Genomic DNA, 129,122 nt, shown 5'->3' with positions numbered 1-129,122 from the left:
AAAAAGTATGAAACAGAAATGGCAACGAAAGTCCTTTATAATTATAAACTTTTGCAAAGAAAAATTCAGAATGACAAAGAAAACGCGAAGAATTCCAGCAATTTTAAGCTTCAAAGGGTCAACGATCATTGGCGTGGAAAGCACCTAACCAATATTTAAAGACTTCTGGGTGGGCGAGAAAAATTTTCTGAATATAATGGTATCACCGTGACCGGAGCTAAGGAAAAAAAAGTGCCGATGCATTAAAAGCCTCGGAGGCCGATTCCCCATTGGTCGTTGAGAAAAGTTATAGCTGCAGGGTTTCGGAGAGTTTCTCCGAGGCAATTCATAGCGGCCCTTCGAGAAAGTCCTAAATTAGTAAACTTCTTTCTCGACTTTCGCCGAGTCTTGGTGTTTTTTGTTGTTCCCTCTACGTTTTTTACTTTCTTTTTCAAACCTCTTGCTTCGTTTTAATTTTTTAATCCTTTTAGCAACTTTTCATCGTCTTGTGCGTATTCGCAACTAATTTAGCCCACGTTGCCCTCGAACCGTCGTCACCGACTGGGCTCTCCAGAATCAACTTCATATTTCACCCTAGGAGCTTGGTACCTTATTTTTTTTTTTTTTTATTTTTTTTTTTTTTTATCAAGATACTTGTCTTGTTCACCTATGGGTGAGGCGAAATCTACTCTGCAATTTGCACCGTGAAATGGATAACACGCGGACGCCCACGGCGATAGCAACTGGTGTCCAGTCTAATCTCTCCGACCCTCACGAGTAAGAATTACTATCGACTATGGAGGCGTATGGACGTGTGACGTTAACGTGCATCTACGTCGCTGTATCTACCACATGTGGATCGAGTATATACGCGGCAATTCCAGCGATAAACTTGACTGGAATCTCGCAACCGAAAAGCACGCGTAAGGATGAATAATTTTTATTTCGGGATATGAAAATTGATGGGCTTCGACGATACCGCAAAAGTTCGTCAGTTCGTTGAATTTGATTGGAAAAGTTTATAAATGAATATCCGTTTTATTAATTAGATGGTGAAATTTTAAGCTGGCAAACCTTTGGCAAAAATTTTGGTGCAATATTCGTCCAGTTTTTTTTTTTTTTTTGAAAGGTTGGATTGGGTAGTTATCGCTAAATTTATAATTGACTCTGATTTGTATATTACTCTGACATAATTTACAATGTGAATGAATTTTTATCGAATTGGTAAACTGACTTTTACGACTCCGGCAGAAGCATTTTCACTCAAACAAGAAAAATGATATGTCAGACATATCTATAGATAAATGCTTAGGAATAAAAAAACATTACCTGCACTGAAGTTAACAATCTCAATGAAATGAATTTTCTTTTTTTTATTGACACAACTTCGATTGACGAACCGGAGAATAAAAAAAAAAAGTTATTATTTTCAGAATAAAGAATTTTGCAATAGTCAAGTGGTCGGTGAGAGCTACGAATAGATATGCTGATTCGCGAAATGCATATTAGAGCCAGAAAACGTGGCAGATCTGCATTGCAGTCTCGGGAAAGAAAAGCCTGCGGGTGAATTCGCTGAAAACACAAATGAAGCAAACAAAGCTGGTTTTCTCCCTCTATATCTCTCTCTTCTTTTTTCTATGCAAAAAGAGAGAGGAAGAGAGAGACAGAGATCAAGATATCCCCGGGAGTTTGCACCTCGAGTTTTTGCGTCCTGAAATCCCGCTTCTTCGCGCACACATTATATAGATACATATAAGATCTTCCGACGGTGGGATCGAACCTTCGACTTCCCACTTCGTATATACGCTGCCCTGAGGGACGCCAGCTTTTTACGCACCCTTCTTCACGCGCTCAGCTCTGACGTGCCAGGAATTGAAACGAGACCCTGTGATGACTTAAAAATATTCAAACAACCGCGGAGGTAAATTTGAAGCAAGGGATTCACTCTTATTTCTTTCTATTTCCCACCAATGCAGTATCAAATGATTTAAACGAACAAAGGGTTTCAAAGTATTAATTTGCAGTGGAGAGTATCGATACATCGAAATCTGCGGAAAACATGTATTAGATTTTTAATTTTTACTGTATGAAAACAATTTTCTAAACTTCAGCTTCTGATCAGTATGATTTATTAATAAATGAAATAATAGCAAGACTTCGAACCAGTTTGACGAAAATATTCAGTTGACATAAAAACGCGCTGGATCTTTTCCAATTAGTAAATCATCGTTTGAAGCATTCACGATTAACGGTACAAATTTATCACCATATCTCGAAAATACAAATGCCTCTGCGAATTCTGGGAAAGAATTGGGGGATGTGATATACGATCGTCTGGTGTTATAGCCGGTGAAGAGTGGAAAACGTCAAGAGCCTACAAAGTAAAGTTGATGGGCGCGAAGAGAGATGCGGAAGCTGGGTGATATCGAGGAGGAGCCATTACCCAGGAGAAATCACTCAAAGGTTTGATTGATTTTATCGTAAGGCAGAATTTATAGGATGGAATTGGAAGACGAGCTGCAGGAATCGAAGCGAAAGCGGGCGGGTAGGAAGGAAGGAAGGAAGGAAGGTAGGAAGTCAGAGAAAATTGACTTAAAGATAACAAACACACGCGATGCTAAAGTGAAGCCGGTATCCCATAAGACAGACCAAAGTGTCAAACTCGTCCACGAATTCGCTGGGCTCTCGGTATTATAGCGGGGAAAAAACGGCCTCAATTTTCACCCCGAAATCCCAAACTACCCTGCCAACTGTCAGAGAGATAAGAGAGAAGAGAAGCTGGAAAAGAAGAGAAAATAACCATCGACCGCTTGCGTGTGTGTGTGTGTGTGTGTGTGTATGTAATAGATACAATTCTCAGATTCTGTGTGCGTGAGGAAAAGTTTTGGAAAAAAAAAAAAACTGTAAGGAGAGAAAAAAATCCCTAAACGAATAAGAACCACAGACTCGCTCGCGAAGTTTCTTCGTCAGGTGGAACAGAAACGAAATAAAGACACGAGACGAGCTCACAAAATAAAAAAAAAAAAAGAAGAACAGAAAAAAAAATTCAACGAAGATCTTGAATTTAATTACACGGTTTATTATACTTGCGCCGCGGGTCAAATCTGTAACGAGAAATTACCGAGAAGAAGAGATCCGGCGTGGAAGTAACTCGAGGTCCCTGATACTAATACCTTCGTAAGCAACATATCTCATCGCAAAGGGCCACGTGTCACCGCGTGCGTTCATCCGCGCGTGTTAATGTTTGTTTTCCTATTTTTATTTGAACATTTTTACACCGTCATTTATTTATTTATTCATTCATTTTGTTCGCTGTATTATATACTATACGGTTTTTCAAACCGCCGAACGCGACCAGAAGGATCTGAGTATCTGCTCCGTATCCGCAGGCTCTGCAGGAATATAAAAGCACGAAACGACGAACCACGAGGTTCATGAAATTTTAATGGAAATGGAAATCAGCAATGTGAAATAACAACTCACCGAATTCGGATGGGGAAAATGGCCTTGTAAATTATTCAGGCGCTCGTTTATCTACCATCTTATATTTGTATATCGGTATTAGGATACATGCATGCGATTCCGATCGTCGTGCTCATTGCACGGATACAATCCGCCGCTTGTGCTTTCGACTAAGCGATTTTCCATACACCGGTTTAATTCCTGTAAGTTTACTACATAATGCGCCTGCATTTTGGCAACCGTGAGTACATTTCCACCGATCGGCATTTGTCTCGTCTTTTACGATTGGCCGACTCTTCACTCTTCGACGAATCGTAGAACATCAGAGAAATGACGATCGGTAAAATGCGTCCCGAATTGCATAAATACAGGCGAATTTAACACACGATGTTATATTTCAAAGAAATGAACGGAAATACAGCGTCCAAAATTCATGGCGGGTGTGATTCGTGATACTGAATAAAATGAGCGGTTAACGAGCGAGTCAATTAGTCTAAAACGTGCTTACGTTTAGATTCTCTCCAAGTCTCTCGAGCTTCCGGGCAGATGTCGTGTTTTCTTAGAATCCGTTTATCAGGCACACCGTGTATTCGTTTTCCTCCTTTTTATTTTAAAGCTAGGTTCAAAACTGTCCAAGCATCGCTACTGTACGTATATATACGTCTTAAGAAGGGCTGGTGAATTTGTTTCAGAAGTCCATTAGCCGTTTTTTGTATGTTTACACGGTTCCCGCGTTCAAACAAACAGGCAAAAAGAGAAGCCGGGTTTGAAGGAGACAGGGAATTAGGTAGCCCCGGATTTACTAAATGAACTTGGAACTGTTACTATCGGTTCCTCGCACCTTGCTATCCCCCGATGATTATTTCCTTAGTTCAACCCTCGTTCCAGTTATTCACAAAACTCGTATCGATCTCACCCGGTTTTGTATTTAACGCGAAAATTATCTCAGTTCCTCTTCGATGACAAAGATTCAATTCCACCGGATGCCATATTTTTCGATATGAAATCGATTGAAATTAGTTGACCCCTCAGCTGAGAAGAACAAAATATTTCAAGCTTCTGGTTCAGCCGGATAGTTCTGTTTTGCGAATCATATATCGAAGTCGCGGACTTCCGTTAGTGTCGATTCATCTTGAAGAATCTAAGAACCACATTTCTCGTTCTTGGGAATCGGGTATATTATTGAACAGTTTCCCAGCTAGCAATCAGCTCTCCTTGAGTTCTCTGATCTGTCGGCACTTATTTTTCCCTCGAAACTTCCCTCGAAGATGTAACAACATCAGACCGGATAACAGAAGTTCAAATTGCTGTTCAGCTGTGCGAAAAAGAACAAACGTCAGCCGCTGGTTCGATTACAGCTAGCTGCAGAGAGCTTTCGGGCATCCGGAAGAAAAATTGCCGCGCTTATGTGCTCGCCGGAAACGACGATGATTCAAACGGGTGAAAGCTCGAGGCCCAGATCCGTTCTCCGATCGTTTCCTACGGTCAAGCGGCGCTTTCCGGCCACTGAGATACGCGGCTACTAAAACGGCGCGGAGAATTCTCTCTACTAATCTACGACGAAGTCCCGAGGAACGCTTCCTACGACGGCGCGGGGCGTACTGACGTCGGAGGCCTCCGGACGACCGAATATCCGTTCGCCCCCACGAAGAGCGGCCGAGACGTGCTCGTGGATCAGTCGCGTTCCTCGCATCCTGGGGGATCCGGGCCATGTGCGCGGTGGAAACGGAGAAACCCGCGCTTGCGTTATGCTCGCATCCCCCAGCCTTGGGAATGTGCGAGGGAATCGGACCACTGCACCCGGCTTTCGATGGGAATTAGCAAAGCCGGGAGCGAAAGACGTCTACGAGAATTTCTTTTTTCACCAGGGATGATGCGAGGTGACGATTTTTTAACGGGGAATATTTTTTGTCTCAATCCAAGCTTGGGTATAATTTTACGAACTGAAATGAAAATCGGAGTCGGATTTAAGCCTTTCGACAAGGGAAAGTTTTTTAGCGGTTAAATATTGAGGAGGTGGTGGTGGTGGTGGTCTGATAGAATTAGAAAATATATTCCTCGAGCTGCCTGTAAACGCGATTCCTTGATTATTGACAATACCTAATCCAGTTTAATTTGGATTAAGATTAGGATTAGGATTAATGGATAATTTCAATTGAAACTAAACGAAGTTTTTCCGACTTCGTGAAATTATTTTATGTTACAACCGTACCGAAGAAATGCCATTATAGAATCCACTGTATCAAATAATTTTATAAAATTTATGAAAATCTAATCAATAATTAGAAAATATTTGCCACAATATGCTTTCGACAAGTAATCACAAATTTCTTCTCGTAGAATAAATTTTTTTTTGTAATTAAATAGAATTCAAGAATTCAGAATCAACGAATATTTTTCTTCAACCTATGATAGGATAATAGGATCAGTAATACCTTTTCCCTCACTTAAACGGTAGAAGAATTGTTTACGAACCTCAAAATGATAATTTTTGAAACGTTGACGATCAGAGTTCAAAGCACTTGTGAACTGAGGCAAATACACCATTGAATTTGTCACGAGAAATTGCCGCGCTTAATCACCAGGAAATTGGAACACTGTGCAATCGGACCAATGACACACCTACTCAACGTTTCGAAATCACGAGAACTATACGATCTTGACAAACTTGGAGGTTAAATTATGAAATCCGGGGCGTCGCGACGTCGTTAGCCGTTGTATACGAGGGGAGACGGTATCAGCGAAAAGGAAATCGCCAGGCCACCCATAGACTCTATGGAAATGCTTACCCCAGCGAATTTGAAACGGCGAAAGGAAGTTTTGACTGAGTAAAATAACAAAGGAAACGGGCTTTGCGACGCAAGGAAACGAGTTGCGAACGTAATTTAATTTACTCTGTTGAAAAAATCGGCTTTCTTATTTCCGTCGTTTCAAGCATTCTACTTTTGATGGGTTCAATTTTATTTCGGACTGAAAACAGGGAGTATAAAACGCAAATCCAGGACACAATTTCAACCACCAACTTTTTTAGAGCAAGAACTTACACACTTATATTTTCCAATAATTTCCACAAATCCGTATTCCAGGCCCTCTGAATAACTGATTCCAAATCCCAGTCCAAGTATTGAAACCTGAATCAACACCTCGAGTGTAGCAGCTGGCCTACAGAGTGCAAACAATGGTCTCGAATTCTAAGAGAAAATGCATACTTAATTCTGAGAGTCAAGGATCGCCTATGCTGTCGGTATTTATTCATTCAATCGAACCTAATGAGTATAAAGCATTTATTTACAGAGAGTTTCTTACGTTGCACAATGACGAATGCTGCACGTACATTTCCTACCTCAGCAACGCGTTAGTTTGTATACCGAACGGCACTCTAAACCCGCTTCCTTCAATTGTGACTATTACGCTCGTCACGCAATCCGGACATCTGACGCATGTCGATTTCATCGCCGACGAGTAAGGACGGACTCATTCTTCTATCAGAGTCGCCTAATACGTCAAACTATTTTTTATTCTATTTTGTTATCACACATAACGGCCGAAAAATATCGGTTATTGAACTCTGGATCAATTCGACACAATGGTAAAATATTGAGCACTGTCAAGTCCCCTTAAGAGGATGCCATAATGATCAGTGTTTTACCGACTGAGTGAAATGTCACTTATTTCAACTCAGTCGGTAATGGTCAAAACTCAAACGGTGATAATCAAATATGTGACTCTTTACTCGGTCGGTAAAGACTTCGGAAACTCTTCTACCTTCATTCAGACTCTTAAAAATGAGGGAAAAGTTGTATTACTATAATATTTAAAATAAGGAACGTTTAACGTGATCGGTAAAGACTGATTATCACATACTCTTAACAGCCCCGAGAGTAGGAAGTTATAAAAATTCCAGTGTATCACCCCAGTTGTATCGTCCAGATATGGAACCCCTAAATCAGGAACGAGTTTCCTCCACGTGCATCTCAAAATATATAACGAGTTCAAAAACCTCGAACCTCGAGTACAAACGAGGGTCTGTTTCGGCCGGATTGGTATTAATTATCGCAGATGTTAATTGCCGTCTCAAGTCTCGATTTCCAAGATACGAAGTGACCGCGGTATAAACAGGGTTAGACGACGCGACACGACGTCGCTTTGAATGCGATGCTCAGACTCTTGGAGCTATGGTAATTCACGTGTCGTCACCGCCAGAGGATAGACGCGCTTTGGGTGCGACACTGAACTATGCGATGAGGCGTCGATCAGCAATCGTGGCATTTTGAACACTCGAGTGCCGCCAGTCGAGAATTAATTGCTGATAACTCTAAATCGTGACAACGATGGCGGTGTAGGTAGCTGAAGGTTGGTAACGATACGTGAACGATACCAGAGGTTTATCGCTGTATAGAGTTACGGCTCTTCTAGGAAGACATTTTTATTGCTCTTACCACTGGCATCCCACGTTTCAATCAAATACTGCAACTTTTTTTTCTATTCTTTTTGTTTCTGTTCCGATACCTTAGACTTGGTGGATATACCTGAGGTATCACGTGATTGTGGTTAAAAATTTAACAGCCCCATAAAACGTTTCTTGATATGATGTGTGAACGGAGAATATGATCGCTTCTCGAGCTCGGTATTCACACTTTGGAAAGACCATGAATTTTGGATCATGCATTTCCTCGATTTAACAGGAAACCAGTTGATGACTGACCTGAAAAAACTTTTCACGCCAAACTTCTATGCGTCGTCCAGTTGAATTGTTCAATTCCCTTTAGAAAACAAAAAGAAGAAATAAATTTAAAAAAATCAAAAGCTGCGGTGATGCAGCTCTGGGAAACGTAATTTGAACTATTTTCAAAGAGTCCAAATAGGCAAGGGAAATCTAACGAATTCTGGTCGGGTTCCCAATGAGATTACCGAATACTTTCTTGCTACTTCGAAGGTTCATCGATTTCAAGGTATTTCTAAAGCTCCAGAGCTTTCGTGGAATCGCTGGACACCCTGTTCTTTAAATCCATGTGATCCCCTCCACTTTCAAAGCCTCTCCATCGATCTTGCTCAACCTTTGAACTTTGTATCAAGTCTGATAAATTGCTGCCAATTGTACTTGGAATTAGATTACAGATACGTTAAGGAATATTCGGAAGCGCTTTGTGTCGTCTATATATGTGTCATCATGCTGACGAGATTATGGGCGTGCTTTAAGCAACTATATTAAATTATAGGGTCAAAAAAATTGTTCCGATCAATTTAATATCGAAAGTAGTTGAAGCTTGAAAAGTTTTACACAGGCCAGAACTGGTCCATTCATTACACGATTTTTTATTTGATATTCCCCTAAATTTGCTACGAATCTAATAATTCCGTGTAACTTCAACTGACGGTAAAATATCATTTGTAATTAATAACACAAATATAAATTAATAATGTTAAAAGTGATCAATTTTTCACAAGTTTAGGCAACTATCACTCGATCAACCAAAAGTCTCAAGAGCTTGCATGATAATTTCACTTCACATTTTCCATCTCTGGCACTTGATAAATTCCTCTAAAATTTCGACAATACACAATTTTTTTTGTAAAAGAAAAAGAAATAATGATGGTGAAAAATCTCGTCCCTGCTTTTTTTCTGGAGAGAGGTGAACGGTTTTTGGAGCCCATCAAGTAGCGAGGGTGCGATTCGGGTAACGGGGAACAAATGAGGATGCGACCCAACTTCCCTCGCATGAACCCGAGCGATATTCGGTCGAACGACGCAATTAGGAGAGCAAGTGGCGTCGCCAGTCTGTGCAGACAATGGGGACTTGGCTGAACGCGTGGTTATGGTTGTGACGGTGGTTATGGTGGTGATCGTGGTGATGGTGGTGATGGTGGTTCAGACAGAGCCGTGATCCCGGTGCACCTGTCGCGATGCGTGCGTGTAAGGCTGCAGACCCAAGCGAGACGACGCATCGCGGCTGACACGTACTTCCGGTCTCCTTTTGCCTACGTGCACCGAGAACGAGTGGCGCGGGAGAATCTCGTCAGCCCCCTTCGGTGGAGGGAATTATGATCGCCTCTCCACTTCTCGCCTCAACGGGTGTTCGGCTTCGCAGTGCCGTTGCAGGATGAAGAGTGTCACGGATCCCATCCCCCCTCCTGAACCCCCTCCGCATCGATGGGCGTCAAAAGTGCAAGTGGATTTTTATACGCGCTCGATGATGACTTCGGTCCTCGCTCGTATCGCGTTACCTTATGGATCCGGTTTCTTGTAATTTTACTTTGTGAAGAAAATCGCTGACATCTTTTCCGATTAATTATGGTTAGACGCGGTTCTTCCAAGAACCATGCAGCTAGAATGAGAATCGTGAGATTACTTAGACATTTTTTCGAAATCTTTGATCTGTTTTATAGATTTTTAAACGAAACTTTGAATTATATCGATCTGCAGTTTACTGTAGATAGCAGTAATGGCTGATACAATGTACATGCGATTTAGTCAGGTTTGGGTGTGAATAAAAGTTTTTTTGTGTACTGAAGTATTCAAAATTTTTGCAAAAGCTTTAGCACGTTTTTTTTAACATTGTATTTAGTATTTAAATATCTCAAGGTTTTCATTTTCTCCAGTATTTTTTCTATGAAAGTTTCAGAATAAATTCTGAAGGAATCTTGACATTCGACAGATTGAGCGAAGCGGTTTAATTTCATGCAAGACTGAATTGCAGACACAATCATATTACATGGGAAGTTCTTCTCGCGTAAAACATCCAGCAATTCGTTTATCCAGGTAGGAAAGAGAAGCTACAGCAAAAGTACATACATTATACACAAGCCGTAAAGCACTTTATAACTTTATAGATTTTCGATAACCACGAATAGGTTTCTGCAGCTATATATACGTATATATTTTCGATAAACATCACGTGCCGAACGCTTCCATGTCGCAAACCTCGTTGGAAAACGGTCAACATCGACGCTCTCAAACACTGTGAAAATTCGGTAAAAATATCAGCTCAAGACTGACTCGAACAGCGTATAATCCGGTTTTTTCTCCGTTAAAAAATCATCGCACGAGCTTTCCACCCTTCGTAATATTATCCATGCGGCGGTTTTGCAGGAAGAGGTGAAAAGCTTTAGACCGGCTGAGTACATTACACGAGTATATGCCCACATTAGAGGCTAAATTGAAGCCGGGATGTGTACACAAAGAGATCGTTTGAACTTTGTAATACGCTCCCAACGTCAGGTCGTAATTAAAATTTATTCGCCACCTACGCACAGACATAGGTAGGTACCTGTTTTACAAATAACAAGTCAAACAGCTCGAATCTATAAGGTAAATATGCACCCATATCCACATCCACCCTGCCTCATCCCCAAAAGCGATAAGTCCCAGATTCCAGTTACGATATGGAATTTTGTAGGGGACGAATAGCGGCGCCCTTCGTACCGTAAAACGATGTCGTTATACCGAGGGTTCGCTATAAGCTCGGTCCGCAAGCTGAACCTCTGATACACGCTTCACACGCCTCCGTTCACGACGTGTGCGAGGAATAGCGGATGCTGGCAAATACATTAGCCCGATTGTGTTATCGCATTATACTAAACGCCTCGTCAAAATTGGATCCATAATGAGATACGCGAAACACTGCAGCATCGCCGCGGCTCTCTCAGATATACGGATTTTGGCCAAGAGCCGGGTGAACCATTCGTTAACCAATTTGCTACGGGTGACGCAACACTGCGCAGTAATTCTGACACCCCGAAAATCCTCTCTCAGCTTGGTTTGCCTCGCGCGAAAAACGGATCGGAATTTATTCAAGACCCTTAAGTGAAACACTGTGAGATTCTTATAGAGAGCTTCCCTGAAGCTTCAAATATTATCCATGGCCGTGGAATTTTAGCTATACTATCAGAGTTTTATGAAACGAATGTTTTTCTGTAGGTCTATGTTTGGATTGATTGTATTCGGTAGAGTTTTTAATGACTGATTTATGATCTAAAGAGCTTGAGGAAAGTGAGTCTGTTGTGAACTCGGTACGTTTCTGGTTATTGCATATTCAAATGACGTCAGAATTGACGAGAATTTAAAAAAGTTCTAAGCAGCACTCTAGTTTTCCTTACAAAGATTTGAAATAATTTTATAGCCATTTTAAAAGCATTGGCATCAAATTTTAAATTTGAGAAAACTCTGGAGATCAAGAAAAATTTGATCTCACATGTTATAAGCTTTAACACATTTATTATACTTTTCTTTATTTCAGTTTTTTTTTTTTTTTTTGTTCAAATAAGGACAATTATTTGATGGTTTATTATCTGAGTGGAAATGAGATAATCACGTTTGACGCAAGGAGTTTTTAGAAGGGCACTAATTTTTGGAACCATACCGAATGCACTCAATTCAAACCGGATTGAAGTTAATAACGTTAATGTAACGAAATATCGAAAGTAAAATCATCGTTTTAAAAGTTAGGAACGACTTTAAAGGAATTTAATTTCCAAAATCTGAATAAACTTTGCATGTAAAAAATGGATTAGTCGATTTGAGACGATCCTACATTTTCGAGATACTGATTTCTCCTACAAATAAATCGCTATATTAACATTACGAACTCTACTCTCTTCAATTCAAAAAGACGATACTTGTTTTCTCGAAACTATATTGAAGCTCAACATTGAATTTTAATCGAAAAAGGTTCAAGATTCACTCACACGTCCCCATGAAACGGTCATACACATGACTAACAATAAGAAAACACCGGAACCCTATGCCTATGGTGAAAAAAGGATCCAGAAGTACTGGCAGAGAACAACGAAAGGCTGCGTTAGGATCTGTGCAACCCTTTCGCAGATTCAGGGGGTCCTTTCACTCCCCCGCTACCCCTTAGCGTCACCCCTTTGCTATACGCACTCTACGGTAGTCTCCGGATACGGTTCGCCCTCCTTGATTAATAATCCAACTAAAAACCACGGCGGGACATTGTCTTAACGTTTCTATGGGCTTCTCGATTGGAGGAAGAGAGCCATGCGGGAGGATGACTCACGACCCTATCAAAGGTTTACCTTCGCCCCCGGCAACGCAGCGTGTATGCTGTTACACCGCCGAACGAACGACTACATCCACTCGCAATTTTCACAGCTTCGCTGCCTGGCTTTTGAGAAAAATCTTCGTGATTCGCTGATCTTGGAGCGTGAAAAGAATCGCGTCTTTTCTTTTTTCCTACCTCGTTTTTGTTTTCTTAACAAGATTGGGGCGAGAAGGATTGCGAGTTTTCTTAAGTTACGCTTCGCTGAAAGTTGAAATATTGGTTTACTTAAACTTGTTTGAAAAATTTTTATCGTTTTTACAAAACATCCAGGAAATATGCTCGTATTCTTCCTCCAACCACATATGAATTACATCCTGTTGGTAAAAACTCACAAGCCAAGGTGTCGAGCACAGGATTTTCGAAGTACAATTTTCCGGATAGTCGAACATCGTTGATGATTCTAAATTATCCCAAATATATTCCACGTTTTTCGCGTGGGTATAATTTAGTAGAAGGAATACCAACTGAATACCAACAAAAATGAAAACAGCTCACTTATCCGGCTTCCAAGTTAAAATCAATTTTTAAGAAATCTGCCTTAGATAATAAGTCATAATTCAAATCATTGACATCAGTTTATATCCAAGAAAAAATCACGGAAAAAGAGGCCAAGTTACAGATTGATTTTGACTACATCCTAGTTCTGTATGAATGTTAAAACCTGTCAGTACTAAAATAATTAATATTTGACCCGTGAGTTGATATAACGAACGAATTCACCCTCGGAAGAGGTCCGCAGGCCTCGCAATTTCGACGCGAATAATTGAATACTTTTTATCCTCTATAATTGAAGAATTTCGTTCCTGTGCCCCGACATGTGCATCATTGCGAATTTCGACCGAGGGAGGGAAGAATGGAGATGGAACGTGTGCAGTATTCTCTTTAGCGAATCTATATGAGAGTGCAGCAACTGGTACAGGAACTCTACAGCTTGGTGTCCAGGACTGCATGGTACGTTTGTTAATGGATGTACCGAGGTTGCCAACGGCACATAATTGTTCTCGTTTTTCAGGACTTTGTTTGCAATTTTCCTGCCACTATGATTCGTCTGCCCTTGTTTTCCCGCGTCGGTCCGTGTGTGGGTGACTATATTTCTGCAAAAAACATGCACACATACAGCGCAGGTAGCGGTTGGTACGAAGAGCGGCGCCACCCGGTGAACCCATCCAACAACGGACCAGACTGTAAAATTTTCTCATTTTTGTTGAGAAATAATTTCATCCCTTGGACGGAGAGAATCGGAGAACGTTTAAATTCTGTTGTCGCTGTGCTTGTAGCGTCGTTCAACTTATCGAATGGAAGATCCGGTGTTTTGGTTAAATGCAATGCAGCTTGAAACCAAGCTGCAGAGAACTGACATGGAAGGAGGGAAATCAGCTTCCCAATTCACTTCGAAGAGACAGAGGATATGGGTTAGCTTATTATCTGCGAAGCTACGGAGCCTCCGGCTCTGAAACGAGTCTAGACGGATAAGCGTGCCAAAAGTGCCTCTAAAAGAAAATTGACCTATGACTCACCTAATGCTTTCTCCACTGATAAAAAATAATAACTTTCGTCAAGTTCCTGCGGCATGACGATCTTTTTATCCTTTCCAAATATTTCCTGAAAGTTATATTTTTCAAGTATTGGATCACTCGATATTTTTTCTATTCTCTAATTTGTTTGAGGCAAAAATTTTTCATAATATTGTTCTAACATGAGTCTGTTTTACTTGAGAGAGCAACGAACGAAAATTAGATTTTAACGTTTTCTATATAGTGAGCAAGAGAAGATAACGTTTGTAAAACATATTGAATATTTATCGCTTTCTGAACTTCTAAGTAATTCCTTTTTTCATCACCACCAGTTTATGTTTTCCACCATTCGGGGAACCAAAAATTTACCAAAAAACCAAAATATCATTCTCGCCTATGACTCATTCTCCAAACGTGCCGCGTACAATTTGCCTGCAATCAAACATGTCGAACAGAGAGCAAACAACAATCGATCGTGTCGATTGTGTTCCAGTAACTTGGTAGTGGCGAAATCAGTATGGTCAAAGCTCTACTCACACGCGTTCAAATTTGCAGTAATCAGTGCTCCGTAATTTTCTTCTCGTATATTCAAACTTCAAATGGACCCCAGCAGTTCTGTAGTTCGATAATCGGCTATCGGACAGACTCAATCCTTATCGGAGTGTGCATCGGCTACATCTGTGTAATTGAATTCCACAAGACACCATTTAAGTTAATTGAGCAAGTAGATGTTGTTGGATCTAGAAGCATAAGATCCTCCAATTATCCTGAGAGAATTGACCTGACGGTTTTCAAAATCTTTTTATCATTATCATAAATAACTCTTCACTCTTCAAGTTGGCTTTACAACTTCTAGGCGTTTCAAAATATCATCCAATGATGTAGTCATCATCACTGACGAAGTGCCGGCTAGTTAAAAAGTCACTAATTACTGCACGGCCGTTTGAAGTGTCTGCAAAACATCCAAGCCCCGCGTGTCGTAAAGATTTCAAATGTGTTTGTACTAGCGATGATTGCGTAGACGTGAGCACCGTGTAGTTTCAAGACTAAACTAGCCGGACACCTGTTGGAAAAGTGGAGCGACATGCGACTTGAGAGCATCTTGGCCAGCGTAACTTTAAGGCAATTTATTTTACTTGACAAAACGAAAGACAATTGAATATGGACGGCGGTGTTTCGTCAAACGATTTATAGAGAGTCCTCGGTAAAAGAGTGATTGATCTAATTCACATAGATTTTTTAAGGCTTGGATATGGTGATTCGCGATGACTGATTTTCTGCAAAATTCCAAAAGTTTATATTTGTGTGATATGAAGCCAGAGTTGCGGATTACAACTTGAAAACTGGTATTCTCTGGAGCAGTGGAAAGGAGTTGTAAGTGCAAACATCGGTAAAAGTTGTAGGCAGACGCTTTAAAGTCGAGGAACGCCACGGAGTGAAGAAAATAAACGTTCCTTGGAATCGTTATTTTACGTTCTCTTCCTCACTTCAAGATCACTTGGGATAAATGTTGAGCCCTTTTGTTATCGCATTCACAAACGACTCGTCGTTTCAAATCTCGACCGAGACTGAAGCTGGCATTCAAGGCAAGCTTCGAATCATCAGCGAATCTGCGGTCTCTTTTTATCACTTTTGATTCGATGCTGATTACGGTTACACGTACGACTCTATTTTTCATGACAGATTAGCTAACCTTTAAGTCATTGGCTTTTGGTACACCGTATTTGGATCAATTGGTTTGTTTAACTTGTTTCACATCAAGTGACGCACCTCAAGATGGAATAATCAAGTTCTATCTTCACCATACCACTAGTAGTCCACACACTTCTAAGGACTTATATCTCCCCCACAACACAAGGTTTGTATCCTCATATCGTCCAGCCCCATCGTTCACAAACCGTATTAAAGACATCGATCAATCGAGAAGTGACCCAGTAGGTAAAAGTCTGGAATCCAGAAGCCTGCAGTAAGTCTGTCCAAGGATATCGCGTCGTTTCGATTTAGTTCCGTCGCGAAAATACTTCACTTGTTCGGTTCAGAAAAGGGGAGCGATGAGGGTTTTTATATCAACGATTGCCGACTCAGGCTACCAGGGGACACCAGCGGTGTTATCTCTGGCTGAACTGGTCCGGACATGAGCACAATGGACACCCGGATCAGGACTCGAACGAACCTCGAGCCTCTCGGCCGGCATTGTCGGTTCTACTCCTTCGTGCGGAGCAAAATGACTTTCACGAAAGGTCGAAGCACTCCGCCTTTGCCTCTATTTTCACCTTTGACCCCGCCGCTCTCGACGCCGGTCTGGAAACTAGCGAATACACAGACTGACTGACGGAGTTTATTCCAACCACTGAATGTTCTGTCTTGATGTACGACTGCAGACTGTTGATATTGACGGATCTGGGATTTAGATCCGTGTTGGAACCCGACGCCCCATCTTCGAGATTGCCTTCAGACCACACAGTGTCGATATCTCGCCAGGATCGAGATCTCCTTTATACCTCGATCGCGTTTCTTTAGGATGAAGACGGTTAACCCAATGAACGGTAATCCTCCTCAATCATTGCTCAAGGTCTCATTAATTGGCTTCTAATTGGATACCTTAACAACGAAAATTGTAACCCAGTGTTGACAGGACTTTCACTGGCTCATTATAGTCGTTCGTCTTCTCGTTGGACTGCCGGATGGTTCAAGTGACAATTGTGTGCAATATTCATCTCACAGACTGTGTCTGTTTATTGTCGATCTGTCAATTTGTTCTTAGTAGAGTTCTACAGGCACTTCAATCATTGTGCTTTCTGTCTATTCAACCTTGCTACATTTCTCCAGGAACCGGTTGTCGTTTGAACCATTAGACCATCGTTCCATCGCTGCGAAACAACATTCGTTCATCAATTATCGGCGAAGGACGCTGTCCAGGAATATAAATAAAGTATCCATCAATCTCTTCATTCGTATTTCGTTCGGTTGGCACAGGCACGTAAATATAAGATGTATCGAGAAGGAGGATACATCTGCTCTATATACCGATGTTCGGATTCGTTTTAGTTTCCGGATCTAATAAGCAATTCCACGAGGTCTTTCTACGGCAAACGAAATGTGATTTCCGTAGAGATCCGCGCCGCAGTCTGAATCTCGGAAATGGAAATCAAGCCTACAAAGTATCCGAAAAGGAAAAGAGAGCTGCCCGAGATGACTCGAGCTTTTACCTCTTGACTGGTGTAATCTATCGTTATCGTTCCTTCGGCCGATTCGGATATTTCATCCGCACCTTTTCCGCCGTTTGATGCCCATTCTACCCGCGGGTTTTCAAGTTGGCAAATCGTCGCGCGACGACGAGCACCGAACCGTGTGACCTACTTATAACAATGAGAAAAAGTATATTATCCTGAATTGTGGTGGCTGATGCGCCAGACAAAGATACTTAACGAGCACCCAAAGGAGTGTCTATATATATAAGAAAGAAAATGGAAAAGTATTATTCGGACGTGGTTGTCGCGGGCTTTCAGCTCAGTCCGAGGATCGATGGTGCCAGTAGTAGGTGTGCATTCCGAAAGGGAACCGAGACGGGGAAGAAACAAAAGGACTCGCGGATACACTCGAAGCTCTGCATTTCCACTCGGAGACGCTTTACTTCCACACCGTGATACTCAAAGCGACACTTCTCAAGGCTCTTTGCCTGGAGGATATCCTTCGTATCGTGACGAGGTAGGACCGACGAGTTTAACGAATTTATGCAAAGATATTCCTCACGCATGCCAGAATGTCGAGCGACAACGAAGACTCGGGAAAGCCGGAAGCGTGAAAATGCTTTGCCGACAACATCAACGAAGCCACGTTCCTACAATACCTAGACAATGTGCTTTTACTTTACTACGTATATAGTAACACACATAATTTTTTTAACTCATTTTCGAGTTATCGCATCAAATACGTGGCCGTGATTTTCACTTTTTAAAATTCTAATTATTTGGCAAGTCGATACGTTTATTCAATCGAACTCCGTTGCGATTCCTCTACAAATATTTACTCGTTACTCGTGCGGATGAGCTTTGACCAACCTCTAAAGCTCTATATATTGACACTGACGTTGTTTGACCGACGTGCCTTAACGTGACCGATTTGGTTGTCCTTACCGAGATGCTCGAAGAAGAGGTGGTTGAGCTAGGTTCGCGGGTAAATTCGCGTTATTGATTACTGATAGGGGGAAATTCGAGGCTGCACGAAGCGACCTCGGCAGGCGGGAAGATAATACTTCCGAAAATCATAACTAACGAAGATAACCGTCATAAATACAAAGCGAACATTCCAAGGCCGTTCCCGCTACGACGAGCCTCGAGGATCTGGGGGAGCTCGGCATTTTATCTCCACCGTGAGTTGTTGTCTGTCGGGCGTTGGGGGGATGCGGGGGTTCCTACCCTAAGATGAGTTGGCAGGTGGGGGAGTACCGGGAATTTTTCCGAGTGATAAAAGCGAGCCGGCGGTCATTCCCTCGCCAGCAGCTCTCTTTCCTTGCTGACGAGAGGAGAATCATCCTTGGAATACTAAGACGCCAAAAACGTCCCCGGGGCTCCGGAGGGCCGACTATGGATGCCCATCACCGGTCGGCCGGGTGTAGGTACACCCGGATTATATATCCCCTTGGGAATAAAAATCTTAATCCCTCGTTCACTCGGGCGAAAACAATTTTCCTCCCTCTCAAAGGGGTTGCTGCAGTCGCTCGACGAGATACCTACTCGTAACTACACGCGTCTTACGGTCTGTTGGTAAGTCGTCGCGGTTTACGATCACGGTCCAAATTCCTTCCAGTTAAAGGATTTCACGTGTTATAATAAATTGTTGACTATAGGTAATGAATTTTGCGCCAATATGCTTTGTGAAACGTTTGTCTCATACTTACAACTCTTGGTATGTTTTGTTACGAACCTTTCGCTGCATAGTTACGTACAGGTATGGACACAATGAAATATATGGTTGATAGCGGGATTTGAATAGTCGCCAAAGGTATTTTTAAAACAGTGTTGCCAGTCTGGATTGTTCTTTACAGCATTCTTTTGTTTGGGTCTAATTTTATCGTAAATTACGAGATTGGTATCGCTTTCGTGAATCTCGGAGTGAATTATAAAAATGAACCAACAGGTTAGAATAAGATAAACTGCGGGGTTTACCACAATATACACAAGAAAGAAACAAAGAACAAACAAGTTGAGATTCAGATATAATTATGTTTAACTATTTGACAAAATTTAATTGAAAGTAATAAATAAATAGTAAATAAAAGTAGACCAATTTGAAACAATGGACAAGAAGACTAGAAAAGACAACGTGCCACTAGACAGCTGCACGGTTAGATGAAGATTGATTTTGAAAAAGGAAGCCATCCTTCTTTATTTCAATTTTGACGCCGTCAGTTAAATGGACGACGTAGTTCAGTTACTAATTTAAAATTTTTAGCTTACCATTTCGAGGAAACGGAGACATGACGAGTGATGCATGCATGGATGAAAAACTTTACGCTTTGCTGTGATATGATTTATTTATTTGGTACCTTCGTGAAAGTAACGTCACTACCGTTAAGTTGACAGAGATTGGAAGCCTCAACTTATGCTTGTCCAATATTACCAAAAATGGAATTACAAGCAACAGAAAAATAACGACGACGGTTTCTCCTTTAGATATCGCATGGCATTACGGCTGCGTGGGGTGAAAGCGCACAAGAAATTCGGTTGAATTTCAATAGAACAAAAGTAACCAGGAAGAAAAAGCGAAAGAAAAGTTGCCTTGGGTGATGCGAGCACTCCGGTCGTCCAGCACCTTCGTCTCGGATCCTCTGCCTTGCTTCGGGGGAAATCGTGACTTGACGTGGCAAATTCAACCTCCTACAAGAACGGAAAAAGCCGAGAGGAAGAAGGAAGGAAGGGTTGCTTTTAATTTGTTGTGCACAATTCTGGTGTAACACCTGCAGGACACCGGAGTACAGCAATGGATTTTCATGCAATTTTTACATGAGGGTTGAACCTCTTCCAAGTACAGGACAGAACAAAAGTCTCGATTAATTTCTGAGAATGGTTTGTTGAAGGGGTTGATTACGATCTATTCAAGAGTTACTAATCGTAATTCAAAGATGACAGACTAATTTCACAATCTGCAAATTGAACCGAGAATTTCAAACAGTGACACATTTGTCATATATGCATCCCGACCATGAAGAAATAGCGATAACGTGGCGACGATGGTAAAGCAATTTGCACTAATGAATCTAGCAACAAAATTTTCACGATTTCACAAATTATCGGCCATTCTTTTCAGCCACTTAACTAGCTGATGAAATTGGATTCGAGATCCGAGATAAAAGCTTCAGGAAATTCCAGCCTGTCGTTGAAATGAGAATAAGTAAAACGAGCTTTAAAGTTTATCCATCCAGCTAAAGCGATAATTTGTAGTTATCGAGCTACTGGGTCACTGAAAAAAGTCATCGAGAAGATTCGACGAATGTTTACTTTTTCGAAAGATCAAATTTCATTACCATTTCACTGAACTGTAATCGGACAAGAAGAAAAGGCCGCTCGCCAACTCGCTGATAGTTTTTAGTTCGCCTTTACGAAAGTACCCGGTAAACGCGGGTCGTCCATCACAGCGAGTCTCGCGAGGCCAGCGAGACAAGACAAATGACTTTACTCGTACAGCTGGGCTGCGAATACGTCCAAGAACGAGTGGTTCCTCGACCAACCTTCAGGTATTAAACCTTCTTGGCTGCTGTGAAAAGCTGAACCACAAAGAGCAGCTTCCCTCAATTTCCGCGCGTCAAGACGCTCTTATTGTTCCAGCTAATCTGTCTCGCCAAGGGCTAATCATAATCAGTTTTCGCAACGATAATATTTTGCCAATTTTTGCCACGCTCGAGGAGGGAATTCGAGGCTGAGTTTTTTGGAATTGTTTGATTCGTAGGTGCAGAGATCCTGCGGCTTCGAGGTTGAGGTATAAATTTTTGTCCAAATCGCGATCGGTCGACGTGAGATTTACGGATCGATGAAAAATGGGAAACGCTCGAGGGATGCTGAGATTACAAAGACCGAAGATAATCCTTCCGGCGCTGCCTCCGTATAGATTGCGTAATATCGCTCCTTTGATAGAACCTTCCCACGTGGGGTGAGGCTCGACAGGATGCAATATAAAGATTGCTTCTGAGTGCGTCGATAAAGACAACGGCGACATCGAGAGTCTGGGAGGAAGCTGCAGGAGCGGATGAAACAGAAAAAAAAGCTTACGAAAAAGGAGAAAACAACACGCGAAAACTCGAGGGATCCCGGAGGCTGGAAGCGTTTCCGCTGCCAACGAGAAGCTTTCGTTGGCTCTTTGAAAAATCAGCCAAGAAATTCGCCTCCTTGCGAAATATTTCCCGCTCGAATGCTTCTGCGGCTACGGCCTGCGTCTCGCAGACTTTTAGAAATACTTGCGGAGGTTCGTTGGACGGGGAAAATTTATACGAAAGGTCAAAAAGTTCGTCGACCATTTTTTTTTCACTCTTGCAAATTATAACCTCAACAATAAATCATGCGTAATGTGACCGCGCAGGCTAATTTTTTATTTTTATTCTTTCAATTGTTATAATTCTTCAGCAGATATTAAATACACTTTTACGTTAAATAATTTACTTCCGTTGTTAGTAAATCTAATTAAATTGAATTTTCTCATGTATGTTTGACACGAAGACGAATTAAGGCGGTAAAAAAGTGAAAAAAAAAAAAAAAAAAATCGTGGCGTGTAAGATAGTCGGTGAAAAAATTGTATTAATGGCGAGGAAGAGAAGGTTTAATTGGAATACGGATTAATTATTTATCCAAGGTCGTGCTCGACGAGGTAAGCTGGACTATATTGCGGTCCTATATCAGAATTAAGGCGTCTGCAGCAACCCGGTTTACGACGAAGAGCCAGCTGAGACTGGAGCTTAGAGGCAGCAGCAGGTACGAAGCTCTTCTACAGGGCATGATTCCGTCTTGCACACTAGTCGAAAGATAACTCGGTAAAAATAGCTCTGCGAGGGTAATAAATAAATTAGAGAGAGGCTAATTGACAAATCGGTAATTCCGCTGCGGTCTGCGTCCGTTTTGCGGGGGACGGTAACGGATGGGGCAATAACACTACGGTTGCACGGAACCAGATCTGACTTCGCAAAGAAACGCATTACTGCACTGCTCGCTGAGGAAAGAGATATGTTTCAATATGAAAACGTTCAAGAGTTTATTTATGACAAGTGAATTTCCGTCGGTCGTGAATAAATCACGTTTATAAAGAATAAAATATCATTTCTTTTCATTAGTTACTTCCGCGATAATTAAAAATTGATAGATAAAGATTATTTTACTTTTTTCGTTAGTTCATGATATTTATCCACCAATAAACTTTTTGAGAATTGAGAATTCGGCTTTTTTGTTTCTAGTCAAATGACGAGGAGAGCTCTTTGAATGGAATAATCTGTCGTTGCATTTCTGCACGCAGGAACGACGTTGCTAAATTAATGACCATTCCATGTTCCTATAAACTCGGTGGAATATAGAGCCGAATGATGCGACACGAATTTGACCGAAATGGGGATTAAAACCCGTCTAGTTGTGGACGGGACGAAATTGATTTGACACTCGAATAAATTTTTACGCTTGGCAACGACTAGGGACGTTTGTAAAATGCTCAACCTCGGTTGGATTGACGGGATGGCAATTAAAAGCTCGCGTTTCCGGGTGACCTAAACTCTACTCTACATGTAGGCTGTACATGCAGTAAAGTATAAAATCGTGTAAAGTGTATTGAGCTGTAATACCTAGTATACCATTGCTAGAGTATTCATGTTTAAAATTTTTCAATTTACGCTGTAGTTCTAGTCTAAAAAAAAAAAAAGATTGAAAGCGGGTACGAATACAATTTTCAAATCGACTTAACAACGATTTCCCTTTCGATTTTCTCAATTCTATCTTGACAAAACTGTGATTCTATCAATTTCACTGCGATGTTATAACATTTGTGAAATAAAGTGGGCCCCTTAAGAAAATAATTCATACAATCAGAATAAAGTGTTTTGAGTAATTATGATTTCCAAATAATTCATATTTAATAAAAAGTTGATGTGATTAATTTCATTCCTTGTTTTTAATAAATTTATACAAATCTTCAAAGATTTCTTAACGCTGTTCTAGATAAGGACTTGCAGCAATTATTCCACGATTTCACCTCAGAGAAAAATGACGACAAAATTAGACAACCTCTGCGCTAGGCTACTAATTGTTTTCGGGAAAAACAAAGGCTCGCTTTATCGGATGGGCGACTGTTGGTCGCTCGAGATTAGCCAAGGCGTCCGCTGGATCCTCCGACGTCCCAAAGCCGCCCCTAACGCGCACTTAATGTTGCGGCACTGACAAATCGGCGGCCGAGAGAAGCCCTAAATAAAAATAACCCCTGTGGCCAGACGTTAGCCGCGAGCCTTTCGATAAAAAAAAAACAACGTCGACGAACGGGAGACGCATCAGTCTTACAGATTCGAAAAAAAGGGGAGATGAAAAAACGCAAACGGGGCTGTAACGCAAAGCTAGGGTTAACCGAAATTCAGCCTCTTTTGGAAACCAAGGTGGCCAAGCAGTTAGTTATTCACACCTTGCAGAAAAACTCCGCAGAAATGCCAAGAGAATTGATTTTTCAAGAATTTTTCTCGAGAAGGTCTTTTAATTGATTTAAGTAAAAATTTGTTCACATATTATGGGAACTTTTAACTGTACTTCAACATTTTTTATTTGTCTTGCGGTGAGAACGATATATCTGGACTGAATAATATAAAATGAAAAAGCTATTAAATTTCGTTAATTTAATGTATGATCTTGTAATTGATCGAGGGAATAAGCAAAATAATAATTAACGCGACAAGACAGCAGCTTCTCAAAAAAAGAAATCGATTTTTGATCAAAATTTAGGTCTTAAATTGTTTATAAAATGGAAAATGTTTATCGGTGAGTAAAAACCTTTGATTAATTGCTATAAAATATTTTTAAAAGGCTTGTGTTAAAATTTGAAGACTAATCGATAGAGCCATTTCCGAGAAATCTTGCTCGCCGACTTTAAAAAACACAGTTTTGGGAAACATGCGTTCAAAGTTTCACAAGCACTTTACAGTTAGGATGAATATTTTTTTTCAACTTACATCGAATTTTCTGTGTGTTTATTTAAATGTATGTACATTACGAAAATAAAATAACGAAGAAATTGGTTTCTCGAAAATTTCACCTGTATGTAACCCCTTAATACAGTTTTCATGAAATATAATTTCATTGCAAAATTCAAAATGGCGTGTGAAGTTCAAGGAGCTGTACTGAACAGTATGAATGACGTGGGAAAATTATTTTACAAATAGTTCAAATTCAGAATGACAAGGAATTGCTCAACAGTTTCCATGCGGAAGTCAAAATTTCTCGAAAACCTTCGGATCGATTTCGCCTAAACTTTGTACACTTCATTTACATACTAAATACTAGTTCCTGAACGAAGGATTTTTTTTTTCTAAATTACAACTCATTTTTTAATTAAACAAAAAGAGCAAATCAAAGTTTAAATCAGAGTTTTTTGATTGCACCTTCACCAACAATTCAAAAATTAATATCTTGTTAATTCCTTCTGTTTAAATTTAAAGAGAGGCTCGGATGAACCGTCCAAGGACAAGACTTGGCCTTTGAAAAAGGAAATGCATTTCAGAAAAAATTATAATAATTAAAATAGAAAGGTTAAAATAATCGAGGTTTCACAACTGAATTGCCTTGTACGTTGGAACTATCTGAAAAGTAAAGAAACAGTATTATTCGTTGTTGATTGAAGAGGTTGGTCCGAAAATGTATTCACAAGTTGTATATTCTCATAAGTGAGTAGATGTCGTATTCAGAATTAAGTAAGGTATGCAGAAAATGCGTTCAATAATGGTAAACGATCAAGTCGTTTAGAGAAAATAGCGCGAACTAGGCGCTGCGGATCAGATTGCACGAATTAGGTGCAATCAAGTAGAATGCATGAATTAAATGCTCTCATGAAAGTTGCACGAACTAGATGTCTTGAAATAGTGTGCACGAACTAGGTGCGTTAGTGAATACGCACGAACCAGGTGCAGTGTGAATAAGGGAAGGTTCTCGTTGTCAACCTGTTATCAAACCAATGTGGATTCGTCTGATTTGCGAAGCTGAAGTAGACTCGGCGCTTGTCAAACGAGAAGTGCGTCTCGTTCAGCGGCGGCGCTTTTATAAGAAGCGGTTGGTCGGATCATCGAGCGCTCAGCAATCGCTCGGTGACGTCACCGATGTAGAAGTACCGACTGACAAATTGTCTCCTCTCTTGCCGAACTATACTTTTAGGTGATTATTCATTCATTGTATGTAGGAGTGAGTTTGATAGCGTAAATCCGTACGATTAGAATTTATTCGTTTAGTTACAGTAAGGAAACAATATGACTGTTAGGTTCCTAAACACTTTCGTTCAAATTCAAGATAAAGTTATGTACTCCAAGAAATCGCTTTGGTTTTTTAATTTCAGATGAAGCAAACATGAGTTATCGTGACTACCGTATTTGAACTTTTTTTTGAGGTGACTTGGTTCTCACCACTACCACTGGCTGAGTTTGCAATATTTCTTTATGAAAATGTAGCAGAATATTTCTAGAATAATGCTTAATAATGTACAATAAGTTTAAAAATATTAATGAATAAAGTACTCTGTAAAAAAAATCACAAAAATATGCTTTTTTTGGTATCTCAAATCCTCATTCCCCCTTAATCAATCGATCGTTCATTTCAATTCATCTTTACTTCGATTAATCGACTAATCAGCCCTTTCAATTAGTTGTGATTTTCATTTTCCAACACAAGTCGGAAAATCACTCAACTTACAGTTCAGAACATCGACTAAACTCGAATCAGTTTCGAGTCTTTACATAAAGCGAGACGTCGAAGCAGCAGCGTGATAAATAGACCCGATGAATGAGATTGGGTGTCAAGCGAGTACCGGCAATTTTTTTTTTTTTTTTCTTTTCTTCTCTTTTTTTTACGGTGTATACGAATCGCTTGAATTTGTTTCCAACGCCGCATTACCTCGTCGCGTACGGGAATGAAAATTCGAAAAGTCTGAACCTAGCGAAGAGGAACGAATGAAATGGCGCCGGGTAAAAAAGGGCGTCGAAATAAAATCGAGAAAAATAAAGTTAAGAGGGAAAAATGGAGATGCCAGCGCTCTGAGTGCACTCAGGTGTCTCCGGGGCCCGAATTTCGGAATTGAGACCAATTTTCGCCGACAACGCGTGATTCTGCTGCCTTGCGGCTAGGACTCTTTTTATCCAGAGCCAACGGCCAACGGCCAACGGCCAACTGCCCAATCGCACGTGTATTCGCTTCCTATCCCATCATACCAGTTTCGAAGGTATACCAATCTTGCGCACAATTTCTAGCCAATCTTCTTCTGCTGACGTTGCCTCTTACGCCCAAATACGTACGTAAATATGGGGAATTCCATGCGAACTCAACCAACGTCTAACCTTCACTGTTTTTTATTCTGTTCAAAATTTTTTCTGCAATTGTCCCAACTTTGAAACAATACCCTGAATTATTTTACATTTTTTATTCAACTGCTTTATTATTTATAAGTGTCTAGAGTGATTTTAAAAAGGAACTTTTTTGAAATTTACAAACTTTTCGAAATCTGTATTTTTTATTCCAAACATTTCAATACCAAGCCCATGATAAGCTGATTCTGTTTTTTTACCAATTTTGATTTTTTTTATCAGCTAAAACATTGTTTAAACGGTCTGAAACTATCGAACAAAAATTCAAAACTTCTATTTTTTGATTACAATATTTCTAGACGGATTCCATTATGCAACGATTTTTGTCCATTTTTTTCGCACAATCGACTTTTTTTTATCAACTTCATTATGAAACCGGACTAGAAATGTTCTAAACGAAAAATGGTAGATCGAATAAAGTCGTTTGGAGTCCGACTCTAATACGGTAAAATACATTTTTTATAATTTCGCAAGAATCGTTTCAGTGGTACAAAAATCGATTTCAAAATAGTGACCAAAAATTCCCTGAATTGCTTTATTTTTGATAATTTTCAGTAATTATTTTCTGCCGCTAAAGAATTTTCAGCAAATTCTCGAAAGCTGAAGATTCGATCTTCATCTGGCGTGAAATAAACGAAAGAAAATCATTAATTTCCAAAATACAAAAAAAAAAGTGAGATAAATTTGTGTAAAAAATGTGATTCGAACAATTAAAGGACATTTATCGAAGGGAAAAGCCTAAAGTACCTACGAAATTTGGCAACCCGCATGCGATTTCGCGAGACCCGATATATCCGTTTAGCGGCGAGTGAGTTGGACGTAACTTTCAGAGCTGGGGCGTTTCGAGAGATAGCCGTAAATTTTTCCTATCAAACAGAAAGGATCGTTACAAATTGTTCGATAGCAGACGGGAGTGAAGCGAGTCGGTGGATTCGGATGTATCGCGTGTTTCTCCGGGCGTGTAAACGGCGAACAATTACAACGCTAATTAGAAGATCGACGCGTTCTAGATCCCCGTAAATAGGCACCTATAGATCATTGAGAATACAAAGATCTCCTAGGACGGAGTATTATTACAACGAAAATGCCGGGGGTGTGTTTATCTTATTCTCCGGAGAACAAGCAGATATAACTTGAAGCAACAATCCGCATCGGCTGTTTCCGAGGCAAACAAGGAAATAAAACATTCGCGAAGGCAATAAAAGATATCATCTCAACTTCGCCCCACCTTCACTCCTTCCGCTTCGACTATCTTTACTGTCCGATCGTCCAATTCAAACTGCGGATCCTTGGCTCTGGAAGATCACTCGGGACTCTTGATTGTCCCGTGATTAAACAGAAGCCTCTTTGCGACTCTGCGTTTTGCTTTCTTCAAGGAAATCCTCGGCCGATATTTTTCGCTTTTTTAATTTATCCGTGTATGTAATTAACAGAAAACAAAAAGAAAAAAGCTGACTTCGATGTTACATATCAAGAACAAAAGTATTTGAGGATAAAAAAAATTGTTTGCTTTACGAGAATAATTTGTGTATACATATATTAGTTATGGAAGATCAAACTGAATTGGATATTTTATGGCGCTATCTCGAGGTAAAAGGATCTGTATAGGATCCTCTGGCCAAATCCGCATTTCCAGAATCTGCCATTTAGATGTATCGACTAAATAGGTTCCGCCATAACCGTGACAACGGCAATTCAGTGTTCGAGGGTTTTTGTAAAAGCTCGTTTATTTCTTAAGCAAGTATCGTTTCCTCTGCGACTCCATTAACTATGAACATACAATTCGATTTTTAAATTCCCACTCACTCTGCTCTCGTAAAATATCGGAAGTTATTACACTCATCGATATCGATCAGCATTTTTGGTCGTAATACAATTTTTTACAGTATCTTCTTAGAGTCGCAGTTTACTCAAAGCGATCCTTATCAGATAACTGATTTTCTCGACTTTTTTTTCACCTCACTGTTTTCAAGGTCAAACTAATTTCTAACTCGTTCCATACCGAGTTCCTAATTCATACTAAAATTACGATTTCGATTCTCCGTCAGCTTGGAAATTCTATTTAGACGATAAAACACAGAAAGTCTAGGCAGAGAAGATTGAACAGAGATGAAAACGAGTATCGATCAGTATCACTCGAGTAATTAAGACCGCGGTTCAAGACAAGTATATCACGTAATTTGCAGAGGAACTTGATGAAGTGGCGATCCTTGAAGGACTCCAAGGCGTCGCAGCTGTTCGAGGAGGTGGAAACGAGAAACTAATCAGAACTGTCGAAAATTCTCACGTGCAATAAACACTCGGACAAAATCTCACTGCAGTTATAGCTGCAGACTTTTTAGGCCGAAGTGAAGGAGGCTGAGGACGAGGTCCAGCTAGATTCGGACTTCTCGTGGTTTCCCGATAAGCGGGAATAAACGCCCGGAACAAAGCGACGTGACATGCCAGTATATTGCGTGTGGGCAATGGCGGACGGGAAAGAGACGGATAATCCTTGGGGAATCCTCGAAGGATACCGAGCGACACGCACGCGGCCCACGCACGTCACTCACTCGCTAGGAACCTGAGAGAATTCACGCGTTCGCGAAAATACGCGCTCGATCGACTATCGCCGACGACGGCTCTTCTCCTCTCTCCAAGAAAATCACTCGGCTCTCGTGCTCCCGGACTTTCCGCAATTCAATACCTTGGAAAACAAATCGCCTCGTTCCGTTATCCGGAATTGCATTGCGGTTTTTTAAACTTTTTTTAAACAATTTTTAGGGCGGAGTTGAAATTCCGAATTTTTTAATGACGAAACTTGATGTAAAAAAGTCTAAAACTCGACGCTCAAAATTCCGAAAGTGCAAAATTCTTCATATTTCGCAATTTTGCTTTGTCGGAAGATTATTTGTCGAAATCTTGCATTTCGAATCTACGTCGTTTCGTAAAAGTTTCATCTTTTCATTTCAAGTTTTTCCACCAAACGCGTTTTGGGAACTTCAATTACGCCCCCAATTTTCTAACGCCGACACGAAACGCTGCTGACAAGTTGTGATTCCATGATGGGTATCATGTTTTGATCCGTATCGGTAGAAAAATTATTTCAGTCACGACACGTTTTTCCGTATCTACACGATTTGCACCGCCTTGCACGAGATCCCACGTAAATCGAAATTTTCGTTTCATAAATCGGTGTAGACTTACAGGGAGAGTATCAGACCTTAGATCGAAGACATAACCTTAAAATTATCAGTAGTACCTATGATTTGAAGGTTCGATACTCTCTCCTTGTAAGCTATTTTCAAAGTTGCTTGAAAAATTATTTTACCTTATTTTGTGAAGCGAACCTTTCTGTTTTAGAACGATGCCTCGAACCTTGAATAAACCGCCGATAACATCGTCCCAAAAGAATCTTAGGATCCCTTTTATATCACGTTTTATAATCTTCGCAAAAATTTCGCAAAGAGGGCGAACATTTCGCTCGCCGCTAAGCTCTCACGTAATGTTTCGATGCAACGTTCGCCCAGCCTCATAATTTTCACGGCTGTTGTGTCTCGTGGTGCGAAAAATAAAGCCACATCCAACAACCATTTTTTACCAGACTATAATGAGATTGTACGAGTAAAAATAACCGGCTATTGCTGCTGTTCCATGTAATGACAGAGAAAAAGACAAAAAACTTGCTCAAGATTTGGGAAGATCATATAACATAACAATAGCAATTCACTCACAACATGTTCATATCCTTGTTCATCTCTTTCATTTCACGTTAATTTTAATGATTGGAATAATTTTTTAAGGGAACGTTCAACTTTGGAACTGTTTTCACTCGATAAGACCCAAAGTTTGTTTGATTTGTCACGTGAAGAAATATTTGATTGATATATGACTGATAATTTCGTTAACCTAAACAATCCTATTTACAAATAATAGTTTGAATTACTTATCACTGAATAAATACGATCTGTTTGATTTTCTCTATTTTAAAAATACGACGATTGATAGCCATCAGAATTTCTTACACCAAGCAGTAGAAGCCAAACATTAAAAAATCTTGAACTTAAAATTCATGAGTTCAGAGATCACTGAAAACGTGGTTCAAAGTTTGGCAGAGAAGAAAAGAAACACGAACGTCACTGACTCGATGAGCAGTCTATTCAAATCCATACAAGTTGACTGAATGAGGATTTGTAAACTCGAGATTGCTCGGTACGATGGTTTTGCACTGTTGATATACATCTTCACTCCAAAAGTAAACGAGATTTCAATCCGTCTTCAACCGAAGGCGGGTCATTAAAAAGTTATAAAATATTTTAACCAGTTATCTCAAGTACAGTACAAACTTTTTCAAAGTCTCTACGGTTGGATAAAGGCGAACATTTTACAGACGAATGGATAACAGGACACCACTCATTACTAAATCTGCCACATTTTTGCTCCATTAGCCTTTCCGAAAGTTGCAATACGCAATTCGAGTGGTCATCGCCGCAATTACTAACGCGAACTGCAAACCGGCCGTAATATTGATCAAACGCAAATGAGTTTATTCCGGATTATTTGATCAGGATATATCCGCACTCTCTCTCTCTTTCTGTATGATATTCTGCAATGGTCACTGATCAAAAGCTCCCCAATACAGGCTGACTACAAAATTGATTCCAATTGATTCAGGGAACCGAAGCATCAATTCGGTTGCTGAAACGTATAGAACGAAGGCATGCTCTTCAAGTATTAAAACAAAGTACTTATTCTACACGTGTCATTCACAGTAACGTTTGGAAAGTTCAAAAGCTAAATCACCGAGCACTCTTATCTGTGGTTGAACCATTTCAAAGGCAATATCGCCAACCATGAAACGATTATGGAATAATATTCCGATTGACGATCAGTAAAACAGACATAAGCCCGTACAATGCCTGCAACCTTTAACGCTAACTCGACATATTATTCTATTCACTCGTCGAATACGACCTGGCAGTGTCCGTAAAAATATCGCGGGTCATCGACAGGTCGAAGGGTGACTCTCTGAACCTGGAGTGAAAACACGCGTATCTCGTGTTCCCGGTGAACGTGCATAAATAAAACCCCCGACAAAGAAATCGGTACTTGACAATACGTTGGCGGATAGTGTACAGTAAAAGAACCTTCGAAGATAAGGGAGAAGATATCTTAGGGTGAGTGGGTGGCCGAATTTTTATGACGAAAGGACAGAAGCTCCGGTCTTGCGTTTGTCGCTTCTCTTCTACTTCCTTTGAATTGTCAGTCGTCCTTCGTAAATCGAACAAGATGGCCAATTCTGCGGCCAGATTTGAGACCCTGAAGTACTACTCAACCCGGATTCCGTAACTATGAATGCCCGTGGCTATACTCGAGGTTCTCAGGCAACAGCGTTGACCATGCACTTGAATCTACGATATCAAAGAGATTATAAGTTTCACCGAATACCGAGGGGTTCCTTTGAATTTTATACAATTGAAAACGGACCTCAAGAACAACCCAAGAACACAATTCCAGCGTCTTTAGTCTTTCACTGACTACGGGAAAAGCATTTGGCAGTTACAATACTTAGAAATTTTAGCAACGATGAGAAATTGCAGGATGAACTTTATAATTTTATAGAAACTTTGGATGAAAAAATTGTCTCGATGTTAGAACGTTGATGAATCTAAACTCACGATTCTCTATGGCGCCTTAAAATCTACGCGAACAATCATAATTTAAAGCTTGTTTGAAAGATTCATAAATTATTATCAGAGAAACAATTTGTCACAATACATAGATCGAAATTTTATTCATATTGCGTTTATAGATCTGGATTTAAATCTTCTACATAACTTGACAAGATCGACTGAATAATATCGGCTATCCCAGTCCAAGTTGAAGACAGTAATTCTAGTTTGTCTCCAAGGGAAACATCACAAGTGGATGTATACAGAACCTTAGAAATTATACCTCAAAATGCAGTTGAAATTGCTTCGTTGGTGCAGGCTGCACGAGGATTATTGTCATATGCAAAGTTGACGCAAGCGTTCGAGATGCCGTTCCCAGCTATGATAGCCTCGTATAAGCGATCCCTCGACAGTCTGAAGACAGCAGTTTCAAGTAAAAAAATCGAACGCTTAAACCCCCGGAAAAAATGGACTCCAAACTCAGGTCTCCATTGTCGAGTTTGTCGAGCCAACAGTCGAACAAATTGCCGTTTTGGATACGCATTTTAATCTTTCACAGAGTCATCGTGTTTCTAAGACGTGGTGCTTCTTCTCGTTCGTGTCTCAATTTCCGTTCACCAAAAATATTCTTTAAAAGCCCGTTTATGAAGAAATTGAACGCGTGAAAACTGGGTCTAAATATATCATTCTCGTTACCAAGAATCTCTGGAGAGCTTCATGTGTCCTAATTCCTGGCTCAGGTAATGTATAAGCCGGTTATACCTCGGCGGAATTTGCAGGCATGAGTTGAACAGCGGACAAATATTGACGTGGGGTAATGGCGGATCACCGAGAGAAACACCTTCGGTTTGTTTATAAGCCGGTGAAACACGTGGGCTTGATGATAAGGGGTGAAGAGGTGGGCGAGACGCAAGCTTCGATGACAGTTGACCGATGACGACGAGCACGCGGGGTAAATATTGGATGTTGGAAGCGAACGGTGCCGGGAAAATCCAGAATTTCCTGAGGTGAGAAAACGCGGATCATTTCCACCTCCAGGGTCACCAACCATTGGGAGGACGAGCAGTTCTGTTCAGGTTGGACGGTCCAACGACGTCATTCGCATCTGGCTATCTTATCGTGTTCCGATCATTAGACGAAGCCGCAGCTTTCCGCGCTCCGAAATTCAACCCTTTTGTAACCACCGACAAGAGGCACTTTCACATAGCCGTTGTAAACGGAACGGGATTTCCTCGGGCACAAAAGAGACTCGCAATTCTGACTGAGGCTGTGCCCTGCTTGAGGTGAAATTGTTACTCCGAACGCCTGCGGAGGGGAGAGGTGAAGAGACGTGTCGCGAAATTTAACACCGAGAGAGAGAGAGAGGGAGAGGGATTTTCGCACGATGAAGAGTGCTTTTGAAATAAATTCCATGTTTTCAGGGTTTCGTACCTCGAAAGGAAAAACGGAACCCCTAGAGGATCACTTCGTTGTCCATCTGTCCGTCTGTCACAACCCATTTTCTCAGGAACGAGTAGAGCTTTCAAGTTGAAATTAATATCAAATACAGAGATTAACCAGTCTCTTGAAAATGTAAAAAATTCAAGCTTCCAAGTCAACGCAATCAAAAGATACGGCCATTTATATCGTATATTTTGATACTTGCAAACTCACTCGCTAAAACCTGCCGATAGGGTACTTCCCGTTGTTCTAGAATCATGAAATTTTGAGGGAAGCAAGGTCTCGCAGCAAAAGTAAAGGAAAAAGTCCGAAAATTGATAATTTGTAGTCATGTCATATAGAAAAAAAATAATCAAGTTTGCATGGGACCCTCAGGACGCGAGTTCTACTCGCACTTGTCCAGTATTTTTTATTAAGATTTTGCTTTTCAAAATTGTCCGTCTTGCGATAAGTTGAGGGGAAAATTCTTTTGAAAATCCAGCTATGCCTCCTCGGTAACGCTCCAAGTTTCAATGGTTGGATCCTTTGTGCAACTCGCGTGCTCCAATTACGGCTGCGGGGGTGGACCAAAGTAACCCAAGACTTAACTTCGTTTCGTCGAACTTTGATCCCTTGGTACCTGTGACGTGTTTGCCCAGTGGTATTCAATCTTGAACTATTTGGATGTTTTCTCTCTGAATGCGAGTTGCTTTTAGTCCCAAATTTTGTAACAAAAAACCGCGTCAGTAGAATCGCTCGATATTTTAATTGCCGGAATGTGTCGAAGGATCGATAAATGTAAGATCAGGTGTGCGTGGGAAAGGGAAAGACGTGCCATAAGGTGGGAAAGAATTTTACGGAGTAGAGGGTGGTAGAGTAAGAAGGGTAAATAAAAAGTATGCGCACAATATTATGGGGAAAAAAAGTTTTTTTACTCAAACCTGCACAGACGTTTCGAGTTAGCCAGTTGCCTCGTAATTTCAAACGGCTACTGACGTTCGTAGTAATAAAAAGTGAGAGCAAAGAGAAAGAGAGAGAGAGAGAGACTGGGGAGGAAATTAAAGATTTTTTCATGTAAATTTTGGCTAATATGATTTTGCAGCAATTTGAATAGAGAACGCCCTATAATATCAGTTAGCATACATTTGAATAAATTGTAAGTTATGGCCTCATTAAGCTACACGAATTTTTACAAGCTACTCGCTTGGCCGTTGGCAAACTTCACCCCAAGCTACCTTCCTCGGTGTACATACACCGGCATCGGGAAAAAAGTCGTGGCCGTCGTTGATAATTGCAGATCGGTTGTCATCGGGACTCGCTTAGCGAATTTTGGACGCTGAGCGCCACTGTAGCTCAGCGGCTGGGGCTGAATTGTGCGTGCGGATCAATAAATAGCGTTGCGTTATACGTCCTGGTGTGCGTCGACAGACGCCTCCCGAGAAGACGCCTGGCGTCGCGCAGACAGGCGGCCGACGGATTCACCGGTTCAACCGGTTGTTGCCGTCGGATCGACGCCGAGCGTCGAGACGCTGCTCCTGTCGCTCTGGATAATGATTCATGCTCCATCCTCGTGTCTCTCCATCGATCCACTTCATCAGCAATGTTGGAAAGGTGAATTTCGGCCCAGTTCTAATCGCTGCTTGCGATCGCTAATTATTCCCGATTTATTGCGCGGAGGATGAAACTCGATGAAACTGATAAACTGATAAGTACTCGAGGTGTAGTTGGTGGATTTTTTTTCATTCTCGTATACTTTGTATAAGTGCATAAAAAAACATTGCTCATTCATCCGTTTCAGGGGTAAAAGCCACCCCTAAAATTTGCCTGAAAAAATCAGGGATGCTACCCCTTGAGGGTAAGAAACATTGCGCATATTATCTTCTATCGATAGTGGATAACGTCGAATTGATTTTGTGAGTAAGAATTTACGTCATTATTGGGAAATCTTGACAAAAATCAATTTTTGAGAATAAACTTTTGGGGTCACTTCTGACCCTTAAGCTACTGAATTGGCACGTAAAAATACGCAGCTCAAGTTTTCCTGTGTACTACATATTACAAAATTAAAAAAAAAAACCCTCAAGAACGTTCCTTGTGAATGAAAACTACCTTTGAGTTCTCGCAGTTTAAAGAACATAGCAAGTTATCATCACTGTTACTGGTGTTGATGACGCTCGAAATTTAAAGACGAAGTATTTGATTTCGATTGCTTCCGGCAAACCACTTCTCAATTACATCGATTCATTAGGAAACGATAAAATAAGAGAAAGATCCTAATCTTCCTGGGTAGAATTTGGCTTCTTGTCCTTCTCAATCAAGCAATTAGCAGTATTCAATCGTTTCTATATATCATGAAGAGAATTCTTCAGATGTGACTGAATAAGTTCACTTAAAAAGTAAGTTTTTTAAAAACGTCTGTGGCTACCAAAATGTTTACAATCGTTATTGAAAGAATGTCTCTAAAAATTCGACGTGCTTTAATCTTTGACAATCTAAGCTTGACATCAATTTTCAAAGAGTTAACTTCGAACAAGAACTGATTACCGGATATTGAATTATTCTCTTCCAAGCTTAGATCACGTGTTAGGTGACAGCCTTCATCTCATCACAGAAACTTTTACTAATTAAGAAGGTTGATACATAATACACCTTAGAATGAATCAAGTTTTGGGAAACTGAAGAGAATTTCTTGATAACGAGGTCCCACGTACCTCACGCCTCGAGCTTGAATGCAGGTCGTTGAAACATGATTGAGTAAAGCTCAGAAGCTTCGATACCTTGAAGAATTAAACTCGGTTATCACATCACATTTATCCATGCTTGACTTTTTTTTGTCCCGGTCTGCTTTGATTTAATAATTTGTCGAGCACCTCAATCCAATTGAGAGTTCCTGATGCTTCTGATTTAACGATGCCCCGGTTAAAAGGTGGAAGTTCGGTACGCCTGAAAACGGAAGGGCTAAGTTGACGGAAGTGCCGAGTCCCCGGTGCTTTGGAGGCTCTGCCGCATTGTGGCCTCGGGCAAAAGATTCGTGGTTTCGTGCCGAGCGGTTAGAGTATAAGGCACGCTCGCCTGATTGAGGTGAAAACGAGGAGAAGGGCCCTTGAAGGCATGTGAAACAAACTGTTTTAAACTCTGCATCGTTGCTGTGCCTACCTAGAAGGGGGGAGGAAAGAATGCCAAGTGAATTTCCCCGAGGGTATGCCACGCTCGGTGGTCTGGCCTCTTTTCTTTTCATTATGACTCTGCTGGATCAAAGCGAATAGCGTAAATGGCGTGCGGAGGCAGAGAAGTTTTTCAGTTATCGAAAGACGAGTCGAAGTCTACGTCATGGAGGATATCGCTAGGAAGTCCGGATCTCGACAGAGACCTTATAATGACTTCTCAACGAGATGGGAATGCGCGCTTCCGGGAGTTCGCGGAAACGGATGGAGGCCATTTTCGAGCTCAAGTCCCACAGGATATCCCGTTATAGTCTTCCGACACAACGAGTCTCCCTCAGACTGAGACCACCGGCTTTGTTCCATCCTCGACCCCGAGAACAGCACCCTGTGCGTCTCCAATTACTGCAGACAACGCTTTTCGCTCGAATTATGAACAAATGAAAATATAATTGTGGGAACATTCCCGGTTCTAATTTCCATAGGAAATTATTTTATCGAATCCACTGATCTAATTCGCAAACGATTATTGGAGAGAGCAGGTTGTTAAATAACAGCGGGACACATGAATATCACTGAATCGGTTATGGCACCCAACTGTATACATAAAATAGCGAATGCTAGCTCGTTGTGTCTACATGTGCTTTCCCGCGGGTCCATTCCCATGCAAATATCTGGACTGATCTGAACAATCGGCTTTGAAGCTGCACATTCCGAGTGTTAAATACTCGGAAAAAAGTTTACGCTTATCCTTTATCACGACGGTTTTCTCAAGGCAGATTGAAAGATATGGTTTTTTTGTTTTTCAAAAGGCTCTCCGCGTGAAGAGAATCTACACTTCATCCTTCTTCGTGACATTAAAAGGGACTTGATATAACCAGAGGAGTAATCGCAAGCAGAATTTTTATACTTTTTGATAAATAATACATCAAAGGCACGCGCTGACTGAAATGTAGAGTGATATTTGAGTGTCTACGCGACATTTGATCGGATCAATTCTTTATGGTCTGTTATTGTTATTCGGCTAAGTGTACTTTTTTGTAACAAAACATTGTCCTTAAAGAGAAGGGGTTCATTGAGTTTTAGACATTAATTTCAACAGTATAATTGATCATTTAAATCAGGGGTTTTTAAGTTAGCAACGCGGATCATCAGAAATGCTTAGAATTCATCAGACGAGTATCGCTTATACTTCGATGGACCCTTTTATTCCTGAGGGACGGGGTTGAAGTTCCGAATTTGAAAAGTTCCGAAGGCGTGAAGTAAAGAAATCAAACTCTTACGAAGTAACAAAGTTTCGACTGGTCAGAAACCCGACGGCTCAAAGTTCCGAAATGCAAGATTCCGAAAATTCAAGTTACGATAGAGCAAAGTTCCGAAACATAAAATTTCGATAGAGTAGAATTCAGAAAGTTGAAATATACTCGCACATCATAGCTTGCTCAATAAATGGATGTCAAAGATCAGAATGACCAGCATTCCGAAAGTAAAGATATCAAAAATCCAAAACAAAACAAGGTCAAAGTCGCGAAATTTCACGAACTGAAAATCTTCGGTCATTTGCAATTTCGATGATTCAGATTTATTAATTTTCTCATTTTCGCACTTTTGGAACCTTGATTGGAGTTATACCCTTTCGGAATTTAGAACGTCAAATTCGAAACTTTAATGTTTCATCAAAGTTTCATTTCTTTACTTTCATTTCCACTGCCAAAAAATTCGGAATTTGACGTTTTCGCAACTTCTGAAATTCGGAATTTCAATCCCACCCCATTCCTTATGCAGGAGGTGCCTCAACTAGAGCGTTAAACGCGAGGGGAAAGAAAATAAAGGAACAGAAACGCGGTGAGCAAACAGAAAAACGCTGCGAAAACTCAGTGGCAAAGTCTAAATCGTTGCAGTCAAAAAGCCTCACGTTTTCACTGAAGAGTCCATGTCATCGACAAGCTTCTGGGCTCCCCCTTAACGTACCTTCGGTGGCTTATAGCCCTCACTGCATCACCGTCACGATTTATCTCGTAGCCCGTAAGCTGCAACGTTACCAATCGAAAGCTCCTGTTTCATCGACGAGTCCTATGAACATTGAAATGCTAATGAAGTACCAGCAACGATAGATGCTAATTCACAGCCTGATTGAATACCGCAAATGAGCTCGGTGATGTACATACTTGTCGAGTAGCTTCTCTGTTTCAAGGAGTAAAAGCTTTAAATCTCGAGTCCGTTTTCGGATCGAGGTTTTTTATTTCTCTGATAAGAAGATAAGTCGAAACGCATCAGGATAGTTCCAGACGATAACGAAACCTACTATTACTCGCTCCATTCTAATCCCTCTATCATCAAAGGATTTCTGATAGATGACATGTGCTTTCTCACTGAATCATCAGCTAATGCATGGAAAATCGAACCACGTTTAGCTTGATAAAATCGCGATGAATATAGAAATACATTCTTCGATTGACTTATATTTTACAACGAGTACTGACTAAAATAATTACTCGTTTAAAAAAGTGAGTCTTGAATAATTACTTAAATCAGTATTTGAAGTGTTTGATAAAATTTCTGCCAAAATATCACGTCGCTTTAAAATTGCTCAATCGAGTGATGCGCGACTTATGACAAGCGGACGTTTCGAATGGTACGTGAACAGACCGATTGACGAATACCTGTCGCGATTCCAGGCTTTCAGTATTCAGAAAAGCACACGGTGGTACTGCGAGGACATCTTTTCGTAGCAAACTGTCAACCTGGGACTTGATTTAGACGCGAGCGTGTTTGCTGGAGAGAGCTTTAACGCGTAACTTACGAAAGTGAGGACGAATGAAGAATGGAAACTTCACTCACTCACAAATAACGTTTTTCCTTTCGATGGTTTAACGTTAATTATTCACTTCCATGCCAGGGGGTGAGTCCAGGATGAAATCTGATCGCAAACATGAATGTTAGTGCCGGACTAAATTGGGGGATTAACAGGAGCTACCCTTGATTCCTGTCAAGGGGTGACTTCGTGGTACAGTAAATCAAGCATCGAAGCTCATCACGAGTTGAGCGGCGAAATGATGGAGAATAATTTATAATTACAACAAACTGTCGTCTGTTTGACTCCGAGAGTAGGATTCGTTGAAAAGTTTCATTCGGAGTTAGTTTAAGGAGACTAATTGGTCAAAAATCAAAGTTCTTCGTTGATTTTATAACGAGATTTTTGTACAACTGACGAAGAGAATCTTCACATGTTCTGCTAAAACTTCAGGCAGTGTTTCTCTGGCCCAAAATATGGAGATTCTCATCCGTAGTTCCATCCATTAAACGTTACTCCGCTAGATTTTTATCGAGAAATATTTGATTTTACATTGTTGCATTGATATTGACTGTGATACAAAAAATAGCGGTATGGAATGACTAATGAAAGAAAAAATCTGTTTTAGTGATTTTGTAGCAGACAGATTGTAGAAAATATTCAATTGATTTTATCGAATAAAAAATTTTTACTTCTTGGTTCGTGACATCGTCTGAGACGTATTTAAATTGAAGACTTCTTTTGAACCGACTGTTTCACGGTTGATGAACATCCTTAACGTCACTGGTACTAATTCGAGGTTGATTATTCCGTCATATTTTACTCAAAACTGCAGGAGAAGAGGGATACATCAGGTTCTTTGGTAAAACATAGTTCGTAGAATACAGAATTTACAAATTCTGTGAAAATCACTCTGTGCAGAATAAAATCAGTTACATTTATAGTAAAAAATGTGGTTATTTTTAACCAAAAACCTTGGTGGGTACCTCTTTTCCCGTAGTTTTGAGCAAAAACACGCAGACCCTGACTGAACAAAGTTAATTGAGCGAGATACTATAACCAGGTTAAGTGAATACTTTTAAAGTCATTTACGTATGAACACATGCGTGCGAGTGAATTTGTTGGTGGATAATTTTCCACTAACTAAACTTCAAACCAAGTCAGCAGCAAGCGATCCTTGCTTGAGTCATAAACTCCATGAAGCTTGGTAAACTGGGTGATGAATTTTCTAGCTGGCGGTTTAATGAGAGATTTTATTAAAGCCTTCCTTACTTTCCTCCCTCTCGTCATAATTAAATAGTCGGAAAATTTACGGGCAAGAAATTTTTTGAAAAAAGTCACCGTGGGGGCGAGTTTGAATTTGTTTTTGATGGTCGACGGCATTTTTTGGCATCTCAAATATAACGGACGCGGGACGCGATGGGTTGTATAATATTTTTCACTTCACCCCTCGCTCGTTGACCGATGCGACGTCGAGGGCGCCCAAGGGCTCCGAAGTTTAGAAAGTCCGGAATTGAATATATATTTAAAATCCGCGACAGGACCCTCGCGAGTCTCGGCCGAATGGCGGGGGCGGAAAAAAACGCAGCCCCTTTCTCGAGGAGGGCTTGAAGCTCGCGTAAATTCTCACCGTGGAATTTAAATGCGCATAAAGTGGTAAATGATGCTCTCTCTCCCGACTCGCCTAACTCCCCGTGTATGATAAGTCGATGCGCAATGACGCCGAAATGGTAATAATAGGGGTAGGTAGGCACGCGTCTGCGCATCCCTTCGCCATTCCATATTCAATGTTTCCTCATCCCATGGAAATTTAAAAATTTCTCTACCCCCATCGAAATCTCTTTTCACATAGCGTACGTCGTATGTGTATTCTTATCGCGCTTTGAACAGATAAAGTACATCGGTATTCCGTCAATGAATTTCACAAAGAACGATTTCCTACAGTAAGTACATTGCATTTATGTATGTATAGTATATTAAGGTGATTCAAAATTTCAGAAAAAACTAAATTTTGTTTTGGTGGGAACAGGCTTAAAAGTTTCGTTTGGGTATAAAAGTAAGCCTGTAAAAATTTGAGCTCTTATTATTAATATTAAGGTGCTCCGCATCGCACTTTTCTATTTTCCATGAGAATGACACGGGAAAAATGGTTTTTGCTCCTTTTAATTTTTAGAACTTGATAATTTACAGACATATTTTTTTAGAGAATTGTACCGCGCTCTACAAAAAAAGATCTCTTATCATTTTTGGGTAAATCTACTCTTTCCAAAGTTATTCAGTGTCAAATATTGATCCCCTATAACTTTTGAAAGAACAGATTTATCAAAAAATGACAAGAGACGTTTTTTGTAGAGCGTTCAATTCTCTACAAAAATATATCCGTGAATTTTCTGCACAACGCGCTAGTTAGTTATCAAAATCGGAAGGAGGAAAAACCATTTTTCCCGTGTTATTCTCATGAATAAAAATTGATCCTTATAACTTTTGAAAGAGTCGATTTGTCAAAAAATGACACCAGACGTTTTTGTAGAGCGTTCAATTCCCTACAGAAATGTGTCCGTGAATTTTCTGCACAACGTGTCGTTAGCTAGTTATATAAAGTAGAAGGAGCAAAAACCATCTTTCCCGTGTTATTCTTATGGAAAATGGAAAAGTGCGATGCGAAGCATCTTAATATTAATATTAAGAGCTCAAATTTTTACAGGCTTACTTTTATACCTAAACGAAATTATTAAGCCTGTTTCCTCGAAAAAAAATTTTATTCTTTTATTTTGAATCACCCTAATGTATATGCATACACATATTGTAGTTGCGCAATTTGAACCGCTATTACCCAGCCTCACAATGTCGATTTTAATACCCACATCATACCTACAACAGGTTGTGTAGAAACACGCGAATACCGAGGTCATATTGACATTTCATGAATATTTTAGATTCGCACGTTCATCAATCATTCCGTAGCGTTATCAGAGATTCAACCTAGGTGGGGAAAAAACTATACTTTGATACTTCAAAAATTCACCCTGGCACTAGGGTGTTATTGATAAGAAATACCAATTCATCATCCAGTAAGAGCGATGTTTGTAGAAACCGTTCCGTGTACTGCTCAATTATTTGAAAGCTCTAAAGGTATTGCGCCAATCGAAAAATTATACGTCACACTATCAATATTTCGATATAATTGATGGATCAGAAACGATCATGAACATTTCCAATCCCTTACAACGAGTTATCGAACACCATGAAAATTATTTTCGACCACAAATCTAACTCGCACAATTATTCACCGCGCAAATCATCTCCAAATAGTTAAATTTTAGAAAGAAAGTTTAGTGTTTTGTAAAACCCTTTGTTCTAAAATTTTAGTAAAATCACCTGTCCCGTGTTAAAAATTGAGGATAAAAGTTATTACTATTCCCAAGATTCTATGAAATGAAGTTCAGTCGTTGTAGAGTTTCCAAAATGAATTGAAAAAAGGAGAATAAAAAAAATAAAAAAAATCAAAGAAACCGAAATATCGAGCAATTCATGGGAGAAAAAGATTGCATCGCGCGATGTTCATGCGAAATACGCGTATAAAACGGCCGGAACCAACATCGGAAACGATGATGGAAGGGGAACGAAAGCAGCGGAGGAACTTCGGAGGTATAAAGTTCAGAAATTGAAGTAAGCTCTCGGTAGATACGACGCGTAGTCTGCGCCTGCTGAAATATGGTCCAACTTTTAATCCGCAGGACTTACACTCAAAAACGCGCTCCCTCGAAAGAGCTTAGGCCTCTCTCGCGTCACGTGTGTCCAGGCCTTCCGAGCTCGTTGCCGAAGGATTACCAACCGGCCGCCGGACTTTATATCCGGTGCAGATTTCACCCCCATCGAGAGACATTTCTAGTTTCGGTTACTGACCCGTCCTTAAGGGGTCCACCCAACTGAAAAGCAAAAAAAAGGGTTTTTGCAAGAATTTTTTTTGATAAGTTTTAGTTATAAATAGTGCTTAATAAATACACTCTTGAATTGTATTTAAAAAGAAGTTTTTTATTGATTTTAATCACTTTTTATACACGAAAATCAGTTTGAAAAAAGGTAGGTCTACGGTGTTGATGATTTCTCAGAGATGGTTATCCTGAAAGCAAAAGATCGAACGGTTTTAGGTTCAGGATGTCAATGGTCTTGGAATGAATCATACGTTTTTTGAAATTTTGATTTTAACTATATTTTTTTGCGCAAAAAACGGCAAAAAGCGGTATTTTTCAACTTGTTCCTGAAAAGGCCGCCTTTTTGTTAATTTTGCGAATATCAAAAATCGTATGATTCATTCCAAGGCCATTAACACGCTGAATCTAAAACCGTTCGCTTTTTTGGTTTCAGGTTAACGATTTCCGAGACTGATTTTCAACTATGATTTTCGTGTATAAAAAGTGATTAAAATCAATAGGAATTTTTTTTTTTTATGTCATTCGAGAGTGTATTAATTAAGCCTAACAAAGCCTGTATCAACATTTACTGTTAAAACTTATGAAGTTTGAAAAAACCCTTTTTTTTGCTCGTCAGTTGGGTTTGATCCCTTAACTTCATTAACTGTCAGTTTTTACTACAGCTAAAAAATTTAGTGCTGCATACAACGTATGAAGATTTCTTTACACGGTTATCACTCGTATATTTTCTTGCAAATGTTGAGATAACGTGATGTTGATGGTATAACAAATTCATGCTGAAGCCTCATTGGATCGGAAAAATCGCAGTAAACCAAAAAATGTATACTATTAACGAGCATTACCAAACTAAATGACACATTTGACGAAAATTTTCAAGTTACAAGTTTAAGAAATGAAATTTATCTCAGTGTGAGAGATTGTTTCAAACGTACAGAAATGTGAATCAGCAGCTTGCATTGCAGTTGCATCGCAACTCCGAACTTCTCTGAAGTAACATAATTTATGCTTACATTTTATGGCATCGCAATTAATTCATACTCGAGTTAGGTGGTTGTATTTACACGTTTTATAACCTTGCAACGAATATTTTCTGTCAGTAAAACTTCACCACGTTATGTAGGGGACTTGGCTCAGCAGTTTTAGCATCGTTTCGTTTCGCAAGCTCACGCCAACTACGATGTGAGCTGCTGTGTTTTAGAACGGTGGAAACAATATTCTTGCTTCGATATGCTTTTTGTACTTTTTGAAAGCTGGAATGAATATTAAAAAGCGTAATTCGTCGATTCGGAACAAATTTCTATCGTCAATATAATTACAAGCATAAGCTATATTAAATACGTTCTTTAGAAATATTTTCGAAAAGAGCTAATAAGCGTTGGAAAGAAAGTAGTTCCGAAATTTCCTTGTATTTCAATTTTTGTTGGAAAGACTTATTGAAATTCCATTCAATGCAGTGGCACGAAAAACAAAAGCTCTCACGGAAATTGTAATCTGATAAGTAGCTACTGTATAAACAAACGCTTATTAAAAAATAACGATTTTTCAATATCCGATTGCAATCCAAATAGCAACCCTCTATCATAGGGAGACTTTTGAAAATCTTTTGAAGTATCTAACAGTATTGTACTTTAAACAAAACTTTGTTAAAGTTTTATCGATGAAAAGAAGTTAGGATAAATTCATTTTATAAACAATTTCTAAAATCCATTTTAAACGAGCACCAATTTGAGACCTAAAAATCCGAGCATTTGCATAAATTATTTCTAACAAAAGCAGGATTGTATACAGACTCGCACTGATTGGAGAAGGCAGAGAATCCATGTTCATGCATGAAGGTGAACTTATCCATCGATGCGTGATCGCCTCCGGCATTACATTGTCTAAAAATTGCAGGGCATGGCATCGAGCGAAGGGCAATTTTGAAACGTCCCTGCAGGAAGAGAGAAGTGTCCCGGGAAATCAATTCAGTCAAGAAGTAAAATTTATCTGAAAATCCCGAAGCTCCTATCAAGTCTCCTACTTCACGTCCTTATTATAAAATTCTTCACTTTCATCCTTACAGCGAAGCACTCTCGGAAACTCGGCGATTGTTATTTTAATTCGAGTCTTTGTCGTTAGACTTTTATTCGCTTCATTGCAGCGAGTCCAGCCCCTGCAATACAATATTCCTAACACCCATTCCCACCCTCCTCCTGCTCCTTTTCTCTTCATCCACGTCGCACTCTCAGCAATACGCTTTGTAGCCTCATTAAAATTATCTCGAAGGGAAAGAAGCGGGAGTACGTGAAAAAAAAAACAGCGAAAACGGTTAAAACGGTACGAGTAGTTGATTACAGGTATGCTTATCCGAATGATGTGATCATCGCGAGATCAAATTCATCATTTTGAAATCAAGCAGAACGTGAAAAAAACTGATCAGGTATTTTTTTTTTTCTCGTTCAAAGTCGTAAAACAAAGTTAAAACTTCACGCGGAATCGAGAAAACGGATCTTTCGAAAAATTATCATCATTATAATATTATGATTGCCACTTCGGGTGAGTAAAGTTTTCTGATTGACGGTATTATTGCATCATAAATTTCATATTGCAATGATTTTACTCAGATTAAATTATAATCCGTGCTTATCAAGTTTCGATTCGTTGGTAGAAAGTGGAAGAGCTTAGGGTTCGACAAAATTTCGTAAAGCTTCATCTTTCCATAAAGCTTGACGAGACTTGCGGGAACTTGAAGGCACTCTACAAAATTTCATGGACTCAAAAGTTTTCAGGTATATATAGGTTGAAACACTTTATATAGTTACTTCCGCGATGCGCTCGTAAGTACCCCTAATTGTAGGCAAATCAGGAATTTGTACCCCGATTTGACGGTACGAGACATGAAATTAAACAGATTAAATTTTGTCTATTAAAATTTCGAAAAGCTAGACGTAATTTTGAATTCTTAAAAATCGCATCTTTCCGCGAGATTAAATCCTCTTGTTTGTAAAGCGGGAATTTTTAAACAAAAATTCGTATCTAGTCTTAATAAAAGTATAGTATAAAACGAGAAATGATAAGAATATATAAACCGGTAGCTGCAGACGTGATCGGCTGTTCATTTCGCGCTTTTATCCCCGTCTAGATTCGCAAGGCACGTACGAATTCGCCTGTTTCGTTGGAGTTAGCGATTTCGTTGATTCCCGAAGCAGTATTTCAGCCATTTCCCGCGGCCCGTTGTTATCCCCACATTTTCCTCGCTTCCTTGCAAAATTCGTAGCGAACGGCAGCCAGCCAGCCGGCAGACGGCGAATCGAAACTTCGCGCTCGGCTCGTATCGCGAGTCTGCAGAAAAACTTGCGCATAAACTCCGAACAAACAACATTCTCGATGTTTATATTACACCGGCGCGGCGCTTCTCTCGGCTTGTAACGCAGACGGGGCACCGGCTCAAAATTGTAATGGTGGAAAATGGAGAAAAATAATGTATTCGTCTGGCGGGCTGCTCACCCTGTGTCTACATTCGCCCAAATATATATATATATATATAATCTATATATATATATAGAGTATACCTATACATATAACGCCCCGGCGCAACCCCCAGAAAGCAATGACGGCCTGCCTCGGGCTCGTTGAATATTTCATCGAGTAGCCACCATGGCAAACCTGCACGGGGGTGCCGAGGGTGAAACCATCCACCTTTCCACCTGCACTTCGGTCCCCTCGTGCCACCCCGTGGCTGCTGCACCGCCGCACGATCCAAACGAGCCAAACCACCCTCTTTCCCCGCGAAGTAGCTGTCAAAAAATTTACAATTCCCGAAGGAGCTCGCTGGAACGTAATGCTTAGGTATGCACTGATATGGATAGGTGTAATCTAGCAAAGTTCACGTCCGGATTTCAATGTGCGTACCTGCTTCGGTTGACTTTATTTCGAACCCTTATGGGTACGAATTGTTGAGCCTGTTGTGGGTAGAAATGTTAGGTCACACGTGATCAAACCGGTTTTTGAATATCGATCGGATTCAGGATCCGGATGAGATTTTTATTCTAATATATTAACGTACTTGTCTAATTATTAATCTATGAAAAATGTATAAATTATCATCTTATGTTCTTATGCTTTTGAGTTCTGATTTAGGAAACTTCATTTCTTTTTTCTTTTTTCAAGATAAATTACCGGGTTTGTGGTGTTTAATTTCACCGTATTGATAACTATACGTACAACGTTTTTCTCGCCATGAACCCTGTAATTTTTTTCTTATTTTCTTTGTCATTTTCTTTTGTAAAGGTTCTTTTTCATCTCTTTTTCCATGAAGCTTTCTCAGATTTATTTCGAGAGCAATTTATTCTTTTCGGTCGATGAAAATTAATTTTTTACGAACAAATAAAATTTTTCATTATAAATAAAGTTTATACAGCCACTCGATTATATTATTGATATTTTGGGAATATTTTCATTGAAAATCATCAAACATCGTTATATTCATGAAACAAATTTAAAAAATCATGCTGAGATACATTAACTCTCAGTGTGATTTCATACAGTCAGATGCTATGGGAATACGGTAGAATATTCTATGAACATCCTCCGACTAAGGTCGATGAATATTTTAAAGTTCGCGCTTTCTGAGGAGAAAATATTATTTCAGGATAAATATGAATCATTTCGATCAAAAATTGCGTCTACCTAGCTATAACAGTTCTATAGCTAGTTTGTGCGATATACAATTGAATTAATTTTAAAGGTGGTAAAAAAATTTCCTTTCACACAATTTTCCCAATAATATTATTCTCCATGGAATGAATAATCACATGTTTAAAAAACATGTAAAAAAATTATAGCGTCCTCAAAATGCCAAGTTTTGCGAATTTGATATCTAATGTCGTCAACTTTTCCTCAATATTGATTGATTATTGAATATTTCATTATTCGATGTATAAGATTTCTTAATTCAAATTAGAATTCGGATTCTACATGGTATGAAAATATCTGATACATGAATTCTCAACGTCGGTGAATTTACGGTTTCCAATTATCGAAATGTGAATGTAGATATACTTTGTAACATATTTATCGATGATGATTCTGAGGGAGCTTTGGCTCCAAGATCAAATGACGTTATCTATAATTCTGTACCTGGATCATGAAATTTCTGTCGTGTTAATTTATTCACATAGTTTAAAAAGCGATGTAAAATACCGGCATAATGCAACTATAATGCATATCTAAGGATAACAAGAAGACGAAGAAAGATAGATTAGACCAGTCTCTACGAATGTCCTCCTCGTAACCCGGATCGTTTCGAATCGATAAAGAGGTAGGCAAGCGTGAACGAGATTCGATTCGGGTCTCCATAAAATAGAAATTCACTGTGGAGTAGCGGGATGGGATTTGAAGGGGTTTAATAAAAGTAATTGGATTTTATCGCTTTTATCGAGGGCGTGAATGAGAGGCCGAGAGAGAAAGAGAGAGAGAGGCGACGTTGGCTGCGACCATCGGTGGTTCAGTTCGCCCAGCACTCCGGGAACCCAACTAATTCGCTATTCACCGTGTGTTCGACACGCATTTCTGATTAGCGGAAATTAATGCGACGACGATAAAACAGGCGACTTCTTCAATAATGACAAAAAAAAATCTCACGCACATGTGTAACTGAGTGAATTCGGTCGCAACAAACAGAGAGAAAAAACGTTCGAATTTTGTTCCAATTCGTTACACAATTTGTCGCGTGCCAAATGCCAAAAGTGCGTATAATTTTTGTTTTGCCAATCGCTTTGTAAACATATTCGAAGCCTGAAAAAGGATTTTTTTTTTATTTTTTTTTTTTTTTAATTACAAATGTAGCCAAATTAGAATGAAACAAATTTTTGACTATTTAACGACTGATCCAAGAAAAATTTTTTTTCTCTAAATCTTTTAATATTTTCCTTTGCTTTTATCCATTTTGCAAAACTTGAATATTACTTTTATACGCACTTTTGGCATTTGGCACGCGATGTATAAGGTATACAATGTGGCAAAGATTCCTTTTTCAACGTCGTAAATTATATTCAAAAATTTTCTTACCTGAGTTTCCCTTCCTGTAAAAACAATGACGTAAATATCACGAATAAAAGGAAACGGAAACGTAGCTTTGAAAAATAGAAGCTGCCACATGGTATCGCATTTACGAAATGGTTCAGCTTAGTCATGCAGAGACGAGAATGTGAGACACTCGACAAGATTTGCTTAGCCGCGTTCGTCCTGAATTTTATATAAGCCACGCTCTCAGTAATTATTCAAAATATTGTGTGACGTATGACACGGACGTCGTTGTAACGTCTGGATGAGAGATTCTTCCGCTTCTTGAGCCTTCATCTCTGTTCCATGCACCTGTTTTTTTTTTTTTTTTATGGAACCATAAACTATGCGCGCAAAAAAGTTGTTCGAAAATTGTCCGATAAATTGTTGAACAAAGATTCTCTAATCAGTAAAAATTGCTAGTCCAAGTTCCTCGAATTGATGAAAAATCCTATTTCGAGAAACTCGGGGGTAAACTAGTTTAGAAAAATCTATGCGAAACTCGGTGCCTTGCAACCAACGGACCGGAAATGCATTTCGGAATGTGTCGGGTGCAGCGATTCAAAATCCAATATAGTGTCGGTCTCTGTTTGTGGGGTAAATTCGCGGAGATAATCGGACGGTTGAAATACCGAGGTTGAATGAGGGTGGAGTTGAGGGGGTGGAAGATATCGGCGATGCTGGTTGCAGGCGACCCGGGTTTACCTAACTCGACATAAAGCATTCACGAAGCAATCTTTTGTCAAGATATTGTGAAAATTTTACCCGTACCTTCCTCTGGATGAGAATATTACACCCAAATATACCAAGATGCGAAAACCGCTACCGCAAGCCAGCCTCGTAAATACATTACAAGATTGCACCGCGTGCGGAGAATTCCGCGGGGAACTGACGCCAACGCAACGGACCTTTGTGCCAAATTAATAACCTCAATTAGGCGAACGTCTGCTGAACGTTTACCCTTAAATTTATGACAGTTCCTCCCTTCGAATTCCCAAAACAGGCAGAACGCCTGGAGGAGATTCGCGATGCAGAATCTGGCGAATAAAACCGCGATTCATAGTCCAGTCAAAATAGGTTTGAATTTGAAATATTCGGCTCGTGCATGCATTTTGGTTTATACGGGTTTTTGACCCTCAGGAACTGAAGTTTGAAGTCGTTTTTCAGCTGCGTAGCCGGAGATTCGAGAGAGCAGCCAAATTTGACGTTTTTTGCATTTTCCTCAAAATCTGCTTGTTATATATAAAAAGTGACGTGACCATCTCGTAAAGCGGAAAATTCTACGTCGATTCATGTCCTCGTGAGTCGGAAATGGAATCGGATTAAAAAATTAAGAAAAAAGAAATTCTACTTATTGAAGGATTTGGGGAATTTTGGTGAAAGATTTTTTTTTTTTTTTTTTCTTAATTTGTTAATCCGATTCCATTTCCAACATATGAGGACATAATCAGATGTACAATTTTCCGCTCTACACGATGATCAAGTCATTTTTCATCTATCGACAGCAGTTTTTGAGGAAAATTAAAAAAACGTCAAATTTGGCTGTTTTCTCTAAACCCCCGCTATGCAGCTCAAAAATGACTTCAGACTCGAGTTCCCGAGGGTCGAAAACCCCTAAAAACCAAAATGTAGCCACGAACCGAATATTTTAAATTCAGACCTATTTTGACAGGACTATTAATCAGGATAACTGTTGGCTTTTTCACGATCTACATCGAAGTCTGACTTTACAGACCAATGAATGGTGCGACTGAGGCAACCTGCGCTTGGTAGTAAATAATTGTTTGGAAAAAAAACCTGCAGTTTCATAGCCTACAGTTCGAACAAGTAGAACAAACGAGCCTCCCTATCGAGCAAATTACCAAAAGGCGTTTTCAGGCCAAGTCCCGATGCCCCTTTCAGTCGGACAAATTGGTTAAAGTGCAGTATATATGTAGAAACTCGATTGGTGAGGTTTACCAAATTACACTGCAGCTCAATCAGCGAATGTAGGATGGTTTGAAAACCGAAGTTGACCTGATTTTTTGGTCGAGCTGTGCATTAGTTTAAAGTCTGTATTACCGCAGGCTGTTTTTCAAAACTCGAAATAAGTGAAGAAAAAATATTCCTACAACTGGTGACGTTGCAGCTGGGCTGTAATAATTTTCACATTTTTTAATTTAGGTCTCAAGGGAGAAAGGAAAAAATAAAGTAAAAAAATAAGGCTAGGAACCTGGTCGATGGTGGAATACAGCTTCCGAGACATGCGAAAAACTCTGTCCATAAATTTTAACTTCCGATACAGGGTTTAGGCAGTAAGGAAATGAAAATACGGTGCAGGAAAAAGTATAAGCAAACAAGAAGCAATCTTAATCAGTCGTTGGAAGTTCGGAACTTGGGCTTTGGGGTTGTTTTGCAAGCCTGAGTCTCATCTATGAAAATGTATTAGAGAAGAAAGAAGGATGGAAGACCCAAATCCCGCTCCATACTGTGTAGACCACCTTATAGAATCGATTCGTGAAAAATTGCAGACCTTTCAAAGTGAGTGGCGTAGACGTATAATCGTTATCTCTCGGATTTACACGCGTATCGCCCCATTTTCCCCTCCCTGGAAACAAGGACTTTTCCAAGGACTATGCTCTATTTTCTTCGCAGTAACTTTCCCGCCTGTCATTCCTCTCCGTTATAATGTTTAACACGCTTACAAACAGTTTTCGTCGCTTTTCTCGCTACCCAGCTGCTCAAGTGACGGTTCTGTTGCATCTCCAAGGACTTCGGTAAAGGTCTTTAAGCATTACAAGCACCAAGCTTTTTCATTAAATCCGACGTTAATCCGGAAGCTCTTGATTTCTCTCACAGGGCTGATTAAGGCGGTACGTTTTGGATCACAAAGGTCAGGACCAAGGTTTGTGTGTATATCTAGTTTCGAGCTCCGACGATTAAAAAAAAAATTCACATGATTTGACAGGTTTCAATGAATCCCAAAACCGTCACATGATCTTAGAGATTTCACAAGATTTCAGATCCTTTCATTGGATTTCAAAGGACTTCAACAGATGTACCAAACCATTTCATAAAATTTATAAAAGAAATTTGTTCCTTACAAAAAATAGTTAGTCGAATCGAATCATCAATTCGAACCCTTTTCTCCTCTCGGAAAACTAAGGATGCCACTTGCTGGGAAGGTGGAATGCCTAGTGGGAAATGGTCAAGTCAGAAGGTTCCCCGTGGAATGAGGATGGAAATTACGATGGAGTGGGAGTTTAATCACGTCATACAAGATCACATTAATACCCAGTGGCAGGGGGGCTTACATAAACGGTGAAGGAAACAACGCTCACAGGACAACAACATCGCCCCCCTCCTCCCCCTGTACACGCGGAATACTCAACCGGTTAGGCCCTTCCATATATTACGTCGCCAGGCGTGCCTACCCTCGTTACTTGAGACGTTGTAATTAAGACCTTGCGCCATGGTCCGGGGCAATTGCTATTTTCACACTTGATTTAGAACCCCGAAACTTCCAACGGCAGGACGAATGAACGGACGGATGGACGGATGGATGGACGAGCATAACTGAGCTCGCGAATTATTTTGTCACCCCTTGTTTTATGGACCTCATCATAATACCATGTCTCTCCTTGGATATTTATCACCTGAACACTCTTCGGAATTACCGTTTCCGGTTCCGCAATTCAGACAGGTAACAACTATCGTCTTCGTGATGAAACCGGAACTCTCAACTCTCGTACTTAATCTGAGATTTGATGGTAGACCACCTCACACCATTTCAAGATGGTAAAACCTGAATTCAAAGCCTTGATATCGCGTCTATACGGAGAAGGTTTATCACTCGAAATGCAAAAACGGGATAACCATTTTGGGTATTTACTTTTGTCGAGCAGCTTTTTCCCACTCACAAAGTCTCTCGTGTCGTATTTCTCATTTCCTACCGCCTCGTATTATGCCACAGGGTCATAAGTTGAATGAGTAACAGTTATTACGGCGGTCCATGAAATCCGAGCATTAACAGGGTGAGCTCTGCGTGTATCCGAGGAAAAGGACTCTCCGGGTAAAAAGATACAACGCCGACAGTCTCCACCCCCCCCCCTCCACCCCCCTCAAGTTTCACTAATTAAACGAACCCACCTCAGTCTGCATAATAACCATGAAAACCAAGTCGCCGGTTCTCGGCTCTCCTTCTCCGCTAAAATTAAGCGACTAGCGTAAAGACGAACCAGGGTGTTACCAGTCCCATTCGTTACCCTTACGGTTAGCCGTTCCCTCGCCGCTTCCTCACCTTTGCAAATGACCACCTCCGTATATTACAAGTCAAATGAGTACAGCACTAAGGCTCCACGAGGAGCCGACGAAGGCCTAACTAATTCCGATAGTTAATATTAATATTGTACGGTGGGATTTAGCGTGGCGAACAATGCATTACAATTTTCATCCCTCATGCATGGGAGGCTGCGAAAATTTACACTCGCGCATTGTCAGCGGATTTCGAAATTCCATTCTAGGGATAACCGCGACTTTATCCTCGGCAACGTGATCCCGTCGCTTAGTCTTCATTACCAATAATAAGGAGAGTGACATCAACGCATAGAATTCGAGGATTAGAAACTGGTCGAGCCAATTTTTTATTACGAATCAAAATCGGATAAGTTTCTCGTTGTACTTCGGTAAAAATTGTGAAACTTGAAATTTTCTATGTATTTTTTAAATGGATCGGTTTAAATTTCGTTTGTAATATTTTTCTCAGCATTGAGAATATTTTTTTTCGATGCTAGTTTTACTTTCCAACTAACAACGATTACGTTGTGTATCCAGAAAATATTGAGCCTGTAAGCGGCTCAAATCACTTCGAAACAAACTGAATTTAGCAGAAAAAATTGCGCATCTTAAAATTTTTATAAATAAATGTAAAACCAGAGAATAGATAAAAGAGAAGAAACTCAAAAGGATCAACTCATTAAAAAAAAAAAAATCATAGTTATAAGAATTTCCAGGGTGCAAGTAAAATTACAGGGTAGTTCCATGACTTTTTCAAGAAGTCATGAATTCTGGATACCCTGAATATGCTTTTCGCATAGTTTCAGCTCCTAGAATACACCGTGGTATGAAATTAGTCATAATTCGTGGTTTTATTGTTTTCTCTTTCTCCTTTGTGTACGTGAAAACAATCAGCTGTCACTACCATAAATTTCTGACTGCAATGTAGAAGGAAAGAGAAAAACATAAAAAAAACACATATATTTAACGATTAAATTGAGCAAAAAAATTTATACACTTGTGTGATGCTGACGTCTACTGTAGGAACGGTTTCAACCAAATTCAGATTGCAGGGGCATCGAAGCGTTGAATGAGAGGAAAAAATCATGTCTACAACAAATTCTATAAGCGACGGTGGCAACATCGTAGAAGGAGAGGCTGTGGAAGAAATCTACGCTTGGATAGACCAGATTCAGTTCTCCAGACCAAAGAAAATCATAGCACGAGACTTCTCAGACGCTGGTGTGTATATTAATAGTGGAACATGCAAAGCTATATTGCATTCACACGTGAACGTTTGATGATGTTTTTGTAAATTATTTGTTATCTATCGAAACTCCAAAAGTAAGACAGTCTTTAATTTTGTACGCAGAATATTTTGTGAAAAATGATTACAAGATTTTACGATGTATGTTTAGTTTTGATGGCCGAATTGCTGAAGAAGTATTATCCTCGCTACGTTGACGTTCACAATTACATCGCCGGCAATAGCATTGCGAAGAAAATTGATAACTGGGCAACGTTGAACCGAAAGGTTTTATCGAAACTTGATATGAAACTGAGCAAGGAAGTCATCGGTCAATTGGCCAACTCTCAGCAAGGTGCAATCGAGAGGGTTTTGAGCAATTTAAGAGCGAAGATACTGAAGGATTGCAACGCCGAAAGGGATTCTCTGTATTTTGATTACGAAGAAAACGGCAGAGGTGGTAAGAACGGAGATGCTGATAGACTGGGAGGTAGAACAGACTGGAATATCACAAGCATAACTTGCCAGGCCTTGCAAAATCGAAACTTAGTCCAATCATCAAACCGCGGATTGAACCAAATCGCATGATCTGATAAAAATATGATTACACATTCAAATTTTTTATTTTTTGAATCATCGTATTTGTGTAATTAAAATTCATACACTTGAGGTGATGTTTGTTTAGATTTTGAAAAGAATAGACAATCGATTTGGAGAAATATCTAATTTTACAATTTCTTATATAGAGACGGTGAGATCTTTGCTTAATCCAGACGAGGTTGCGAACAAGACAGTTCCTCGTCAGGTTTTTACAAAACTGAAAATGGAGCTACAGGAGAAGAACGAAGCGATAAATACTCTGAACCATAAAGTCTCGCATCTCGAAAGTTTAATGAAGCTTAAAGATCAGAGAATTTCTGATTTGACCGCGCAAGTAATAAACCCACAGGAATCATCAATCAGTAATAAATCACATCTCTTAGGCTCTGGCGTGCCAAAGAGTCGAAACAACAAAGTGTAGGCTGATATACCAGAAGTTTTTATCAAGTCTGTTGAACCCATGTCGACGAACTGCTGCAATATAATAATCTGCTTATAGTTTGTGGGATTTCATTGAAGAATGTACCGTCGAGCTTGTAAATTATGCCTAACAATATTAAAATCAAATATCACGACAGGCAACAACGAATTCATTCAATCTGTATGTAAGATTTCTAATCTAAAAGCATTTTGCCTCATGAATTATTTACTCCAATTTTGTATAATGTAAACTAATATGTTTTTTCTTTCAAACGATCATGAGTAATTTGGTATTCGTGTTGAATGAAGAGTCAAGAAATATTAAGTGACCGATGTCGCTAATTTTCTAAACCAATTTCATTGCTTCATAAAATTGTACCGAAGTACATTGGAACTTTGACTGATAATCAGCTGAGCTTCAACATAAGACAGCAAATTTCCAATATCTATTTCGAAAGAAGGCTATACTGCCTAAGTTTTTTTTCTATTCTTCACGTTTTTTATACACAAAATTGAATTTATTTGCATCAATTATTGCCTATAATAGGAGCATAAGCTTATCCAGTGATTATTTGTTTTTAAATTATTGTAGAGTTAGTTACGTCGGTAGGGATTAGATTGGCGCCCTCATACTTGGCGGAGACACCAGAATAACACCATCTCCTCGAACAAACAACATTGGAATGTTTCTTTTAGTTGTTCTGTAAACTTCCTCGTAAGTTTCTTCGTCTATCTCAACGGTTGTTACAGTTTCCTCTGCCTCACCCAGAACCATATTTAAATGTTGATCATAGGCCTGAAATAAAAAATTATTAACCACCATTTATTCAATGAATAAATTCTCAGTTAACGAGATCATAGGTAAGGTAATTGTGGCAAAATGTGAGCCATTATAGTTCTTTTGAAATCTTTAAAATTGGGAGCATGCCTGACTATCTTGTATTGCAAAGCTTTCTAGCATCTATCTTACGCTGTGAAGAAATACAATGTGGATCACAAAAATCTAACTTATCTGATTTATACAGGGTGGTTCAGTATGCTGGGACCATCAGGCGCTCGCGGATTTCTTGCAAAAAAATAAGACTCAAAGGCACTGATGGAAGACCACCAGAGGGTTACGCGCGTGAGGCTAGCGTAGCTGAGTCTAGTGCGGCGTGTAGATGGTCTCCCATCTGCGTCCTGATTGGTGAACTTCAAACGGTTCTAGCTCGAAAACTGTTGTTTTAAAAAAAGTTGTCAAGAATAATTTGAGTCGTACTTTTTTGCAAGTAATCTGTGAGTACCTGGCAGTCCCAGTGTACTGAACCGTCCTGTATTTCTTTATGAGAACCGATGGTTCTTAGAATTAACGATTGTTACTAAGTTTATGTTATTAACTCGTTGTAACCTCAAAAGAATATTAATACTGCAAATAACAACTATTATTCTGCTTGCCTAATTCAAGTGCCGCTGTTATCTATTAACCAGTGTTAGCGAATCGCACTTCTAATAAGCGCTCGGTATGCATCGAGGGAGTAGTAATTAGACAAAATAAGAATCCTGAAATAGAATTACGTGTAATCTGCCTCTGAGTTCCCTCTCGTTTCTCATCTTGACGTAAATTCGTTCGTCCAAGCTGAGTCTGATCAGATCTAATGGCTCCTTAACGTTGATGGCAGGAACCTGTATTAAAGAGCGCCAAAATTTCAGGTTAGTTGAGGTTAGGGATTGAATTATCTCAATGAAAATAAAATGCGTTACCTGTTCCGCATCGTCAGCCATGATGTGTTAATTGTGCCGTCACAAATTACAATGAAAATGTTAACTTGTCAATTATTTTCTGGAAACTAACAAACGTCACTTTACGATGCGATAGAAATTTAACCGACTTCGTTTCACTGACAATAGACTATCGAACTCGATCAGGACCTCGATTGTCGCGGACTAATCGATTCGCTCACGCTTAACAGGTCGGTAATATCGGTATTGACTTAACATACTTGTCCAGCCCAGACATGAGGCGTTGAATTAATTCTGAATGCTTCTACTGCAACGTTGTCACAAGTTTAAAAAATAAGCAACCAAATATTCAAGATTCTCTTCCAAAATCATCGCAATCATCGGATTTAAAAATGAACCAATGAATCCAGAAATTATCAACGCCCCCCTCATGGCGACCCGATTTGCTAATGGTGTAGCTTCTTTTCAATCATAAACACCGTGACTGATTCCAAGAGTAATTTCTTTCCGATGTCGCCTCCGCCAATCGCGATCAAGTTTCCGTTGGAGCGAGCCAATCAGCCACTCGATTAGCCGAAACAGACGAACGTCGAAACGACGACAAACGCGCATCTCTCGATACGTGAGTCCGTGATCGAGCTGCAAGTAGTTCGCAATATGACCACTTGGCCGTGGCGACGAGCGGCGCTTGAGTAGCAGAATCGAGTCGGCCGTGTCACTGGCAAGTGAGTAACGCCATTTTCTGTGTTTGCGGATAGTTATTGCGGACGATAAAGTGACACATTGGGTGTATCGGACGTTAATTAGTCGGTGTTTCGAGTGTCGGTGAAATGTTTGGATACCTGGGAAAACGCGGAGCAGATATGGTGAGTGATATAGACGAAAGAGCGACGCTAAATGCCTGACATCTTGCCACCGTCTGAAATCTTATGTTGGCCGTAGTTTCGAGCTGGGATGGGTCGTTCGGAGTATCGCACAGTATCATGTGTGATTCTTGTTTGACAGCACGCTCCAAGGGTCGCTTCTTGCCTCTTTGAATCTCCCATCAAAGTTACGCGCCGTTGTAATTAAACCGATCAATTTTACGCCCCGCCAATGGCCGTGGCGCTGAACCTTGTCACGGGAAAAGGTCGAGGGCGGCACATGGCAGTTGGGGTGCCGGCTATGCGGGGGGTGGTTTTCTTTTGTATCGAAAAACCTAATTTAACTCCGAACGACGAGAAGCCCGCTTAAAAAAATTGCCGCCAATAGATCAGAGAATAGAAGATGGAAACGGTAACGTTTTGTCAAAACGGAAATCGCCACATATCAGCTATTAGTATGTATCTTGGTTTATCAACCGGAACTAGCGAGAGATCTAATTTCGAACAGACGTTTAATCGAGTGTCTCTTGTTCGTTGCTCAAGAAGCAGAACAAAAAACACTCGCGTGTAATCTTAATCTTATTACTCCGCGAATCGTCGTTCGATTTCTCGATTTTCACATGTTTTATAAACCCGGAAAAAGATTCCATGGCACAGAGTAAAATGCCGAGGTAAATAACGAACGACCCGACGGTCGCCTTTCTTTTGCCGGCTATACTTAACTGCACGGCGTAACTCGTGACAAAACGTGTGTAACTTGTCGGGTGGACTCAGCTTGCGACTCGACAAATATCGCCGCCGCGTTACATAATCCACTTTTATTACATCCATCCTATGAAATGAATTTACAAGCGCTGTTCTTGTTTGTCTTGATACGATTCTCTCACCGCGTTTCAAAAGCTCGGACAATTGATTCCCGGCTTTCAGTTACGCACAGTATAATTAATTTCAAATTCCCGCATCAAGAATCTCGGCATTTACACCTGAATACACGCTACACACGTGCTGCGACAACTGGCGCAGGTATTTGATTATTCCGTACGATTATACACCGCATCCGCTTATTCACCACACGCACCGCTACTTACCTGCTATACCTGAATGGTGAATAATAACGGAGGTGCGTAATACCTACACTCGGCAAAAAGCGCATCGTCACTTATCTCCGCTCGGTCGTCACACAATAAAATATGCAGGCGTGTGTACATTCATACGCCGTGTAAAAGCGAGAGTGAAAACCAAAGGATAAAGAGCGCCAACAGAACTGATAAGAAACTCGCCCAGAGCGACGATGAGATCTTGTATTCCACTCTGAGTCTCTCTTCGGTTCGTTTAAATTTAGACTTCGTTGATGGTAGAGAGAAAAAAACAGGAAAACCGGAAAATTTATATGTATTACTAGGATTTGATTTCCTTAAAACATGTCCTTGACACGTTTTTACAGATCATTATAAATGAAACTGCGAGTGCTATGTTGCTTGAAATAAAATTTAATATTACTTGTTTCTTATCAACACTTTCTTTTGTTTCATTTTTATTTTTATTATTTAGTTTCTAATTTCGTTTTAGTATCAAGTTAACAATTAAACTATCTTAAAAGTGCTGTTTGGTTGCTGACTCTGGCTGCTAGTTTCAGCTTCGTGTGAAAATCAATGAGAAACTCCGATTTTTTTGGGTTTGAATATCTGGACAGATCTGGGAATTTTTGAGATTCCAAAAAACGTACGAACCCTGATTTTATATTCATTAAGATGGTCCAATTTTCTCCTGTACATCCAGGTATTCGTCGTTGGCTATTCGGCGTCTGCGCATTCACCTTGAACGAACCGATTGCGAGGGAGTCGAAATTGACTCCCAGGTTCATCACTGCCTGGTGGTTAATCCCGGATTATATGTACCTCCCCAAATCCATCCGGCCAAATTTCCTGGATACGTTAAGCTTCGTTCCTGACGGAATAATCGTTGTTCGTGAAGTTAAAAACATCGTCATTATTCAACAACTTCAGGATTGTCTGAAATTCAATCAGCCCTGCTCATATTTTCTTTTCCCCTCCCCCTTTTTTTTTGTCTTTTGCAAAGTAAACTTTAAACTTACTTCAGATTGTAAACGATTGATTTTTTACCACGACAAATTTCCTAAATATTCTCCAAGTATGGCTGTATGGTGTTAAATGATTGATGAAAAAAGTTGTTTGGCCAATTCTTTATACACCAATTTGTCATTTTCATACGTTACAGACACGTGTCTATATAATTATTATACAATTAATAACACACTGCAGACTCAAGATACAAACACACTTTTGACTCTTTAGACAGACGTAAACAGGTAGGAGAGTTTTTGAACATGCGTTTGGATAATTAGGCGATTAGTCTCGAGTGTTATTGACTAAAGATAGATATTTTCGTCGTACCCACGTGCGGTTTACATATTGTACACGTATCCATTGACGATAAGCTTCTATTCCTGTAAAAAAAACTCAGCTATACTTATCGTATCTCCAAAATAAGAGCGTTCATTTATTTACAAAATTTTTTTATTATACTATGTAACAGTATTGTTAGTTATTATCATTTTTTCAATTATTCGTACGCGATCAGTTCCAGATTTTTCAATTTTCAAAAAATTTAAACTATTGATTAATTTTATATATATATATATTTGGAATATATAGAATTTTGTATCAATTTTAAATTCAACTTTTTGAAAATACAAAAAACTGTTTGTCATTCATTTTCATTCTACTATCGGCATATTTGGATCAACGGTATTATCTGTATCAACTTTTTATGAGCTCCATATATGTATATATAGTAGCGGATGTCTTTATGGTAAATATGTTTTCATTTGATAAAATGATTCGTTATCTACATTATATATATACTAGACTACAGTCATGTACAGTCACAGATCGTAAAAACTTTTCCACAGTGTCGATTATTTGAACACTTAATAAGCGTTAGTATATATATTTTTTAAAACCACCAACAAGATTCACTTTTTTGGTATGTTGTTAAAAATTTTACTAACAAATTTCCGACGGATGGTTTGCATTGACGTCACGACGCATCCGCATTGTGTTTAAAACACTTTCGTAGTGATATAAAAAGTGTTTAATAATCTCGAAGTGATTATCGTGACAAATTGAAAAAGATTCTTTTTCTTATTTACTTTTTCTCGCGGGACGTATAATTATTTATGAAAAACTTTACGGCGTTAGGTATAAATAATTTATCGTTTACAAGGGGTTAGCGTGACACTACGTGTTCATTATTCGCGGCAACCCGGCCAAGTCTTAATTGCTAATCAGCAATGAGGTGTGACACGAAAGCCTCCTCGCGTGATCATTTAATTATCTTCTTCAAACACCGAATCTCCTCGTGACACGTTACCTCGTTACTTATCTACCCCATGTGTTATTATTTTCGTTCGGTTTATCGAATTAATCTCGAATAAACTTAAGTTTGAATCGCATAAATTTTACCAAAAACAAATTAAAGTGTCACGTATGTATATATATATATATATTTAATTTTTAATTCGTAATCAACGACCCCGAAAACCACTGAATAAAGTTTTTTGACCAGTTTTGATTAAATTTGAAATTTTCATCCGCCATGTTAAATCCGTTATCCTGTTTTTTGAAATCCAATTTTAGATTCGTAATCAGCGACCCCAAAAACTCATAATTTATGTAAAACCTGTATATATATGTATATACGTGGAGGGATAACTTTCTCGGAAATGAATTGCTCCTTCAATTTTCACGATTTTTTCAATCAATTTGTTTGTAGAAATAATAACTTACATTATATCGGAATGATTATACTCTCAAGTATTGAAAATCTATTAGTTTACCCTCAGAAATGGCAAAAAAAGCGTAAAGAAATATCTTGAAAAGTTCTCGAAATATACAAAAATTAATGCAAAATAGGGGGTAAAAATACTTACTACTATAAATTAAAGGGTTAAAAGAGTAAACAAGTCAATTCACGAATAAAGATAAAAAAGGAAAATTATATACTATATGTAGATTAAAAAAATGTCCTTAAAAAAGCTTTCTTTACTGTAACGTAAACGTCGAGGTAAATGTCCTCACTGAACAACACTTCGCATTGCATGTTACATGCATCGTGTAAGGAACAGCAGTCCTTAAAGATTCGGCATTCCTCTTCAATAAAATGTAATTACAGTGTAGGACGTTTGCGTGGGTATATAATGCAATAAAGACGATCGTCTTGAACTGACACATTAACCTATGTAAATAAGAATTCAAAAATTGTTATTGAAAAATGTGAATAATACACAACCGTAAAAGTTTTATTATATTGAAGTTAGTAACGTTATCGTAACGATTCATCATGCCGAGAAAAAACCGTCATTCTGCGATTATGAAATTTTTGGAAATTCAGTAAACCGTAATAAAACAATATTTAGAAATCTTAGTTCCTTAAAAATCATTAGATTATTGTAAATTTAAGAATATATTTGTCATTTTTTTCCCAATGTTTCGTTACGATAACGTTACTAACTTCAACCAGCCTGTAAAGTTTCTGCACTTTACTAGATACCAACGACTTCAACTGCCGTTTCAAACTGCAATAGACAGACATAAATTAATTCAATTACATGCTGAAACATGCATGCTAGGGTGGTTGTTAAATGGAAGATTATTTTGGATGGTCTTAAATCGGTTCGGAATATAAAAAAAATTCCTCTGTAATTTTTTCAGATTCTTATTCTCAGTCCTTAGTCAGGAGAATTCTAATCTAGTGATCAAGAATTAAGTACAAAAAAAGGTTCCCAAAAGGAGACTCAGAACTTGAAATAAAAGTCTGAAAAAATTAGAGATTTATTTTATTTTTTTTATATATTTAAAGCCGATATTCGAACATCCTACATAGAAATTAAAAAATTCCCAGAACTATATATGTTTTTTTCTCTCTCTCTCTCTTGGCAAAGCAGCGATTTAAATTCACCCTCAAATTAATAGTTGAATCGCAATCGTTTCGAACTGTGACGCGATTTTCGCCTCTTCTTTTCGCATCGTAATTTCGATTTGAAAAATACGTTCGGCCTTTTGACCTTACGATTAAAATTAATTGCACGCCGTGACCTCGTCGGCACGTATCGCTCTTCTTGGCAAAGGTCAAGGTGGCCAGCCTCGATTCTGCACAACCTAATCGACCCAGTTGTCACGTGCCAACTGATCGACACGATGCGGCATAAAGCTGCAGAGGAAATTGCTAAACGGGTTTCAGATATTATTTTTTTTCTTACGTACCTATATACCTACGTAAAATTGCGACGATTCAAAATTACTTGTAAAATTCGAAAATCTCCGTCTGTTGGACAAAAAAAAAAAAAATATTCCTTTTGACGAACGAACGAAACTGTCTTTCGTTTTACGAAAAAATGATTTTATCCGAATAAATGAATCTGAACACGATATTTTGTAGAGTGTTAAAATTATTTGTGCATATTTTGCAAGGAACATTATATGCCGATTTATCAACATGAATAGTTCGGAACAACAAATTTCTTCTTATTCAATTTAATGTTAATGATTTTTTTCCAAAGAAATTATTTTATTTCACGCTGCCAACGAAATATAGTATATCCGACGAAAAAAAATGTCTGTTCAATAATTTTAATTCAGATGAAATATTTCAGTTTCTTTAGATTGAACAAGTTCAAACAGTTACTTGTTTCAAGCTGCTTAAATCACGTTTTACTCTATAAAATTCATCGAATTACATTAGTGAAGTTGATTTTGACAGTTCGAAAATCCTTTTTACTGTCAATTTGATTACGCTAGTTTGCTGCTTTACGGTAAAAAGCGTTATATATAAAATTCTCAGTATATTTTAACTTTATTCGAAGTTGCGAATTTCAATTCAGCATTTAAAAATGCTGCTAAATCACGGATTTAAAAATGCGCTGATGATCGAAATTATGTAAGGCTTGTTTAAATATTGTCTTTTCGATCTCTAAAATAATAGCACGCCTAAACGTGAAATAAGTTAAAAGATATATTTCAAAATAATATTACGATTATAATTGTAAGTCCTGGACAAGTTTTTTTTCCAAAAAATCAGCTTTCAAATTTCTCTATCGCTGATGTGTATATAACTGCTGTTTTATTCGCCTGTCTACTTGATTCACGATTTTTCTTTTTCTCAATGTTTTTCAATTTCCTTAATGTCAAACGGCCGCAGGTGATCTAGTTACACACCGGAGGCTACGACTTCGTTCTCCTTGTGCGATGTGCGCGCTAGAGTTTCTCGTTATGTACAAAGTTATGTACACAAAAACTCGTTGAACTCGTTCACTCGCAGTAATAAGCTAGACGGTTGGAAGAGGAAGAACTGAGAACCATTTTCCCTTCTTTTTTATGACACACAAACACAAACGCGCGCAATTTCGCACCCGAGTATCACTTTTATTGTTGATGTATAATAAAAATACTCTGCTGTAAATTTGTTCAGTAAAAAAGGGAAAACAAAAAAGAAAATTATAGTGAACTCGTTCAAATAAAATTCTTATAAAATAATAAAGTTTTTAGTCAGCTCGTGTCATTCTATATATAACTTGATATTATATTTATAATACACTTTTAGCACCCTATTTTTTACATTCTGTCGCGGTGAAGTTATCGTTAATTAAGGACGGGGTTGAAGTTCCGAATTTGCAGAGTTCGGAAAGCAACCAACTCCGAATTATTTGGTGGCGAAACTTGAACTTAAAGAGATCAAACTCTTACGTAACAAAAAAGTTTTGAATGATCGAAAATCCGATGGCTGAAAGTTCGGTAATACAAGATTTCGGAAATTACGATAGAGCAAAGTTCCGAAAAGTTCAAGTTCCGATAGAATAAAATACCGAAAAATAAAATTTCGCTGGAGTAAAATTCCACAAATTAAAATATACTCACGGAACTTTGACTTGTCGGAACTTTGAGCGTCGGGTTTCGGACCATTCGGAACTTTAATGTTTCGTCAAAGTTAGATATCTTAAAAAAAAAGTATTGTCAAGGGAAAACTTCCGGTTACAAAATACTGAGTTTGAAAATATAAGAAAAAAAAATTAGAAATTATTCATCGCGTATCGACGCACGAAGTCGAAGGTTCACTTTTCAAATTTGACATGAGAGACTTGAAGATAGAATCACTCGTGAAAAAGTGCGTATTTATAAACAGAATCTGAAAAGTCGAGCTTAAATCCAGGATTTTAAGTTTTAAAATCCTTTTTTGTTTCAATATTCTAATTGCAATTCACGCAAACTGACAGCGTTTGAAAGTTGGACCTTTTTTTTTTTTTTTTTTATTTACTAAAAATGGGAGGAGGTCCCGATAATTTTTTCATCAAGTGTATATACATAGGTATACCCACGTCCCTTACGATAGTAAGTTGTTAATTTTTTATCCTTTCGTTTTCTCTCTTTGCAACGAAAAGCTTCGCTACCCCCGAGCTGTAGTTCCTACATACTTGAATGAGGAAACGGTACGCATATAAGTGAAGCATGAAGCATGAAGCATGAAACAAGACCGTAGAATCAACGACCTGTCGACGCGTGTATAGGTGCACATAAGATACACAGTATATATATATGTAATAAAATAAAAACTCACACAATAAAAAGTCATACACACGGAGATTGTGTAACCGTATACGCAAACTCGACGATGCTTCGCTGTATCGTAATCTACGTGTATACTACCTGATTCTACGTAGATGAAGAAGAAGAAGAAGAAGAAGTAGGAAGAGGAGCAAGAGGAGGAGGTGGAAGAGAAGAGTGCGACGCCTCCGCGTAGACCGTGACGAACTAAACCGTGAACGCGATATACGAGAGTAGAGTAGATAGAGATGCTCTCTCCTGCAGCTTTATTCTTATTACCCTCCTGTACTTACTCACTTACTTACGTTTACTTACTGAGCATGTAAATAGATCGTCTTGCCCGGGGCTTATTTCATAAGCCCCCCCCCTCCTTTCCCCGCTCACTTCCACCTTTTATCCCGTCGTCTCTGGTATCGTCGCATTTTTCTCGCAATCTCATTTCATGTAGTATCAGTTCAACTTTTAAGTTGAACTTTGAAACATTTTAAGTGTGATTAGTGACAGGTCAGGGTGGAGTCGAAATTTCGAATCTGAAAAGTTTCTGAAAGCACTAAGTGCCGAATTTTTCGGTGGTGAAACTTGGAGTAAGGAAATCAAACTTTGACGAAACATCAAAGTTTCGAATTGTTCGAAATCTGATGCTTAATGTTTCGAGAAGGAAAAATTCCGAAAGATTGAGATTCTGAGAGTGCAAAAATGAGAAAATTTAAAAATCTGAAATATCGAAATTCTGGATGATCGAAGATTTTCAGTTCTGTGAATTGAATGATTGGTGCAATTTCTTTCATCACTTTGAGCCTTCTTTGTTTTTGGATTTTCGATATTTTTACGTTCGGAATCCTGGTAATTCTGATTTCTTACACTCTCTAGGCCTTTTAACCCTTGACGAAAAATACGTTGATTAATTTATTACCTTCAAATTTTTAGCGCTTATTGTAGTCGTAGAAAAAAAAAAAAAAATTCACATAGGCTTTTTTTTTTTTTTTTTTTTTCAATTCACAGTAAATCCTCGCAATCCAAAATCCAGTTTTATACGGACCTTCAGCAACGGTAAAAACAGAATGATTTCTATCAAGGCTTTGCAAGTATAAAAATAATTTGAGAGATCTTTTTTTGTTCAATTACAATAATCATCTGGTTAGTGATACATAAATACTACGCATCTAGATTTGTCAGACGAATTTCTGGTAACCAGGTGAAAATTTGGTTTAAAAAAACCAAAGTGCTGAAAGAAAGTTAGAAAATTGAAAGAATTTCAAGTGTGGGCAAGTTTGTATATCGAGAATCGATGTCACAAACATGGCGGCGATAACCGCGATGCATTTAAATGAGTTACTGGATCAAATAAATCTTTTTTATCTCCAACAATAATCCTATTTTTTTAAAGAAAATTTATATTAACTGCCTCAATTTAGCAACGATAAATTACCTGGAATTAACAATTACATTCATCATTTTTTACTTATCCTGCACAATCGAATTTGCGTCAATCGATTCTACTTCATCGTCTCGAATCGTTTCACGGTGAAACTATTCGAGTGAGAATAAATTTCGATCGCTGTTAGAAAAACTAGGTAGAAAAATAGGCATCAAACTCGCGCGGAGAGGAAACGGCTGGCCTGCTCATCAAATTAATTCCTGCAGGGCGGATAGATACTGTAGTCGAACGCCTGTAACTCGTTTATACGTGTCATCACAGTGCTTCTAATGTATCCAACAGCTCGTGCTCTGCTGCAGGGCTGCAGGTTTGCTGCTGCAGCATGCGGAGAAACACGTGCTCTGCTCTGATACGTGTGTGTACCTTGAATGTTTAAACCTGGATATATAAAGTACAGATGCAGTGCCTGTGTAGTTATATATATATATATATATATATATATATATATATATATATATACATATATACTTTGTATGCCGCCGTGCGTGACGGATGCCGGATATAACAGCAGGGAAGGGAAGCTGACGAACGACGATTTACCGTCAATTTTAGTCCAACGCTTGCGCTTGTTATTTAAGCTGACGAGGAGTTGGTTAGGTTCAAGAGTCGATCCTAGCCGGCAAAGTTTTTTTGTAGATACAGAAAACGACGCGGGGTTTAAGTTCTAAGTTTGAAAAGTTTCGATAGAGCCTAATTCTGGATTATTTGGGGCGAAATTTGAAATAAATAAATCAAACTTTTAAGAAACAACAAGGTTTTGAATGGTTGCATACCCGATGGATCAAAGTTCCGAAATACAGGAGTACAAAAATTCTAGTTACAGTAAAGCAAAGTTCCGGAAAATAAATTTCCGATGGAGTAAAATTTTTAGAATTAAAATATAATCACGCAGCGTAGTTTACTCGACGAGTGGGTGAAAAAAATCGGAATGACCATAATTTCGGACGTCGATTTATCGAAAATCCGAGAGAAAGAAAGATCAAAGTAGAAATTTACAAAACTAGAAATCTTCGATCATTCAAAATTTCGATGTTTCAAATTTTTTAATTTTCTCATTTTCGGAAGCTTGACCATCGGGTTTTGTACCATTGGAAACTGTGATGTTTCGTCAAAGTTTGCAGATTTCTTTACCTCAACTTTCGCCACAAAAAACTTCGGTTTTGGCGCTTTCGGAATTTCAACCCCGCCCCAAAACTCCTGATACTTAATGGAGAAAAAAAATTCAATCACAAATTTCCAAAAGTTCTATGCTAATCGAATGCGAATATTTCTAATATATATATCTTCGGAACGGAACTAAGTAATTATCATTATTTATAGCTCCAATGGGGATAAAAATAAAAATAAAAATAAAACCATACAATAGATTCAGGTCACATGGAATTATTTACCCCCATATAAACTTGAAATTTGAACCATTCCCAATTTCAACCCTCTTCGTCGGGACGCCCGCGCCGGTAGCAACGTGTGCCTGGGTGGGGCCCGTTCAACTCGCAAGTGACTCACGTTCAGCTGCGCCTCGCCCGCGCCTTCGGCTTGATCAATATTGCACACGCAGTAGACACCACGACTGCTTCTCTCTCCTCTCCTCTCCTCTCCTCTCCTCTCTCGGTACTCGCGTAATCCTCGCTATTCTTTCTCTTCCGTTCCGTTGCCCGACCTGCACTATGAGACTGTAATACCGCCGCCCTCTCGAGGAGCTCGGATGCATTTCCTACTTCCTTCGTTCGTGACATGCGTGCAATTCTGAAACGGGGGAGGATTCTCGGGAGGATTATTGTTTTTTGTACTTTTGCAATATGCGATGATGTCATGATCGTCATGCGATATATATGCGTCGTGCGTGTAATTGAACTTGAATATTGTATACTTACAGCTAAGCGAAGTTCAACTCTGACTAATTTTTCTATTTAGACAGATCTCTTTTGTATTTATTCATTTTTCTTTTCACACCGTTCGAATCGTTTCGGCAGGTTTTTTTCTACAATTTTATTTTCAATTTTTGACATCCCGTTTCCCCGTTTTTAAATAAAAACGAAAGATATTGTGATCACCAGGGAAATGAAAAGTTGACTTTTCATTAGATCTCCACGTTTCAAAGTTTAGAGAATCACCTCCAATCATTTTCAAATGGACTCTATGTGTGTGAATTTTCTGGAAAATCACCGCTTAGAACTACAATTTCAACTAACAATAAGCGTAATTAGTTGGTAATATGCTTCAATTGAACCGTCATTATCTGACAACTGATGTATAATAACGCTATAGTGAAATTATCAGCATTACAAAAAGCATCTGGAAGCAAGTTAAGAAATCTGAAAAAATGTATTCATCGATCTCATACTCGGGGCGGTTGTAATACTAGCACATTAATGAGAATAAATACAGGGGATTAAAAACGATTACAAATAGGATATTTCTTCATGCCTATATTTTCACGATAATTATTGATAATGATGGACGGCAAAAATTATCGAGCTAAGAAGAAGAAAAGGTCAAATGAACTTGTTCTTCTTTTTTAAGGCCAAACAAAGTTGTACCACAGGTTTATGTTCATTCATAACATTGGTCTTCACGTTTTTCAGCATGAACTGCGCTGAAGTGATTCACATCCCTTGAGGAACGTGAAGCAAAGTACTAGACGTATATTCTCCAAATCTTTACGATTAAGTGCGGGATCTCAGGGACGCAGCGTCCTGATTATAACGGCACATTAGCTTTCAAGTCATCCCAAAACTGCAGACGTTTTTTAAAATAAGAATATTCAACGGTGAGTGCAAGATCGGATTTATTTCCGATGCTAAGGTCGTTGTCCTTCGTGATTGAAAACGGTTCCCACTTCGTGTCGCAGCCGAAAGCCGAAGTCGTGGGTTTCCTGGAAATATGTTTTTGAGTTGACGTTTCAAATGGTTTCTAGTAACAAATCCATCGCCAAATTTCATCGTCGAACCAACTTACCCCTCGATAGCGAAAGACGTCCATAATTCTGTCATAATGTTCACCATTTTATAATCATTCTTGCTTCGAGTTTCGTTGAGATTAGGAAAATCTGTCGTACTTGGGAATAGGTATAGCAGGTCATCACCGTGCACCACGCCGTAGTCTGCTGTAGTGCCACTATACGCGTACGAAAAGCTTAATACGCCACGATAATCGAAGTGGTAAAAATATTGTGGACTCTGAGTCGTTGCAAACTGCTGTCGAAGTGCGTCGTAAACCGGATATATGAATATGAAGTCGCCCAGAACGACTGTTAGGTTTGCGAGTAACTGTCAAATAACAGAATGATAATTTGTTACTGTTCAAAACTTTGTTGCAATTGAAATATTCGTGCTACCCACCACTTTTCTGTCGGCTTCAAAATCATTGAAATAATGTGACTTGACAGGTTCCACCCAAGCGGCTCCCGAATTCGGTAAATATAACCAATTCAATAGAACAGGTAAAGCGAGGTCGAAGTTTGCCAAAAAGTCGTCAACCATTGACTTATTTTGATAAAAAGCTGATAGAAATATAAAAACAAGTTTGATAATAGATTGAAAAACGAAGGTGACTGTATAATCAACTCCTAAGTGGATATGAAAGCTGCAACATCTTGAAGTGTGTCTTTCATATTTGCAACAATTTTTCCCTTCATTGCCAAATGGCAGGCAAAAAAACCCCAAGTTCTGCACGTCACGTGAAGTTCTCAGACGCAAGTTGCACGAGACTTGACAATCGGCACGGGACTTCAGAAGTGGATAATTAATCATTTGTGAACGCTCACACAAACAGTTTTTCTTAATTAAATCAATTCACTTGGATAAGTTCAATCAAGCTGCAATAATTTATCCGTTCGTGGTTGAATTCAGGTATTAGAAGTTTTCGAGAACATTTAATAAATCGCATGATTCATTGGTATTTATGTATACTTACCTATACTCTCAACTAATCCTTCATCGTGGCAAACACCTGCAATCCGTGGCAAATCTTGAATCCGACCATCGCGAATTAAATTTTGGGGACTATCGGTGAGAATGGCACCATCAATATTTGGCTCATCAGTCGGGCCCCACACGATCAACGGGTAGAATTCCCAAATATTGAATTTCGAGGAAGAACCTAAAATGTCCACAATATCGACTGTCCGCAAGCATTCAATCAGTGAATCCGTTGATTTATTGGAACAGCCAACATATTTTCCAAGGTCAAATGCTCGGCCAGCGTAGGGGCCGCTTGGTCTATAAGCCCATGTCGCAAGGGCGGATCCACTTTCCGTTATGTATCTGTGGAAGAGCCCTGCAGAAGCAGAAAATAGGTGGTTCAACATCCATGAGCTGCTCATGTATTACGCCTCAAAAAATGTTAGCCACAATTTACTACGAAGGATATGGTACTTGTCTCGTTATAATTTTGTTGAAGAATCGTTAGAAGACAACAAAACCTCACCATAAGAACCTTTCGTATTTGAATTTCAAATGAATTTGTTCTTACCAATCGTGATATCCGTCATTGTCAGAAGATGAACTGAAACCGCGCCCGAACTGTCTCCAAACAGCGTCACTTGATCGGGATCGCCGCCAAAGTACTTGACATTAGTCTGAACCCATTTCAGGGCGAGAACCTGGTCCTTCAAGCCCCAATTTCCGGAAGCCACCGCGTCACCTGTGCTCAAATATCCTAATGCGCCTGGACGATGGTTGAAGGTTACGAGAATCACATCTTTCTCGAGGAGGTATTCCGGGCCATAAACCGATGAAATATCGCTTCCCATGAAGAATCCTCCACCATAAATGAACACCATCACCGGAAGTAGTCGTGAGGTTGAATTTTCGGGAAGCTGAATGCACAATCACATCAGTAAACTGACTTACCTCATGCGTCGACATTATTTATATGATATTTTGATCGTCTGAAGGAGTGAGTTACATTATTACCAATTTATAATCACCTCGGGCGTGTATACATTCAGATACAAACAGTCCTCGTCACCAAATATTTCGCCGCTTGAAAATGAAACTTGAGGGCATTGATTCGAATCGAAACTAGCGTCTCGAATCCCGTTCCAGCCTCCAGCTGCGACTGGATTTGCAAATCTACGATGTAAACAGACGCATCAAGAATTTATTGGAATCTGCTTGAAATATATAACAATTTTTGGCTTATAACTCGATCCAGATCATATTTTTTGAGTTAACTATCACTGTTATTAAGAAATAATATGTATCCACCAGCGTCGCAGTCTCAGAAAATCTTGTAAACAAAATCACAACTCGAGATGTGATGTCGTTGGCCCGACTTCAGAGATATTTTATTTTTTCATCAAATTCTGAGGTGCGATGTTCCTCAAACGAATTTTGATGTACACATGTGAAAAATAATTACGGCAGCCTCCGTTGCCAACGTAATTGACCAGGGAGAAAATTAGCTGTTTAAGAATCACTGTCAATATGTGTACAATGATCTTCTGCTCAGCCATTGATGTTACGATATCAGCATCTGTATGTCCACACCAATGGATACATATACACACTCATTAAATTTCACATATTCCACAAACCGGAGTTTTCCAGTCGGTGGCTGTGCATAAGGAATTCCCAGGAAAGCTGAAATACTTCGATTACTGGGCGTCGTCGTCAGTATTTTTCCTTGCAGGATTCCTTGAGGAATTGTTACTCCAGGTTGGTTATTTTTCCCCGACAAATGAAAGCTCGAAGAGAAGGAAATTGCCACGAATAAGAGCAGGATGAGATCCTTTTTTAGGCAGCACGACATGATCGCCATCTCACCTTCTACTTCAACGCCAGCACACTTGGATCTAATATCAAGCAAAAGAGCGTATCAATTCAACTCATGAACCAGATGCCTTATTCAGCTTGATACATCAAATTCAGATATTTCAAAGAATTCGAAACACATATGTCAATATCAGCTTCTTGTACATAAAATATGGTATATATATATATGTATACATAAATTATTGTAAAACCTAAATGTGAACTACGACTTGAGTTGAAGATGTAGGTATTTGCATTAGATTAATATGCATCATATTCATTTTGAACTCCTCGTTGTCTAAAAAAGTACATTTTCTAATTGTATCAAGTGTTTGCGAAGACGATACTTGAAGGCTTCTGAAGTAGCCGGGTCAAAGTATCCTGAACTTGTTTGCATGACGTTATTGAATATCCCGAGACGAGTGAATACGGAAGTTTCAAGTTTTGGGACTCATTAAAGCCATGGAATACTTTTGGCGAACGTCAGCAAAGTGTGGAAATATTGAACTCCATACTACATGCTTTCGCCTGCCTTTTCATGTAGCTCGTCTGTACCTTTTAAGAACTGCGAGTGACTGATACACGTTTCCAACTGTGCTCTTGACTGGCAGTTCTCTATTTAATGTAGAAGTGAACCTGAGTAAGTCTGCGACTACTTTTCACCCCTAGGACTTAGAAGTCGTCTTTTTAGTACTGCGTTCATGCGCTGTAGCGACAAATACAGCGAACAAAACTGACATTACGCAACTCTAACCTCAATTTCGTGCACCGCGGAAAAACGCGTAACACACTCTTGTTATACAGGGTATCACAAAAGTAATGGGATGACTGAATATTTCCCTGAGTAAGTATTCTCACAAAGGTCAAGGTTATTTTTGTACTAATTTGCTACGAGAAATTTAACGATGACCTTCAACTTTTGTTTGAATTGGAAATTCGTGGAAAGCCTAGAATTTTTTTTCTGCTTTTCGAATACAACCTGGTTTATCAAGGCCGGCAAAGGCACCGATTGATCAGACTTTGGGAAATAACTTATCAGATTTATTCATTTTTGAAATCACGTATCAAATTATTCAGTTTTATACGGATGTGAAGATATCCATGAAAATAATATTTTGTGAATCGATATTTCGTGCGATCTTAGCGGCAAATGGCCACAGCTTATTGCAAATCATCTGATACTTTGATCACGAGAACGTCAAAGTCTGTCATGACGTCTGGTAGCTTGTCTGGATGTATTTTTGGTTCACTTAAAATTTGGGGGTGATGAGGCAATTCTAACACTGGATTCCGATTTATGTCCAAACCATATAAGAATGTTGGTTTATTCTGCCGGGCCAGATACTTTTTTTATCTTGTATGGTTGCGTAATCAACAAAAGAGTTAATTCCCTCGTGGGTTCCTAATTTGACCTCAAACTAGAGAGATGTGTGTGCTTGACGATTGGAGGTGAGATAGCAGTTATGGTCCAAGAAGGGTTAATATTGTGGGGGAACACGGTAGCTGACCTTACAAATGTCGAAATATTGTTCCTCCGTTCTCCTCTCTCTCTCTTTCTCTCTCTCTATTCGTCTTTTTCTCTGGCGCGTGGGTCACTCTTTGGGTGTTCTCGGTGAAGGCTTGAGTTCTACTGAGGCTCGTCGCCCATCCGCATCGCACGTCTTTGGTTGCCAGCGACGTTCCTTGGCCCTCTTCGATTTCGCTTCGTATATTCGGAGCTTATTGTTGAATGTAATTACAAGTGCAAAGTTATAAAGTAATATAAATAAATTCGAACAATGCCAACATAAATTATGTGTTTAGAAGCCACGAATCAACATTAACGTTATAGAGAGCTGGCTTGTCTCGTTTTGCATCCAGCAGGTTACTCGGAAACTCCACGAATGAGTACTTATATATGCATAAATTATAACTGGAAAAAACATTGAATTTCAAAGGCAAAATGTCGGTCTTCTAATTCAGCAAAGGATCGATAAAGATCAGAAAAAGTATGGAGCTGAGGACAGAACCTTGAGGACCATCGGCAGGCGATTCAATTTAATTCGAAGTATTTCCACTCCGATCAACCACCGTCTACAGAAGATCACGTGGGTAGCTGAAGAACTATACTTTATCGTGTTGCCAGAACACCGTGTGTTGCGTAGTTTGTGGGGAAAGGATCACGTGGAGTTTTGTCGAATGATATTGAAAATACAATTTTTCGATTGGCGATTTCCCATCTCACATCATCTAGTACCCCCAGGAGTGCTGTTTCAGTACTATAACCAGTCGATATAAACGAACTGCGTTGAATCGAGGAAGTCCGTTCATTCCAAGTGTCGCGTTAATTGTTTCTTGATGATTCTCTCGGGGGTTTTATCGCGTTCTAAGATGCTGGCTATCCGTTCTGTATCAGAGGAGCGAGGGGCGATCTCACTTCCGGAATAGGTACCAGCAGAGTTTGTTTCCAAAAATACGGAAAGGTAGAACCGCAGATTGGAAATCCGAGTCAGTGGTTCAGTGATCTCGTAGTTCGGTGGTCAGTGATCCCAAAAAGTGATCACGACTCAATATGGTTTTCAAGGTGTACGAAACTTCCATTTAAGACAGGCATGTAATAATTAAAATTGCTGGTAGTAATGACGTCATTGTGAGAGGACAGAAACTCGAATAGGCTGTCGAAGGAACAGGGTCGATAGATGACTTCCGGGATTCGATAAATTATAGAGAATAAAACTCAGCTGACACCATTATTATATATTTGAAGAATTGAAAATTCTGGTTTGTTCTGATAATATCATCCAGGCATTCATGTGCAAAGAGTTTCAACTCCATAATGTGTATTTACGCAGACATCGACGCCGCCTCTTGCTTTACCAACCCCGTCATGTCTGAAGAGGTTGTAGCCTTCCAATTTGACTGCCAAACCGGCGATTTCCGGCGTTAGATGCTTCTCTTTAAATTGCCATAGTACTGAAATTTGATGACGTTGGAAATGCTTCTGTTTGTTTAAAATGGGATCCAGTCTAAAGTCGACTTACGTTGAAACAGGAAACAAAGATCATTTCCTTACCAGTCACATTTTGAGGCCCCCCTAAGACGCCGTTATCCGGTTATTGTAACGCTCGAAACGCATCAAGCATTACAATGTATATGTATATATATATATATATTCCTTATATTCACTGAAATTATCCACTAGAAATACGATAACCGGAACGATATCGGCCGAATCCTTTCAGTCGTCTCCCTGCTAAATATAATAATTCCGCGTTCTCCTTTGGAAACGCCTTCTCAGCTGGTTTGGTCTCACATTTAAAATCTTTCACCGAACACTTAATTTCACTGGACAATTTTTTTATCCTCTTTCGAGACTTCTAACGTATTCTTTTGCCTAGCGCTTCTCTCGCGAATGCAAATTAACAGATCTACTAATAAACTTACTTATCGTTTAATTAACGATTGTAATTTACCATTTATATTCACTTTTATAATCTTTATCAATAATTTTCCTGGTAATTGGCGCCGATATTAGACCATATTTATTTATTTTTGTTTACATGATTTATACGACCATTTCTTTATTTATTTTCTTTTGTAAATCGAGGAGTATAATCATTCTCATCATTCCTACACCTTCAGACTATACTCCGGTATCTAGCGAAGCTGATGCAGTTTCACTAGTGCTCTCAGGCGATCTTAACACAGCTCAGCATGTTGAGATTCACGCGTGGAGAATATTTGAATATTCGCGCTTATTGAATTATACGGCAATATGTCTCGTGGTTACTCAAATGGAAGCTAAGTTTCAACAACTTGTTTTAAGTTATTACAGTCTGACAATGCAATCGCGATTTTTGTTCCTACGAAAAATTCTTCATGCGAAGTGGTCGTGATCCATATTTTTGGATACGGAGGGCTGATCGTTTTTAACACTCCTGTAACTTTTTACCCCCAGGGTCAGAAATGAAAACAAAATTGTTATAATATAAATGTACATTTTTTATTTGACTGAATTTTTTTTTGCAAAGAGATTTTGAAAAACAAAGAAAGAGATAAGTATTTTAGGATTTTTTTTTTCTTCACATACTTTGGAAAACAGAGGAAATAGATAACTTGAGAATCTGTGATGATTTTCGACTTGTAGAATCATTTTCAAAAATTCATAACTCGGATTCTGTTTGAGCTAGATGGTTCTTCTTTTTCCATTTCAAAGCTGAAAGAATGAAATTTGATAAAAAACAACAGTTTCATTGAAAATTATCTACACATTCTGTTCATATTGTTATAAGCAATTAAAATGTTTAAATCGATTTTTAACAATTTTCCCCACCTTGTAGCGAGTTTTCAGTATAACCATCGTATTCTACGATAAATTTTCTATCAAAAACCCACTTTTAATTCATGGAGAAATTATTATTACTATTCGAAGAAAATTAATTTATCTTGCCTCGTATCGTTTTTCTCTGTAATAAAAATGATAATTTCATATTATTAATTGAATAATATTATTTATCAGCAAATAAGACTTCATGAAAACTTGAACGAAAAATTAAATAAATAAGAAATATTATTGTAGCAAATAAAAAATTAATTTGTTAACGTTTCAATACATTATTATGAGTTGATAAGTACCTCGTTCTGCATTACGTCGTACAATATTTACATTTACTCTCAATAAATGTATACATGAATATATATATTAAAATAATAATATTATTAACAATAATAAATTAAGTTTTTATTCGCTACAATGATATTTTTTCGTTCAAGTTTTTATAACGTCTTATTTGGTAATAAATAATAATATTTAATCAAAAATACAGAATTATCATTAATATTACAGAGAAAAACGATACGCGGCAAGATAAAATCATTTTTTTCCGATAGTATTAACAATTTCTCCATCAATAAAAAATGCGTTTTTGATAGGAAATCTGCCGTATAATACGCTGGTTGTACTAAGAACTCGCTACGAGGTGGCGGCAATTCTTAAAAATCGATTTAAACATTTTTAGTGCTTACAAAAATGATGAATTTATTAATAATTTTCAATGAAACTATCTTTTTCATTGATATTTATTCTTGAAGTTTTGAGAATGAGTCTACAAGTCAAAAATCACCAGATTCTCAAATTTTCGATCCCTTCTGTTTTCCAAAATATCTGAAGGAAAAAAAAATCCTGAAATACGTGTCTATTTTTTTCTATATAGAACTCGTAAAAAAAATTCATCTAATTGAAAAATGTGTCGGTCATACATGCTAATATATATATATATATAATGTATAAGTAAAACTAATCAACGTATTTTATCGACGTGCATGAATCGTATGTTGAATTGAGCAAACATCGCAGTTAATTCAAAGATTCATGAAAATCTTTCTCCAGTTATACCCATTAAAGTGAAAAATTTCCAACTACTTGCGCCTGCTTGACTAGTTTTTTCACAAAATGAGCCCCACTTCGTAAACTCGAAAAAAAAGCGCAAATTCGTTTTGTTATCGAGTTACAGGACAATGGCACAAAAGTCATGCGAGGTTTCGGAATCAGCAGGACGTGTAATGCCGTCTCTGAACCCGCAGATCGTCTCGCGTTTCATAGCTGCAGGCGTGCACTTTTCCGGCTACTTTTTCCACCACCTGAACCTCCCCTCCACTTGACTCACGACCTCTGATTCTGCAACGCTTACCGTCGCGACGCCTTTTTCCCGTGACTTTCTGCAGTCGCATTGCGATCATCAAGAATTTTTTATTCCTCCTCTTCAACTTTACTTGGGAAATTGAAAATAATGAAATTCTAAGAATAACCAATAATTTGCAAAAAATTGTCGCACTTCTCGGCACCACTTGAGAAACTACATCAGTAGCTACACTTCAACAACCACTTCCATCTACTTCAGACGAAGTGGTTAGCACCCGGCACTGCCGCCTCCACCTCTTTGTAGGTAACATTGGCTCAACCGGAAGACGAAGTACCAACGCGGTCGCGGAAGTCAAGGACGGAGGTCGACGGAAGTTAGAATCCAGCGGATGCCTGAGGGGAAGCAAAATTGAATCACTTTGCCGAAAATGCAGAGGCTGCTACAGCCAGGCTAATAACAACGGTTAACACGAATTTTGAGTCTGGGTTATCTGTGTGTCAAATTTCAAATGTCAAATCTTTCTGTCAAGATAGTCTTTTTTTCATAAAGTTTGATTTTATAGAAACCAGAACGATGTTCCCGATTGAAATATTTATTGTAAACAACAATTAAACAAACCGCAATTAACAAAACCGCACGCAGCGAACGGCTCAATGTATTATATTTCAAGATCTCGTTGGAATTTTTTATTTACATCAACCGACTGTCCAAAATCCTAGACACCGCAAACCGCATCAATACGGAACATGTTTTACGTCGGCCGCTGTAACAAAGCCACGAGTAGATAAATTTTGATGAAAAAATTGCTGAATATACCTTAATGTATGTACTTTAAAATACAAAAAAAAAAAAAACGGATTGAAGCGAATAAACAGTTTTTTGAATAAAAGTTCTCAAAATTCTATTTTCTATGATTATGGCCGCCACTTCTACTGTACATATAATTTTTTTCTGACTCTTGCGATAATTTGAATATTTTAGTGCAACAATTGATTTTTGTTAAGGCCTTGTTAATTGGCTGACAGAAACTAGAAAACTATGATATTGATAATTATAATCACGCCAAATAGTCACATTTACTACATCTTCGTCTTTACCTAATTCCAACGATATGGAAACCGTTGTTACAGCGACATCCATTTCATACAGAAAATTTTCTGGTAACTGTAAGAAATGACGGTTTTACTCAGTGTAGAATCTGATATTTCTTTTCCACTCTTAGCTTCGCCGTTCACAATTCATTCGACGTATGTACATTCCGTTCGTTTGAGCAATCGACTTGATGGTAATTGGCACTACAGTCACTGATACACTCTGTGATATAACGTTATTGACGTGTTAGTATCCTTTGTGCCTATACGTCGAGGTGTATAATAATTACTTCGCCGCGATTCGGAGTGGCTTGAGCGTCGTTTGTACTCAGCTGTAGTTCGCCAGATTGAATAATTTGTACGTCGGTACAGCATACCTTCAGCATTTACGCCTCGTATGGAATTGTAATGTACTTGAAACTCCCTTTCACTCGACTATTCTCGGTACAATTACCCTGATCTTTGAATAAGCTTCTAAACGTTATGGAAATTCAGAATTTATTGTGGAATTGTCGTCCAATTTTGGAAACTACCACAGAATTTGAAAAATAAAAGCTCTGACGAATTGTAACCAATTTAGTCCTTTCTAATTCAAAACTGTAAAGTAATCTAATAATTCGTTGGAGTTTACTGCGATGTATGTAAAAGAAAGAAAAAAAATGGACGGACCTTGTCGATGCGAACGTCTTGTTCAAAAATTTCTTTTCAACTCGTGTAATTAATCGGTGACGCGTCTTCTTATCGCGCGAGTCATTGAGTATCGTTAAATGCGTCGAATCGCCAATTCCGATATAATTAAATTTTGTTGAAAAAAAATCAAACTAAATACATAGTCGTCGATTCGAAGGTATTTTCAATGATCCCATATTTTATACCGTGAGATTATTTATTAACTTTTCTTTCAACAAATTGAATTTTGAAGCAGGTTTTTGAATATTTATAAATACAAAATACAACCATGTGTTTCATCATATTGAACGGAAACCCGTGAAACAGGAGTTGAGATGTCATTTTATCACGACTTCCGAAGTGGTTTCTCAATTGGAAGGAGGTTAGAATATTCATCGCGGATGCAGCAGATAATTATGAATAATAATGGTTCGTGAATGTGAAAACTTGCGCGCTAAAGGTTCTACAATGTAATGCATATACATACAATATGAACACCGAGCAAGAAGCTAGCTTCGATATTTATTATTCACGTTCTAATTCCCAGACAATTTCACAATCCGTTACTGCGTGGTAAAATTTACGCAAATGATTTTAAACCTATTATACGTAGATATTAGTTTCCAGCTATTATCCAAGTGCAAGAAAAATACCAGGAGAGGCTCATTATTGTACACCATTATCAGTGAAATTCTTTTAATACCACTTGAAGTTTGTAATGTTACAGAACTATTGTGTGAAACATTACAAAAATCTCAGTAATATCTGGTAATTTTTGTACGAAATTAATATTAATTTTTTGCAACTTTTGAATACCCGATGAAATTCGTAGAAAACCTTTTAGGGTTTTGGTGCATCATTACTATCTCTTCAAATCTTGAACGGTTTTTTTTGATAATTTTTCAAAATGTCCTGAAATTTATGTAGCCGAATAGTCGAAATCCAGGAATGTTGACATCTGCAGATATATGCGATAATCTGTAGACACCATTTTTCTTTTTCTCAATTTTGCAATTCTAGGCAAAAAGGAAAATATTTCTTTTAAAAATACCTAGACAACTGGAATAATCGATGAATTATGTTCTTGTTCTATTTAACGATTCATTTCTGTGAATCAAACGTGACCAATTAATACAAAGTACTTACGCTACACGAATAATAATTATTTGAAGTGATGCCTCAATACTGAAATTCAGCTTTGAACGAAGTGTAATCGACATGATTTAAAAATTCATCTTCAAAGCGCCGAAAATTGGCAAAAAACTCATAGGTGTTCAAAAAAATCAATGAATTCATTCTGTATGAACTAATAAAACAAATTTCACTCGACATTTTTGGAACAAATTTTTGTTTGAATGATTTCTTAACAATTGGTGACATTATTATTATTCAAAACGAATCATTTTATCGATTCAGTCATGTTTGATTTTGTTTTAGATTCTTATCTCATCGCGAAGTCTTCAATATTCTCACCGAGACTAGTTTTTGCTTGGGAATATACGTCCAATATGACCTCAAAGGTTGCATTCTCTTATACCATGTAAAAAATAAAAAAAGGTGATGTTACTGACGTCAGAAAAAATGACTATTTTCCTCTATTCGCAAAGAATGTGAAGAAAAAAAAATTTTCTTCAAATATGGATATGGTATATAAAACAATACTAAAATTGAATAATAACCGATTTCCTCGGCTTTTATCCTTACGATAACGTTACTAACGTCAACGTGATAAAAATGGATGGTGAACAGCATTGGAACGCCTTTCTCAACACTGCCAAGCATACTATCTCCATAACCGAGCCATTATCTTGACCGCAGTTCTCCTCTTCGTTCATTCCAATCCTTCGTACCTTGTATTCGTGCACTTTTTCCACTCGGTCAAAGTATTTCATCATACTAGGAACAAGCTTGGCACGACGACTGTCACGTGATCCGCTCAGAGGCTGAACACCTCGGCTCACGACGAAAAGAGGACAAATCAATTATTGACGTTCCGCAAGCTCGAGAGCCACGCAAACAAAATTGCAACTCCAGCGTTTTATGCCGGCATGCTGCAGTGCGCCTCCTGGATTTGCACAAACAAAACAGCTAGGAAGTGGATTCAAGAGATCTTTCAACAGTTCCCACAAGACACTCACTTCAGTGTCTAGTCGGTCATAAGTATTTGAATATTTGCACTGCCAGATAAAATATTTGCAAAATATTATATAATTTCAAATCCATTAATATCTGCAGTTACATACTTTAGTTAACAATTACACACTCACGATTAACAATGATCATTTCCGATCGTACAATCAGGTTGGTCACACACCTGGAAAATCCGGAAAAGTCAGGAGATTTTCAATTTGGTAATGGAAATAACTGAAAATATCAGTTTTCTATCATTTGATAATCGGAAATGATTTTTTTGTCGAGGAAACGAATTGGCTCAAACTAACTTTTTACTCGAGAGCAGAGTATTAGACGTGTATTCTATAAATCTTTATGATTAAGTGCGGGACCGCAGAAACGCAGCATCCTGATTATAACGGCACATTAGCTTTCAAGTCATCCCAAAACTGCAGACGTTTTTTAAAATAAGAATATTCACCGGTGAGTGCAAGATCGGATTTATTTCCGATGCGGAGGTCGTTGTCCTTCGTAATTGAAAACGGTTCCCACTTCGTGTCGCAGCCGAAAGCCGAAGTCGTGGGTTTCCTGGAAATATGTTTTTGAGTTGACGTTTCAAATGGTTTCTAGTAACAAATCCATCACCAAATTTCATCGCCGAACCAACTTACCCCTCGATAGCGAAAGACGTCCATAATTCTGTCATAATGTTCACCATTTTATAATCATTCTTGCTTCGAGTTTCATTAAGACTAGAAAATCCTGCCGTAATTGGGAACAGATAAACCAGGTCATCACCGTGCGCCACGCCGTAGTTTGCCGTAGAGCCACTATACGTGTATAAAAAGCTTAATACGCCACGATAATCGAAGTGGTAAAAATATTGTGGACTCTTAGTCGTTGCAAACTGCTGTCGAAGTGCGTCGTGAACCGGATACATGAATAGAAAATCACCCATAACGACTGTTAGGTTTGCGAGTATCTGTCAAATAACAAAATAATAATTTGTTACTGTTCAAAACTTTGTTGCAATTGGAATATCCGTGCTACCCACCAATTCTCTGTCGGCTTCCAAATCATTTAAGTAATATGACTTGACAGGTTCCACCCAAGCGGCTCCCGAATTCGGTAAATATAGCCAGTTCAATAGAACAGGTAAAGCGAGGTCGAAGTTTGCCAAAAAGTCGTCAACCATTGACTTATTTTGATAAAAAGCTGATAGAAATATAAAAAAAGGTTGATAATAGGTTGGAAAACGAAGCCGACTGTATAATCAACTCCTAAATGGATATGAAAGCAGCAACATCTTGAAGTGTGTCTTTCATATTTGCAACAATTTTTCGTTTCATTGCCAAATGGCAGACAACAAAACCCCAAGTTCTGCACGTCACGTGAAGTTCTCAGACGCAAGTTGCACGAGACTTGACAATCGGCACGGGACTTCAGAAGTGGATAATTAATCATTTGTGAACTCTCGCACAAACAGTTTTTCTTAATTAAATCAATTCACTTGGATAAGTTCAATTAAGCTCTAATAATTTATCCGTTCGTGGTTGAATTCAGGTATTGAAAGTTTTCGAGAACAGTTAACAAATCGCATGATTCATTGGTAGTTATGTGTACTGACCTATAGTCTGAATTAATCCTTCATCGTGGCAAACACCTGTAATCCGTGGCAAATCTTGGATCCGACCATCGCGAATTAAATTTTGGGGACTATCGGTGAGAATGGCACCATCAATATTTGGCTCATCAGTCGGGCCCCACACGATCAACGGGTAGAATTCCCAAATATTGAATTTCGAGGAAGAACCTAAAATGTCCACAATATCGACTGTCCGCAAGCATTCAATCAGTGAATCCGTTGATTTATTGGAACAGCCAACATATTTGCCGAGGTCAAATGCTCGGCCAGCGTAGGGGCCGCTTGGTCTATAAGCCCATGTCGCAAGGGCGGATCCACTTTCCGTTATGTATCTGTGGAAGAGCCCTGCAGAAGCAGAAAATAGGTGGTTCAACATCCATGAGCTGCTCATGTATTACGCCTCAAAAAATGTTAGCCACAATTTACTACGAAGGATATGGTACTTGTCTCGTTATAATTTTGTTGAAGAATCGTTAGAAGACAACAAAACCTCACCATAAGAACCTTTCGTATTTGAATTTCAAATGAATTTGTTCTTCCCAATCGTGATATCCGTCATTGTCAGAAGATGAACTGAAACCGCGCCCGAACTTTCTCCAAACAGCGTCACTTGATCGGGATCGCCGCCAAAGTACTTGATATTAGTCTGAACCCATTTCAGGGCGAGAACCTGGTCCTTCAAGCCCCAATTTCCGGAAGCCACCGCGTCACCTGTGCTCAAATATCCTAATGCGCCTAGACGATGGTTCAAGGTTACGAGAATCACATCTTTCTCGAGGAGGTATTCCGGGCCATACATCGATGAAATATCGCTTCCAACGGAGAATTCTCCACCATCAATGAACACCATTACCGGAAGTAGTCGCGAGGTTGAATTTTTGGGACGCTGAATGCACAATCACCTCAGTAATTTATATGATAATTTGATCATCTGAAGGAGTGCGTTACATTATTGCCAATTTTTAATCACCTTGGGCTTGTATACATTTAGATACAAACAGTCCTCGTCACCAGATATTTCGCCGCTTGTAAGTGAAACTTGAGGGCATTGATTCGAATCGAAACTGGCGTTTCGAATCCCGTTCCAGCCTCCAGCTGCGACTGGATTTGCGAATCTACGATGTCAACAGACGCATTAAGAATTTATTGGAATCTGCTTGAAAAAAATAACAATTTTTGGCTTATAACTCGATCTAAATCATATTTTTTAAGTCAACCATCACTGTTATTAAACAATAACATGTACCCATCAGCATCGCAGTCTCAGAAAATTTTGTAAACAAAATGAGAACTTGAGATGTGATGTCGTTGAACCGACTTCAGAGATATTTTATTTTTTAATCAAATTCTGAGGTGCGATGTTCCTTAAACAAATTTTGATGTACACGTGTGAAGAATAATTATGAAACAGCTAATTTTCTCCTTAATCAATTACGTTGGAAACGGAGGCTGCCCGAAGCGCCATTACTGGCCACAGACTCAATCTCCGTAAACATATCAGAACCCAAGAATACAAAATTCAGAAGAGTTTGCAGCTGGCTGGCGGTGGCGCTACGAGCAGCCTCCATTTCCAACTTAATCAACAAGAGAGAAAATCAGCTGTCTAAGAATCACTGTCCATATGCGTACAATTATGTTCTGCTCGGCCATTGATGTTACGATATCAGCATCTGTATGTCCACACCAATGGATACATATACACACTCATTAAATTTCACATATTCCACAAACCGGAGTTTCCCAGTCGGTGGCTGTGCATAAGGAATTCCCAGGAAAGCTGAAATACTTCGATTACTGGGCGTCGTCGTCAGTATTTTTCCTCGCAGGATTCCTTGACAAATTGTTACTTCAGGTTGGTTATTTTTCCCCGACAAATGACAGCTCGAAGAGAAGGAAATTGTCGCGAATAAAAGCAAGATGAGATCCTTTTTTAGGCAGCACGACATGATCGCCATCTCACCTTCTACTTCAACGCCAGCACACTTAGATCTAATATAAAGCAAAAGAGCGTCATGAAAACTCATGAATCAGATGCCTTATTCAGCTTGATACATCAAATTCAGATATTTCAAAGAATACGAAACACACGTGTCAATATCAGCTTCTTGTACATAAAATATGGTATATACTTATAAATTATTGTAAAACCTAAATGTGAAGTACGACTTGAGTTGAAGATGTAGGTATTTGCATTAGATTAATATTCATCAAATTCATTTTGAGCTCCTTGTTGTCTAAAAAAGTACAATTTCTAATTGCATCAAGTGTTTGCGTAGATGATGCTTGAAGGCTTCTAAAGTAGCCGGGTCAAATTATCCTGAACTTGTTTGCATTTCGTTATTGAAAGATAGTAAAGAATGAATATGCCGAGACGAATGAATACGAAAGTTTCAAGTTCTGGGACTCATTAAGGCCATGGAATACTTGGCGAACGTCAGCAAAGTGTGGAAATATTGAACTCAATACTACATGCTTTCGCCTGCCTTTTCATGTAGCTCGTCTGTACCTTTTAAGAACTGCGAGTGACTGATACACGTTTCCAACTGTGCTCTTGACTGGCAGTTCTCTATTTAATGTAGAAGTGAACCTGAGTAAGTCTGCGACTACTTTTCACCCGTAAGACTTAGAAGTCGTCTTTTTAGTACTGCGTTCATGCGCTGTCGCGACAAATACAGCTAACAAAACTGACATTACGCAACTCTAACCTCAATTTCGTGCTCCGCGGAAAAACGCGTAACACACTCTTGTTATACAGGGTATCACAAAAGTAACGGGATGACTGAATATTTCCTTAAGTAAGTATTTTCACAAAGGTCAAGGTTATTTTTGTACTACTTAGCAACGAGGAATTCAACGATGACCTTCAAGGCTATTTCAAGGCCAACTTTTGTTCGAATTGGAAATTCGTGGAAAGCCTAGAATTTTTTTTCTGCTTTCCGAATACAACCTGGTTTATCAAGGCCGGCAAAGGCACCGATTGATCAGACTTTGGGAAACGAGTTATCAGATTTATTAATTTTTGAAATTAGGTATCAAATTATTCAGTTTTATACAGATATGAAGATATCCATAGAAACGATATTTTATGAAACGGTATTTCGTGAGATTTCAGAGGCAGATGGCCACAGCTTATTACAAGTTATCTGATACCTTTATCACGAGAACGTCAAAGTCTGTCATGGCGTCTGATAGCTCATCTGGATGTGTTTTTGGTTGACTCAAAATCTGGGGGTGATGAGGAAATTCTAACACTGGATTCCGATTTATGTCCAAACCATATGAGTATGAAGGTTTATTCTGCCGGACCTGATACTTTTTTTTTTATCTTGTATGCTTGCGTGATCAACGAAAAAGTTGATGCCCTCGTGGGTTCTTAATTTTACTTCAAACTAGAGACATGTGTGTGGTTGACGAATGGAGGTAAGATAGCAATTATGGTCCAAGAAGGGTTAATATGTATTGTAGGGGAACACGGTGGCTGACCTCAGAAATGTCGAAATATCGTTCCTCCTTTCTCGTTTCTCTCTCTCTCTCTTCGTCTTTTCCTCTGGCGCGTGGGTCACTCTTTGGGTGTTCTCGGTGAAGGCTTGAGGTCTACTGGGGCTCGGTGACCATCCGCATCGCACGTCTTTGGTTGCTACCGACTTTGCTTGGCCCTCTTCGATTTCGCTCCGTAGATTTGGAATGCAAAACAAGTGCCAAGTCATAAAGTAATACAAATAAATTCGAACGATGCCAGCATAAATTATATGTTTAGAAGCCACGAATTAACATGAACCTTATAGAAAGCTGGCTGGGCTCGTTTTTCAGCCAGCAGGTTATTCGGAAAATCCACGAATGAATATTTATATGCATAAATTATAACTCAAAAAAATATTGAATTTCGAAGGAAAAATGTCAGCCTTCTAATTCAGCAAAGGATCGATGAAGATCACGTGGGTAGCTGAAGAATTACTTTATCGTGTTGCCAGAACACCGTGTGTTGCGTAGTTTGTGGGTAAAGGATCACGTGGAATTTTGTCGAATGATATTGAAAATACAATTTTTCGATTGGCGATTTCCCATCTCACATCATCAAGTACCCCCAGAAGTGCTGTTCCAGTAGTATAACCAGTCGATATGACGAACTGCGTCGGATCGAGGAAGTCCGTTCATTCCAAGTGTCGCGTTAATTGTTTCTTGATCATTCTCTCTCGAGGGTTTTAACGCGTTCAAAGAGTCTGGCTATCCATCGGGTATCAGAGGAGCGAGGGGCGATCTCACTTCCGGAATAGGTACCAGCAGCGTTTGTTTCTAAAAATACGGAAAGGTAGAACTGCAGATCGGAAATTCGAGTCAATGATTCAGTGATCTCGTGGTTCGGTGGTTAGTGATCCCAGAAAGTGATCTCGACTCAATATGGTTTTCAAGGTGTACGAAACATCCACTTAAGACGGACATGTCATAGTTAAAATTGTTTGTAACGATGACGTCATTGTAAAAGAACAGAAACTCGAATAGGCTGTCGAAGGAACAGGGTCGATAGATGACTTCCGGGATTCGAAACATTATAGAAAATAAAACTCATCTTACACCATTATTATATATTTTAAGAATTGAAAATTCTGGTTTGTTCTGATAATATAATTAGAACTTGAATATTGTATACCGCCAAGCGAAGTTCAACTCTGACTACTTTTTTTATTTAGACAGTTCTCTTTCGTACTTCTTCAGTTTTCTTTTCACACAGTTCGAATCGTTTCGGCAGGTTTGAGGTACTCTGTCATTTACCCTAGTCCTTTTTTCTACAATTTTATTCTAAATTTTTAACATTCCGTCTCCTCGTTTTGAGATGAAAAAGAGCAAATTAATGAAGATAATTGCAGAGGATTAAAGACGATTACAAATAGGATATTTCTTCATGCCTATATTTTCACGATAATTATTGATAATGATGGACGGCAAAAATTATCGAGCTAAGAAGAAGAAAAGGTCAAATGAACTTGTTCTTCTTTTTTAAGGCCAAACAAAGTTGTACCACAGGTTTATGTTCATTCATAACGTTGGTCTTCACGTTTTTCAGCATGAACTGCGCTGAAGTGATTCACATCCCTTGAGGAACGTGAAGCAAAGTACTAGACGTATATTCTCCAAATCTTTATGATTAAGTGCGGGATCTCAGGGACGCAGCGTCCTGATTATAACGGCACATTAGCTTTCAAGTCATCCCAAAACTGCAGACGTTTTTTAAAATAAGAATATTCGACGGTGAGTGCAAGATCGGATTTATTTCCGATGCTAAGGTCGTTGTCCTTCGTGATTGAAAACGGTTCCCACTTCGTGTCGCAGCCGAAAGCCGAAGTCGTGGGTTTCCTGGAAATATGTTTTTGAGTTGACGTTTCAAATGGTTTCTAGTAACAAATCCATCGCCAAATTTCATCGTCGAACCAACTTACCCCTCGATAGCGAAAGACGTCCATAATTCTGTCATAATGTTCACCATTTTATAATCATTCTTGCTTCGAGTTTCGTTGAGACTAGAAAATGCTGCCGTATTTGGGAACAGATAAACCAGGTCATCACCGTGCGCCACGCCGTAGTTTGCCGTAGAGCCAGTAAACAAGTACGACGAGCTCAATAGGCCACGATAATTTAAGTGGTAAAAATATTGTGGGCTCTTAGTCGTTGCAAACTGCTGTCGAAGTGCGTCGTGAACCGGATACATGAATAGAACGTCACCTATAACGACTGTTAGGTTTGCGAGTATCTGTCAAATAACAAAATAATAATTTGTTACTGTTCAAAACTTTGTTGCAATTGAAACATCCGTACTACCCACCACTTTTTTGTCGGCTTCAAAATCATTGAAATAATATGACTTGACAGGTTCCACCCAAGCGGCTCCCGAATTCGGTGAATATAGCCAATTCAATAGAACAGGTAAAGCGAGGTCGAAGTTTGCCAAAAAGTCGTCAACCATTGACTTATTTTGATAAAAAGCTGGTAGAAATATGAAAAAAAAGTTGATAATAGGTTGAAAAACGAAGCCGACTGTATAATCAACTCCTAAATGGATATGAAAGCAGCAACATCTTGAAGTGTGTCTTTCATATTTGCAACAATTTTTCGCTTCATTGCCAAATGGCAGGCCAAAAAACCCCAAGTTCTGGGCGTCACGTGAAGTTCTCAGACGCAAGTTGCACGAGACTTGACAATCGGCACAGGACTTCGGAAGTAGGTAATTGATCATTCGTAAAGACTCGCACAAACAGTCTTTCTCAATTAAATCAATTCACTTGGATAAGTTCAATCAAGCTCCAATAATTTATACGTTCGTGGTTAAATTCAGGTATTGAAAGTTTTCGGGAACAGTTATTAAATCGCATGATTCATTGGTAGTTATGTGTACTGACCTATACTATCAACTAATCCTTCATCGTGGCAAACACCTGTAATCCGTGGCAAATCTTGGATCCGACCATCGCGAATTAAATCTTGGGGACTATCGGTGAGAATGGCACCATCAATATTTGGCTCATCAGTCGGGCCCCACACGATTGCCGGATATGATTTCCAAATATTGAATTTCGAGGAAGAACCTAAAATGTCCACAATATCGACTGTCCGCAAGCATTCAATCAGTGAATCCGTTGATTTATTGGAACAGCCAACATATTTTCCAAGGTCAAATGCTCGGCCAGCGTAGGGGCCGCTTGGTCTATAAGCCCATGTCGCAAGGGCGGATCCACTTTCCGTTATGTATCTGTGGAAGAGCCCTGCAGAAGCAGAAAATAGGTGGTTCAACATCCATGAGCTGCTCATGTATTACGCCTCAAAAAATGTTAGCCACAATTTACTACGAAGGATATGGTACTTGTCTCGTTATAATTTTGTTGAAGAATCGTTAGAAGACAACAAAACGTCACCATGAGAACCTTTCGTATCTGAATTTCAAATGAATTTGTTCTTACCAATCGTGATATCCGTCATTGTCAGAAGATGAACTGAAACCGCGCCCGAACTTTCTCCAAACAGCGTCACTTGATCGGGATCGCCGCCAAAGTACTTGATATTAGTCTGAACCCATTTCAGGGCGAGAACCTGGTCCTTCAAGCCCCAATTTCCGGAAGCCACCGCGTCACCTGTGCTCAAATATCCTAATGCGCCTAGACGATGGTTCAAGGTTACGAGAACCACATCTTTCTCGAGGAGGTATTCCGGGCCATAAACCGATGAAATATCGCTTCCAACGGAGAATGCTCCACCATGAACGAACACCATCACCGGAAGTAATCGCGAGGTTGGGTTTTTGGGAAGCTGAATGCACAATCACATCAGTAAACTGACTTACCTCATGCGTCGACATTATTTATATGATATTTTGATCGTCTAAAGGAGTGAGTTACATTATTGCCAATTTATAATCACCTTGGGCTTGTATACATTCAGATACAAACAGTCCTCGTCACCAAATATTTCGCCGCTTGAAAATGAAACTTGAGGGCATTGATTCGAATCGAAACTAGCGTCTCGAATCCCGTTCCAGCCTCCAGCTGCGACTGGATTTGCAAATCTACGATGTAAACAGACGCATCAAGAATTTATTGGAATCTGCTTGAAATATATAACAATTTTTGGCTTATAACTCGATCCAGATCATATTTTTTAAGTTAACTATCACTGTTATTAAGAAATAATATGTATCCACCAGCGTCGCAGTCTCAGAAAATCTTGTAAACAAAATGACAACTTGAGATGTGATGTCGTTGGACCGACTTCAGAGATATTTTATTTTTTCATCAAATTCTGAGGTGCGATGTTCCTCAAACGAATTTTGATGTACACGTGTGAAAAATAATTACGGCAGCCTCCGTTGCCAACGTAATTGACCAGGGAGAAAATTAGCTGTTGAAGAATCACTGTTAATATGTGTACAATGATCTTGGGCTCGGCCATTGATGTTACGATATCAGCATCTGTATGTCCACACCAATGGATACATATACACTTATTAAATTTCACATATTCCACAAACCGGAGTTTTCCAGTCGGTGGCTGTGCATAAGGAATTCCCAGGAAAGCTGAAATACTTCGATTACTGGGCGTCGTCGTCAGTATTTTTCCTTGCAGGATTCCTTGAGGAATTGTTACTCCAGGTTGGTTATTTTTCCCCGACAAATGAAAGCTCGAAGAGAAGGAAATTCCCACGAATAAGAGCAGGATGAGATCCTTTTTTAGGCAGCACGACATGATCGCCATCTCACCTTCTACTTCAACGCCAGCACACTTGGATCTAATATCAAGCAAAAGAGCGTGTCAATTCAACTCATGAACCAGATGCCTTATTCAAGTTGATATATGAAATTCAGATATTTCAAAGAATTCGAAACACACGTGTCAATATCAGCTTCTCGTACATAAGATATGGTATATATATATGTATACATAAATTATTGTAAAACCTAAATGTGAACTACGACTTGACTTGAAGATGTAGGTATTTGCATTAGATTAATATTCATCATATTCATTTTGAGCTCCTTGTTGTCTAAAAAAGTACATTTTCTAATTGTATTAAGTGTTTGCGAAGACGATACTTGAAGGCTTCTGAAGTAGCCGGGTCAAAATATCCTGAACTTGTTTGCATGACGTTATTGAATATCCCGAGACGAGTGAATACGGAAGTTTCAAGTTTTGGGACTTATTAAGGCCAAGGAATACTTTTGGAGAACGTCAGCAAAGTGTGGAAATATTGAACTCCATACTACATGTTTTCGCCAGATACTTCTTTTATATTGTATGGTAATTAACAAAAAAATTGATTCCTTGGTGAGTTCTTCCGACGATCGGAGGTGAGATAGCAGTTATGGTCCAAGAAGGGTGGAATATTGTGAGAGAACACGGTGGCTGACCTTAGAAATGTCGAAATATCGTTCCTCCGTTCTCCTCTCTCTCTTTTTCTTTTTTTTCGTCTTTTTCTCTGGCACGTGGGTCACTCTTTGGGTGTCCTCGGTGAAGGCTTGAGTTCTACTGAGACTCGGTGCCCATCCGCATCGCACGTCTTTGGTTGCTACCGACGTTCCTTGGCCCTCTTCGATTTCGCTTCGTATATTCGGAGCTTATTGTTGAATGTAATTACAAGTGCAAAGTTATAAAGTAATATAAATAAATTCGAACAATGACAGCATAAATTATTTGTTTAGAAGCCACGAATCAACATTAACGTTATAGAGAGCTGGCTTGTCTCGTTTTGCATCCAGCAGGTTACTCGGAAACTCCACGAATGAGTATTTATATGTGCGTAAATTATGACTGGAAAAAACATTGAATTTCAAAGGAAAAATGTCGGTCTTCTAATTCAGCAAAGGATCGATGAAGATCAGAAAAAGTATGGAGCTGAGGACAGAACCTTGAGGACCATCGGCAGGCGATCCGATCTAATTCGTAATATTTCCACTCCGATAAACCACCGTCTACAGAAGATCACGTGGGTAGCTGAAGAATTACTTCATCGTCTTGCCAGAACACCGTGTGTTGCGTAGTTTGTGGGTAAAGGATCACGTGGAATTTTGTCGAACAATATTGAAAATACAATTTCGTTTGGCGATTTCCCATCTCACATCATCAAGTACCCCCAGGAGTGCTGTTTCAGTACTATAACCAGTCGATATGAACGAACTGCGTCGGATCGAGGAAGTCCGTTCATTCCAAGTGTCGCGTTAATTGTTTCTGGATGATTCTCTCGAGGGTTTTAACGCGTTCTAAGATGCTGGCTATCCGTTCTGTACCAGAGGAGCGAGGGGCGATCTCACTTCCGGAATAGGTACCAGCAGAGTTTGTTTCCAAAAATACGGAAAGGTAGAACCGCAGATTGGAAATCCGAGTCAGTGGTTCAGTGATCTCGTGGTTCGGTGGTCAGTGATCCCAAAAAGTGATCTCGACTCAATATGGTTTTCAAGGTGTACGAAACGTCCATTTAAGACAGACATGTCATAATTAAAATTGCTGGTAGTAATGACGTCATTTTGAGAGGACAGAAACTCGAATAGGCTGTCGACGGAACAGGGTCGATAGATGACTTCCGGGATTCGATAAATTATAGAGAATGAAACTCAGCTGACACCATTATTATATATCTGAAGAATTGAAAATTCTGGTTTGTTCTGATAATATCATCCAGGCATTCACGTGCAAAGAGTTTTAACTCCATAATGTGTATTGACGTAGACATCGACGCCGCCTCCTGCTTTACCAACTCCGTCATGTCCGAAGAGGTTGTAGCCTTCCAATTTGACTGCCAAACCGGCGATTTCCGGCGTTAGATGCTTCTCTTTAAATTGCCATAGTACTGAAATTTGATGACGTTGGAAATGCTTCTGTTTGTTTAAAATGGGATCCAGTCTAAAGTCGACTTACGTTGAAATAGGAAACAAAGATCATTTCTTCATCAGTCACATTTTAAGCCCCCCTAACAATAAGACGTCGTTATCCGGTTATTGCAACGCCCGAAACCCATCAAGCATTACAATGTATATGTATATATATATATTCCCTATATTCACTTAAATTATCCACTAGAAATACGATACCGGAACGATATCGGCCGAATCCTTCCAGTTGTGTCCTTGTTAATTATAATAATTCCGCGTGCTCCTTTGGAAACGCTGCTCCGCCGAGTCCAATAATCAACTGAGCCTTCTCACCTGGTTTGTTCTCACATTTAAAATCTTTCACCGAACACTTAATTTCACTGGACAATTTTTCTATCCTCTTTCGAGACTTCTAACGTATTCTTTTGCCTAGCGCTTCTCTCGCGAATGCAAATTAACAGATCTACTAATAAACTTACTTATCGTGTAATTAACGATTGTAATTTACCATTTATATTCACTTTTATAATCTTTATCAATAATTTTCCTGGTAATTGGCGCCGATATTAGACCATATTTATTTATTTTTGTTTGTATGATTTATACGACCATTTCTTTATTTATTTTCTTTTGTAAATCGAGGAGTATAATCATTCTCATCATCCCTACACCTTCAGACTATACTCCGGTATCTAGCGAAGCTAATGCAGTTTCACTAGTGCTCTCAGGCGATCTTAACACAGCTCAGCATGTTGAGATTCACGCGTGGAGAATATTTGAATATTCGCGCTTATTGAATTATACGGCAATATGTCTCGTGGTTACTCAAATGGAAGCTAAGTTTCAACAACTTGTTTTAAGTTATTACAGTCTGACAATGCAATCGCGATTTTTGTTCCTACGAAAAATTCTTCATGCGGAGTGGTCGTGATCCATATTTTTGGATACGGAGGGCTGATCGTTTTTAACACTCCTGTAACTTTTTACCCCCAGGGTCAGAAATGAAAACAAAATTGTTATAATATAAATGCACATTTTTTATTTGACTGAATTTTTTTTTGCAAAGAGATTTTAAAAAACAAAGAAAGAGATAAGTATTTTAGGATTTTTTTTTTCTTCACACACTTTGGAAAACAGAGGAAATAGATAACTTGAGAATCTGTGATGATTTTCGACTTGTCGAATCATTTTCAAAAATTTATAACTCGGGTTCTGTTCGAGCTAGATGGTTCTTCTTTTTCCATTTCAAAGCTGAAAGAATGAAATTTGATAAAAAAAAAATAGTTTCATTGAAAATTATCTACACATTCTGTTCATATTGTTATAAGCAATTAAAACGTTTAAATCGATTTTTAACAATTTTCCCCACCTTGTAGCGAGTTTTCAGTATAACCATCGTATTCTACGATAAATTTTCTATCAAAAACCCACTTTTAATTCATGGAGAAATTATTATTACTATTCGAAGAAAATTAATTTATCTTGCCTCGTATCGTTTTTCTCTGTAATAAAAATGATAATTTCATATTTTTAATTGAATAATATTATTTATCAGCAAATGAGACTTCATGAAAACTTGAACGAAAAATTAAATAAATAAGAAATATTATTGTAGCAAATAAAAAATTAATTTGTTAACGTTTCAATACATTATTATGAGTTGATAAGTACCTCGTTCTGCATTACGTCGTACAATATTTACATTTACTCTCAATAAATATATACATGAATATATATATTAAAATAATAATATTATTAACAATAATAAATTAAGTTTTTATTCGCTACAATGATATTTTTTCGTTCAAGTTTTTATAAGGTCTTATTTGGTAATAAATAATAATATTTAATCAAAAATACAGAATTATCATTTATATTACAGAGAAAAACGATACGCGGCAAGATAAAATCATTTTTTTCCGATAGTATTAACAATTTCTCCATCAATTAAAAATGCGTTTTTGATAGGAAATCTGCCGTATAATACGCTGGTTGTACTAAGAACTCGCTACGAGGTGGCGGCAATTCTTAAAAATCGATTTAAACATTTTTAGTGCTTACAAAAATGATGAATTTATTAATAATTTTCAATGAAACTATCTTTTTTATTGATATTTATTCTTGAATTTTCGAGAATGAGTCTACAAGTCAAAAGTCACCAGATTCTCAAATTTTCGATCCCTTCTGTTTTCCAAAATATCTGAAGGAAAAAAAAATCCTGAAATACGTGTCTATTTTTTTCTATATAGAACTCGTAAAAAAAATTCATCCAAATGAAAAATGTGTCGGTCATACATGCTAATATATATATAATGTATAAGTAAAACTAATCAACGTATTTTATCGACGTGCATGAATCGTATGTTAAATTAAGCAAACATCGCAGTTAATTCAAAGATTCATGAAAATCTTTCTCCAGCTATACCCATTAAAGTGAAAAATTTCCAACTACTTGCGCCTGCTTGACTAGTTTTTTCACAAAATGAGCCCCACTTCGTAAACTCGAAAAAAAAGCGCAAATTCGTTTTGTTATCGAGTTACAGGACAATGGCACAAAAGTCATGCGAGGTTTCGGAATCAGCAGGACGTGTAATGCCGTCTCTGAACCCGCAGATCGTCTCGCGTTTCATAGCTGCAGGCGTGCACTTTTCCGGCTACTTTTTCCACCACCTGAACCTCCCCTCCACTTGACTCACGACCTCTGATTCTGCAACGCTTACCGTCGCGACGCCTTTTTCCCGTGACTTTCTGCAGTCGCATTGCGATCATCAAGAATTTTTTATTCCTCCTCTTCAACTTTACTTGGGAAATTGAAAATAATGAAATTCTAAGAATAACCAATAATTTGCAAAAAATTGTCGCACTTCTCGGCACCACTTGAGAAACTACATCAGTAGCTACACTTCAACAACCACTTCCATCTACTTCAGACGAAGTGGTTAGCACCCGGCACTGCCGCCTCCACCTCTTTGTAGGTAACATTGGCTCAACCGGAAGACGAAGTACCAACGCGGTCGCGGAAGTCAAGGACGGAGGTCGACGGAAGTTAGAATCCAGCGGATGCCTGAGGGGAAGCAAAATTGAATCACTTTGCCGAAAATGCAGAGGCTGCTACAGCCAGGCTAATAACAACGGTTAACACGAATTTTGAGTCTGGGTTATCTGTGTGTCAAATTTCAAATGTCAAATCTTTCTGTCAAGATAGTCTTTTTTTCATAAAGTTTGATTTTATAGAAACCAGAACGATGTTCCCGATTGAAAAACAAAAATGATCTACTTTTTTAAATATTTATTGTAAACAACAATTGAACAAACCTCAAGTTTGCATTTATATTTTTGAACGGAAGTGATTTAAATAGATAGAATTTCACATTTTACATAACAAGTGAATCGGGGCGGGGTTCAATCAAGTCAGGAATTTGAAAAGTTCTGAAAGCGCCTAATTCCGGATTATTTAGCGTGAAACTTGTATTAAAAAAATCAAATCTTTATGAAACGACAGAGTTTCGAATAGTTGAAAACGCGACGACTCAAAATTCCGAAATGCACGATTCCGAGAATTCCAATTACGATGGAGTAAAGTTCCGAAAAGTAAAATACACTCACACAGCGTATAGCTTATACTCAACGAGTCGGTGTAAAAAATTAGAGAAACCGAAAATCAAAATTACCAGGATTCCGAACGCACAGATCTCGACAATCCAAATCGAAGAAGGATCAAAGTGGTGAAATTTCGCCAATCCAGAAATTAACAAAACTAAAAAGCTTCGATCATTCAAAATTTCGATGTTTCAAATTTTTAATTTTTTTCCTCTTCATTATGTTCTTCAGAAATTCCGAGCTTTTCTAACTTCGAGCGTCGAGTTTCTGACCTTTCGAACTTGAATGTATCGTCAAAGTTTGATTTCTTCATTAAGTTTCGCCACGAAAAAATTCGGAATTTCAACCCCGCTCCGGTGCATCGATCTTTGTCATCCCTTGCCTTCTGCTATTACACTCGCTCAGTCAACTTCTGTTTCAAATCCCAGCCCGACGATCATACTTCTCATACAACACATACATAATTTGCGAATGACGTCGACAGATGCCGATGACGCTGCGTTTACTTGCAGGCTCTTCGTTTTCATACACAGCTGTAGATCCGCCTGCAAGTATTATAGGTATATTGTATAGTGTATTCACATATAATGTAGATGAAATGTACGGAAGCATCGATGGAGCCTGTCGTCGACGGATCAAGTGCTTCAAGCAATCCTTGAGAAACGATTTCCTCTCCTGCAGCGATCCAAATAATCTGGAGTCTCAACTCTTTTTTTTTTATCTTCTTTTTCATCGTTTTTTTTTTCTTGTAACTCAACTATGGGAAATTTTATCCGTCGTAAAAGATATTACTAATATCTATAAATTGCTTGATGAAATCCGAAAAATTGCAGAAGTTGCGACCGACTCGCCGAACTTTAAACTCGATTATCTCGACCAATTTTTACCAAAGTGAGCACAAAGTTTTTCTCCACTTTGTCTCGTTCGCGGCATATAGCTTTTTTATAATTCATTTTTTTATTCTTTTATCGTCTAAAAAAGGTGTTAAATTGAGGCTGGAAAACGAATGTCAAAGTCGAGACGTTCACCGTTACGTTAAAAAAAAAAAAAACCGTACGCAGCGAACGGCTGAATATATTATATTTCAAGATCTCGTTGAAATTTTTTATGTTATATCAACCGACTGTTCAAAATCCTAGACACCGCAAACCGCGTCAATACGGAACTTGTTTTACGCCGGCCTCTGTAACAAAGCCACGAGTGGATTAGTTTTGATGAAAAAATTGCCGAATATACCTTAATGTATAAATTTTGAAATCCAAAAAAATAAAAGAAACGAATTGAATCGAATAAGCTCGAAGTTCTCAAAATTCTATTCTCTTTGATTATGGCCGCCACTTCTACTGTACATATAATTTTTTTTCTGACTATAGCGATAATTTTAATATGTTAGTGCAACAATAAATTTTTATTAAGGCCTTGTTTGGCCGAAAGAAACTAAAAAAAAAACCAAATTCAACGTTGTTATAACCATTAAAATATGATATTAATAATTATAATCACGCCAAATAGTCACATATACTACATTTTCGTCGTTCGCCGTTGTTACAGCAACATCCATTTCATACAGAAAATTTTCTGGTAACTGTAAGAAATTACAGTTTTGCTCATTGCAGAATCTGATATTTCTTTTCCACTCTTAGCTTCGCCGTTCACAATTCATTCGACGTATGTACATTCCGTTCGTTTGAGCAATCGACTTGATGGTAATTGGCACTACAGCCTCTGATACACTCTGTGATATAACGTTATTGACGTGTTAGTATCCTTTGTGCCTATACGTCGAGGTGTATAATAATTACTTCGCCGCGATTCGGAGTGGCTTGAGCGTCGTTTGTACTCAGCTGTAGTTCGCCAGATTGAATAATTTGTACGTCGGTACAGCATACCTTCAGCATTTACGCCTCGTATGGAATTGTAATGTACTTGAAACTCCCTTTCACTCGACTATTCTCGGTACAATTACCCTGACCTTTGAATAAGCTTTTAAACGTTATGGAAATTCAGAATTTATTACGGAATTGTCGTCCAATTTTGGAAACTACCACAGAATTTGAAAAATAAAAGCTCTGACGAATTGTAACCAATTTAGTCCTTTCTAATTCAAAACTGTAAAGTAATCTAATAATTCGTTGGAGTTTACTGCGATGTATGTAAAAAAAAGAAAAAAAATGGACGGACCTTGTCGATGCGAACGTCTTGTTCAAAAATTTCTTTTCAACTCGTGTAATTAATCGGTGACGCGTCTTCTTATCGCGCGAGTCATTGAGTATCGTTAAATGCGTCGAATCGCCAATTCCGATATAATTAAATTTTGTTGAAAAAAAATCAAACTAAATACATAGTCGTCGATTCGAAGGTATTTTCAATGATCCCATATTTTATACCGTGAGATTATTTATTAACTTTTCTTTCAACAAATTGAATTTTGAAGCAGGTTTTTGAATATTTATAAATACAAAATACAACCATGTGTTTCATCATATTGAACGGAAACCCGTGAAACAGGAGTTGAGATGTCATTTTATCACGACTTCCGAAGTGGTTTCTCAATTGGAAGGAGGTTAGAATATTCATCGCGGATGCAGCAGATAATTATGAATAATAATGGTTCGTGAATGTGAAAACTTGCGCGCTAAAGGTTCTACAATGTAATGCATATACATACAATATGAACACCGAGCAAGAAGCTAGCTTCGATATTTATTATTCACGTTCTAATTCCCAGACAATTTCACAATCCGTTACTGCGTGGTGAAATTTACGCAAATGGTTTTAAACCTATTATACGTAGATATTAGTTTCCAACAATTATCCAAGTGCAAGAAAAATACCAGGAGAGGCTCATTATTGTACACCATTATCAGTGAAATTTTTTTGATACCACTTGAAGTTTGTAATGTTACAGAACTACTGTGTGAAACATTACAAAAATCTCAGTAATATCTGGTAATTTTTGTACAAAATTAATATTAATTTTTTGCAACTTTTCAGAACCCGATGAAAAACTCATAGGTATTCAGAAAAATCGATGAATTCATTCTGTATGAAACAAAACGAATTTCACTCAAGATTTTTTGAACAAATTTTTGCTTAAACAATTTTCTAACAACTTTGTGACATTATTATTATTCGAAACGAATCATTTTATCGATTCAGTCATGTTTGATTTTGTTTTAGATTCTTATCTCATCGCGAAGTCTTCAATATTCTCACCGAGACTAGTTTTTGCTAGGGAATATACGTCCAATATGACCTTAAAGGTTGCATTCTCTTATACCATGTAAAAAATGAAAAAAATTGAAGTTACTGACGTCAGAAAAAATGACTATTTTCCTCTATTCGCAAAGAATGTGAAGAAAAAAAAAATGTTCTTTAAATATGGATATGGTATATAAAACAATACTAAAATTGAATAATAACCGATTTCCTCGACTTTTATCCTTACGATAACGTTACTAACGTCAACGTGATAAAAATGGATGGTGAACAGCATTGGAACGCCTTTCTCAACACTGCCAAGCGTACTATCTCCATAGCCGAGCCATTATCTTGACCGCAGTTCTCCTCTTCGTTCATTCCAGTCCTTCGTACCTTGTATTCGTGCACTTTTTCCACTCGGTCAAAGTATTCCATCATACTAGGAACAAGCTTGGCACGACGACTGTCACGTGATCCGCTCAGAGGCTGAACACCTCGGCTCACGACGAAAAGAGGACAAATCAATTATTGACGTTCCGCAAGCTCGAGAGCCACGCAAACAAAATTGCAACTCCAGCGTTTTATGCCGGCATGCTGCAGTGCGCCTCCTGGATTTGCACAAACAAAACAGCTAGGAAGTGGATTCAAGAGATCTTTCAACAGTTCCCACAAGACACTCACTTCAGTGTCTAGTCGGTCATAAGTATTTGAATATTTGCACTGCCAGATAAAATATTTGCAAAATATTAGTATAATTGCAAATCCATTAATATCTTCAGTTACATACTTCAGTTAACAATTATACACTCACGACTAACAATGGTAATTTCCGATCGTACAATCAGGTTGGCCACACACCCGAAAAACAGAAATTTCAGGGGATTTTCAATTTGGTAATGGAAATAACGGAAAATATCAGTTTTCTATTATTTGATAATCAGAAATCGAGTCAGAAATGATTTCTTTTCGTCGAGGAAACAAATTGGCTCAAATTAACTTTCTTCTACGTTATATTTCCTTCAATTCTTAATAAGCTGAACGAATTAAGCTTTATGATTAGTAAATTACTAGAACTGGGGAAATTTCAGGGAAAACCTGGATAAGTCGTGGAATGTTTTTTACAAAAAAAATTCTTGTTCACCCTGTACAATTAGAAAATAAAATTTATCTAGCCGAATAGAACTAACCTGACTTTACACGTGCGAACGTAATGTTGAAACTGACAAAGTGCTAGTGGATGTTATGTGCTGAACAAGGTACAAGAAAATCCACTCGATCCAGCAAGACCAGACGACTTAATTGCTCCGATGATGTCCCTTGACCTCCGGCTGAATTGAATTTAGAGCTTCCTGTCCACGCCATGACTTTCAATGAAAAAATACATACGAGGAAGAAGAATAAAATGAACGATCGAACCGTTGAACTTTGAAGTGACATAACGCTTAACGTTAATTATTCACATCCTCGTCATACATTCCAGCTGCATTCGAATCATCGCTCGTTAAAAATAAAACGTGTCAAGTGAACTTCAGTGCGAGACTAAATCACAGACCCCATCTACCTATCTTACCATAAAACCCCATAAAGTTTTATCTAATCATACCGCGTTTATATATGCAACACCAGATTATTGAGTGTTTTGAATCAAGAAGTTCGCAATAAGTAGTTATTAAACCATCAATGTGCAAAAAAAAATGGGCGATCTCAAAAAATTCGTAATGTTTATTCTTCTGTAAATTGAACGAAAAAAAAAGTCTGATTAGGTCAAAAATGGCCGCCATATTGGATCCGCCATTTTGAATTTCTTTAATCTGACCTTTGAATCGTAATCAGTGATTTCTATGCTCCATGAAAATGAAAAATCTGCCCCTGAAGCCGTAAACTATTTCATAACAGACGAATTTACTGGTTACGATAAAAATTACTTAAGGAAAGATAAAGTGAAAACTCGTTGCCCTCGACCTTGCACTTATAAAATGCTTTATGAACGCGGGGCAAAAGTTGTTGACCGTATCATTCGCTATGACTTGCCAAAGCTGCGATTACAGGCTGCACGGTGGAACGAGTACTTTGTGTCTCGTGTCCACCATATGGCGAACATGTGCCGCAGGCTTTTCATTACTTGCACATCGCGTTGGCGGGTGTATAACTGCAGGCAGAGCGATGGTCGAAGCATGGGCGTATATTATATAACACACCTTGGTCGATGCTGCGTGGCTGCGGAGGAAGGAATTCATTTATTTATAACTTTTTGTTCGGTTGAATGGTAGGGAAGAATTTTCAGGGTGAAATTGATTGATGTTAAAAAAAAACAAAAAATTGCAACCTTAGTCTTCTGGAGAATCACGTAATATTATAATTCGTGATTTGTATTTCAGATTAGACTTTTGTTTTATTTTTAGAATGAAAATTAAAATGAAAAAAAGAAAGATGAAAATTAACAAATTTACCGAAATCTCGTCTAGCTTCTTCAGAGTAAATAATGTCCGAGAACCGACTGAGTATAAAGTTTACTTGTATTTTACTGCATTTTTTCTACTTTCCTAAGTGATGAAATGATCGTTTCGAAAATTTGGAAAATGAAAGAATTTTTCGTGCTTGTCTGGTCATTTGAATTTTTTTCTTTTTTTATCTTTAGAACATCGGCGGTAACGCTGTCCTAGTTTTAGTAACCATAAACCTAATCATTTTTCATATTATGAATCAGATTTTTCACTCTAGAGAAGAAAAATGTGTAAAATGCGATTTTCGTTACGCAAGCATCGTGGCGTTTGGCGCGTTTATAAAACAAGTTAAAAATTCTTGAAAACAAAAATTTTCAAGTCAATCTTTTGGCACATCGAAATGATATTGGAATTGTTGTTACGTTGTTGTTACAAGGCTGAAGTAATTAAAGTTACCGCAACTACACATCGAGAGCAAAAATTATTACTATAAAATTTTTTCATAATTTTTAAGGAAGTCAGCTTTTCAAAATCAGCGTACATATTTTATTTTTAACGGTTTACTATATTTCTAGATACAGTCACAAAGGTGCAAATTAGTGGTTTTTCCTAATCCCGCATCGTTACAGTAACGTTACTGTAACTTCATTCTCATCTATTGTTAGTTTAAATCGTATCATAGTCGCGTTATCCACGTCGCAGCGATAAATTTTCTTCAAACTCGCTAACTAATTACAATATGAACTTAATATCCGGCGACAAGCTTACTTATTACAATATTTTGCAAAGCAAATTTAGCTGCGTTACCTAATTCAGGTCTAACGACATTTGTAGGCCGTTACTTATTGGACCACGCGATGAACGAAGCCCGTATCTGCAGCGAGAACGAATACATACATACATGACATAACTTAACTTGTTACCTCGTCTTGTCTATTATAGTTTCTATTATACCCACGTGGCGTGTAGTCAATATATTGTGGCACTAGAAATTACCGCAGCACTGTAGTGCGATCCGTACGAGACTGAAGTCATATATAGTAACGTTAAAGCAATGAAACATCAGCGAAAACCGAGAACATTATTAATCTGCAATATCTGAGTGGCTTTCAAGAAGCTGGCTTTTAAAAATATTAGTATAATTTGTTTTATCATGGTTTACCAAATTTTAGACGATCTTGAAGGTGTGAAGTCACGATTTCACCTAAACATGCATTGTTACAGTAACGTGACTGACTTCATCCTTAACAATCCGTGCAATATGAACCCTATAACGCTGGCAACTCTTTAAAGTCTACGAATTGTACGTGCAGGCTTTACAAACTCGATGTAGGTATTACAAGTAGGTACAGTCAGGATATATTCGTGAAACACATAACGTCACGAATTTCGATGTGTGTGTTTGTTCGTTTGCAAAGATATGCAAAGATTCTCGATGAACCGTGAACTAATCAATCCCCTTCTCGCTTATGCATACGTGTACAACCTCTGTCGATAAAGTAGAAGCTCGATTATCCGAATTCAAATCGAAAAAACAGACCGTATTGAACATCTAAATACAACAACCTCTTTCAAACACCAAACGATTATCTCATTACTTTGTCTTTGGATTTATGTAGTCGTCTGTTGACAATTCAGTATAAAATAAAACAATTCACGGTTCGCATAATTGAGGATCCGAATAACCGAGGTTCTACTGTATCTAATCGAATTGCTGTATCTGGTGTCTCGTAATAAGGTTATTACACGCAGCTTCGCATATTAGTAAGTGTGGCGTAGTTGTGACCTTATACCTTCGAACACCGTTCTGACTTATTAGTATTACGTTACCGCCACATCAGGCAAGCCGCAAACCATAAAAGAGAGCGCTGCTATTTTATACCTACCTACCTGTGTATCAATTATGTACCGAACAACTGTTACGGACCGAAATAAGGTCATGATTTTATTCTTGGACATCTCTCTCACCGTCGTGAATAGTCGAAACGGTTGTTCTACATAAGAAATATTTAAAAGAAATTTGAGTAAGATTATTATTTAGTTTTTATACTCTGTATCATGTAAGTTATCGAAATATATAGGAAATAATTCAAACATCTCTAATGTAATAATATATTTTGAAGAAAGGCAGGAATTTAGAGAAAAATACTAAATATTGTTTAATTTACTAAATAAAGCGAAAAAAATTGTTTTCTTGATTATTTAAAGTAAATTTTCAGGTTTCAATCTATAAACCGTACTATTTATTATTTTTATAATCAATCTTTGTTGAATTAATTGACATTTCTTTGAGTGAGGAAAGAAAAAGAAAATTTCTTTCGGCGTACCATTCGATAGATTATTAATTGTAAAGTGTTTTCAGAATCGTGTAATCTGACCCGTTTAAGAGGTTTCACAGAAGTCTGTCTCATTCTTTCGTAAAACAACGATTCGTTTTGACATTTTCTCTGTTGTGATCGTTTTGATGTTGTAAAGTTTTACGAAAAACTACAAATTGATTAAAACATTCGCGAAAAAATGATACGGATTCCGATAAAAACTCTGAAATCGATCACATGATCCCACGCTGTGTATAAACAAAAAAGGAAAAAGAATAAAAAAATACCCTTCGATCAATACTTTCTCATCATCAAACGATGCAGTTCGATCTAAAATTTCATTAACGTGGCTGAAGTTAGTAACGTTATTTCAATAAGTCACGTTTTAAAAAAATCTTCATTTCATTTAAAGAATGTGAAAAGTGGTGAACCGTAACAAAGTACAACATACTCATATTTTGGAAACTTGACGTCCTAATTCCAAGTCAATGTAAAATTGCTAAACAAATTATTTAGCCCCCATCCTTTCATTACACTAACGTTACTAACTTCACTTTCATTTTCATTATCGCATCAAATCGCAGTCTGTGAATGAACGAGTGAACCGGCGTGCGTAATACTTACTATACATTATACCATATGTATATATACAATTATACATATACATGTATATATAACTGTTAGGTATAGTGAACTGTTAAGCCTGCACTAAATGATATTCACACATACGCACACACACACACTACGAGCCCGAGATAACAAGTCGGCGATAGTGAGTATAATATATATGTACCTACATACTATACCTACGTTCATATGCTGATTGTCAGTATAAGGTGAGTGCAAGGGGTTGTCATGGGGGGTTTGCTCGCGTGACTCACGCCTGCTTGCTTCCCGTTCGCGTGCGATTACACACACACACACACGGGTCACACGCATATATATGTATACATACATACATACATACATATATAGGTACGTACTACTGTGATATGTAATCTACGAGCTAGGCTGACTGCGACAGCAGCTGCCGCTGGCTACCGCTGCTACGAGTTGAGTTGTGCTGGCGATTTTCCATCCGCCTTTTTACCTACTCCTTAATACTCTTACAACTAGCGAGAGTGCATATCTTGCTGCATTTTGTGTATTTATTTATTTGTTTGTTTTTTTTATTTTCATATATGTAGAATTGCCGCAGTGTGTGGCAGAAATAGCTCTGGAAATAAGATAACTAACTGCGCAAGAGTTATTATACTTACGTATTCAGTGTATATTAAGGAAATAGTTTAACAATTTTTATTACTTTAATATCTTTCTATCGGTTTGGCGATGAATCGTTTTGAAAATTGATGCATTGAATTTAAGTTGAAAAACGCGAATATATAAATAATAATAATATTATAAAATATAAGATTAATATATATATATATTATAGAAAATTATCATTTATTTTTCAGTTACGTAGAGTAAAACTATTTAAATATCAATAGATGATGACGAATGAGTTGAAGTTAGTCAGGAGCAAGTTCAAACCTTTGTCGATACTCGTTACTTCTAATCATAATTATTGAAAACAAGATATTAGGATATTTGAACGTAAGAAAAATAAAGTAACACCCCACCCCCTCCCCCCGCCCCATACAACGAAATAAGATCATAAAAATCAAACTCTAATCGGAGTAAAAACCTCACACATACACACACAATACTCATCTTTTTTACAATTACTTACATACTAATAACGCGTCGCGAAAACAATTGATTCAGTACTATTAATTCATAATATACATATAACTAGTTATAAATTTGATCGCGAAGCTAAATAGATGAGGAAAAAACTTGCCGAAATTCTCGTGGGGATCGGAAGCGATATGTTCTAGTGACGCGTGCAAACAGCTCATCACGATAAATTTGTGAAACACACCCTTTGTTTGCACATAAGTCTATTTTATTATAGACCCAGGCTCACGCTTATCCTCCCCAGCTTGTAATTGAATCGGTTCGAGTTTCGATCCTTGATTAATTAATTAGTACGTCGATCCACGCACTCCGTTTCGGGTGAGAATATAATGAAATTTCCGCAAATTACCGGTATGGAACTTCCGGAGACCGAGGGGAACGTCAACCCGCTTCTTGCTATCTTGTACCCAATCCGTGACGTCACTTCCGATCACATTCGTGCGCGTAAATACGAGGGGTCATTCACTTGGCAATCAAATGAATCGTTCCAATTTATTTATATATACTGATTTTCTGCCATTTATAGCGTTTTTTTTTTTTTTTTTTATCTTTACCTTATCGATTTGCAGATTTTCTTCGATCACTTTCAGTGATTTCTATAATCATATCATAAAATCACGATGGATCAATAGAAATTATTCAGAACGCTCGGAGGTCATTGTGAAATCAATGGCAATCGTTCGGTGAATTGAAAATCAATGAAAGTGCACGTAAGACGAGTATGATGGGATAAAAATAAGTAGAATATCAATGATTTGAAATAATTTTTTTGCGTTTACTCTAATTATACAGTTATAACAATTTTTAATACTTTATTTAGCATCTCGTTTCCAACCGGTTCCAAACCCATGACTTCCTTGTGTGAATGGTGGTCATATCTATGTTCAACAGTTTCGACAAGTCCTGATACGTCGTTCTTCTTATCTGTTACGTCTCTACGAATAATCAGCAATTTCCGTACGTCGAACGTTGAACGCATTTATACGTGAACACGAGTTTGTTACCACATATTACGCGCTGCAGCAGTTCGTTTAACGACCCCTTGACTCTTTCCCTCGATCGGACAGCCTAAGTGTTCTGCCCTACTTGCTGCGTCATGTCATGTCAAACGCCTGACAGCAGTGCAGTTCGCCGTATAGAGATTAGCTGGAAGAGCAGTTATTTATTTATTTATTTATTTATTTTTTTCAGTAAGCAATTTATTCGACTTAAGTATCTTGTGCATATAACTTGAGTTTTCTAAGCACTGCCTATAGCTCTACCATCAGACACGTGATATAATATTAATATTAATAATGGATGTAATGAAAGTTAAAGATGAATCGATTTGGTAATCTCACATTTTGTGCAGACCGAAAAATCTTGGATATCGATGAATTATAATATAATACGATAATAATTCTTTACACCGTAAACAATAAATAAAAGTTTGCGACAGTAAACTAAACACAAATTCTGGTCCAAATCAAATCATCTTCGAAAATTGAACACAATTTTTTATCAGATAAATTTCGATTCAATGATATATATATATATATATGTATATCCTTTTTTATGGTATTATATTCTCGATTTTATATTCACACTCGAATAACTCTAATATACAAGGCACATCCGCTATTCATTTCCCGTTGAAAGATTGTGTCTCCGTTTGTACGACATAATTAATCACACACTAACCCTTTGTGCGCGATATGTGACGTGATATAATATCCGTGATGTTTGCGCAAATGTTTTACATATTATTTGTAGTCGGCAGTGTGAAATGACTAACGCGCTACCATATATAATAATGTTGATGGATATCGTGGTTTTATTACGTATTTATCAAACGGAACAATGTGAGACTGAAATCTTGTCTTGTTACTATTTTTCAAAACCAATTCGTATACCATAAACCCTTGAAATTCTTCGAATTTATGGATTTTTTTTACAACAATCTCACTCAGGGACGAGGTTCAGTATTTTCCTTTACTTTCGTTCCCAACAGTAATGATTGTGTTACACCGCATTATATGATGTATGAGTATGAATTTGCGTTTTTTTCTTTTTTTTTTTTGTTCACTATGTATACCTAATGCGAGTAACTATTCGAAATATTGGTAAATTTTTTAGCGTTGCAAAGTGTTACCAGTCTCTGACTAGTCAGATATTGGTTAAAATCAACACTGAATTATTCTAATGCATAAAAAAACCGCATTGATTCTCGAAAAATCTAAGAATCAATTCCGACAGATACTTCGTTAGATTAAACGCGTTATTTCTGCAAACGGAAAGCTTCCAATTTTTAAGACAGTAATTGCTCCAAGTCCTTCGCGTTTCTTTGGCCTCTTCAATCTCGTTGTTAAACGGATTTGTTTGCGTCTGTAATTACAATGCATGTATGTACAGACAATTATGATGCCAATTGGTGGATTAAAAATCGGTATCCATTATCATTTCTAATTTAAAAAATTTAGAAATCTGTACGTACTGGATTGTGCTGTCAATTTCACAACCAATATTGATTGAAAAAAATTCAAATACAGAGTGCCAATTTATTTGGATTCTTTTTTTTTAATTGACGATCCAGTTTTCAACATCTGGATATGGAATCGATGGCACGAATTGGCTCAATTCAGCTGAATTATCTATTTATTTGAAATTAGAAACGGTCGTGCCAACTTCTCTGGCGTATCAAATGCGAAACAAATGGTTTACTTGAAAAATCTTGGGATTCGAGATAAGTGCTCGAATTCCACTTCACTGCAGTTCGCGTAATGAACCGAATCAGAATTGCACCACTCATGGTTAAATTACCATTCAATTCCACTGACGGCGAGTATAATTGCATCGTATTCTTGATTTTCAGGTTTCCAGAGATCGGTGAGTCGACCTTGAAGGCTGATTGGGAGGCTTGGCCAAGGCCTTCGTGATGCCACTACCAAAGCGTTTGGTAGAGCCAGTGCACGTTGCACGTGGTACAATTCCGGACGATTTTCCTCTGCCATCCGAGCTAGAAGCAGCGACAAATGGCACCCTGGCAAATACTGTGCGACAGTTGTCAAGCCTTTCGAAACACGCCGAAGATCTCTTTGGGGAACTGGCCAGGGAGGCTCATGGACTCTTTGACCGAGCGAATTCTCTCCAAGCTCGAATTGACAGGCTCGCTGTCAAGGTCACTCAGCTAGACAGCAATGTGGAGGAAGGTTTGTTCCCGCTAAATTACTTAGACTTCTCGCTGGAAAATATTTAAAGGAAATGTTGGGAAAATCGTGAGAAGGTACACAAAGCTGGCTCTCGATACAGATGTTTGTACCAAAACAGTTACCGAAACTTATCCAAGACTTAAACCCTTCTCTAGAACATTCGAAGTTTGGGGATATTCACACTCTGATTGACTTTATCGATTATTGGATTATTCAGTTGTCCGACGTTATCGATCATACGATAAAGTCAATCAAAGTGGGCAACCCTTGAATTATTCAGAAAAAGGTTTGCGTCTTGGCTAAGTGTCGGTAACTGTGTCGGTATAGGAAACTGGATTCAGAACTGACTGTGTATGTGAAATCAAGGAAACATTTATGCAGAAACCTGTTTGTACTCAGTGCATGACTGATCGTAGTTTTTTACGATTTTCATATTAATCATTCGTATAATCAATTTTTCTGTTCAGTCGCTTTTAGGCAGTTTTTATCTCGTCGAAAACTGTTAACGACTTTGTTCAATATTGTTACAGTTTCGTTACAAGATATCCACATGAGAAAAGCTTTCAAGAGTTCTGTGGTGTTTGATCAGCAAGTTGTTTCGAGAGACACCATGCCAACTGTGATGACGGAAACTTATCAGCAGTGTGACAAACCGCCTCCACTTGATAAACTAAATATTTACAGGTATGACGACTCGGTAGAATTGGATAATGACTGGCTTTTTATTCTCTGATAATTGATCACTCGTCTGAAATTTGGTCTAACGTTACTTTTTACTGTGAATTTTCAGAGAGGATGGCAAAGATGGTTTGAAGTTCTACACGGACCCAAACTACTTCTTTGTACTATGGAGACAGGAGATACTTAAAGATACTGAAAAAATGCTGCATGATCGAGGGAAAAAGGTGAGGAAATTGATACTTAAAGTAATTTCGATAATAATGTAGCAAATTTATATTTTATCAACTACAGGCACAATTTATACAAGTTTTCATTTTGGAATAAATAAAAATAAATTGAAAATCAATACAATACTTCTTCATCGACAGTGGAGAAGCTGAAGTAGTCTAAATATTTGATCAGACTTGTCGTTTTCAATTTTTTGCCAAATAACTCACTATTCATGAGAATCAAAAAAGTTGAACGAATAGATAAATATAAAGCAGATTTCTTTCATTAGAAGTTCGCGTTGCTGCTTCTGTACTGAAATTGTAATGAACGACGTAGAATTTTGATTATGGTATCTTTTTCAGCGCTACTTTATTGGATAAATCGCTCAATTATAAAGAAATGAGTAATTATTGTTGAAATTCAATTCAATTTCATTACACTTGACTTTTATTTACCTTAGAATTATTTAAAGCACTAGTGATCTATTAATATAATCGATTTACAAGCTGAAAAATGTGTAATCAATAACAATTAAATAACCAAAATATTTCTATGAAATACTGAAACCATTAAATCCCCTTGGTTATAGACCGAGTCTGAATATGCCGAACCGTTCAGAGAGGCAAGTCAATGGTTTGGATCTTTGTAGTTTTATATCCCTTGTTCAATTCGTATTCAGATTATTAATTATCAATCACATACTCATTCTTAATCAGCCTCTCTCACTTTTACGTGGTTTTACTTAAACAATTCAAGTATGTGCTCATAGGTGTTGCGCTAGCTGCTCGCTTCTAAATGACCTATGTAGTTCTGCTAGGGATAGAATATAAATCCATATTTTTAAATATCTGTCTTTCGAAATTAAACATGCTTTTATACAGTATTACAATATATGCTCTTTATCAAAACTATCCAGACTTGTTTATGATCAATTGATATTAAGCATGGATAAATTTACTTTTCTACTGAATTCACGCAAAACATCAATTCTCTGTGTTTGTGATTATAATATATTGCACTTTATTGAAAAACAAACACTTTGCCTTTGCTTGTTACTGAATCTAATTTTCATCACATATTCACGCAGCGAAGCATTCATTTTAGAAATTTTGTGTCGAAATATCTTTATTGAAAATATTTATTGAATTGATAATGTTACTCATCAATGTTAATTGGACAAACCAAAATTGGAATAAAGTAGTTTCCAAAGATTCAAAACAAGTTGATTTTTATAAATGCTCAAAGCCAATGATTCACATGCTAGTAGGATCATCTCGACCTCATTCAGTTACATCTCTGTACCAAATATAATTTCTTGGGAAATAAAAATGAACTATTAGAATAGAAGATGATTTAGCTTCCATACTTTAACTTCACACTCTCATTTCCTATAAGCTAGTTCCAAATTCAAAACAATCAATGCAGAATTACAGTTAGTATAATACCAAGTGGAATACAATAATCATAAATTAAAAGTTTTCTCAACGCTACTGACGAAAAATATCTACTATTCACAATAAACCACAATTTGATACTTGGTGTTTCTATATCTCTGAACTGATTGTTTGAAAAACATATCAATTTAAGCATTTCGTCTGCTTCCACAAGCACCCATCGATTGAGTGCCTAATTCAATATCTGTACCAATACTTTTATGCTGTCACAGCCGCATAGGCCTCGGAACGAAGGAAGTGGCAGCGGAGGCGGCAGGCATAAAAAGCGTGTGAGGCAGCCTCACAATACGAGGGAGAGACAACGACAGTTAGCCGTCGGCCATGGGGAGTATATAATGCCCTCCCAAAATATCCAGTATCGATCGACTCACAAAATACCTGACGAAGCATCACTCGGAATGGTCATGACGGAGCAGCGGCCTCCAAGACCAAACAGCATAGAATTGAGACGAAGCTATCCGACCGAAGAGCAAAATATGTACAGTCCTCCGACTTCTGATCATTACAGGTAAGTGTGTTGAACTATTTTCGTTTCTTTTTTTCTTGTTTTCATATGATATTATTATAGAAAAACAGATAAAGTTTCGCATATTGTTATTAGGGCAGCAAATTACGCGGCTCAGGGCTACGATGAGAATCTCTACGGTTCGCACTACGCACCTGGCCAGAGCCAGCATGGCAGTGAAACATACCAGAGCCCCGGGGGTCAAAGTACCCCCAGCAGAAGTGGCCGGTCCAGGCCTTCGCAACCTCCGCCAGCTCCGCCTAGTAACTCGTCTAGTAATTCTACCCCGACTGTTGTATCGGCGAATAATACCCCAACTAGAGGAAGATCCATGAGCACTGGAAGGGATACTTTACCTCCGCCACCTCCACCACCTGGTGAAACTATGTCACCGCCATCAATGAATGGTAAACAAATTTCGATTGTAATGATTCTAGGTTTTCAAAAGGTAATGTACGAGTTGACAACTGCAAAAGTTGGCAAGTTTTGGAAATTTATATCTCCGCAACTAATCATTCAATTCGTTTGTTTTATTCAATAGTATTTCAATCGAACTCTATTAACATTGTTTTTTATTCGTATCGATTAATGAGGAAGCATTTTTATTGACAGTGACATCACCAATTGGCTCGGTAACATGTTTCCGGTGCTCGCAGTGTTTCAAAAAACGGCCAAGCCGATTTTCTTCGGATTCAATTACAGTATTCTTTGAGGGTTTATACTCTGTGACACAATCTTATTTTTTTTTTAACTAATACTGTTTGTAAATTCAATTCAGAGTTTTGAGAAACTTCTCTCTTCACTTGTTTGCATTCTTCTCGAACACTGATGAAATATGTCTTACTGCAGGATCTATACCGTCGCATTTACTGAATCGGAACGGCAGCCGCTCGAACAGTCCATTGCCAAGTCATCACTCAACTCCTACGCCGCCAAATCACACCAATCAACTTGGCTCCGACGACACCTGTGATGCTATGCCACAAGACCTACCACCACCGCCACCAACCCCTGATCCAACTCCGCCAAGAACAGTATCGCCTCCTTGCAATATTCCACCTCCACCACCGCCGCCTCCTCCACTTCCAGAATCCAATGGACTTTTACTGCCGATGCCCATGACGAACGGTGACATCGCTAAAATGATTGCCAACAATCCGCCAAAATTGACGCCGCCTAAAACCATGATCGATGGACCACAACGAAAGCCTGTCAACCCGAACATTCCTCTGGTTGATCCAAGAAACGATTTACTGAAAGCGATCAGAGACGGTGCGTAGATTACTTCTACTAAATGTGTCTACCACATTTGTTGTGGTTTGTTTTCTTCTTTCGTTTTCGTTCTTGAAAGTAAAAGCAATTTCATTACAGGTATAAAGTTACGAAAGGTGGAAAAGATCGAACAGAAGGAAGTGGAACGCGTGAATGCGCTCCACGACGTAGCATCGATACTGGCGCGTCGAGTTGCAGTAGAATTTAGCGACAGCGATTCTGCGTCGGAAAGCGAATGCGACAGCGAAGGTTGGGGAGAACAGGAGACGAGTTTGGCGTGACCCCATAGTTTGCCGCCAACTGCAACTGCCTCTTAGGTAGCCAATTGTCTCAGGTGAATTCTTCTGACAAACTCTCTGTTTAAGTCGAAATACACGATTGTTGACAAGAATTAAAAAGAAAAATGGGGATATAAAAAATAACAAGAAAAAAAACCCAACAACAGCTGATGTAGGAGTTACGTAATAAAATATGCAAGTAAGTGCGAGTGGCCGGTTATCTGTACAATTACAATGTAATCAGTGTAATGGAAATACACGAAATTTATACATCTCTCCTCGTATTATACTATATACGGCGATGGTATATGAATTTCAATGATAAAACTTAGATTGTGAGAGGATAAAAATAAAGAAATTTTAAGGATCTCAAGGTGGTTTGCAATTATGTCCTTTCTTCGCTTGAGATGCGGTAGCTCGTTGATCGGAAATATTCCATTACGTGAAAGCAAAATTCAAAACGTTCGGTAGAGAGTCAATAAAGCGTTTCTTGCTAACTGCATGATGATATTCAAATCCCCATCTGATGGTCGGTAAATTTTCGAAGAGCTAAACATTGTAATCAATAACTAAATTATACTTTGGCAAATCAATAGAATTCGTAACAAACAGTAAATCAACATATAAACTCTTGATTATATGTGATTAAAGGGATCCGTATTTTTCAAATTCAATCATAATAATTTTTTGATTTGTAATTGGTTTCTCTTAAACGTGTTGATAATGAAGCGCGATATTGAGGAAACAGCGGAAATTCGAATATCGTTCGTATTACACGGAATTTTGAGCAAAAATCATAATATGCAGCCAAACGGATACGAATCTACTCACCTTGTATTTACATGCTAATGCCTGTATCCTATATCCCAAAAGTAAGCTTGTAAAAATCACAAACGTTGTTCTGAAAAAAAATTTCTTCCATGTCCTAATACTTGCATTATAATTGAGTTGATAATTTGATTAACAAAACAAAATACTCTGCTAGTTTCGTAGAAGTTACTAGCGACTTCAGAATCCTACATAATGTTTCATTGCACTGATCGATAACTTTTCAACAAAAAATCTTTGAACACAGCTCTACTTTGTTATACCTGACCTCTTGTTACCTTAGTTAAGCACTTCAATGAGCGTTTTTATTATTAAAACAAATATTAAACTCTTGGAACTCCTGCAATTGGTATTTATTTCAACATCGGTTAATCGACGTTAGACGATATTATAAACAGTGAGTTTTCATACTTACGCACATTTAATGGTTAAATGATGAATAGAAGTGGATTGATGCTGTTTTTTGGATAAACGAAAAGGCCTCTATGGCACATTCCGCAGTAAACTATGTATAATAATATGCGTAGATCATGAACCTTACTTTAAAGTTGAATTGTTTATATATGCTATAATAATATAATAGGTGAATGCTTAATGTAATTAAAATTATTGGAACAGTATGAATTACTTATAAGCCAAGCCAACCTAAATGCAAAATAGTTTTTTGAGTTTGTTTTCCTGTTTTTTTCGTTACCTTTCTTTTTTCTTTGTATACAAGCATATAGATTATTAAATGGGGCGAAAAATTGATAGATTTTAAATGTAATAGGTAAGAAATAAATGTAGTAATGAAAATCACTTTGATTGTAATGTACGGTTACTTCAAATTGCGTGATTTGTGTCTTAGATGTTAATAATAACTTGCAAATTCATTCGTGCGCTTTGTCGGACCTTGTAGCATATTCAATGTCCTTAATATCCACAATCCATAAATCCGAAAAAAGAAATTAGGTATATCTTCAATCATACCAGAAATATCCTGAAGCTGATATCCTTTTTAAAGTCGAGCCTGTGGAATTCCGTTCAATCGACGCATACAAGGACATTGATTACTGAATTCTTCATGTTTACGACATTCCAGAACTATTTGAATAAAGAAAAAAGAATAACAGTTTATTCATAATGAATGTAATAAGTGGTACATTGGAAATAATATTTGAAACTATAGCGTACTGTGAGTGTATCATCAGTTGTGAAAAAATTACAAAGTTGAACGTAACCGTATGACAAATATGATGATAAAGTGTTTCTTATACAAAAATCGAAAACCAAAATACTCCATTATGTGTAAGGCGTAGGTTGTAATTATAATGAAAACAAAAAATGCGCAAGAAAATGATTATTTTCTAGGGTAGCAAGACATAAAAATAAAAAAAAAATTAATGAAGGCAAAAAACAACCCGTGTGTATTAAAATGTTATATTGTCACGATAATATAGCGGCCAATTTTAAAAATAGAAACAAAAAATGATTGTGATTTATTTTGCATCGATGTTGGTGGATGGAGTACGACGACATTGCGATAAAATAGATCTATCTATATATATATTCACTTTATACATACGACATATACATAAATATATAAATATATATAAATAAATCTATACTTACGTAATAATGATTTAGACTATGCATAATATTATATATTTTAACGTATAGTATTGGATGCTGTGCCAGGAAATACTTTTTTTTTTCTTTTCTTTTCCAATTAAAACGAACGACTGAATATCTGAAAACAGTTAAAAGACGTCAAATAGAGTTGAATTTGGTTTGGAATCATCGGGTCATAAAAGTGGTTTCACTTCTAAACGGAAGTTATAAACTTAAAATCGAGTTTCTGGCGCACAAATCGTTTCTAATTCTACCAAAGTACCGTGGAAAATTGTTCACTGTCAATATCACAACTTCTTGTTTATTTCTATTTTTCATACGTCAACAAAATCAGTTTAAAAATCAAAATAGAAATAAAACGAAAAAACCATTTTTTTTCCATTTCAAATTTTGACATATATCAAAATCAGCTCTACATTCCACATATTTTATATTCTCTACGACTGATGTAGTTACATATGAATATATTCGGAACCTACTAACTCGAATTCTAATCAATACTATACATGTAGACCTATGACATAAATTTATATTGACAAATCGGCAAGCAAATCTGCACGTAAGGCTAGCGCGTCTGGAACTGAGATCGCTTTGGGAAAAAAATTTCACGTATTATATAAATAAATGAATAGTACACTTGATGTACGACGTGAAAAGTGCAGTAGAATTTTTCGGTTTTTGAACACACCATAAAAAACGTGTAAGCATTCATTATCATTATTCTGATTGACGTGAATAATATTAGTACGTATTATATGTAGGGAACGCTTTTATTTACTGTCCACATATGTATACCTGATATGTGTGTGTGTGTGTGTGTATATATATATATACACACACATATAGATATGGACATACGTGCATTATATGCACGTATTAGGTTCACGTAAACACACGATAGGTTCGCTAGCTTTAATTGTAAGATGGCTAGATATAAATGAGTAATATAATTATTACATAGCTAGTTATTCTACGAACTACAACACAGTATTTAAATCAGAAATTTTATAAGAAGTGCTAAAGTTGAATACGGAAATATACTCTGATTATTGTATGGTCAAATTAACTAAACGTCAGGTAATGACAAGTAGCGTTACATTACATATTATTTGTATGATAATAATAATAAAAATAATAATAATAATAATAATAATAATAATAATGTGGATGCAGTTTGATAATATTGGTTCTATTAATGTATGTGCTGTGTAAATCTGGTTGAATCAACGTTTACATACATATTTTGCTACGTGTATACGAAGACGAGCATTCAATTTTACTTGTGCAGGTATATGAATTTTCCAACCAACTTTTTAAATCGTTGTCAATTACCGTATGTATACATGTGACGCGGGATAATTGATACATCGCATGTATAGAACACGTCAACGAAGAAACTGATAAATAAAAAAATTCTTAATCCCATAAACGTCGGCTTCATTAGACGCATGTGTGTGTTTTTTTTTTTCTTTCTATCTTTTTCTCTCTCTCTTACGAGAAAGGTACCTTAATTATGTTTATAACTATGACTTACAGACTTGATTGTATATTTTTGGTAACAAATTTTTTAATGGCTTTATCTTTTAACTTTATGAAAGATTCCTATTGAAAAATGTACAAATTTAAAGATTATTACTAATTGAAATTTCAATCTTCGTCATATTTGGAAATTCATTTAACGATTTGCTCGTTTATGTTACTCAGTATCGAACAATCACGGACTAAAAGTAGCGTTAAATAATAACCAGTTATTAAAACTGTAGTAAAAGCTACAAAATTGATTGTTCGGAGCCACTGCTAATTCAAAACTGTAAACTATTTTCGGGTTCGTTAAATTTGCACCCGTAAAGTCGTTAACGATACAAGTAATACACCCACGATTAACTGTAAGTATTAATCCTATTATTATTAATATTATTATAATTATTTTATTTTATTATATTTCTTGATTATATTCTTACATTATTAATTAGATATGTAGCAAAACTGTTCAGAGCCAAATGAGAAATTAAATAATGAAAGAAATAAAATAAAATAAACATATAAATCGATCGTGAAATTTAATTTTTTTAACTATAAGTCTTTGTGAATAATTCAGTGCAAAACTAATAGTAGAAAGTGTGAATCGTGCAGTCCTCTTAAAGATATATAGTAAGTATCGTAGGTATTTTAGTATAATTGTCGTGATTCACGGCTGAAATTATCAGTATTTATGTGTATACTTAAATGTAATTAAAGATTATTATTTTAAACTATGATTATGATCTGTGGATCATCCCTTGATGAGACTGAAGAGAACAGAGTGAATTATAGGGGTATAGTAAGTGGATACGTGCAACGGTACTATTCCTATGAACGTGAACAGCTGATCTTTCACCCCGACGACCTTATTTATCATCTAACAATAAACATTATCGTACAACTTTCTGTGATATCGTCAATTATCCACTATTATTTTATCCTAATAATACAGCAAATCAGGCAAGCACTATATATGGTAAGCGAATTAATTGAGAAGCCAGCTATAGATCAATGATTAATTATGGATAATACCGGGTTAAAATTATGGAAGATAGAAATAGCAAGAACAGAAAATGGAATAATCCACCGACTTTCGGTAATTTTTTTTTTTTTTTTTTTAAGGTTGAGAATTTTGATTTAGCTGCAATTTGGATATAACGACGCACTGCACAGTAAGATATGCAAATCCCCCAATTTTCAAGACCTTAGATCTATTTTATCGTTTTATCGAATTGAACTTTCCTCTTAGAATCCTTAGCTAGGTAAGTGCCAAAAATGACAGATTTTTAAAACATTTTGAGTCCGTAGATGTAAAGGCCCATAAAATAAACTGGTTTTTGTTTCTTTGTGCCATAAATTATACATTTTCGAGTATATTTCAAAGGGCTTACCCAGGCATGAATATGAGATCATAAGGACATTGGTGCAAATATTCCAAGGATATTTACATCTAAATCTTGGAGGATTCTCATATCTTACATGTAGCGTGAACAACATCATATCCAAATTGCGGACAAATAAAAATTTCGATCATTAAAAGCTGACCAAAAGTTGGTGAATCCCAGCTGGTATAAAGGCACACGAAATTTCAAATCAATTTTTTATTTTTCAACAACGTCTACTGCATTTTTCTCGCCATTTTTTATCCAAGTCTGTACGGAATTGTAACAATCCTCAATGCATCTACGTATACGGGAATATTTAAATTCTTCTTTGACCCTTGAATATCCCCGAATGAATCACCGAGACCCTTAACGAGGTACTATAAACAGTTAAATTTTAGCCCTCAATAAGTCTACAGACGAGGTATCAGAATTGTGCGGTTAATCAAAGGAAATTATTCAATTTTAGTCGGTTAATAACAACGAAATTTCTGCTGGATCAAGTAACGGTACGCTAATAGCTCGTTACCTGCAAACCGCACCAACGAAAATGTCAGAACTCTAATTAACGAACCGCCAATTAAGATCTAATGTAATAAGATCTATAACCAAGCTATATTCCTGTTTAGGGTTCAGTTTCAATTCCAGATACCAGCAATAGTCCCACCGTCTGGAGTCCCTTTTATGGTTTATACTTACTGCAGATCACGATTACTCGTCCTCGGCGAATTAGCTAATTTGTACCATCCGCGAAAGATGAGTTAATACCGTAATGGATACGCGCTTGTTTATTTTGAAGTTTAGATATCACCAGTTCCACGGTTCGAGTTGGTAAATTTAAATTTGACGTTGTAAAAGTCCTTGTTTTGCCTCCGTTCTTCGTTAGGACATCATACATTTGAATTGTAAATATTTCACGCAAGATATTCGTCGATCCCTTCGTAAAGTGTATTTCATAAAAACAGTAATTTCTTGCTCTGTATTTGTAATCACCCTCCGGAATAATCTGACCAATTATTTTCCACAATTTTTACCTCATCGTTATATTCAGTCTAATTAGTTCTATTGAAGTACGCTTATTGTATCCACATTGAAAAGAAAATTGTCTTTCGCAAAATTATCCGCTAAATGAAATTACACTTGAATATGAGCTTATCAGATATACCAAATTTTATATAAATAATTTAATAAAAAAATTGGTTATTCGCTCACTTAGATGCAAATTTTGACTTAATTTTTATTCTCACTACCTATATATATACATTAATACACGTATGCAATATTTTTGTTCGTGGTGAGTAAAAATTAAAGACAAATTTATGCATACGAAAAATAATGGTATTCGACGAATTGCGTTTAATTTACTAGTAGAATTCGCCGGATATTATATACAAATGTATTTCAGACCGAGCAGCGCAGATGTATAATAGAAATGGCTATTACAGTCAGACTCGTGTGGAAAACCAGGTGTGAGTAATACAATCGAATCCTCGGATTCATTACCATAACCAATTGAATCCGTTGGGTAAAATATTCCGCAAGTTTCGGAATAAAATGACTCGCCAATTTTTCTGCGTGTTTGTGTTACGCCACGGGCATCGACTATACATATTGCATTGATACTTGCTTCGATTCTATATATCGACTCCTCAACGCGGTTGAACAAGTAAAATGTAAAGTTTGTTGGCATCGTGATTCTGAAGTATGAAATTCCTGTAGCTCTAAGTATAGTATACCTAGAACACGGTTAATGGGTACATAAACTTATACGCATTATTGTTCTACCGATATTTATTGACTCTTAGACGTTTTACTATTACGGCGCTGGGAGTCGTAGAGCATGCAGGGAAGTCGAATATTACTTATTCATGAGTGCGATCTAGTGGTAGGTTATATACAGGGTGGTCCATTTTAATTGTCTCAAGCGAATATCTCGAAAACTAAAAACTGCAAGAGATACAAGAAAAAGTTTAATACAAAACTTTCAGCGGATCGTATCCGAAATTTGTGTTTCCCATCTAGAATCCAAAGCTACCTGCAAAATCTCAAAAGTGGCACGGCGTATGAATTGAAAAAAAATTTGATGTTGCATATTCGAATTATTCTTTAATCTCGCTATCAGTTGCTCATATCCAAAATATGTGTTCTTTATCCAAAATTCGAAGTTACTTGCAGGATTTCGGAAGTCGCAAAATCCACAAGTCGACACGTATCACCATTATTTTTCGCCCTCAAGAGCCTTTAAGTTTTGTATCAAACTTATTCTTGTATCTTTTGTATAGTTTTCGAGATATTCGCCTGGGGCTATTAAAACGGACCACCCTGTATATCTATGTGTAAAAGTGATGTACAGACTGGATGAGGAAATTGGCAAACTGAAGAAAGTTGAAAATTAGGTATTGAATGACTTTCCTAAAATCGCGGGAATTCAATACTGGAATATGTCCTCATGACGTCAGAGCCTGGTTCTCGGCGCCATTTTATCACCACATAACCTAAGTTTTTCATTTTAATGAAGACAAATCGTGATTCTTAGGCTTCCAAATCACTCGTATCACCAAAGTTAATTAAATGTAATCAATGAGATACCTGTCCTACCATCCACAGGCAAAAAACGCTGTCAACGGTCAGATGCCAGTCTGGTTGCATTAGTTTGATTTTTTTCCACCAGATGACGCATTGCAAAAATTGCAAAATATTAAAAATGAAATTCAGAATACTTTCAGGCATTGATTGGATATATATATATATATATATATATATATATATATAGAGTCACTTTTTCATCTGACAAAAGTAAATGTATCGTATCCAATTCTAAATATTTAAATTACGTCGACAGTCATGGGATTAAGCAATCAACGTCAAATCCGTGACGGTGCGGTTTCGTCGTAAAATGAATAAAGTGGTTCACAGTATAAATTTACGACGTACTTTTCTGTACCGTCGAGATTATACGGGCTTAATAAACTATACGGTTATACCGAAAAGATGAAGTTCCTAATTTCGAAACGTTATTGTACATACCTAGTACGCATCGTCAAGCATCAGAATTTCGATATCGGAATGAATTGGCTATACAGTATACATATACTCGTATGTACAGCGATTCCCTAATTTCCCAATACCGATAAGAGAACGCTTAGCTTGGGCAAAAAATCCCTCAGATGGCTTGCGTATTACCGATGCGTCGTTTGACACATAAACAAAGAGGTCGAGGTTGGAGAGATAGCAAAAAATGATCGATAAATTATCAGTTTTGCCGTATAGATCGTCGGAGTCGATCGGCGCCTTGTGAAATTCAACCGCTGCGCCACGACCTGGCGTCGCTTATCACCATAATATTATGGTCTCGAATTGCGTCGTGAATTTATTATAAGTCGCGTGCGACACGAGGCTCGGTGATAACCTCGTGAACCCCGGGAAAATGTGGTTCTGACTCGTGCCTCGGACTTGACCCGAGTAGTGCCGATTTATTACGCAGTTGCCAGGACAACTCATTACATGTGATATCCGGAATCTGGATTATGGGCTCAAAATCAAAGCCACGTCGAAGCCACGTGCAGTCCGATCCGGATTTATAACGAGGATCTGTTGGATGAAAGCTGAAACACAAGATGCAGAGACGACGAACGGTGAGTTGTGTGACTCAAAATCAGAGAAATAATTTTACTGTTAAGAGGACACGTCAGTGAAACTCTAAGCTTTTTCGATTTGCTTGAGACTTGAACTATTACGATAAAGCTCCATAAAACAAGTGATTTTCACTCGGTTCCAATCAGTTACGTTTCACATGTTTACTGTTATTATTTAAAATAATGTCAAAAAGTAATATTTTTCAAAAAGCTTTTGACCACTTTTTGACGTTATTTTGAATAATAACTGGATACATGTGGAATGTAACTGCAAAGACGTAAAAGTGAATGTTCTTGAAATATACTCGAGAGCAAAAGCTCAACTCTATAAAGTTTTACTTGTCGAAAACGATACGGTCATACATATACCTGATCCTGATATTTTGACACCGGGATTTTCGAACGCATTTTATGATTCAGTCGCGTTGTGATCTGCATTTTGTGAAAAACGTCACTTTCTAGACTGTGAAAAAAAGCAATCGATTCTTGCAACTTGTTGCAGTTCATTTATTCTCGGTAAATTGAGGCAGTTACGTGAAAATTATAATAGAACGAATATTTTTATGAATTGACTCGATTGCAACGTGGTTTTTAGTGTTTGATCGTTCTTCTACGAAAAGTAAAAGAATACCAAAGACTTCAGAAAAAAAGAAAATTCAAATAAAATTTGTTTATTTGTGATGTTCAAACACTTTTCGTGTAATATTTAAACCTCCATTTGCATCATTGTCACAAGAACTAATTTTTTCTGCTGAAAAGTTGTTACTTTTTGTTAATTTTTGTTCATACAAGTCAATAAATGGCTATGAATACAGTGGAAAGAGGAATTGATCTTACTGGTGTAAAAATCAAAATTTTTCTAACAATCATATCAATTCCACCAACCCTCTCTTTTCATCGTTCTTAAAAATTGACTCATATTCAGGTTTTTTGCTCTGTAATATGTCACGTGACCTAAATCGCGTCGTTTTATGGTTCAACAGCCGTTCTTTGATGCATGAATGCCGATGTGATGTTGAAAATATGATAACGACAGGTATAAAGTTATGCTTCAAAAGTGCGTCTGATCGATTCGAGAATGTAGAAAAATGGCGGACGAGCTTCCCGGATAGTCTAAACCACCGTTTAAATCACGCATAATATCCGTAAAATGCATTAATTACAGATAATATACGTATAATAGACGGTCATTTAGACTTTATGTATACGTGTGTTTGATCTGGAATTTATATTCGTTTTTTCCACTCGAGTACAGCCAGACAAAAAGTTTGAATCCTGAGTCCGCACAATTACACAGGAATTTTTCCAAATCAGACAAAATATTTTATTCAGATTAAATATGTTTCGCTGTCTGAAAAAATTATCCAGTTCTCGTCACGGAAGTAATTTTTAAGTGCATAATTTACGTCTGATAGTAAACAATATTGCAGTAGTAAAAAGTCTGAGAAACTATAATTTGAATTGCCTTTATGCGACTTGTCAAATCAAAAGATTTTTCAAAATAAATAAAGTTTGTTTTACAATTGAAATATTTTTTATTATTTTCAATAGACAAAATGTCAAACATTCATGACCTCATTGTCAACATTAATAATCACAATTAGTTAAATTTATCACATTTCTGCCTTGCCAATATCGCGATTTAAAAATCAGAAACAGAACTTGAACTTTAACTTCTTCTGTTGACGATCACTCGACTTATACAAGTTTTACGTACAAACCTTGAGGATCACAGCAGCGTTAATATCCGCACAGCAGCTACAATTCGACTATCAATAAGCTTCCGGGTACGAGACCACCATGCAAGCTTTTCTTGACCTTCTACCCCGAGATTCGTCCGGTCGAGATGAGTGAACAGTGAGGCTGTGAGCACGCGCGTTCGAAGTCCACTTCTGCAATCTGTTATGTAAGCCATTCGACTACACGAAGGGTCAATCATGTCAGTCAATATCTACCAGTAAGCATCCCAAACTAACATGCAAATATTGGCGGACTAATTTAGGAGCTTTCGAAAGAAAAACGCGAGGTTTTGATTTTATTCTTTGACTTGCAAATTACGGGACCTTAAAAATTATGGACTGTTGTATAATTAGCAAACTTGTTTATTAAAGAAATAAAATAAAAAAATTTATAGCGAAGGTAAAATTACAATGTCTGAAATCACTTAGGTTTATACTAATCTATATACTTTTTTCTTATTATTGTTATGATTATTTTGCTGCTCAGAAGAGATTATCGGAATCCAATTTTAAATTCTGCTCTTGGTGATTCAATTATTGAGTTGATAATTTAACTAGTAACTTCAAAACTGTCTAGCAGAATTAAATACTCACGCTTTCGTCACAAGTCTTTGATTGGATTTGCCTCGGTGCAATCAACGTTCAGCTGTTTACTACTAAAATATCTAACTAACAATTTTAATTAACTGTTCTTACTCATCGCAGTTAAATCTAACAAAAATTGACGATTTTTATATTAATTCTGAAAAATTTAGGACACAAAATTCATTCGCGAACATTCATAAAATGTATCTCAGAATGATTTTTTAATAATTTTCAATTTTGGCTCAATTAAAATGACCCATTGTCAATTCAAAAAGTTGGCGTCAATACCAGAAAAAAAAAACTGTCATCGGATAGGTCAATTATACCGTATTAATATGCAAAAAATTATTGTCGGATTAATTATTAATATATAATTAATAATTATTTTTTTATTCTTTCGCTTATAAACAAACTTGCGATTATCAGGAAGATCGATTTGCTTAGCTAAAAAATAGTTCAAGAAGACGGCAGAGAACTTTGTAATTTGTTTTGCATGCAATACTATCTCTCTTGTCAAATTCAACGCAATTTCAAAAGCCTTTTTCTCTCTAAATATATACATATATCAGACCATAATGGTTTTTGTGCGGTTATATATATATATATATATATATGCGCCTATCTACTCTGGTGCTGAATCATCCCTCCAAGCTAACAAACTGCGAGAATTTTCAGGCGTTGCCAGCGTGAAACTGCACTGCGGTAGCGTACATCCCATTTTATTCGCGAAATATTTACGCGAGATGCAAAACTTGGATTTAAATATTTGACTACTATTTTTAGTCCGATATACCGAGCGAATTCATATTATTTATAAATAAATTCGCTTGTATATAAGAGCGGGGAGAAAATTATCGCTTTTCAACTTTCTACTGGAGGAGGGAAAAAAATTGTTGGCAAGTATTTCCACGCGAAAAGACAAAATTCGAGTTCAAACTGAATCCTAAAACTTCCCAAGCCTGTGAATTATTTCCTATTTCTTTCGTATATAATTTTCTGCATCAAAGTGACATATGCAATAACAATTTTTTCAACGGATGTTATTTTTATATCTTGAATAGGTATGTGTTCACAATAACTTGTAAATTAAATAAAGAGCGAAAATAGAATTTTGGTAACGAAACCTTTTGAGTATCATCTCTGCATCTTTGAATAAATTTTGTATAGAAACAACACCGATAAAACCGTAATTAGTTTACTAAAAATTGTTGACAGATTCTTTTCAGACACATGAAAAAGCGTCGTTTTCAATTTTTTTAAATCACCACTTCAGACGTTGTTAACATTTACAAAAATTTGCTGCAAACTGCGTAGCAACGAGTTGGCTGATTTCGAAGTTTAAAATTGGAATGAAAATTGAAACGCAAATCATCTAATTATAAACTTTTATTGTGTGCTACAAAATCGTTAATATTTGTTCATATTTCTTTAATCTCGTAAACTGTTATTCAGTCATCGAGAGAGATTTCAAATTAAATACCGTGGCTTACAGACATCGACTTGACTTATACGTTATTGTCCAGGGATTCAGCAGTCAATGCAAATAAATAGGATATCCGGGATTTTTGTCCACTTCCATCGGTTCCATCGCCTTCTTCGAGACGTGGCCAGCGTCAAAACCTTACCTTTTAGTTTATCAAAATTCGCTGAACACTGCAGGGTGCAATCGAGTGTTCAATCGTTGAGAATCCCGCTCTCTGCCTCGCTTTTCTCTTCCTCTGCTCTCTTGATCGGACATATTATTCTGCAAGCCTTCACTTTAGCGTGTGATACGTGCACTCGTGTATAGTATGCACGTTTCGCTCGAAGGTGAGCGAACATTGCGAAAACACAACGCGTGTTGGGTGGGTGAAACACCCAGCACGTATCGACTCTACTGCACTTTGTTCTCGAGCAGTAATCCAGGTTCTGCACAGGCGTCTGGACCAG

The 129,122-nt window shown here is 37.9% G+C and overlaps 6 protein-coding genes across 7 annotated transcripts; 2 read left to right on the top strand and 4 right to left on the bottom strand.

Moving 5' to 3' along the window:
• The first annotated feature begins 54,959 nt into the window (after positions 1-54,959).
• Positions 54,960-56,410, top strand: LOC124416222 (sperm flagellar protein 1-like). The gene is made up of 3 exons (XM_046897147.1): positions 54,960-55,095; positions 55,272-55,589; positions 55,846-56,410. The coding sequence occupies exons 1-3, from the start codon at positions 54,960-54,962 to the stop codon at positions 56,118-56,120; spliced, it is 729 nt and encodes a 242-aa protein (XP_046753103.1). The 3' UTR covers positions 56,121-56,410.
• Positions 56,411-56,466: 56 nt separating this feature from the next.
• LOC124411730 (U6 snRNA-associated Sm-like protein LSm3) lies at positions 56,467-58,062 on the bottom strand. Its single transcript, XM_046891062.1, has 3 exons — positions 57,860-58,062; positions 57,674-57,781; positions 56,467-56,915 (listed from the first exon to the last, which is right to left on the bottom strand). The coding sequence occupies exons 1-3, from the start codon at positions 57,878-57,880 to the stop codon at positions 56,733-56,735; spliced, it is 312 nt and encodes a 103-aa protein (XP_046747018.1). The 5' UTR covers positions 57,881-58,062; the 3' UTR covers positions 56,467-56,732.
• Positions 58,063-58,542: 480 nt separating this feature from the next.
• LOC124411417 (wiskott-Aldrich syndrome protein family member 3) lies at positions 58,543-118,037 on the top strand. 2 transcript variants are annotated; one of them, XM_046890514.1, is made up of 9 exons: positions 58,543-58,704; positions 111,156-111,492; positions 112,023-112,176; positions 112,283-112,397; positions 112,973-113,005; positions 114,050-114,345; positions 114,439-114,749; positions 115,192-115,614; positions 115,714-118,037. In XM_046890514.1, the coding sequence occupies exons 2-9, from the start codon at positions 111,219-111,221 to the stop codon at positions 115,893-115,895; spliced, it is 1,788 nt and encodes a 595-aa protein (XP_046746470.1). In that variant the 5' UTR covers positions 58,543-58,704; positions 111,156-111,218; the 3' UTR covers positions 115,896-118,037. The 2 variants fall into 2 exon arrangements, with proteins under 2 accessions (XP_046746470.1, XP_046746478.1); XM_046890522.1 differs by lacking the exon at positions 112,973-113,005 and having other exon boundaries at positions 58,544-58,704.
• LOC124411432 (esterase E4-like) lies at positions 61,898-73,556 on the bottom strand. Its single transcript, XM_046890533.1, has 10 exons — positions 73,298-73,556; positions 72,689-72,833; positions 72,232-72,577; positions 71,674-72,036; positions 71,100-71,260; positions 70,717-71,027; positions 70,447-70,633; positions 69,374-69,383; positions 65,849-65,856; positions 61,898-61,908 (listed from the first exon to the last, which is right to left on the bottom strand). Exons 1-7 carry the CDS (start codon positions 73,519-73,521, stop codon positions 70,459-70,461), a joined length of 1,725 nt encoding a protein of 574 aa, XP_046746489.1. The 5' UTR covers positions 73,522-73,556; the 3' UTR covers positions 61,898-61,908; positions 65,849-65,856; positions 69,374-69,383; positions 70,447-70,458.
• LOC124411454 (esterase E4-like) lies at positions 83,361-86,607 on the bottom strand. The gene is made up of 7 exons (XM_046890558.1): positions 86,384-86,607; positions 85,623-85,767; positions 85,195-85,538; positions 84,635-84,999; positions 84,062-84,222; positions 83,679-83,989; positions 83,361-83,595 (listed from the first exon to the last, which is right to left on the bottom strand). Exons 1-7 carry the CDS (start codon positions 86,605-86,607, stop codon positions 83,421-83,423), a joined length of 1,725 nt encoding a protein of 574 aa, XP_046746514.1. The 3' UTR covers positions 83,361-83,420.
• Positions 89,761-92,890, bottom strand: LOC124411443 (esterase E4-like). Its single transcript, XM_046890545.1, has 7 exons — positions 92,667-92,890; positions 92,060-92,204; positions 91,603-91,948; positions 91,045-91,407; positions 90,471-90,631; positions 90,088-90,398; positions 89,761-90,004 (listed from the first exon to the last, which is right to left on the bottom strand). Exons 1-7 carry the CDS (start codon positions 92,888-92,890, stop codon positions 89,830-89,832), a joined length of 1,725 nt encoding a protein of 574 aa, XP_046746501.1. The 3' UTR covers positions 89,761-89,829.
• Positions 118,038-129,122: the final 11,085 nt, after the last annotated feature.

The sequence above is a fragment of the Diprion similis genome, chromosome 2 (genome assembly GCF_021155765.1).
Source record: "Diprion similis isolate iyDipSimi1 chromosome 2, iyDipSimi1.1, whole genome shotgun sequence".
NCBI classification, from domain to species: domain Eukaryota; kingdom Metazoa; phylum Arthropoda; class Insecta; order Hymenoptera; family Diprionidae; genus Diprion; species Diprion similis.
Note: the sequence above shows the minus strand (reverse complement) of the source record. Positions and strands in the feature narration are given on the sequence as shown.

Coding starts and splice junctions, on each gene's coding strand:
- LOC124411454 (XM_046890558.1), bottom strand. CDS start 86,607: ATGGCGATCATGTCGTGCTGCCTAAAAAAGGATCTCATCTTGCTTTTA. Junction 85,768..86,383: donor CCACCGACTGGGAAACTCCG/GTTTGTGGAATA, acceptor TTGACATCGTAG/ATTCGCAAATCCAGTCGCAG. Junction 83,990..84,061: donor TGGAAGCCGACAGAGAATTG/GTGGGTAGCACG, acceptor GTTATTTGACAG/ATACTCGCAAACCTAACAGT.
- LOC124411417 (XM_046890514.1), top strand. CDS start 111,219: ATGCCACTACCAAAGCGTTTGGTAGAGCCAGTGCACGTTGCACGTGGT. Junction 111,493..112,022: donor AGACAGCAATGTGGAGGAAG/GTTTGTTCCCGC, acceptor ATATTGTTACAG/TTTCGTTACAAGATATCCAC. Junction 114,750..115,191: donor GTCACCGCCATCAATGAATG/GTAAACAAATTT, acceptor GTCTTACTGCAG/GATCTATACCGTCGCATTTA.
- LOC124411432 (XM_046890533.1), bottom strand. CDS start 73,521: ATGGCGATCATGTCGTGCTGCCTAAAAAAGGATCTCATCCTGCTCTTA. Junction 71,261..71,673: donor AGGATTAGTTGAGAGTATAG/GTAAGTATACAT, acceptor TATTTCTATCAG/CTTTTTATCAAAATAAGTCA. Junction 71,028..71,099: donor TTGAAGCCGACAGAAAAGTG/GTGGGTAGCACG, acceptor GTTATTTGACAG/TTACTCGCAAACCTAACAGT.
- LOC124416222 (XM_046897147.1), top strand. CDS start 54,960: ATGTCTACAACAAATTCTATAAGCGACGGTGGCAACATCGTAGAAGGA. Junction 55,096..55,271: donor ACGAGACTTCTCAGACGCTG/GTGTGTATATTA, acceptor ATGTATGTTTAG/TTTTGATGGCCGAATTGCTG. Junction 55,590..55,845: donor AGATGCTGATAGACTGGGAG/GTAGAACAGACT, acceptor TTTCTTATATAG/AGACGGTGAGATCTTTGCTT.
- LOC124411730 (XM_046891062.1), bottom strand. CDS start 57,880: ATGGCTGACGATGCGGAACAG. Junction 57,782..57,859: donor TGGCTGACGATGCGGAACAG/GTAACGCATTTT, acceptor TCTTTAATACAG/GTTCCTGCCATCAACGTTAA. Junction 56,916..57,673: donor AACTCAGAGGCAGATTACAC/GTAATTCTATTT, acceptor TTTTTATTTCAG/GCCTATGATCAACATTTAAA.
- LOC124411443 (XM_046890545.1), bottom strand. CDS start 92,890: ATGGCGATCATGTCGTGCTGCCTAAAAAAGGATCTCATCCTGCTCTTA. Junction 92,205..92,666: donor CCACCGACTGGAAAACTCCG/GTTTGTGGAATA, acceptor TTTACATCGTAG/ATTTGCAAATCCAGTCGCAG. Junction 90,632..91,044: donor AGGATTAGTTGATAGTATAG/GTCAGTACACAT, acceptor TATTTCTACCAG/CTTTTTATCAAAATAAGTCA.